The sequence below is a fragment of the Schistocerca serialis genome, chromosome 2 (assembly GCF_023864345.2).
Source record: "Schistocerca serialis cubense isolate TAMUIC-IGC-003099 chromosome 2, iqSchSeri2.2, whole genome shotgun sequence".
NCBI lineage: Eukaryota > Metazoa > Arthropoda > Insecta > Orthoptera > Acrididae > Schistocerca > Schistocerca serialis.
The window spans coordinates 751,639,859-751,784,037 of NC_064639.1; positions in this window are offsets into that span (position 1 = coordinate 751,639,859).

Below are 144,179 nucleotides of genomic sequence, written 5' to 3' on the forward strand. Positions count from 1 at the left end.
CAATAAGGCGTGCCCATACAGTCCAGCTTGTCTCTGCTGTGTTCATATGTTGGCCTCCACACATGAAAAGGCAGCAGCCCCAAAGGGTTCGAGGAGAGACCTCTCGGAAAGTGTGGCCGATGCGGGCAGTAATCTGGCGTCGCGAGCTGGCCGCGACATTGCGGTTGAGAGGACAATCAGATATGCTGTCGTCTGTGTCGGGCTTCAGCTGCCAAAAATACCAAGTATCAATGAGAATTTCATTATAATACACGGGTGAAATCTACTGGAGTGTAATTGGAAAAGTGTGCATAAGGATACGGGACAAATATTAATCACACCCGTGAGCTATACCGTGTAACACTACCCTTACTCTTGAGAACGGTCCCTATTCTATGATTAAAAGACTTCATAACATTCCTCAGGTATGCCATATGAAGCTGGAGCGTCTCTTTGCTGATTAGGTCCCGTACAGCCACCGAATTTCGGATATAGTAATTCCTAGCGAGAAGTTCCAAACATTTTCCAATGGCTGAAAATGGACTGCTGTAGCGGTCAAAGAGTTGCAATGATGGGCCTATGTGTTCGTGTAAGCAGTATCGTATGATATCATTCAGAGCTGTTCATATGTTGGAAGGGGCGAGTGTTCACAGCTTACTAATAAGGAAGATGTAAACATTGAGGAAATACTTGGTCATAAACTAAATTGAAATTGACATCTCTGTTGACGTTCACGGAAATCTGAATGAGTGGGCTCGCATCATCGTGCGAATCAGCTCTGTCCTAAACTACTCTCTCCACACACTGCGTTTTAAATGCCTCTTTGTGCCTTCTGTGGACCTGACACCTTGCATCATTTGAGACACAAAATCGTGATTCGATATAGCACACTACATGCTACCAGTCAGCCATTGTCCAGTTTCTCTGTCCTTTGGCCCACTGAAATTTTAGCTTCATCTGCCGCTGTGAGTATCGCCATTTCAGAGATACCAGATCCCTTTTGGCAATAGTATGCAGTTCCTTTCGCCACTGTGGCTTGGAAGCTAGTTGATGTAGGTCTGAATTCATTGCTCGGATTTGAAACCGATTGTCGCTGAGTAGGAATGTCACTCGTCTGCGGTAACTGTCGGTTGCGATTTCTTGCCGGCCACTGTTCCTACACTATATTATGCTTTATTATGTGACAGCGAGGAGTACATACAGTAAATCCTTGAATTTTGCTTTGATCCGCACACAAATCAGGAACTTAATTCACGGCAATATCATGCTTGGGTACCAAAACGAGAGCTTCTTCCTGGAATGTTGTCACATGGCCTCGTCCGCCATCTTTCTGTGGTTCTGGAGAATCACTTGACCACCTGGGTCCTGTACATCAGCATCTACAGTACTCCAAAGCAACCACTGTGCTGTTTCAAGGCGACGACTAATATTCTATACAGCGAGCTTGTTGTGATAAGTGGGTTTCGGTTAACATAATACCGGGGCACCTGTGCTGAACTGCACGTGACTAAGTGGAATAAATTGAAGTATTTACGTCCAGTGTTACTTGAGCTCAAGGATTTTCAGTCGAATGGAATTCCTTCTTCTTTCATCGATATGTAAAATATCGATGTTTACATTACATCTGTTAACGTCTCACTATGCATACTTTGCAAATGTGGAGACAGAATGCTGTAATATGCAGCTGGGCTTATATCTAGTCAGTCTAGCTGCTAAATTGGAGTATTTGAACTGTCGGTTCAATACAGATTTAATGTACAATGAGGAAACACGATTTTGTATGTTCAACTTTTCAATTCTTTAATAAATGTTATTTAATTTTATCCAATATTCTGCCGCTGCAAACGTGGTTGTATTCAGTACACCGGAAGTATGAATCAAATAAAGACTTCAGTTAGTAATTTTCATGTTTTATTAAATACATAATACCTTAATACATGACTTAATGTTGCTCTTGAATGAGGTGAAATCCATGTTCTTTTCATGAAAAGGTTGGATGTTAGGTAATGAATTTCGTAAGTTACATGCGGAAAATATGTGCGAAACGGTGAAGAAATTAACGGTATGAACTTACCACACAATCCAAGAAATACGTTTTTAACTTTTTAACACCAACATATATTGGTCTCGCCCTCCTGTTCATGTATATCGCTTCACTCAAGCGGCACATTTGTATACACAGTTTTAACACTTCACTGATGATCAAATGCGAATTTATTCGTAGTGCCATAGATCTATTGACATATACAGGGAAAAACTTGACTAGGTCTTTAAAATTGCTGAAATAATAGTTCCTTGCTAAATGTCTCTTTACTTAACGTATATTACGATTTTTTTTTTATTTTAAGGGGGGTACATCTCCAGTTGTTCTAATAGATTTAGGGTCTTACCATTGGCTTTCTCGCGTAGTGCCACCAAACTTTTTTGTAGATGCTTTATGATACGTATTTTGTGAAATAACTGATTTCTTGACGTGATTGAGCCTGAAAGCATCTATACGTTCTTGAAAAGGAGTTTTGAAGTTTCTGCCCTTTTTCCTACATAGTTAGCAGGATATTTGGGGTATAACACGTTGCAACTCCGCTGCTGTTGAGTTTTTGGGTATTTTACTTTCCTTATGGACGAGTAAGTTTCCTAACATATTGTTAGTTGAGGCTGCTACTGTCACATTTGTTTTTTGAAAACTTTAGCTTGGTTTTGTAATATGGGGCCCAGGTAATGGATACTGGCAAATACTTTCTCTTCTTTCACAATTTAGTCAGTTGCTGTATTACTTTAGCGTATCTATCTAATTTGTGATTGTTTGTCTGTGTAGCCATTGAAAATAGCAATGCTTTTTATTGTATCTAGCTCATTATTAAGGCTGTTTTCTACTAAAGCAAGAGAGTGTACTGTGCGTAGCATGGATATAAACGCAACATCTTTTTGTGTTATTGGGTGGCATGATGAAATGTCCTATGTTATGTCTGTGTAGGTGTGTTTCTGTGTATGCTGAACTTATGTTTTTGTTGGTGGTTGGTGATTTTATGATCTAGAAAATTTATGGTTTTGCTGTCCTCGTGTTGTATCGTGAATTTTATGTTTTTGTGGAAAGCAATGAATAACGCCCGTAAATCTGTCAATTAGCAGCAAGGTATTGTAACCTCCCCACAAAAATTTTAAAAGGTGATATTATATTTAAGAATGCCAATGGACATTGCGCTAAGTGTAACCTCTCCACTGAAATTTTAAAGACAGAAACAATAAATGAATAGGAGCCAAACGTAACCTCCCTAGCAATTAAATTTAATGACAATAAAAGTGAGAATCGCGATCTGACTCAAGTATAAGTTCTTCATAAAAAATTTAAGTCCATTCAGTGATAAGAAAATCTCAGTGATAATAATGATTCATTTAAACCGAAATATCGGTCTTTGGCCCTGTGCAAAAATCAAAATTAAATTCTTACCTCATTGCAACACCTAGTCAAATTTCTGCTCTTGTTGTTGCGCACCGCTTGGAGGAACTGCATTGCAAATAATAATATTCCTTTTTTTTTTTTTTTTTGTAATCTAATTGAAAACTGAAACTTTTGTTTAGGGGAAGTGGAACGAAATAGTTACTTCAATTAAATGAAAATTTTATGTAAAATTGCTTTTGAAATCAAAGTTATTATTGGGGGCACTTGTTGAAAATTAGTTACAATAATTAAACTTTACATTATCCGATGATTATCTTAATTAACAGTATACCTCATTCAGCATCTTGACCAGTGTTGTCGCCAGACCACATCACGCAATCCCACTGGACTGCTACCACTGACCGACCGCTCTGCATGACGACTACTAGCGTACTGCACGCGACGACTACTGACAGAGTACTCCACGCAACTAAACAGAGCTACAGACTCGCAACGACTACTGACAGACTGAGAACCGCTCGCAACACTCGCGCGGTCAAGCGCATACTCTCTGGTCACAGATGCTACAATGCCTCACCATCGCTGCTATGTTACATACGTGTTTCAGTATCATCAACATATCTCTAGTAATACATTATTTTACTTTTAAGTCTTTTGTTTTCTTTAATGAAAAATCAGAATCTCAGAATCTGTCATAAATGAACAGATAGATTTACCAAGAAACAGTTATTTTACAAGTTTTAAAGACCTATTCTAAAGTTATTATGTACATACGCCAATTGTTTAATAATTAGATCTATGGCATTACTAATAAATTGTTTTTCGATCACAGCACGTTGAAGACCATCAGTGAAGCGTTAGCAAAAATGTGTATACAAATGTGCCTCTTGAGTGAAGTGATATGCATGAGCAGAATAGAGAAATGAAAGTAGAATGGCGTAAGAAGTTAAAAACGCTTTGCTTAGATTGTGTGGTAAGTTTACACTGTTTATTTTTTCCATCGTTTGGCACATATTTTCCGCATTTGCCTTACAAAAATCATAACCTAACATCAAACCTTTTCATGAAAAGAACATGCATTTTACCTCATTCAAGAGCAAAAATAAATCAGTTATTAAGACAATTTCCACATGATGATTGACCCACAGTTTCCTGAATGAATCGTTTATTTAATAAAACACGAAAATTAGTGACTGAAAGGTTTTTTCATTAATACTTCCAGTTTTAGAAATGTGTTCTGCATTTGTTTATAAGCAGGAAATGCGCTGGGATAAGTCTTCATTGAAACTTCCGTAACTGTAATTTTCCTCATTTTTGTTTCATTGCTACCCATTGGCAATGTGATTGATTATTTGCAAGAAGCTAGTTGCTTACAGCAATTTAGCTTTAAAGTTTTCTATTTTTCGTGTTATTTGTTGTATGTTGCATAGATGTAGTATTCTCTATGTAATGCGACATGGAATTCGGACAAAAGCTGGTTGGATTCCATAGAACGAATAACTGATTCTCCAGAACAGCGACCTCAACAGTCACGATATTCGTTGTCAGAGGTAATATCTAATTTAAAGGTAGAATCTTATGCACTCACATTATTACTACTATGTAATCCTTATAATCATCGTCAGTACGTTTGCAAGTGCCAAGCTCAGAACCTTGAAGGGGTGTCATCTTAAATTATTGTAAATAATTGATAGGGCGTATTACCTCAAGCTACTTCTGCTGCAGTTACTGAAAAAAAATATCCTATCGCTAAATATGGACACTGTACACAGAGGACAACACTAATACAGAAAAGCTTAAGTTGACAGTATACCAGCGTCTATTCACACTACCTAACCAGGAATGCTGTCGAACAAATTAATGGTCTTGTACTAGAGGCCAGATCTGCTTTTCACAAAATTTTTATGTATTCTAATGTTGAACATGACGAGTCGGAAAAATATTTGTCTTTAACAAAAGGTTTTACTTTTACCTTTCGTGAAACACATTACTTACAATAGCTCTGCTTTTAACAGAATCTGTCTTTTCTCTTAACTAGAGCAAGTATTAAACCAGTTTTGACAATGAAAGATACAATTAATCAGCTTCCCACAGAATCTGAAATTAGTCTAAAATTGGGCAAATGTCAAACAATCTTTGACAATTAAATAAGTAAATCAATTTACCTTCGAATTAGTTTTACCAACTGGTTGAGATTAACACCGTGGGAGGGGCCATATGGAGGACACATAGTCAATAGGTCCTTATAATTCTGTGCAGCTTTCTGATGCAGTATTAAGGAAATTAAGTTTCTATTGGAAAGAAGACAGGAACTTAGATTGCAAATTCAAAGACAGGAAAAGCAAACTGCACAAGTTCCGGATCACGCTACCGCCGACTGTAATACACTACCCAGCCCCACGACAGCAGGCTGCTGCAGTGTGTGCGCCCCTCGAAGCCGGATTCGTCAAATATATTCCTTCCTCCCACCCGACCTCCAACTTCCAGATAATCACAGGTGGAAGGGCTAACTCTTTACTATTGCCAACATCATGGCTGAGAAATACCACAAAATTTTCTAGAAATCGTGGGAAAGAAGCAAACTTTCTCCCTTCCGTATGTACCACGCACAATTTGCTTTACGAAGTTGGTACCAGACTGAAACTATGTTATATCTGCTGGGCCTACTCTTGCGCCCCCTAAGCTAGGCAAATTGAAGCAATCTCATCGGTTGAATGTTGATTTTGGAGCTAAACAAAGGCGCCACTCCAACATTCTATTAGCGCCAGACCATCGGTTCTCAGTCCACCGGCACAGATTCCCCTAATTATCGGACTCAGTCAATCGGAGGGACTGGCGAGACCCACACCAGCTGCCGACTCCTTGGCACCGCTCACCATCACATAAAAGGCGAGATGGTGGGGCGTTGAGACTGATGCCACTTAGTCACCCAGCACTAAGGCGTGGCTAACATAGTTAGCTTACCAATGGGATCCTCAGTCGCTACAAAAGGACCCTTAGCCTGATGCGACCTTTCTCTCTTTCACATACACAGCCCGATAGAGCACCAACATAAAATGAATCGATATCGCATATTATAAGGGGCAGTGACGGGAAAATTGTTAGTAAACTGTTTATTGTTTCAAAAGTAATTACCATAACTGTTAATACACTTATCCCACTATGAAACAAGACAGTTAGTGCCTTCATGGAAAAATGTTTGCGGTTTCCTACAGAATCATGATTTCACCCAGACGTGCAGCTTTTTGCCCGAAGCAAATCGACAGCTACGAATCTCTTTCTTCAGGACTCCAAAAATAAAGAAATCGTGTTGGGAATATCGCAGCTGTATGGTAGATGTGTAAGGGCTTCCCGGCGAAACTCCGGTAGTGTAGTCGAAACAACCTTGGCAACATGTGGACGGGCGTTATCCTGCAACAGAATAATGCCGTCCGTCAACGTAGGTGGACGTTTGGACCTGGTGGCTCAATTTCGTTTTTCCAAGTGTTCCCGTAACACTGTGTGTTAACTGTGCTGTTATATCAAAAACTGGAGGAGCAATGTGCCCTCGCAGTCATTTTGGATGAAGCGGTGCACACCTAGAAAGGCTGACAAATCCGTAGGGAACCGCTAATCTTTTTCCATCAAGTGGGATGATTGTATTAACAATTATGGCAATTCCTTCTGAAACAGCAAACAGTTTACTTATTTCTTTTCATGTGTTTCGTTTTCATTCGACTATTCCTTATCAATGTTTCGACATATTACCTAATTGTTAACATATCCCTTTCGAGTATTTAATGTTCATATTTAAGACGGGTGTAGTTCGTCGGTTTGGTTGTTTACTGGGTGCCAGAAAGTGTTGTCATTAGAGCGTGGAAATTGTTGGCGACGCTCTTTAACCTCTATTCGACTCCCAACAAATGCACATTTCCTTTTTGGTTCAAAAATGGCTCAAGTGGCTCTGAGCACGAAGAGACTTAATTTCTGAGGTCATCAGTCCCCTAGAACTTAGAACTAGTTAAACGTAACTAACCTAAAGACATCACACATATCCATGCCCGAGGCAGGATTTGAACCTGCGACCGCAGCGGTCGCGTGGTTCCAGACTGTAGCACCTAGAACCGCTCGGCCACCCCGACTGGCCATTTGCTTTAAGACATTCATACCCTTTTACTCATCATCATCATCATTTAAGACTGATTATGCCTTTCAGCGATCAGTCTGGAGCATAGCCCCCTTATAAAAATCCTCCATGATCGCCTATTCAGTGCTAAAATTGGTGCCTCTTCTGATGTTAAACCTATTACTTCAAACTCATTCTTAACCGAATCCAGGTACCTTCTCCTTGGTCTGCCCCGACTCCTCCTACCCTCTACTGCTGAACCCATGAGTCTCTTGGGTAACCTTGATTCTCCCATGCGTGTAACATGACCCCACCATCTAAGCCTGTTCGCCCTGACTGCTACATCTATAGAGTTCATTCCCAGTTTTTCTTTGATTTCTTCATTGTGGACACCCTCCTGCCATTGTTCCCATCTACTAGTACCTGCAATCATCCTGGCTACTTTCATATCCGTAACCTCAACCTTGTTGATAAGGTAACCTGAATCCAACCAGCTTTCGCTCCCATACAACAAAGTTGGTCGAAAGATTGAACGGTGCACAGATAGCTTAGTCTTGGTAGTGCCTTCCTTCTTGCAGAAGAGAGTAGATCATAGCTGAGCGCTCACTGCATTAGCTTTGCTACACCTTGCTTCCAGTTCTTTCACTATGTTGCCATCCTGTGAGAATATGCATCCTAAGTACTTGAAACCGTCCACCTGTTCTAACTTTGTTCTTCCCATTTGGCACTCAATCCGTTTATACTTCTTTCCCAGTGACATTACTTTCGGTTTGGAGATGCTAATCTTCATACCATAGTCCTTACATTTTTGATCTAGCTCTGAAATATTACTTTGCAAACTTTCAATCGAATCTGCCATCACAACTAAGTCATCCGCATATGCAAGACTGCTTATTTTGTGTTCACATATCTTAATCTCACCCAGCCAGTCTATTGTTTTCAACATATGATCCATGAATAATATGAACAACAGTGGAGACAGGTTGCAGCCTTGTCTTATCCCTGAAACTACTCTGAAACATGAACTCAATTTACCGTCAACTCTAACTGCTGCCTGAATATCCATGTAAAGACCTTTAATTGCTTGCAAAAGTTTCTCTCCAGTTCCATAATTTCGTAGAACAGACAATAACTTCCTCCTAGCAACCCGGTCATATGCCTTTTCTAGATCTATAAAGCATAGATACAATTCCCTGTTCCACTCATAACGCTTCTCCATTATTTGGCGCAAGCTAAATATCTGGTCCTGACAACCTCTAAGAGGCCTAAACCCACACTGATTTTCATCCAATTGATCCTCAACTAATACTCGCACTTTCCTTTCAACAATACCTGAGAAGATTTTACCCACAACGCTGATTAAAGAGATACCTCTGTAGTTGTTACAATCTTTTCTGTTTCCATGTTTAAAGATTGGTGTGATTACTGCTATTGTCCAGTCTGATGGAACCTGTCCCGACTCCCAGGCCATTTCAATTATCCCGTGTAACCATTTAAGACCTGACATTCCACTGTATTTCATGAGTTCCGACTTAATTTCATCCATCTCAGCTGCTTTATTGCACTACAATCTATTGACCGTTTTCTCCACTTCCTCAAATGTGATCCTATTTCCATCATCATTCCTATCCCATTCTACCTCGAAATCTGAAACATTACTGTTCGTATTTTCACCTACATTGAGCAACTCTTCAAAATATCCCCCCATCTGCCCAACGCATCCACAGGATTCACCAGCAGTTTTCCTGACCTGTCCAAAATACTTGTCATATCCTTCTTACCTCCCTTTCGAAGACTGCTAATTACACTCCAGAATGGTTTCCCAGCAGCTTGACCTATAGTCTCCAACCTGTTTCCGAAGTCTTCCCAAAATTTCTTCTTGGATGCTGCTATTATCTTTTTGGCTTTGTTTCTTTCTTCAACATAAATTTCTGTGTCTACCTGAGTTCTAGTATGTAGACATTTTTGATACGCCTTCTTTTTCCTTTTACAGGCTGCCTTGACTGTGTCATTCCACCAAGCTGTTTGCTTCATCCTACTTTTACACACTACTGTTACAAGACATTCTTTAGCCACTTCTAGTACTGTGTCTCTGTACCTTGTCCATTCCTTTTCCAATTACTGTAATTGACTACATTCAACTAACTGGTACCTTTCTGAGATCATTGTTATGTACTTGTGCCTGATTTCCTTATCCTGAAGTTTCTCCACTCTTATCCTCCTTCATATGGACCTGACCTCCAGCACTTTCGGCCTCACAATCCCAATTTCGGTGCAGATTAAATAATGTTCAGTGTCATCAAAGAATCCCCTGAATACACGTGTGTCCCTCACAGCCTTCCTGAATTCCTGATCTGTTATTATATAGTCAATGACAGACCTGGTTCTCTGCCTTCCCAAGTATACCGGTGAATGTTCTTATGTTTAAAAAAGGAGTTTGTGATTACTAAGCCCATACTGGCACGGAAATCCAAGAGTTGTTTCCCGTTCCTGTTGGCCTCCATATCCTCTCCAAATTTACCCATAACCTTTTCATACCCTTCTGTTCGATTTCCAATCCTGGCGTTAAAATCACCCATGAGCAGAACACTGTCCCTGTCCTTTACTCTAACAACTACATCACTGAGTGCCTCATGAAAACTATCCATCTTATCTTGATCTGTCCCATCACAATGCAAATATACTGACACAATCCTAATTTTCTTGCTAGACACTGTCAAATCTATCCACATCAGTCGTTCGCATACATGCCTTATTGCAACTACGCTGGGTTCCATATCTTTCCTGATGTGAAGCCCTACACCCCATTGTGCTATTCCTGCTTTGACTCCTGACAGGTAGACCTTGTATTCTCCCACTTCCTCTTCTTTCTCACCCCTTACCCGAATGTCACTAACAGCTAAAACGTCCAGCTCCATCCTACTTGCAACCTCTGCCAGCTCTACCTTCTTCCCAGAGTAGCCCCATTGATATTTATAGCTCCTCATCTCATTACCATTTGTTTGCCAAGTCGTCCCTGGTTTGTCAGTTAGAGGTGGGACTCCGTCACCTCCAAAGGTCCGAGGCATTTTGCTCTGATTGTTGCCAGCATCATATTTAAAGTACCACGGAAGCAGGTTGCTAGCCTTACTTGCCCCGAGTGCCATTGAGTTTTACCCCTAACGGTTGAGGGACTAACCGGTGGATTTGGTAGTCTTTGCCGTATGAGCACAAAGGTGACCACGACTCAGAATATGTCCGAGACGCCCAGCCTTATTCCAAAGTAACTGGTATCCCAACTGTCGGGATCACTTACTTGGCCACTCATACGTTGCCCGTGGTTCATGAACTAGGACATGACTACAGGAACCCACACCATGAACCTTTTACTTAGAACGAAAATTCCTCGGTGTTCTATACTGCGACAGATGATCAGAGATACCTTAACGAACCGTATACGACATCCCAAGCCTACCAAAACAGGAAACTTCCGCTTTTCTAGAATCCGTTTTTAAGATCGCCTATCGATAAACTTTCGACGTGCACTATTCACAAACTATCGAGATTCTAGGCGTTTCGCAATTTATATCAAACTGAATCTCGAGAAAATGCTCACAGATTTGCTTGGTTGTTTCGAACCAAAAAATATATGTGCGCCGCAGTTCCAGCGGTTGTTGGATGTCATATTCATGTACACCACTAGAAGGTTGTCGCTTAGAATTACGCAAAATCTGGAAATGCAGTCCCCTAATCTGTGCTGCAAGTGTCTGGCGCAGTTGCTAGATCGTAGGCTGCTGCTACAATGGCAGGTTATCAAGATTCAAGTGAGTTTGAACTTGGTGTTACAGTTGGCGCACGAGCGATGGGACAAAGCATCTCCGAGGTAGCGACGTAGTGGCGATTTCCAGTACGACCATTTCACGAGTGTGTCGTCAATATCATGGATCCGGTAAAAAATCAAATCTCCGATCGCAGCCGCCAGAAAAAGATCCTGCAAGAACGGGACCAATGAAAACTGAAGAGAATTGTTCAGCGTGACAGAAGTGTAACCCTTCCTCAAATTGCTGAAGATTTCAATGTAGGGCTGTCAAGAAGTGTCAGCGTGCACACCATTCAACGAAACATCATAGATGTGAACTTTCGGAGCCGAAGGCCCATTAGTGTACCCTTGATGACTGCACAACATAAAGCTTTACTCCACGCCTAGATGTACTCTTGGAGACTGGAAACATGATGCCTGGTCGGACGAGTCTAGTTTCAAATTGTACCGAGGGGATGGACGTATACGGGTACGGAGACAACCTCATGAATCCATGGATCCTGCGGGTACCGGGCTCTGTGCAGTCGGAGGAGTATGGGACCCTAATTCGTCTAGATACGACTCTGACAGATGACACATACGTAAGCATCCTGTCCGATCACCTGCATCCGTTCATGTCCGTTGTGCATTCCGAAGGACTTGGGAAATTCCAGCAGTATAATACCACACTTCACACGCCCAGACTTGGTACAGGCTGGCTCCAGAAACACTTGTCTGGGTTCAAACACTTCCGCTTGCCACCAAACTCCACAGACATGAACACTATTGAGCACATCTGGGATGGCTTGCAACATGCTCTTCAGTACAGATCTCCACCACCCCGTACTCTTACGGATTTATGGACAGCTCTGCAAGACTCATGGTGTCAGTTCCATGGAGCACTACTTCAGACATTAGTCGAGTCCATGCCACGTTATGTTGTGGCACTTCTGCGTGCTAGCGGCGGCCCTACACGATATTAGGCACATGTGCAGCTTCTTTGGCTCTCTAGTGTAGATTGAAACTGTATTTCGGATCGCGATTTGAACTAGGAATTCTAGACTTCTGTGTGCAATAAGCTTTAAGTTGTGAAACCGGCTCGTGGGTGGATAACTCATTCGGCAAGAGTGTTACCCGTGAAACACTGGAGACTTCGAACGAACCTCAGAATGGCACATAATTTTAGTCTTTCGCGAAAACTGACAACACAGGTCGTTCCGCTTCCGAATGAAAGATTTATTTCGGTTCTATGAGTATTAGGTTTTCTTAAAGAGGTTGAAGTGACGTCGAATTGTCGAAGTTTGAAATTTCATTGCTTATTTGTGCCATTTCTGAAAAAAAGGAAGTACACACGTAATAAACCACAACTATGGTACACACTGTCTCGCATGCGGGACAAAAGCATCCAAAAGCAGACATCTTGAATAATAACCGCTTGTCTGCTCTTGTAGATAATCTATTTAAAGACCAGTTTTGTAGCCTAGAATCCACATGCTGAGTTTAGATACAGTACGCATTAATGTCATGATTCACTATATCTAAACTGATGATGTGTCTTCTAGGCTACGAAACCGGACACTGAATAAATCAATTACAAGAGCAGCCAAGTGGTTGTTATTGATGACAAACGATGTAGTAAGTAAGAATTAAACTCTGCGACACAATAGGGAATTGTAGGAGGTGTGAAAGTAATTGGGAGAATCGCCAAAATCTTCATAATTCGTCACAAAGGCTTATATCCAACGAAGAGAATCGCCCTGATTCACAGAATAATACACAAACTAGGAATTCGTCAATGAGATCTCTGCGTTTATGGGTGGCCGTTGGGGGCCAGTAACGTGTCCACGGCTCCCTAAACTGACGGCGTGTGTATATGGCTGCGTGTTGGGGCTGTGGGAGGGATTTACACCCTTGCCCCCTACTAATTAATACGCTGTCTTTGATAACAGCCATGTAATGGTCCTACGTCTGTCTCTCCTACGATCGGATGCCGTGTATTGCAACGCGCGGTTCGCCTTGGGACGCATAGGCTTGTGTGCTGCAGCCGCTCGGAACAGACGCACGATGCACGAGGGATACCACTGTGGAATGAGGACTATACATACCATGCCTATCATCTGACGGAAAGTGGAGTCACAGAGAACGAAAGTATTCGCACTTGGGGCACTGAATGGAAAAGCTCTTCAGATATTAACGAATGGTAGGTAATACCCACACACAAACTAAACTCCCAATTAAATCTGACAGCAAGGTCGTTGATGAATGTCTAGAGTCTGACACATCGTTGAAATTCTACGAACTGATGTGATGTGGCACGAACGCTCACTCAAAAGTAGGACAGGCCAACAGATAACTTGAAACAGTTGGGAGAGTTCGAGAAATGTGTTTTGTTATTCGTAAAGAAAAATACAAACAAGACTCTAATGCGAGTACATTTTGATTACTCACTGAGCGGCTGTAGCGTGAGCATTACATAGCAATGGCAGCCCACATCGAACGAATTAGAAGACGCGCCGGTAGAACCGCATCAGGCGAGTATGACAGCATTGCACACAGAACTTAAACAGAAATGTTTGGAAGAAATGCAATGTTGATGAATTTTGAGAGCGAGTGAGTATTCGGGGAAACGGTACAACAGTTCCGCTACCTGCATAGTATGTCTCACGTAGGGATCATGATCTTATAAGGGGCAATAACGAAATAACAACTCTTGTAGTGGTCTGCGGTCCGAAGACTGATTTGACGCAACTTCCCATCCCACCCTATCCTCTGAAGTCTCTTTATCTCCGAATATTATCCCGATCTACATCCTTCCTATCCTATTTGCTATATTCATCTCTTGGTCTGCCTCTACAACTTTTACTCCAAACGCTTCTCTCCATTACTACGTTGGTGATCCCTTGATGTTTCAGAATGTATCCTATCAACCGATCCCTCCTTTTAGTCAAGATGTGCAACCAATTTCTTTTCTCTAATTCTGTTCAGTATCTCTTCATTAGTTACACGATCTATCATCAAATCTATAGCGATCTTATGTAGCCCTACATTTCAGAGTGTATTCTTGTCTAAACTGTTTATCGTCCATGTTTTACTCCTATATATGACTACACTCCATATAAATATCTTCAACAAAGACTTCCTAATAATTCAATCTATATTCAGCGTTAACAAATTTTTCTTCAGAAACACCTTTCTTCCCATTTCCATCTACATCTTATACCCTCTCCACTTGGGCCATCATCATTTATTTTGCAGTCGAAACAGCGGAGCTCATCTAACACTGTTAGTGTCTCGTTCCCTAAACTAATTCCCTCAGAATCACTCGAGTTAATTGTACTACATTCCTTTCAAGACACTGTGTATTACGTTCAGCTGCTCTTCCAAGCTCTTTGCTTTTTCTGACAGAATTAGAATGTCGTAGGCAAACCTCAGAGTTTTTATTCTTCTCGCTGAACTTTATTTTCTACCCCAAATTTTTCTTTGCTTTTCTCAATGTGCAGATTTAGTAACATCGGGGGTAGACTACATCCCCCTCTCACTTCCTTCTCTGCTTGTTCTTCATGCCCTCGACTCTACCGCCTGGTTTCTATGAAGTTGCAAATAGCCTTTATCTCCCTGTATTTTATCCCTGCTACCTACAGAATTTCAAAGATGATATTCCAGTCAACATTTTCAAAAGCTTTATCTAAGTGTAAAAATGTTATAAACATGGGCTTCGCTTTTATTAGCCTATCTCCTATGAGAAGTGGTAGGGTCATAATTGCAGTGTGTGTTCCTACATTCCTTCGGAATCCCAAACGATCTTCCCAAATGTTTGCTTTTACATGTTTTTCCATTTTTCTGTAATGAATTCGTGTTAATATTTTGCGACCCTGAGTTATTAAACTGATAGTCAGGTAATATTCACACATGTCATCTCCTGATTCAGCGGAATTAAAATTATTACATTCTATTGAAGTCAGAGGCTATTTCGCCTATCTCGTACATCTTGCAATCCTCGGGGGAATAGTTTTGTCATGGTCTCCCAAGGCCATCAGTAATTACCACGGAATGTCCTCTATCCCACGTACCGTGTAGGCCAGAGATCGCGAAACCACACCGAAGTCGGCAACGCGAATGGTACCACTGACATTGGTGACGGCTCGTAGCAATCATCAACAACTACTGGAAGCCGCTCCTGAAGTCCATGTCTCCTTCACAGCAAGGCAGCGCCCTTGTGCTGAGGCCAATATAGTGTGGAACACGCAAGAGCTTTGCCCAGTTCGTGACGTCAAATACAGCAGTCAACATCAAAGCGTAGGACAGTAAAAGTTGAAATTTCTCATGAAAAGTACTTTCGTAAATATTGTCTTTTGTGCTGTAAGAGAACAGTTCGTTAATGCGTGCATCTAATGATGGTTTCATAGTCACTTGTAAATCACCGAAAAATTCTGGAGCGAATAAATGCGTCAAAGATAAGTAAATATTTGTCATTTATCCATTAAAGTGAACTGAGATTTCATGTTTCAACTTCCCATTTTTTGCTTGGTGTTGGTTTCCCATCTGACCTCTTGATGTTCATATAGCTACTTCTCTTTTGTGCAAAGTCCTCTTTATTTTTCCTGTAGTAGGTATCCACCTTTGCTATAGTGCTATACGCTTGTAAATCCTTACATCTGTCATCTAGTCATTCCTGCTTAGCCATTTTCCACATACTGCTAATCTCATAATGGAACGGTAACCTTAGAAGAATCTAGCTGGCCGGCTGGAGTCGCCGAGCGGTTCTAGGCGCTTCAATCTGAGACCGCGCGACCGCTACGGTCGCAGGTTCGAACCCTGACTCGGGAATGGATGTGTGTGATGTCCTTAGGTTATTTAGGTTTAAGTAGTTCTAAGTTATAGGTGACTGATGACTTGAGATGTTAAGTCCCAGCCATTTGAATCAAACTGCCGCCATGGAACATGACGATGTTATTCCCGGTTTGCCCTTCAATGCCACCGTCTCTGCCGTCATGGATCGCTGGGAAAGATGCGTCCCCCTTCAATGCGACACATGTTTCCTAACGATCCATGACGGCGGAGATCTTCGTTGCAGAAGTCAACATTTTGGTTGTTCTGGACGTTTCACCTCGATAATCTTGTAGTCGTCACTCTGGACACAACTACGATGCAATGGTTTGTGAGTCACAGGAAACGAGTCGCAGAGTGTCGGAAGATTACGAGTGGATAGGGACAAATGTGACAAAAATTCAAATGGCTCTGAGCACTATGGGACTTAACTTCTGAGGTCATCAGTCCCCTAGAACTTAGAACTACTTAAACCTAACTAACCTAAGGACATCACACACATCCATGCCCGAGGCAGGATTCGAACCTGAGACCGTAGCGGTCACGCGGTTCCAAACTGAAGCGCTTAGAACCGCACGGCCACACCGGCCGGCACAAATGTGACAGCTGAAGGAAGCAGCGTGTTGTCATGCAGCAAAATCACCCCCTCGTACAGTCTGTAGCACGCTTCGTATTGACAGACTGCCATAATCTCGTCAAGAGGTTACGGGAATATGCTGCTGTTACGGTTTCCTCTGTTAGCACCACACGTTAGTACACCCAGAACACTCTGCATCAAAATGGTTCAAATGGCTCTGAGCACCATGGGACTTAACAGCTGTGGTCATCAGTCCCCTAGAACTTAGAACTACTTAAACCTAACTAGCCGAAGTACATCACACATATCCATGCCCGAGGCAGGATTCGAACCTGCGACCGTAGCAGTCGCGCGGTTCCGCACTGCGCGCCTAGAACCGCGAGACCACCGCGGCCGGCCACTCTGCATCGGCGTGCTGAATGATGGTGGGGTCTTCGCCTTATTTCACCGGAGGTAAATCATCGTGTTTCCCCGTCTTGCATTGTTCTTTTGTCTCAGGGTCATTAAGCGGATGAGGAATTCATTCCTATTGGGCAGACACAGTTAAGGCATTTCCGCTGCTGACTTAGTTCGGCGTGGTTTTTAAATGGGTGTGAACAGCTGTTGTATTCAGCTAGCGGAGAAACTGCATCGTCTTCAATATATCGTGCAAGATATTGAAAATTGATCAGTGACTAATATTCATTTTTTTCTCACTCTCCTCTTGATTGTGAGACGCTGCCCTTAAAGCGTCATGATCTCCATATCTTAGCATGGACGATTGCACCGTTGTTCGTCTTAAAATCCAGTATATCAATAGCTCGATAATCTACTTTATGAACTGGTGATATATGGTTCCGCTCGTCCAACGACTTTCTGCGGTATTGTAGTGCTTTGATTTCTATGACACGGGCAGTGCATACATGTACCTGTAAAGCAGCAAACTTTCTTCTACAAATACACACACTGTCCTTTAAATTACATGCTCTCTCTTCTCTGCATACTTAGACTGAAGTGTTCTTTTCGCATACTTCTGTATATGCCGGCTAATCTCAAGAATTTCTCTAGGGATTTAGGTCAAGTTTTCACAAAATGGATATGCTGAATCATGTAGAAGGTTTTTGCATATATTTTATAAATATGTAGCACAAATTGTCTGAAATACGGAGAATCAAAGTTTAGTTGTGAAAGCTATTCATTTGCTACCCACCGAGCTGCCATCATAATTCGAGACAAGAGCATTTGCTTGAGAAAGTGTAAAACGTCACACTGCATCTGGTGTGGTAGTCTAGCAGCTGTCGGTCTGATTTTAGCAGCCTTGCAGTATGGACCTGATCCGTGTCTCCGCCTGATCAGCGCATGTGCTAGCCGTTTTAGTTCCAACGGCATTCACTTACGTGCCGATTAAGTGTACTGGACATGGCCAACCGTTTCCGAAAATCCATACTAAGACTCACCTTCTGTAACGGTTACACTCCACGAAAGACTTTGGAAGTGGAATGCTTTCTGCGTGACAAAGCTAAGATCGTGTGCTCCGACATTTTGGGTAGCATTCAGCACGTAAAAGTCGTCAATGGACGAATACTTCGTGTGGCCAGACATGGACTACTCTTCTGACACCCCGACAGCAATATTGGCGCAGTCACTCTCCACCACGCAGACTTGCGCATGTGCACCATACGAGCCTCTGAACTACCATTCTAGCTCTCGGTGGAAGACAGTATTGTGGTTTCTCATCTGTAAGGCACTGTGCGTAGTGCGTAGTGCGTAGTGCCGGACACTGGGCAAAGTTGCGAGGGTACCCAATTCTTAACCATGTGCGACAGATCACATTGATTTCTGTTACAACGTGCCATCTTATACACACAGCAGAGGATGCTGCTCAGTCTTTATATATAATGGCCCACCACACACCGGCGAAGAAGGCCACCTCAGGTCTGAGTGTTCTTCAGTAGTGCAGCACCAAGCTGATGGCCACAGCGGTGGCACCTCCAGTTCCAATGACAGTTTTACCAGTCACCTTCGTGTCGACTCTCTCTTCCCTGCCCGCTGACCATCACAAACAGGACGACGTACCATCACACCTTTCAGCTGCCACGCAGAACGCCGGGGTCGACGCGTCATGCTCAGAAGCTGACGCTGCCTTGAGTCCCCTAGTAACATCGATAACTTAAGTTCCTCTCCAGGTCGCCGATATGGAAGTCACGTCGCCCACCGTCCCTGTAATGGAATTCATCCAGAACCGCCATGATTCCCTCGTAACGTCCGACTCCCAAGGACAGATACACAAACAACATTTGTCTACACAGCACGAAAGGAGATGTCGTAGCTTCTCGGGACGAAACAGCTCATACGACACTTGTGAGTCCGTTTGGAGTGACAAGGATTTGCAGAATATTCATGACGACCAGAACGACGACAAGGAGACGCCGGATCTATCGGCACCGGTGTCTACTCCATCGGCTCACCCAGGTGCATCCACACCAATGAATTCCATGGCTACGACTGCCGCTGAGAGGTGCTCCGCTCCTACGGACGGGAGGAAATATATGGAATCATCAATGGTGGCGCCTTCGACGGCGTGGAGTGACAAGTTCCATAATGACCCGAACCACACAGTGAGGGCGGAGTTAATCCGAGACGGAGGCCTTGTTACGCCATCACCAACGCCGTCTGATAGATCATGACATGGGTCGCCGCTGTCTCTCCCCCCTCAGTCCTCGCTGAGGGGGTGTCCCTACTCTGTGGGTGTTGACTCGAAACATATCGAATAGCAAAGACCATACTAACAGCATTAGCTCCCGGATTCAAAAGGAATACACTTGGCCATACCTCTGGACTTCGCTGGCTACACAATTTATCCTTCTATCGGTGATCACAGCAGATCTGGGCATAGATATTTAATGCTACCTGTACGTAGCCGGGCTGTGTCGCTAGTTAGTTCACATTCATACAAAACAATACGCGAAAACGACTTCAATCGTCAGGTAAAACTTTATGACTTGGGGGATATTACAACGGAAATATAATTCCCGACCAGTGCAACATATTTCCTAGTTTGAGGTTCTCGCAATTACACATCATAGATTGCTTTAGGACAAGGTTGTGGAAATGTCGCCGACTGTCTGCCTGTTCTCAAAACTGTGCTGATGCGATGCCAACTGGAGGAAGGCCAGTACTAATTGACGCACATAATTCGCACTGTAGAACCGACAGTGGCTTTCACAGTTATTGAATCGGAAAAACAAATATGAAATTCACTTCGCTGTCAGGAACATTGCTTTTCTATATTGCCAATGGTAAAATTAGGAACAGTGACAGCAAATTGATCGTTAAGTACCGTACGAAAACCTAATGGTAATTATAATAGCTATTTAGAATGCAGATGTGGCAATGTGAATACTCCAGGTGTCATGAGAATTGGAACGATACCTCAAGTGAAAACTGTAATGTTACTTCCGTTGTAAACTTCAGGTTTAGACAAACAGGTAGATTCGTGTTAACTGGATCTTCCCTCGGTTCTTGTTAGAACAACATTGTAATAAATGAGAAGCACTAGTCTGCTTTTGTTCTGTTGACCAAAAGCAAACTAGGTAGATTCGTTTTGAAAATGAAATCTGTTAAGGTCATTTATACTACGTTGTTTCATCCCTTTGACAGTCTAATATTGCCATAGTGCTGAACAGCACTGTTGTGTGTGGGTGGTGTTCATTTACAGTTAACCTGTTTAAAATTACTTTTTCTTGTTCTTCTATCGCTGAGTGCAATTCTCGGATAAATGCAATTGTCAAGGTGTAAACTGAATTTGCATTTAACAGTATTTTGTTGCTTCTTTTCTGTGAGTGGTGACTACCATTTATTACTTTTACAGATAAATAGAATACAGGCTGCAACGTTTGTACCACCGGAGAATATAAAGATAACAATCGACATTTTCATTGTTCTAGTACAATCAGATACACACTAACATGCTATTCTGAGTGCGGTAAAACAAGAACAGTGACTTTGTGGAAGAAAGTATACTAAAGGAAACTTCATATTCATTTATGAACGAGTCCAATGAAAAATTTATCATGTTTATTAACTTCGTGTATTTATACATATTTGTGTTATGTAACCTCTCTACGAGGAATTATTACGAAAATGTGATGACGGTCACTCCGGCACTTGTTAATACGACCACGGAATAATCTCTTTGGTTCATCTCTGTAACACTGGGGCTTTTGTCACAATGGTCGCTTTCTCAATACAGTCAAATTAACTATCACCGATTCATTTATTCTGGATAAAATTCACCAATTCTTTGTAACAACAGAAAAATATATATTAATGCATTTTGATGATGATAAGCAGGTAAATGGAGAACTGTAGATTCAGTCAGTGCATGTCTATAGGTGCGTATGTTTTGATACATTACAGTAAAGACAACAGAACAACGCCGCACTGCACATATGGGAAACGAGCGAAATGGATAGCACATAGAAAAGCACTAGAATATGGAAATCACTAGAATATGGGAATAATTTCCAAAATCGCTTCATGCGAAATATAAATAAAATCGTGACCAGTAACAAGGAAAATATTTCATTATGATATCTTTTAAGTTCTGCCGCCCCACAGTGGAAGTGTCCACACATACCAAGTATTCAGTGTCCACGTTGTACTGTGTCATTCAGAGTCCGAACTCATACCAACGTTATTCACATTCTCGTCTAGCTCTACTCATGAAGATCGCAATTGCAACGGAGCCACAGTGAAATTGTTCAGACTAAAGATGTGGACTTTTACAAGTAAACATAATTAAAGTCCTTAGCTCAATCATTTAGAGACCACCTAGGTTTATTCACAAAAAGAACACATGTCCACACTGTCCCACTATAATAGCATTGTAAGTATTTGTGTGTACAGTTGCGAAATCAAAGTCTGAAAAAAATCAAGCTATTAATCACCGCTCAGAGGCGCATAGGTCCAGCCCCTCCAAGTGTCTCAGGACGGCTGGCAAAACTTAAGATGGCGATCCACTTTCATAACCACGGATCACCGTGGCCCGAAATTTCCACGACTTTACATCATACAACTGTTACGATTTTTCTCTAGTCAGAAATAAACCTTTTCATTCATTCGATCGACTTTAAAACTAGAAGCACCAGAGGAAGCGTGCCTAAATGCTCATTCATATGATACATTACAATAAAGTTCTGGACCAATATACTGCCCACAGTCTGAAATCAAGTGATGGCAAAATTTAAATATAAAGGACTATACTTAGTTTCTGTACAGTGTGTGTCGAACTATTACAACAAACGTAGACATGGCATATCAGTGTTGCAGGAAATGATCTGCTGTTTCCACTGGTGCTTTCCAAATTGCTGCAGTTATAATAGAACATGAATAATCGGCTGGACTACGAAAAATTCTAATTAATTAATTAATTAAAATCGGGATTTAGATACAGAAATCTCACAATCTAAATGCTGATGTGAGCTTACGTTTAGCAACATAAGCTGTGAAGGTATTCACGTAGGTGTTTTGCAACATTGATTATAATGCCTTAATTACTTATTTGATTCTGGTATCACTTATTCGACTAACAAGGGGAGGCCGCCAATTGTGAAATTCATATTCGATTCATACTGCGCATAATAAAAGCTCATGGCCAGAGGTGTAATGCGGCAAAGCACCAAGATGCACTTCTCAGCCGTTGTCGAGAAAATCGGTAGTTAAAAGAAACCGTTGCGGTGAAATACTCTCTACGCTCAATAATTTTCTACAGCGTCGTGGCGCAGCGGGAAGCGCTCGGGTTTGTAATCCGAAGGTCGCCGGATCGAATCGCGTGCCATGCAATTTTTTTATTAATAGTTTTTGTAATTTTTATATATATATATATATATATATATATATATATATATATATATATATATATATATAAACTATTAATGAATTGATTATGCATGTTGGTGAAGGCGGATCGCTCTCCAATTGTACCGCCTCCATTTTTCCGTTTTTTTAACAGGGTGTACCAAAGCTCTTCCGTCCGCACTGATTTTCGACGACGTTATAAGTTGCGCTAGGGACCGCATCTAACTTCTTTCGAAGTTAGCAGGCAACTACGCTGTTATGGGGTGGCTCGTTTCGGCCCATTCAACATCTGTCATTCAAGTGTAACGAGCGAGTAACGGAGTTTATATTTCATACCTGCCACAGCAAATTTGTGTTCATGGGGTCTCTATTCTAATTCGAACGTTTGACTTACGCTATACGTATTCGTTTCGGAATATCGTTTCTACGTCTTCCGTTAACTATACGTAGTTAACATTATGAAGACAATTAATAACATTTGTGAAATACAACTTTGTTTGCGGAAAACATAATGATGTTCGAAGTCGCCGGTTTTTCCACGACAACCGACTTTCAACAACTTATTATATGCATAATTGTTGCAACTGATTGCCGGGCATTATATATATATATATATATATATATATATATATATATATATATATATATATATATATATATTTGAATTACAAAAAACAAATACTAAAAAAAAAGGTTGCATGGCGCGAGATTCGATCCGGCGACCATTCGGATTACGAACCCGAGCGCTTACCGCTGCGCCACGACGCTGTAGAAAATTATTGAGCGTAGAGAGTATTTCACCGCAACGGTTTCTTTTAACTGTCGATTTTCTCGACAACGGCTGAGAAGTGCATCTTGGTGCTTTTCCACATTACACTTCTGGCCATGAGCTTTTATTATGCGCAGTATGAATCGAATCTGAATTTCACAATTGGCGGCCTCCCCTTGTAAGTGAGTACATTTTTATAGATATTAATGGCTAAGTCAATTTGTCTCGTTGAGCGCCATCATATGGTGGATCAAATTAGTTAATGCAATTGTTATTAAAGATTGTGTGAAAGGTCGTTATAAATTCCTTCTCCACTCAATAACTAATTAAATTCGTCACGTCCACAGTCATTATATACATTGCTCTGACGAAAGTCATAGGGAAGCAATACGTGCGTTTACAGACTGCGGTATAAAAGGGCAGTACATTGACGAAACTATCAATTGTACTCAGGTTGCTCATATGAATAGGTTTCCGACGTGATTATGGCCGCACGACGCGGATTAACTTTGAATGCGCAATGATATTTGGAGCTAGACGCGTGGGTTCAAATGGTTCAAATGGCTCTGAGCACTATGGGACTCAACATCTTAGGTCATAAGTCCCCTAGAACTTAGAACTACTTAAACCTAACTAACCTAAGGACAGCACACACACCCATGCCCGAGGCAGGATTCGAACCTGCGACCGTAGCAGTCCCGCGGTTCCGGACTGCAGCGCCAGAACCGCACGGCCACCGCGGCCGGCTAGACGCGTGGGATATTCCATTTCTGTAATCAGTAGGGAATTCAGTATTCCGAGAACCAGTGTCAAGAGTATGCCGAGAATACCAAATTTCAATCATTATCTCTCACAACGAAGTGGCTGACGGCCTTCAGTTAACGACAGAGAGTAGCAGCAATTCCGTATAGTTATCTGTGCTAACAGACAAGAACCACTGCGTCAAATAGTGGCAGAAATCTATGTGGGACGTGGGACGGAAGTGCCCGTTAGAAGAGTGCGATGAGATTTGGCGTAAATGCGCTATGAAAGTGGACGAGTGACGCGAGTGCCTTTACTAACAGCACGACATCGCCTGCAGCGCCTCTCTTGGCATCGTGACCATATCGGTTGGCCCCCAGGACGACTGAAAAACCATGGTCTGGTCAGATGAGCGAATATTTAAGTTGGTCAGAACTAATCGGAGGGTTCGGGTGTGCCACCCAGGAAGTCATGGACACATGTTGCCAACAGATCTCTGCCTGTTGTGTCACATGTGCTGCATTATTCGTAATATAATGGAACAAAAATATTAAAGGAGACAACAGGGTATAACTCCTGATGAAATCTAGCCCACGTATGCCACCTACAAGAAAATCAAAAGCTCTTTTGGCTGAGGTGGAGCCTGAGTAAGGCGGTAATGTGCCGGCTAAACTAGTCGTGTGATAGAATAAAGAATGGTGGTACCATTTTTCAAATATATCATCAGCTGAACTTCCTGGTGCATACAGTAAGAGAGACATCCATTAATCAAAGGAAAGGCATTTATGTTACTCCTAATAATAATTAAATTTTTGGGTTAGATAGAGCAGCAATCAGTCGTGGAATTAATTGCTTTAATATGACATTTATAGTCACAACGCAGATCAGATTTCGACCTGTGTCAGGTGATTATCAAGGCAGTGCGGAATTGTAGCAGTTGTTAGTGCTCAAGTGAATGCTTGCACAGTTCAACGGTTGAACTGTGCAAGCATTCAGTTGAGCAGGAGCAACTGCTACAATTCCGCACTGCATTGATAATGACCTGACACAGGTCGAAATCTGATCTGCGTTGTGACTATAAATGTCATATTAAAGCAACTTAATTCCACGACTGATTGCTGCTCTATCTAACCCAATATATCCACAGTCGTTGCGTGGACCCACCCCATGGAGGGCAACCTCATTAAATTTTTGTTATTGTCAGTTTGCTTTTGACTTACAGATTGCACCTAGGCAAACACTGCCCATTATTATTATTATTATTATTATTATAGTCAGTGACTGCCTCAATCTGTAAGCTGGAAGCCAGTTGGTAATGCGAAAAACTTTAAAAAACATATTTTGGAAGTGAGTGATTGCTACTGCCTCAAAAAATAATTGTTTAGTATGTAGCTTAAGATAATGACTTTTGATTAAGGACTTGTGCTCCTTATTTCTATAGTTTTATTGTCTACAGCGCGTCGTAAGTACTCTGTTGTACTGTCTGAGATTTGGGCCTTATATTGCTGATTTTTTAAGACAAACGAAGCTGTGGTGTCTGGAGCTAATACTTGCACACAAGATCACAACTATCCTGAAAAACAGTTAGCATTCAGATCGTCGAAGTAACCACTGTCTGTCCAAATATCAGCCTAATAAGAAATTTGACTATTGTAGTAATAAACTTCATAAGGATGAGCAGGCAGCAAGTGTGACAGTGACACTGTGACATACTAGCCATAAACAAGCAAATACAATCTCACATGGGGAGCTGTATATGTGTTCACCACAAATGTTTTCCTGTATGGAAGTATTTATTACCTCCACATCAGTGACGTCTTCTAGCATTGAAAGTTGTTCTAAATACCTCTTAATGGCGTGGTTAATATTGTTCAATAAATTTTGGTAGAAGGATATAAGGCAACTGCAGACTAAATAAAAAATTTTCTTATACGTAATAGTAACATCAACCGTGCTTTGACTGCGCTAAAAGTAGTGGAAGTTTGAACAGCGATTGATTGAGATCATTTTGTCAGACAGTCGACACATCATTTACCAACCCTCCACTTCGCCATCCCCCCTTACCGTATGCTATAAGCAACATTGTTTTATTGGCATCTTTGAAACAGAATTCAAATCTAGTGATTATGGATACAGGTTGTTTCTTCTTCTCAAATATGTACTATATAGGCATATCTTTGTAACAGAAATAAATGTACCCATCCCATTTGATTATTAAATACAGAAAGGTAAATATTCAAGGAATTCCTGCTTCTTAGGGAATCCAGAATGAACTAAACCTGTTGTATTGATCTAACTTCATTAAAGTTGTGCTGCCAGTTAAAGTGAGTTGAAGGAATGAACATATATAATTTCTGTTCAACAGGATTTTAGTTTAATAAATGTTCTCACAGCAGAAGTTGGGATCACAAAAGAAAGAAAAAAAGCAACCAATTTTAGTTTGCCATGTTAAACCTAAAACACTGCTTAACAGTGTAAATTGTGTATGACATGTCAAGGAAACTCATTATTGAGTAGCTAAAACGTAGATAATTTGCAATGAAAGTAGTAGAAAACTGATAAAAGTGGTCAAATTTCATATGTGTACAGATGAGAAAGAAACAACGTAAAACTTGTGTGTGGTGCATAAGAGATACACTCGTTTAACAGTGTCCTGTATAGTTCCTGAAGTTCTTCGGGATTTTAGGCCATCCTACAATTTGTATCGTGGATCAACGCTTTATACTGACTTTTCCAGCCTTTAACTTAAATAAATCAATGTTGAAGCTGAATTTATTAAATTCAAAATGTCGTTTTCAAACGCTACAGTTGACAGTCCACAAAACTATTCTTGAGAAGTTGTTAACCGAAGACTGAGCTTGAGTTTTGAGAAACTCATTTCACCACTAGCTATGGATATAGGCAGGTTAAGTCAAGGCCCTGAGTTGGACTTTAATGGTGAAACTGTTCGAAACTACACTGCGTGTAGATACACATGTATCCCCTAAGAAATTCTTACTTTCCTGTCATTCATAACCCTAGTTAATCCCATACTTCCTTCTTTAAATATTTCAGGCTTTTAAGACAAGGCTTGAAAACTAGGCAGTTGTATTTTTAAGAGCTACCTAGTTGTGAGAAACTTGCTAGAACAGCAGATTAGATTCGTTTTACATATACGATAAGTTCTATGTAAGCAACGAAACCATATCACATTACATTTATAGTATTAGATATCTTGCTGAAAGAATCACACATCTTGTTTTACAAGTTATTCTTTGCATCGAGCAAGCAGACTTTATGAAAGACATTTTGATGTAAAATGACGTCTACAGCCAGTTGCGACATCATCTTTCTCTGGATTCTTTAAATTTACTTATTTTAATGCTGTATTCATCGACATTTAGCGTGCGGAAAATATACTTTATCATATCAGGTGATGCCTTTAACGTCGAAATTAGTTGAGAGCAAAAACAAATTATAGCAACTTGCAGTGACTCTACATCAAAGTAAGTTGAGTTTCGTTGAGTACGAACATCTTATTAACAGAACTCTAACTCACAGGACACGGATGAAGGAATCATTTGAGCGATAATACCCAACCCCCCCCCCCCCCCCCCCAAGAACCATGGACCTTGCCGTTGGTGGGGAGGCTTGCGTGCCTCAGCGATACAGATAGCCATACCGTACGTGCAACCACAACGGAGGGGTATCTGTTGAGAGGCCAGACAAACTTGTGGTTCCTGAAGAGGGGTAGCAGCCTTTTCAGTAGTTGCAGGGGCAACAGTGTGGATGATTGACTGATCTGGCCTTGTAACACTAACCAAAACAACCTTGCTGTGCTGGTACTGCGAACGGTTGAAAGCTAGGGGAAACTACGGCCGTAATTTTTCCCGAGGGCATGCAGTTTTACTGTATGATTAAATGATGATGGCGTCCTCTTGGGTAAAATATTCCGGAGGTAAAACAGTCCCCCATTCGGATCTCCGGGCGGGGACTACTCAAGAGGACGCCGTTATCAGGAGAAAGAAAACTGGCATTCTACGGATCGGAGCATGGAATGTCAGATCCCTTAATAGGGCAGGTAGGTTAGAAAATTTAAAAAGGGAAGTGGATAGGTTAAAGTTAGATATAGTGGGAATTGGTGAAGTTCGGTGGCAGCAGGAACAAAACTTCTGGTCAGGTGAATACAGGGTTATAAATACAAAATCAAATAGGGGTAATGCAGGAGTCGGTTTAATAATGAATAAAAAAGTAGCACTGCGGGTTAACTACTACAAACAACATAGTGAACGCACTATTGTGGCCAAGATAGACACGAAGCCCACGCCTACTACAGTTGTACAGGTTTACATGCCAACTAGCTCTGCAGATGACGAAGTAATTGAAGAAATGTATGATGAAATAAAAGAAATTATTCAGATAGTGAAGGGAGACGAAAATTTAATAGTCATGGGTGAATGGAATTCGGTAGTAGGAAAAGGGAGAGAAGGAAACGTGGTAGGTGAATATGGGTTGGGACTAAGAATTGAAAGAGGAAACCACCAGGTAGAATTTTGCACATAATCATAGCTAACACTTGGTTCAAGAATCATAAAAGAAGGTTGTATACATAGAAGAAGCCTGGAGATACTGACAGGTTTCAGATGGATTACATAATGGTAAGGCAGAGATTGAGGAACAGGTTTTAAATTGTAAGGCATTTCCTGGGGCAGATGTGGACTCTGATCACAATCTATTGGTTCTGAAATGTAGGTTAAAACTGAAGAAACTGCAAAAAGGTGGGTATTTAAGGAGATGGGACCTGGATAAACTGAAAAAACCAGAGGTTGTACAGAGTTTCAGGGAGAGCGTAAGGGAACAATTTACAAGAATGGGGGAAAGAAATACAGTAGAAGATGAATGGGTAGCTTTGAGGGATGAAATAGTGAAGGCAGCAGAGGATCAAGTAGGTGAAAAGACGAGGGCTAGTAGAAATCCTTGGGTGACAGAAGAAATATTGAATTTAATTGACGAAAGGAGAAAATATAAAAATGCAGTAAATGAAGCAGGCAAAAAGGAATACAAACGTCTCAATAACTAGATCGACAGGAAGTGCAAAATGGCTAAGCAGGGATGGCTAGAGGACAAATGTAAGGATGTGGAGGGTTATCTCACTAGGGGTAAGATAGATACTCCCTACAGAAAAATTAAAGAGACCTTTGGAGAACAGAGAACCACTTGTATGAATATCAACAGCTCAGATGGAAACGCAGTTCTAAGCAAAGAAGGGAAAGCAGAAAGGTGGGAAGAGTATATAGAGGGTCTATACAAGGAAGATGTACTTGGGGACAATATTTTGGAAATGGAAGAGGATGTAGATGAAGATGAAATGGGAGATACGATACTGGGTGAAGAATTTGACAGAGCACTGAAAGACCTGAGTCGAAACAAGGCCCCGGGAGTAGACAACATTCCATTAGAACTACTGACGGTCTTGGCAGAGCCAGTCCTGACAAAACTCTACCATCTGGTGAGCAAGATGTATGAGACAGGCGAAATACCCTCAGACTTCAAGAAGAATACAATAATTCCGATCCCAAAGAAAGCAGGTGTTGACAGATGTGAAAATTACCGAACAATCAGTTTAATAAGTCACGGATGCAAAATACTAACTCGTATTCTCTACAGACGAATGGGAAAACTGGTCGAAGCTGACCTCGGGGAAGATCAGTTTGGATTCCGTTGAAATGTTGGAACACGTGAGGCAATACTGACCCTGCGACTTATCTCAGAAGCTAGATTAAGGAAAGGCAAACCTACGTTTCTAGCATTTGTAGACTTAGAGGAAGCTTTTGACAATGTTGACTGGAATACTCTCTTTCAAATTCTGAAGGTGGCAGGGGTAAAATACAGGGAGCGAAAGGCTATTTACAATATATACAGAAACCAGATGGCAGTTATAAGAGTCTATGGGCACGAAAGGGAAGCAGTGGTTGGGAAGGGAGTTAGATAGGGTTGTAGTCTATCCCTGATGTTATTCAATCTGTATATTGAGCAGGCAGTGAAGGAAACAAAAGAAAAATTCGGAGTAGGTATTAAAATCCATGGAGAAGAAACAAAAACTTTGAGGTTCGCCGATGACATTGTAATTCTGTCAGAGACAGCAAAGGATTTGGAAGAGCAGTTGAACGGAATGGACAGTGTCATGAAGGGAGGGTATAAGACGAACACCAACAAAAGCAAAACGAGAATAATGGAATGTAGTAGAATTAAATCGGGTGATGCTGAGGGTATTAGATTAGGAAATGAGACGCTTAAAGTAGTAAATGAGTTCTGCTATTTGGGGAGCAAAATAACTGATGATTGTCAAAGTAGAGAGGATATAAAATGTAGACTGGCAATGGCAAGGAAAGCGTTTCTGAAGAAGAGAAACTTGTTAATATCTAGTATAGATTTAAGTGTCAGGAAGTCTTTTCTGAAAGTATTTGTATGTAGTATAGCCATGTATGGAAGTGAAACATTGACGATAACTAGCTTGGACGAGAAGAGAATAGAAGCTTTCGAAATGTGGTGGTACAGAAGAATGCTGAGTATTAGATGGGTAGATCATATAGCTAATGAGGAGGTATTGAATAGGATTGGGGAGAAGAGAAGTTTGTGGCACAACTTAACTAGAAGAAGGGATCGGTTGGTAGGACATGTTCTGAGGCATCAAGGGATCACCAATTTGGTACTGGAGGGCAGCGTGGAGGGTAAAAATCGTAGAGGGAGACCAAGAGACGAATACAGTAAACAGATTCAGAAGGATGTAGGTTGCAGTAGGTACTGGGAGATGAAGATGCTTGCACATAATAGAGTAGCATGGAGATCATGCTTAGGCAGTGAATTAAATCATACCCCTTTTATCGACGTTCATCTAACATCACATCGATGTTTTCGTCTGTTGTTTGTATGGATCATTGTCTTCAAAAACCTCTCTTAAGAAAAATGCAACGTTATTTAAACTTAGCATCAGTTTAATTGCTCAAATGAAGTAGCTAACGCTTCAGAAACATCTTTCAACTATGAATTAACTTACGTTGAAGACAAATTGTCTTAAATATGGACGTTAATATATCCCACAAGTCATATAGTCGTATTGGTTGTCGTACACTTTAGTCAGCTGAAGGTCATAGAGCGGCAACGTAAAGGCATAGCTTATAGATCTGTATGTCTAGAGGCATACATACACACACACACACACACACACACACACACACACACACACACAAACACATAATGTTTTTGTCATGGACTTCCTTGTACCACAACGGACGAAAAATGGAATATTTCCACATTTATTCTGTAGAACACCTGACGCTTGACGAGTGTGACATTATCAAAACCTAAAATATCCGAAAACATACGTCAGCAACACAAAACTCTATTATTTATGTAAACTCTCGCAATGCCAAATCCAAAAGCACACACATATCCATCAAAATTTACCGTTACAACTTGACTGTAATCGCTCAAATTAAGTGTCCCCATTCTGTTCCCACACTTACATTGTTACGGTTACATGCGGCTAAAAAGTAACAGCCTAAGCGGGAAGTTGATTTTCTCATTTAGACGTAAATGAGGCATTGTACCAAACCGAACATGACACAGAGGAACAGAAAGCACAAAATTGCTGAAATACTCTATTAAGCAGGTACAAACTGAACAAACAGGTAGTCTGGGTTGCTATCATCCACAGGAAGAAGGCCAAACAAAAGCGCAAAAGAGCGGGTGTTTAGATTGTGAGTTGAGGCAAGAACTTATTTGGAGTTTTCTGTGTGCTTTTAAGTTTAAACTCTTAAACGTCTTCCTCGTTTGTTATAAGTTGGGTACAGATCAGAGTTTTCATAATCATCTAGAGTATATTTCTGCTGTCTTTAGTATGGAAAGGGACCGTGACTGCTGCGTTCGAAAGCTGAGTTGGTGACTCTTCACTCACAGCTTCAGTTGATATTTGCTTCGTTCACGCTACTGGAGGCTGGGGTTGGGATTAGTTGGGAGCTACAGTTTCAGGCATGTAAAGAGGCACTTTAGTTATATGGCTGACAAGGTGGGGAAGATGTAATGTGTGCACACTGTGTGCATACCAGGAAAAGTCGTTCCAGATGTGAAACAAGTGTTTCTGGATGCTATGAAGAGAACAGGGCGCCCCATGTTAGTACCAACAAAGAGCGTCGTTTTTGTTTGGAAGAGAAACTCCCTGGTGTTTTATGACTATCTGAAGTGATGAAGTACACCAGTCTCGCTTGTGAGCTGAAATCGGAGCTCATATGTGTCGTCGTCGACAGGCTTGGCTACGGATCTTTGGTTCTGAGTCGACTGTAGGTACTGCATTAGAGGCACAGACGATTTTGCAACCATGTACCATGCGGATTCCACGACTTGCACCCACCACACGGTGGTGAGTTTTCAGGTACTACTCAGTATTTCAGAAACCCACTACATACAGGAACCAACAACACGGGGGCTGGGGAACCTAAGGGGGACATCGGGTGGTTCTTTATGTTAGAGATCCTCAAGTAATTACAGAGAGGGAGGAAAAATAAAAGGTGAAGGGCAAATGTAGCACGAGGATAGACATAGCTGCAACACAACAATTATTGTGGTTGTAAATTTTCAGAGTTGTTTTCTCAAAAGAATTAAAGCAAGAAGCGTTTACAGAAAGTCCTTAAGCTCAAATCATTTTGAGTAGTGGGTGCTGGCCATAAGGACTAGCGGTGTTTAGAAAGGACAGATTAAATACAGTTGGTGTCAGGTGTTTATTGCTGTCACTGGTTGTTTATCTTGTAGTTAAATATACAGGGTGGCAATTACCGGACTATATGAACAAAAATCGTTATAACTTCTTAACTGTTTGCGTTAGGACTTTCAAACTGCACGGTTGGCCACAGAGCATGATGGGAATTAGTATGCCCGTGGTTTAGTTTATCTTTCTTTCATTTAGATGGGTTAGTCAGTAAGAAAAACTGGCACATTTGGGGGACTGAGAATCCGCATTTCGCAATCGAGAAGTCTCTTCAGCCTCAACGGGTGGCTGTGCGGTGTGCAGTGTCCACTCACGGAGTAGTCGGTGCGATATACCTCGATGGCACTATAACCACTGACAGATACGTGAAGGTTTTGGAAGATGATCTCATCCCCATTACCCAAAGTAACCCTGATTTCGACAGGAAGTGATTCATGCAAGACGGAGTCCTACCTCTTCGAGGCAGAGGAGTGTTTGATGGCCTGGAGGACCTCTTTGGGGACCGCAATCTGGCTCTGGGGCACCCAGAGACCACTAGCATGGGCCTCCATGGGCTGCCATATTCTCCAGGTCTGTCCACGTGCGACTCGTTCTTGTGGGGCAATATTAGAGACAAGGTGTGCAACAACAATTCCAAAGCCATTGTTAGGCTGAAAACAGCAATTCAGGAAGTCATCGACAGCATCTATATTCCGACACTTCAGTGGGTCATACAGAGTTTCGCTATTCATCTGCGCCACATCATCGCCAATGATAACAGGCATATCTAACATGTCCTGAACTAAATCTGAATATCTGTAGTGGCGTTTACATATTGAATGAAGTTGGTGCAAGCCGTATTTTGTAACTAATTTACATTTTTCATGTAGTAATTGTCACCCTGTTAGTAGATAGTTCCTGTGAGTTAGTACGGGTAGAGTCTGACAACTGGAATAAATTTATAATTATGTCCTTTTAGCGACCCCCTGACACAGATGATGTAATTGCTGAACGGTGGTAGGGAATTTTAATCTCATTTCAAATAGGTATCCCACTCGTAAAACCATAGCTGGTGGTGGCTTCAATCCACCCTCAATATGTTCGCGAAAATACATGTTTAAAGTCAGTAGCAAGATTAAAGATTCGTTCGAAATCATACTGAATGCCTTCTCCAAAATTTATTTTAAGCAATTTGTTCAGAAGCCCACTGGAAGTGAAAATGATTGCGAAAACATACTTGATCGCTTACCAACGAATAAACCTGAACAAATAGGGAGAATCATAGCGGATAAAAGGATTAGTGTCTACAAGATTTTTGCAGAAACACTGAACAACAACCCTGAACCATAAAAAGAAAACGCAAAATATTTCAATTTAAAAAGAAGCAGATAAAGAATTCGCCTGATACCTTCCTAACGGAAGTCTTCATTCCTTTCAAACTGATTACAAAAATGTAGGCCATCTGCGGCTTAATCAAAGAAATAATATCCACGACAGTTGAGAGACACATTCCAAGTCAATTAATTATAGATGACACTGTAGCGGTAACAACGAAATACGACTCCAGATTTAAAAGAAAGCGAAATCTCCAAAAGTGGCGATGTTTTACTGACACTCGAAATTTAGAGTGGACTTCAATGAAAGATGCATTTAATAGAGCGATGCTCTGTCTCGGAACCTGCCACACAGTCAAATCACATGCTGGTCGAATGCAAAGTACAGCAGCGGCAAAACACGTTTAATACGAGGCGTATTCGGAAAGTAAGGTCCGATTAGGTGAGAAATGGAAACCACTGTGAAAATCCTATGGAACTTTGCACAGATGTGGTGGACAGCGCCCTTAGTGCACCTGTCACTCTTTTCAGTTCAGAGCGCAAAGTGATCACATAGAAATGCCTAGAACAACAGTGTATTCCACCAAATATACGGATCTGGTGAGAGATTTCGCCTGAAGCTATGCAGCTCCCATAACACGAATGTCATGCATTTCTTTCAGCCACATTCTGGTGGGCCAATGAAGACCCTCCTGCCGCGTTTTCGATTAGAAGTGTTTGATCACCCACAGTAGAACCCTTAGTTGGCTCCCTCCGTTGTTAATCTCTGCTCCATTAACCGCTGGCTATGAAGACAACATTTTGGCACAGACAACGAAAGACAGACCAGCGCAGAGAATTGGCGGAAAGCACAGGCGGCTGCTTTCTGTGACGAGAGTACTGGATAGTTTGTACAACGCCAAAGCAAATGTCTAAGTCGGAGCGGCGACTATTTAGAGAGGAAGAAGGAAGATGTGGCTAACTGTTGCGAATGAAAAACATTTTATTTTCATTGTGGGCTTCAATTCGAGACCTATCGGACGTTACTTTTCGAACAGCCCTTGTCCATCCACTGCGCAATAGAAATATTGATGATAGTGCCTCTAGAGTGGAATTGCTACACAGGGTATTCTGAAATTCTTTCACCAAAGAAGACAAAGTAGGAAATCCAGCATTAGAATCAAAAACAGCTACCATCATAAGTAGCTTAGAAGTAGAGATCTTCGGTGTAACGAAAATTACTTAACAAAGTTACAAAAATAACTTAATAATGGCAACGCTTCCTGTCCTGGTTGTATACTAGTTAGAATCCTTTCAGAGTAAGCTCGACAAAACATCCGTACCTAAGGACTGGAAAGTCGCAGAGGTCACACAAATACTCAAGGATGGAAATTGGTGTAATCAGTTGCATTACAGACTAACATCACTGCGGAGGATTTGCTGTGGTATTTTGGAATATGTACTGTTTTCAAACATTATGAATTACCTCGAAGAAAACGATTTTCTGACAAAAATACAATACGGATTCAGAAAATACCGTTCTTTTATAACCCAACTAGTAATTTATTCATACGATGTAAGGGGTGCTACAGACAAGAGACCTCAGATAATATTGTATATTTTTAGGTTTCGTCAAAGCCTTTGTTACCGTTCCTCACAAGCTGTTCCTAATAGGTGCACCCCTATGTAGTACCGTCTAAGTTGTGCGACTGGATTCGTGATTTCCTGTCACAAATGTCACAGTGTGTAATAGTCATCGAGTATAACAGAACTATTACCCCAATGGAGTGTAATAGGCACTCTTCTGTTCCTAATCCTTGTAAACTATCTAGGAGAGAGTCATCCACATGAGAACCAATTATGAATCCGATAAATGTCGTTTATATCAGGCAAGTATACAGGTTATGTGTTCAATTAAATACATAGAAATTACAGTTACGACTAGCTTAAACTGGAACGACCACATAGAAAAAGTTGTGTGGAGACCGAACAAATGACTGCATTTTATTGGCAGAACTCTTAAAAGATGCAAGAGGTATATAAAGTGACTACCTACACTGCGCTTGTCCACCCTCGTCTGAAGCATTGCTGTGTGGTGTGGGATGCGCCTCGGGTAGGAATGACTGAAGCCATCCAAATAGTTCAGAGAAGGGCAGCTTGATTTGTATTATCGTGAAATAGGGGAGAGAGTGACGTGGGTATCAGGCACGAGTTTAGGTGGCAATATTTAAAGGAAAGGGGCCTTTCGCTGTTGCAGGATCTTTTCAAGAAGTTTAAATCACCAGCTTTCTCCTCCAAGGCCGAAATCATTATGTTGGCACCCACTTACGTACTGAAATTAAATATGAGAAATGGGGGCTCAACACATAAAGGTTTATGGGTTCGTTTTTATCACGTGCTGTTTGAGAGTGGATCAGTGGAGAAATAGCTTGTAGGTGGTCCGATGAACCCTCTGCCTGGTACATAGTGGTGAACTGCAGAGTTTTCATGAATATCTAGATGAAAGTGTGACTACTAAAGCAGGACTGTGATCTCAGAAATTAATTGTCACATTGTTAATTCTACATCTAAATTGATCTTTAGCATGCTAAAGAGACAGATGACATTCCATTCTACCCTAAATGAAAGGCTGAACAATGATAAACCTGAACAACCACCAATTCGAGGGGAAGAAAGAAGTAATAAACACCATGTTGATGTCAACCATGATTCAGCAAAGGCGTGGATTTGGAGAATTCCTGTAAATTTCGCGTAGCTATGGCTGGAAGGCAGTAGTTGAGGGACCGATGGCACATCGAATAGGAGGCACGGAAGATGCTGTTATTTTGCAAACGAGTCTGCGAGGCAGGTTTACGACATCGCTCGCAGGCTAGAAGGCAATGTCCAGCGAGCACTGTATGCAAATATGAAGTAAACGGGGCAGCACAGGGCACAGACGCGCTGTGAAGAACCCATACGCTGCAGTTACAACAGCGCCTAGTGAAGTGAGTGTAGGGGCCGCAGCGAGCTGAAGAAGGTTGACGTTATAATTGTGAAAGAGCACTCCACTTGTCGCCTCCAGAGGAACTTCGTCAGACGCATAGGCAAAAGACGTTTAAATATAAGAGACCGTAGGCTCCAATTCGGCAGTCGTATCGCCAATTTGTGTACAATGCTGTTGCCAGCCAACCATGCCGACCTTTTGGTGATCGATATCGGTGGCCAACAGGCTCGCTGAAGTACCTTCAACCTGCAAGCTTCCGTCCTCAAGGGGTGGGGCAGGGGAGCGAACTCACGGCCTCCCGGGCGCGGGGCTGACTGTGGGCACTGAACGAGCTGCACTGGGCGGACGGCCGGATCTGCTAAGGCTCACTACAACGACGGAGGTCGGCTGCTTCACTTCGGTGCTCTACATGACGCCCACGAGTTGCGCTTGAGGGAGCAGTCAGCCGTGTTCCCAGCCACGGGCGCAGTTAACACACATGGCGGCCATTTAGCCGCACCGTGAATAGGAGCACTATGTCCTCAAGAATGGGCGAAAGGGCACCGACGTTGCAGATCGCGGCATTGGCATGCTCTGCGGCGCCATGGCCGAGTTCAGCAGAACGCCCACTGTATACCTTAGATGAAATAAAGTCGATGACACACTTGTCTCACCCCCAAGCCCTACCTGTCGGTATTACAACTCCCCCAAGCTCGGGGAGGGGAGGGGGGGGGGTTATGACAGTTTGCTGTCAGAAGTGGTCGTTTCGCTTTCCAATACAGTACGTCGCTTCGGAAAGTGTCCGTCCACTTCCAACACTACGTTTTCGTGAGAGAGTTGCTTTTGGTGAGTGGTGAGTGAGGCAGTGGCACTTGACATAAGTACCAGCTCAGCATACTGTGGTGCGGTGAGTCTCAGTTTTATTTATACTATTTTTTATATTTGCTCTCGTTGTCAGAGCTGGTTGTATGAGCTAGTGTACAAGGTGTTTAGAATTACTTTTGTGAAGTTACAGGAACCCGTGAACTTGTGTTTGTTTGGAGATAATTGTGTACGGGATAATGTAGTGTAGTGTCCCCGCCGCCACTGAAGTATCCTAGTCGTCACTGTAGCCTTTTACCATAGGAAACCAGGGAGAGGATGTTACGGGTGGCCGGTATCCTCTATCTACAACACAAATGCAGACATAGATTAACCCGGTTCTTTACTTACATGAACAGATAACTGCCACTTAAATAGAGTCCATGTGTTGTGGTACAAGCTCATCCGATTAGTCCTCTTCCAGACAGTATCAGTAATATTGCTGTTACATTAATCGGGTCGCTATATTCTAGCGTAGCCTGCTGAACTATGCCGCTCCGCAAATAAATGACTGGAGCAGTGCATCGGGTCAGTGACTGAGTCAGCGTGTTAGTGGCTGAGTGACTGATACCCTCCGCTCAGTGGCGTCGGCCTAAGTGCACTACTGGCCATTAAAATTGTTACACCAAGAAGATATGCAGATGATACACGGGTAATCATTGGTCAAATACATTATACTAGAACTGAAATGTGATTACATTTTCACGGTATTTGGGTGCATAGATTCTGAGAAATCAGTACCCTGAACAACCACCTCTGGCCGTAATAACGGCCTTGATAAGCCTTGGCATTGAGTCAAACAGATCTTGGGTGGCGTGTACAGGTACAGCTGCCCATGTAGCTTCAACACGATGCCACCGTTCCTCAAGAGTAGTAACTGGCGTATTGTAACGAGCCAGTTTCTCGACTGCCATTGACCAGACGTGCTGGCCAGGGCAGCAGTCGAACATTTTCTGTATCCAGAAACTCCGGTACTGAACCTGCAACATGCGGTCGTGCATTATCTTGCTGAAACGTATGGTTTCGCAGGTATCGAATAAAGGATAGAGCCACGGGTCGTAACACATCTGAAATGTAACGTCCACTGCTCAAAGTGCCGTCAGTGCGAACAGGAGGTGACCGAGACGTGTAACCAATGGCACCCCATACCATTACGCTTGGTGATACGCCCGTATGGCGATGACGAGTACACGCTTCCAATGTGCGTTCACCGCGATGTTGCCAAACACGGATGCGACCATCATGATTCTGTAAACAGAACCTGGATTCATCCGAAAAAATGACACTTTGGAATTCGTGCACCCTGGTTCGTCGTTGAGTACACCATTGCAGGCGCTCCCGTCTGTGATGCAGCGTCAAGGGTAACCGCAGGCATGGTCTCCGAGCTGATAGTCCATGCTGCTACAAACGTCGTCGAACTGTCCATGCAGATGGTTTTTGTCTTGCAAACGTCTCCATCTGTCGACTCAGGGATCGAGACGTGGCTGCACGATACGTTACAGCCATGCGGATAAGATGCCTGTCGTCTCGACTGCTAGTGATACGAGGCCTTTTGGATCCAGCACGGCGTTCCGTAATACCCTCCTGAACTATATTCCATATTCTGCTAACAGTCATTGGATCTTGACCAACGCGAGCAACAATGTCGCGATACGATAAACCGCAATCACGATAGGCTACAATCCGACCTTTATCAAAGTCGGAAACGTGGTGGTACGAATTTCTCGTCCTTACTCGAGGCATCACAACAACGTTTCACCAGGCAACGCCGGTCTTCTGCAGCTCGTGGTCTTGCAGTAGCGTTCTCGCTTCCCGCGCACGAGGTCCCGGGTTCGATTCCCGGCGGGGTCAGGGATTTTACCTGCCTCGTGATTACTGGTTGTTCTGTGTTCTTCATCATAATTTCATCATCATTGACACGCAAGTCGTCGAAGTGGCGTCAACTAAAAAGGACTTGCAAATCGGAGGGCCGCACTTCCCGCATGGGGCCTCCCGGCCAACAATGCCATGCGATCATTTCAGTTTTGTGGTTGAGAAATCAGTTGGAGACTTTCCTCACGTCAGCAGGTTGTCGGTGTCGCCGCCAGCGCCAACCTTGTGTGAATGCTCTGAAAAGCTAATCATTTGCATATCACAGCATCTTCTTCCTGTCGGTTAAATTTCGCGTCTGTAGCACGTCATTCTGTGGTGTAGCAATTTTAATGGCCAGTAGTGTAATTGGGGTTGAGAGGGCGTTGGCAGCGTTTTGCTTACGAGTCTGTCTCTGGCTTCTCTAGTGATAGGTGCGTTTGATCGAGCGTCTAGTATCGACCTTCGCACCTTTGCTGACCGAGGTGCTGGCGACAGCTTAAGCCAGCACATTCCTCGCCCCAACTCCCTCCTGCCCCTGAAATGCCGAACCTTTGGGAGCGACAAAGGGGACGGAAGCAGCTCTCTTGACGTAGAGATGAGCTGGAAGCCGTGACTGTGGAGGATGGTGTGCTCTCGACTGTATCCTGCCGTCTGACTTGCGAGGCAACAGGAACATCCTCCAGAAAACTGCTGCTAGGGCACACGTCCAGCCCTGATGGCGTGTCCTGGGACGATGACGGTGACGGTAACGACGGGTCTGCGTCCATCGGGCTGGCGAGCGGGGACGGCGAGGGCGAGGGGGTATCGTCCATTCGCGCCTCCTGGAGTGCTCTGGTGGCACCAGGAGACGGCTGCGAAGGCTGCACGGTCCAGTGAGGCCGTGAATCTGGGAGAAGAAACGCAGCGGAATCACAGGGAAAATGACACGCACGCATTTGGTTCTCATGGCGGCGCTGCAAACCATCGGGCCCTGCAATAAGGTACACAAAAGAGCCAATGCGTTCCTGGATCGCGCCTCTTACCCAGCGCCCACAGTAGCCATAAACCCTGAAAAGCGATTCTTGCGGATCGTTGGCGGCGCCTGATTCTGCGGTGGTTGTACCAAACGTTGAAAATGGAAGCACTGCCGAAGGGCAAACGCAGATACTTGAACCGACCTAAGAGTGTATTTACACAGTCTTCATTCAATGTAATTTACAAGTAGGAATAACGCAAATCTATCTTAGAAAATAACGCCCTGCACCAAGCCGTTCCATCGTTTCCTCTGGGAGAAGGAAGGGGTAAGTGACCTCTCTCTGGGTTGACCGTAGATTTGAAGTCAGCACAATTTCAAATGATACCAGAAGGCTTGGGCAACAAAACGAGAGGACTTGCCCATTGACTAACTTGAATGGGAGCTATTACTCCGTTATATTACAATTCTTTCAGTTCTCTGGCTACTTTGTCTCTTAAAGCAATTTGAACGTGGCGGGCACGGAAAAACTTAGGCTGTGCATTGTCTTTCAACGTAACATGCGCTACAAAGTTATTAGCTTTTCTAATTCTTTCTGAAAACAGTTCACGAAATTCTGTAGGCAAGCTAGCTACAATGCCTTTTGAAGCAAATGTAGACACTGAAAGTACATTGTCTTTGATGCTAAGTCCAAACAAATCAAAGGCATCTATACCGAATATGCTCTCACTGTCTCTTGATTTCAGCACAGTAAAATTCACCGCCCTAGTCTGAGATTTGTAAGTGGAAGGCCAACTACACTATCCAAGCACTGGAATTTCCTGACCGTTGTAAGCAGTGAGGTGCTTGCTAGATCTAGAAAGGCGTGGTGAGCCTAACTGTCCGTACTTGACGCGATTAAGCAAAGTTACTGAATCACCTGTGTCCAACTGAAAATTCACACGACGGTTAGTAGTTCGTAATGAGACAAATAGTTTGTTAGAATGTCGTTGCGCAGCACTACGGTGAGGAGGAGCCACAACCTTACCCTTACTTTTGTCAGAACCTGTTATAGGTTTTGAAAACACAGCGTTCACTGCATGGGCTCGAGCCTGTTTTTCTGGGAGCGTGCAAAATTGGCGCTTTTGTGCCGTCGCAGACAAACTGCTTGGACATGGCCTTTTTTTCCACACGCGTAACACGTTGCGTTACATGATGGGCGGTCCTGTCTCTTATGTCGAGCAAAAAATCCAGGGCAAGTCTTCACTAAATTCACAGGTTTGTTTACAGGACTACGTGTCTATACGCGCGGCTGTGTACGCGCTCCTTGTGGCTGCGGCAGCCAGTACAACGGGGGACTCGACCTGACAAATCGGGACCTGATAAAACTTATCGGCCGCTATGGCACCACAATCATATAGATCTAAGGTTTTCAGTACTTGAGGAAGTCATTGATCAGAGTACCATAAGATCTGTTCAAGTATTCTACTAATTCTACTATCTGGGCCATTGAATGTTATAGCATCACGTATCATGTGATCACTGTAAAAGTTTCCGCAACTACACTAAAATTTTCACTTACTAGTCATGCTCGTTAATTCTGTGTACAACTGGCGGTAGGACTGTTCAGGCCTTTTCTGCAAGCCACAGAAGTGATATCTAGCTGCAGCAACTTGCTCGTTATAATACTGAATTAATGCAGCGATTACTAGGTCATAGCTGAGTTCGTCGGGAGACGCGGTTGGGAATAGTTTTGTATTAACCTGAACGCTGGGAACCCCGCAATCGAATGTAAGTATCGTAACTTTACAGTACCCTGAACACGATGAACTTCCCAATGCGCGCGGAACTAAGCTAGCTATTCGAGTCATTCCTCTCCTGTGTCGTTAAATTTCCAGAATAATGGTCTGCTGATCGGCGGCACTTGTTGGGCTGTTTGGTTGGTCGTTTGTGCGGCCGACGCAGCTTGTGCAGCCAGTAGTTGTACCATCGTCAGTAGGGTAATCATTTTGATGGTTCTGAAACTGAAAAACTTGTGTTGCATGCATCACATTGGCGCGGGGCAGCGGCCGGAGGTATGATTAATTCATGGTTCACACAAATATGTAGAATCAAAAACCAAACAAAGCCTCTGAAAAGTAAAATTTGATTAGTTCTGCGAGGCCCTCCTGCGATACATGCAAGAACGGAACAACAAATTAGGAAACACGTGAACAAGCTCACTCCTGCGAGCTAAAACACAAGAGAATAAGCAAAATCGTCAGCCAAGTTAATTAACTTTGATCGCCACTGGATTATCCCATTCCTGTCGCAACTTTAGTATCGTTGTCGTCAATGTAGAGTCTTGTACCGTACGAAACAAGGGAGAGGATGTTATGGGTGGCCGGTATCGTATTTCTACAATACAAATGCAATCGTGGATTAACTTGGTTCTTTATTTACATGAACAGATAGCTGCTACCTAACTTCAATAGAGTCCATATGTTGTGGTACAAACTCATCCGTATTAGTCCTCTTGCAGACAATATCGATAATCTTGCTATTACATTAATCTGGTCGCTTCGCACTGGCGTAGCCTGCTGAACCACGCCGCTCTGCGAATGAGTGACAGACGCCAACATGGAGTAGTGCGTTGAGTCAGTGACTGAATCAGGAAGTCAGTAACTGAGTGAGTAAGACGATCCGCTCAGCGGCAGTTGCCTAAATACTTGAGGTCGAGAGGGCGTTCACGGCGTGTTGCTTACGAGGCTGTCTCTGGCTTCTCTTGTGATAGGCATGCTCGTTCGAGCGCCTAACATCGGTCTTCACGCTACTTCTTTGCCGACCGTTGTACTGGCGACAGCTGACGCCAGCACATGTAGTGCCAGGGAGTGGTTCGTTTTGTGACTTGTCTGGCCAGAGTTGCCGTGTACCAGAGCTGCAGCGGCTGTTTGTTCTGTATGTTGGCGTACTATTCAACTTTCTAGTAGTTTTATTGAATATAAAATGGTAATGATTTGCCAGAGGAATTAATTGGTGTTTACATTTTTTCTATAGAATTGGAGTTTGTGATTTCCCTTGTTTGAAAAAGAAATCGGTTTTATTAAGGTGAAAGTAGAGTATACAAAATAGTGGAAACATGTGCCAAGTGCTACTACTGCATATACACTTGCTACTTTAACTCAGCAAGCATTAACAGAGCAATTTGAGAGCATGAACGAGAGTAATTTCGAACTTAATCATGAGTTAGAGGCTCGTAAAGAGAGTCGTGGTCAGTCGCAATCAGAGTCTCCGTAAAGTAAATCGCACTGAGAGTGCCTTCTGTTCTGTATGACTTGGCAGTGGTCACATTGATTAATCCCTTATCGGGCAAGGCAATGGGACAGTTTTCGTAAAGGGTATTAGGGACACAGCGGAAGCAGATGGGTGGTCAGATAAAGTAGCCCTGTATGTTGGTAATTTACATTTGGTGGGGGACGCCAAAGCATATATTGTCCTCCATGAGACACTGAGTAAAGCACATACGAACCAAAAGTAAACAGCAGGATTGTGCCAGAGGTATTTAACAACCATTTCTTAAGTGTAGGTGAAAAACTTGTTGAGAATATTAAAAAAAAGAAAGCCAAGCAGTACATGGAAGAGTGAGCTTTGAGAAATCTTAGTCAGATTAAATTTCATCTAACAACCTTTTGTGGAATAAGGATAATCATTAAATATATGAAAAATAAATGTTTCATTGGAGTAGATGACAAGGTATTAAAATAATGTACAGCTGATGTTCTGCATCACATACATAATGCATCACTAACTCAAGGTATTTTCCTAAACGTTAAAATATGCCGTTGTCAAGCCCCTCTACAAAAACGGGGACACCACATATGTCAATAATCACCGGACAGTGTTCTTGCTTACAGTATTTTCAAAAATCGTCGAGAAAGTAATGTACTCAAAAGTGGTTGCCATCTCAACAGTAATGGGATACTTAGTAAATCAGAGTTCGGATTCAAAAATTTTGTTCCTCTGAGACAACAATACACGAATTCGTTGCCAAAATATACAGTCTTTGAATAGTAAAATGTCATCAATAGGAATTTTCTATGATTTATTGAAAGAATTTGACTGTGTGAACCATGACATTATGTTACAGAAATTACAGTTTTATGGTATAAATGGAAGATCATATGAGTGTTTCAAGTTATATCTACAGAACCAGAAGCAAAACTCTCTTTATATGGTTTAAGTAATTTAAAGAAGTTTACCACTTCATCTAACTGGGGTGAAATTACATTAGGTGTTCCACAGGGTTCGATTATTTGTCCCCTACTTTTCTTTATGTATGTGAATGACCTCCCTTCGTATCTGAAACAAGAAGCTAATCTGACACTGTTTGCTGATGATACAAGCATCATTATTAATCCAGTAAGAGAAACTCTAATAGAAAATGCTACAAATAATGTCTTTGGAAAAGTTATTGATTGGTTTTCTGCGAATGGGCTTGCTCTGAACTTCGAAAAGACACACTACATCCAGTTTTCTACTATAAGGATTACAGTTCCTTCAGTACATATTCTCTGACTCCTCCAGTAATGGTTCCACCTTCTTTAACTCGTTGGTCCTCTCTTTACTTAACCTCTCTACCTTTTTCACTCCAATACTGTTCATCAATAATTTCATCTCACTAGCTTGTACTTTGCTTTTCTCTCTTCCATTCATAACCCAGGTTTCGGATGCATATGTCAGGGTCGGGACATAGTATGACAGTTATATAACCTTTTTACTGATTTGGGATACATCCTCGCTCCATCTCAGGCATCTGACAGTCTTGCAAAATGCTTCTGTTTTTCTGCCCGCTCGTTTATTTCTCTGTCGTTTTTTCCATCTTCCTGTATCAGGCTTCCTAGGTACTTGAATTGTCCACTCTCCTCAATCGTTCCCCTCCAATTGTTATTCCTTTTTTTTCGTAGATCCATATTTAAACTGGATGAGGTGGGGCAGAGCTGGTATAATTTTTATTAGAAAGGAAATTCCTCCAGCAGTACTTAATACACTCCTGGAAATGGAAAAAAGAACACATTGACACCGGTGTGTCAGACCCACCATACTTGCTCTGGACACTGCGAGAGGGCTGTACAAGCAATGATCACACGCACGGCACAGCGGACACACCAGGAACCGCGGTGTTGGCCGTCGAATGGCGCTAGCTGCGCAGCATTTGTGCACCGCCGCCGTCAGTGTCAGCCAGTTTGCCGTGGCATACGGAGCTCCATCGCAGTCTTTAACACTGGTAGCATGCCGCGTCAGCGTGGACGTGAACCGTATGTGCAGTTGACGGACTTTGAGCGAGGGCGTATAGTGGGCATGCGGGAGGCCGGGTGGACGTACCGCCGAATTGCTCAACACGTGGGGCGTGAGGTCTCCACAGTACATCGATGTTGTCGCCAGTGGTCGGCGGAAGGTGCACGTGCCCGTCGACCTGGGACCGGACCGCAGCGACGCACGGATGCACGCCAAGACCGTAGGATCCTACGCAGTGCCGTAGGGGACCGCACCGCCACTTCCCAGCAAATTAGGAACACTGTTGCTCCTGGGGTATCGGCGAGGACCATTCGCAACCGTCTCCATGAAGCTGGGCTACGGTCCCGCACACCGTTAGGCCGTCTTCCGCTCACGCCCCAACATCGTGCAGCCCGCCTCCAGTGGTGTCGCGACAGGCGTGAATGGAGGGACGAATGGAGACGTGTCGTCTTCAGCGATGAGAGTCGCTTCTGCCTTGGTGCCAATGATGGTCGTATGCGTATTTGGCGCCGTGCAGGTGAGCGCCACAATCAGGACTGCATACGACCGAGGCACACAGGGCCAACACCCGGCATCATGGTGTGGGGAGCGGTCTCCTACACTGGCCGTACACCACTGGTGATCGTCGAGGGGACACTGAATAGTGCACGGTACATCCAAACCGTCATCGAACCCATCGTTCCACCATTCCTAGACCGGCAAGGGAACTTACTGTTCCAACAGGACAATGCACGTCCGCATGTATCCCGTGCCACCCAACGTGCTCTAGAAGGTGTAAGTCAACTACCCTGGCCAGCAAGATCTCCGGATCTGTCCCCCATCGAGCATGTTTGGGACTGGATGAAGCGTCGTCTCACGCGGTCTGCACGTCCAGCACGAACGCTGGTCCAACTGAGGCGCCAGGTGGAAATGGCATGGAAAGCCGTTCCACAGGACTACATCCAGCATCTCTACGATCGTCTCCATGGGAGAATAGCAGCCTGCATTGCTGCGAAAGGTGGATATACACTGTACTAGTGCCGACATTGTGCATGCTCTGTTGCCTGTGTCTATGTGCCTGTGGTTCTGTCAGTGTGATCATGTGATGTATCTGACCCCAGGAATGTGTCAATAAAGTTTCCCCTTCCTGGGACAATGAATTCACGGTGTTCATATTTCAATTTCCAGGAGTGTATTTTATATTTACTTCGCTACCAGTTTCGACGTAGCATCAACGCTATCATCCGGCCCGTACACTTTGATGAAATCAGTTGTGTGTGGCTCAGTCTAGAAGACGTGCTCACATGGATGGCGGGCAGTAGCACAGTAACATTACTGAGTTACTGCCCGCCATCCATGTGGAGCACATGTGAGTGACATTATTGGGGAAAAGGTAATCCAAGTTAGTGTGGATAACTTTGACGTAGGGGAGATGACTCTGTCAATGGGTTCAGTAATAGTCATTCTGCAAGTCTTGGAAGGTGAGGACATCCATAAATTGAGCCTAGAGGAAAACTACGAGCAAACCGTCGATAAGGAAGTGTTACAAGGGACAGTAGATCATTTGAAGTGCACTGATCAAATGGCTATGGAGAACTTGTTGTTGAGGTTTAGTGATTTATTTTGTGCGAAAGGAAGGTTACCAGCAACTTCGCTGATGCATCACATACCGGCAGGGGATAGCGCACCAATTTATAGGAAGCGATACCGTATCGCAAAGCAGCTGCAACCACAGGTAGAATAATTTATTGAACAGTGATAGTCCCTGGGGTGAAATATAGTCATCGTGACAGAAAAGTCGGCGGTCGAGACACTGAAATACAGATTTAGCTGTGACTACAGATATCTAAGCGCGCGAACCATTATGCATGCTTTCCAATTCCAAATGTCATGGAAACTTTAGATAACCTGAGTCGGTGTCGGTTCTTAACAACTATGGACCTCAGGAGTGGATACTATCAGTTGTAGATGACGCCTGAAAATAGGCCGAAAACATTCTTTACCGGCCGAGCAGAACATTTTCATTGTAAGGGCATGCCATTGGGACTAAAGAAGCGCTGCCAACTTTTCAGATGTTGTTAGATGTGGTACTGAGAGGATTAAATCCAAAAACTTGTCTGGTTTACGTCGATGACATAACTGTCTATTCAAAGGACTTAACGGAACACGTTTGGAGAATCCCTTTAGGAGACCGAGATCGGTACGTTTAACGTCAAGTGTGGACAAGTGACATTTTGCACAAACTCAAGTAAACTATTAGGGGAACGTGATTAGTGAGTATCACGTATAGACCGGAATTCGTCTTACAGACGAAGTTCAAAATTATCCAATACCATAAGCCGCTAAGCGGGTGCTGTCGTTCACTGGCCTCTGTAATTATTAGAGACAGTTTGTGAAAGACGTTGTGAAAATAGCCGGACCTTTGAACAAGCTACTGAAGAAGGGGAATAATTTCCATTGGTCATAGAAATGTCAGGAAGCATTTGAGAAATTGTAAGAAATATTTGTTTCAGAGCCAGGTTTTTCCAGATTTCGAGAAAGAGTTTACCCTTTCGTGTGATGCTTCAAATGAGGCAGTCGGTTGTGTTTTGGGACAGATGGTAGATGGTCAGGAACATTCAGTAGCTTACGCTTCAAGGCAGTTAAACAAGTCATGGCGCAAGTACTCAGCAATGAAGAAAGAGATGTTAGTGGATCTATGTGGTATTAAATATGTTTCGTGTCTTCTGTCTGACAGATCACGCCTCATTGAAATAGTTGCTTGATTTGAAAGATCCGTTTAATAGATTAACTCTGTAGGCACTTAAGCTGAGTGAATTAGAGTAAGAGGTGATCCATAAGCTATAGAGATCTCACGCAAATGCAGATTCGTTAAGCCGCTGGGTAGGTAAGGGCACTGAAGAGTGGCAGCTGGCACAGGTACGGAATAAGGAGTGCTAGCCACTTAAGTGACGGGGTTTGTAGCGTAGATCGACGAGGTGTGGACCATGTGTGGTGGCTCCAGAGAGTGTTCGGAAGGACGTTTTGCAGCAAGCTCACGATAAAATGTTGACAGGTCATGATGGGTGACATGCCATGGACAGACGTGTAGCAGAGCAGTTATAGTGGACGAACAGGAAGCGCGACGTGGAGCAGTATCTTAACGACTGTGTGCCATGCGCGCAGAGGGCCGACATCACTCATCAGAAAGTACCGTTGCAAAGGTTACCAGAGACAATTAGTCCATTTTCGGTGTTGGGGTTGGATTTCCTTGGGCCATTTAATGAAACACCAGCAGGAAACAAGGATCTTCTCACATCATCGATCATTTTTGCCAGACTAACGGGATACTAGTGTTGCGCAATCGTTAGTGAACAACTGAATATTAAAGTTTGGGTAGCCTGAAACCACAATTATGGACCAAGGTACGAATCTTAGGTACGAATTTTGTCTTGATTTTAATGAAGCTGCAATGCCACGTCTTAAGTATAAGGAAGTTACAGACGAGTCCTTTTCTTCCGCAGAACAATGGGAGAAAGGAACTAATTCATAAGACAATTACAAAGATATTGAGCTATTACTTAGGTTCCATAAACGACGATTGCGACATCTATTTACCATATGTACAGTCTGCCTATAATTCTAACGTTCATACCTGCAATGGGCTTGTCGACATTTGAAGTGGCGTACGGCGGGAAAATACCATCTCCCTTTGACTTTTTGATTCCTATATTATGACCAGATGATGAGTCAGTGAGGAAGTTTGCTACAAGAATTAGGAACGTGCAAAAGGCAAACAGGAAGGTGATAGAACGCCAGGAACAACCAAACAGACGCATGGGAAAGTTGTCGAAATACCTATTGGGGCACTGAGTACCTGTCACTATTCGCTACACGTTAAATGGGTAACCGAAGAAGTTTTTAACAAAATACCAGGGACCTCACCGGTCAACCTGAAGATAAAGTTCCCTACAAAAACGTCTGTCATACACGTCAGTCGCATAAAACCGTTTAAAGGAATGGTAGAGGGGATACAACAGTTCTTGGCAGCCAATCAGGAGGTGAAACTTATAAACGTTAAAAGGAAGGAACCTGGAGGTGGTGAGCAACGTAATGTGCACGATATGCCGTATAGGTTAAGGTCAGTAAGTAGGGTGCATAATCGTAATCTAATTTATTGGAATTTTTAAAAATTTGGTTGAGGGTGACTGTGTAATTTGTGATTCGTCGGGGGGGGGGGGGGGGGGGGCAAGTACGGACTGATATGCGGAACATATGAAGAGAGTTTGTTTCTGGGGGAAGTAAATGGGACCAGTTGTGGAAGGGAGCTTCTGCCAGCAAGAACATACTTACAGAGGATGGGTACTCATTGGTTATAAGCTGGAAATTGTATGGTTGTTGCTACGAAGAGGGCTGATCGGTAGGGTTGAAAAAACTCAAGCTTCGGGAAAGTGGAATGATTATCAATGGCACGACTTGCGAGGTAGTCGCGGCGGGTTATCGTCCTCCGCTGCGCTTAGAGGCTCAACTTTATGACATTGTCGCGAACTACCTTGTATTGGCCAGAAGGATCTCCAAGGGTATTACCCGTTCAAAATTTAAATTGCTTAATGGCACACTCAATCCAGACATACAATGAAGGCTTTCACGACCGGATGTTTCAGCTGCTGAGAATTTTTTCGGGTGCTATGGCCGTGGTCCATGGAACTCTTCTATCCCTGACGTTCCGTCCACCGCTACGTTGGACATCTTCGCAGATGCTCCTGGTTGAGCTTAGTCATCCCGACAGTCGGCAATACTCAGCACAACCAGGAGCACGTCCGAAAATGTCCAACGTAGCCGTGGACGAAACGTCAGGGATAGAAGAGATCCATGGACCACGGCCATAGCACCCGGAAAAATTCTCAGCAACTCAATCTAGAGTTTTTTCAGTCTCTGGACAGGTTAACAGAGTCCCAGCAAGGCGGAATTTCGATGGAACAAATAAGCCAACAAATAATTCCGGCAAGGAACAGGGGCACGAAGTATTAGTGGTGAGCGTACTGGCCACGAGCTGTGGCGTGTTTCTAGAGGTTTTTGCATACTGCATTTCAGAGTGCGACGAAAGAGGGCACAGGCTGTGGACGCGCTAACACACCAATTACCAGTATAGTGGTTGACCGGCATTGGTCGGGGAAGCAACTACCTTTAAGGTCTTAATTAGTGTCTAAGGTCATGATAAGGGATACATGGTAGTAGTAAAACGCAAGCAGAAATCCTGTATGGTGAATTCGGGTGATTGTCCTCAATGTAAATTATTAGAGTTAACGTAGTTGAGTAGGGGCACGACGTTAAAGACTCAGGACTAATCTTCTCGAAAGGGAGGACATACGACCACATCTCTATAATACAGTAATCAATTATGTAATATATGCCGGCCGCGGTGGTCTCGCGGTTCTAGGCGCGCAGTCCGGAACCGCGCGACTGCTACGGTCGCAGGTTCAAATCCTGCCTCGGGCATGGATGTGTGTGATGTCCTTAGGTTGGTTAGGTTTAATTAGTTCTAAGTTCTAGGGGACTGATGACCACAGCTGTCAAGTCCCATAGTGCTCAGAGCCATTTGAACCAATTATGTAATATACTTCAATTTTCACGTCTGAAATGTACAAAAATGGTGTAATTTATAGTCCTCCCTCATCCAAAATCTTGAAGTTTTTCAATAATGCATCAGCTCATAAGGCATCACTTTAAGGAGGAAGAAGATTATGCATCTTGTTCCACACTGTAAAGAAGTTAAGTGGTGATCCTGGGGGGCTAATATTGTTCCTACTAATTTTGCTGAAGGAATTCTCTAGATTACTTACAAAAGAAAAGTTTTGAGGCAGTTTATAACCTTAATCGGTATGATTTATGGTGCCAATTCTCTGCAGAAAATTTAAAGAATGTTTTTCCAATAATCAACTACTGAAGAATAGCAAGATCTAATTGTAACCCACAACACGAGATAAATATTCACAAAACACACCCAAAGCCTTATGAATTGACCAAGTATCATTTACTGGGGACGAAGGTCTTTAAACTATGCCGGTATGTTTATTGTGTTGCAATTTTTGAGCGGTATATTTTCGCTAAACACAAGCAGATATTGAACTGCATGAAGCAAGTGTGTAAACATGGTCAAATTTCCACAGAGACGAAGCTGAAGTATTTCTTTGTACCGCAGGTTTCTGATCTCGAGAGGAAATTCGATGTTTGCATCAAAACCGAATTATTTATCAAAAGAAGCAAATATTTCACATACAAAAAGACAATAACAGATCGTGTTTCATAATACGCAAATGAAATTACATCTCTGACCACGAATGAGAATTTCAGTCTTTGCATCAAACTGAAATTATTTCGCAAAATATGGAAGATTTCGAGTGTAAGACGTACACGGCACTACCATCGTTACTTAATTAATGCGTAACATTATGATAAATACATATTGTTTGCATATTTCGACTACTGATAAAACTTTTTGATGACTACTAAAGTCCAATTGCTGTACCACACCTTGCAGGACATGAAAATTGTCCGCATTACTTATTAAAATGCACGTGAATGACTTATTGACACTACTGAAACAAATCATCAATTATCTAATGAGTTTAATTTGCTCTTTGTGCCTCATGTTAAATTTACCAAAACATATAAAAAATTCTACAACAATACAAGTTCACATGAACACATGCAAGAACGATAATTACTGCATTAATGGTGAAGCTCCATCTTGAAGTGATAAAACTGATCACATTGCCATTAATTATTTCTAATAAAACATCGAACCTTTATTTGTGGAGTTTCAGTCTACTGCACTGACATGTCATATTAGAATCTAGAAATTAGTGGTAGCTCTACTACACATCTAACTTTACAGACTAAAGTTCCCTCATCGATGACAATAGTTTTATCTTTGTACGAAAGTAAGGATGTAAGCACAAAATGTTTATCTTCTTCGGATATCGAATAGTGTAGGCGAAGTGACACTTTAGCGATTTCATCACAGTTTAACAGAAAAATTGTAGCAAAATGCCCCATTTACAGCCATTTTGTAACACACTGACTTTTTAAGGTCAAAGTGATCCTAAAAAATGTAACTAGAACCTTCGAATATATGCTTAAACCACTTAATTGTATTTTTACAAAAAAATATCTATACATCATCATTATTTAACTAAATTTAGGTATTCAGTTAAATGGTAATTACCATTTCCCTGAAGACATGTTTTATGCTATTGAGGGAACAGATGAAGACTACCATTAACACAAATACAACTGGGCCCATACCGGTCAGCTGACAAGGCGTCTGTATTTACCCTGAAGGCAAGTGAGGCAGTGATGGTCAGCTGACAGGGAGACTGTCATTACCACACATGCAATTGTGGTGAAGAGATGGTCTACTGATATCGTGACTGGCACTCCTCTAGTACTGGTGTTTGTTAGAACAAGTGGTAATTAGTTGGAAGTGGTTGGAATAGGGCAGAAATACTCAGAACTAGATTGGAAGGGTAAATTAGTTCACATAATTATCATGACTACCATTACTCAAAAACCAAATGTGACAGTTATTACCACGAATTAATATTGAGTGGTGCCCTACATGTTAAAACGGAATAGTAACTATTTGACCCATGTTTCACCAGAATAGGAACAAATCTCACTCTACGTTACAGAAACACTGTAACAGACTATACTCGTATGTTACATTGAAATCGCAACAAATTGCCTCACATTTCACGAACATGCAGCAAATTGCCCCATCTCAGAGTAAAAAGATAACAAGTTACCCCATAATATTGTAACAAATTACCCCCTTCTGCAGCAAAATCATAACAAATATCACCATGGAACTGTAACAGTACCCCAATCATCCAACAAAATTGTAAGAGATTCCTCTATAAATCACCATTGTTACAAGAAATTGTAAAGTATGTCCCTATTCATCACCACTGTTAAACAAAAAAGTAAAAAACCACATCATACACCATAATATACAAAATTGTAACAAATGTTCCAGTCATCACCGACTAAGCAAGTGGAGACTTATTGAAGCAAACTGCAAACTGTTAAAAACAGACAAATGCGATTAGTCAACAAGTCGACACTTAATTTTAGAAATCGAAATGCTTAGTGATACTCATCCTGGTGCCGATCGATCCTTATCCACGATGACAGAAACCACATCCCCTTTGCTATGTTGTCTTCTTGCCATCACTATGGATCATTGACCTCGACCACGTCTCAATCCATGATGGTGGCATCCATGAAATCATGTGGATGTTCATATTACTAGCAGGTAAAATACTGCACTGTGATCGGTTGATCTGTTTCATTACTGGTATATTGCCACTGTGATGTCCTGAATTGAGCCATCTTTGGGTTTTCCCTTCATGAGGTCAAAGTCAATGACCAATGAATTATATCACAAAAATTTCATAGAATGGAGGATTTGGCAGTGGTTTGCCTTCTGGAAGACATCTCAACCCATTGCTTGTTCCGACAAGTCCCATATTCCCAGAACAAGTCTCACTCTGCGTAGTCAGTGATGTATGCAGCACTTTCTTACAATTTTATGTAGCTACACTAATGTGAGGGGGAGACTGCCTTTTACTTCTGTGTTACACTGGTGTTGTAAGCGGCTATTTATTACAATTTTGAGAACAGTAGTGATTTATAAAGTAATATGTAACAATTGGATGTTTGGGATGCAGTTTCAAATCCACTGGGCATTGTATTTCTATTTTACATACAACATTACATAATTTCTTACGAATTTACTCTAATAAACTGCTTTTTGTTACAGTATCACTCTAACAGTGAAGGAAAATGGTTTCAAATGAAGATATTGTTACAATTTTATTGTAACATAGAGCTGTTTGTTACAGTTACGCTATAAATTTCAACAGTTCGTTACAGTTTTGATATATCATGGCTAAATTTGTTACAATTTTGCTTTGACGTTGGATCAGTATATTACAATATTTCTCCAGCATCAATGAACGTTTTACATTTCTGCTGTAATTCAGTTTTTTACAGTTTTACTGTAACATGTGTTGATTTTATGCAGTAATATAGGGCACAGTTTCTTAGAAAGAGTGATGCTGACATCAGGAAATTTGTTAAAGTTTTGTTATAACATGGGGGATTTTGTTACAATTTTTCTGAAACAAGGAGGATAATTTCTTACAAATTATATGGAACATGAATTAAGTTGTTCCACTTTTGCAGTTACATAGATGACACAACGAAGTATTATCTAGGTGTGAAGTATTTGTGAAGTACAGCTTCTCCCTGGTCGAAATGCGGCTTGTTCTGATATGAAAAATGGTTCTACCACATCAGATAGTCTGTCAAAAGTCGTTCTTTCTAAGATTTTATATAAATGACCCAATGAGGAGATTGGTGGGTAGTTCTTGGGATCGCTTGCGTTCTTTACCAGGCTTGAGTATTGCAATAACTCTGGCTTTTTTATACAATTTTGGGATTTTGTAGTAGTTGATGCAATTGTTGAATAAGTACAAGAGCCATTGCTTACTGGCAGCACCAAATCTTATAAGTTGTTCAATGCAGATGTGATCCACACCTGCCTCCTTACCAGTTTTGCATTTATTCAGTGCTCTATTGAGATCTGCCAATGTTATATGGTAAGAGAGTATACTTTTCTCCTGCCAGCAGTAACAAGTCTCTAGTCAAGGAAAAGCTTTCTCCATTCAACTCAAAGCCTCACAGAACCACCTTCGAACTTCAGAGTCAATTCATGGCGTTCCAGATCCCGCCACCTTGCAGCCTCCCATCAGGTCACGAAGAAAACTGGTCAATATGGAAGACCCTCACAAACTGCATTCTGGAGTTGGAAGAACGAAGACCAACTTGAAAAAGTGGGGATTTATGCGACTCCACAGCATGTGAATGTGGTGAAGAGCAGACAATGAGTCATCTTCTTGCTGCGGCCTATGCCCAATGTCATGCTCGCCAAAGAATGTCATCTATGCCACCAAGGAAGCCTGTGAAGTTGCTGCATACTGGTCACGACGCATGTAATTGTAATTGTAATGCTTATAGTAACATGTTTTGGAACATTTTGTGTAACTTTTAAGCAATAGTGTGTGTTTCTGACACGATTAAATAAAAAATTTAGGGGTAATATTAGGCACTATTTCAAATGACAATCACTGCAGCTTCAAATAGTAGCCTACCTGTGAGTAATGGCAGTCATCTTGCTAGCTGACCATAGTTGCCTAGTTTATATTACAGAACAATGAAATATAAAAAACGGAGAAATGTCTCCCGTAATGGTACTTCCTATGTTACAGAACAATTCGAGGTATAAGAAGTTACCGTGCGGTTAAAGGCGCTGCAGTCTGGAACCGCAAGACCGCTACGGTCGCAGGTTCGAATCCTGCCTCGGGCATGGATGTTTGTGATGTCCTTAGGTTAGTTAGGTTTAACTAGTTCTAAGTTCTCGGGGACTAATAACCTCAGCAGTTGAGTCCCATAGTGCTCAGAGCCATTTGAACCATTTTTTATAAGAAGTTATTAAGATAGTTATGGATGACGAAAATTTAATTATGATGGGAGACTGGATTCCAATAGTAGGAAAAAGAAAAGGAAAAACATTAGGTGGATGTGGACTGGGACAAAGGAATGAAAGAGGAAGCTGCCTGGCATAATTTCGCACAGAGCGTAGGTAAATCATTGGTAACATTTGGTTTAAGAATCGTAAAAGACGGTTGTATATTCGGACGAGACCTGGAAACTATGGTATATTTCAGACAGCTTATATAATTGTTACAGATTTTGGAGTGAGACTAAATTGTAAGACATTTCGATGGGCCGATGCGGACTCTGACCACAACTTATTGGTTATGAACTGTAGATTAAAAAATGGCTCTGAGCACTATGGGACTTAGCTTCTAAGGTCATCAGTCACCTAGAACTTACAACTACTTAAACCTAACTAACCTAAGGACATCACACACATCCATTCCCGAGGCAGGATTCGAACCTGCGACCGTAGCGGTCGCGCGGTTCCAGACTGTAGCGCCTTTAACCGCTTGGCCACCCCGGCCGGCGAACTGTAGATTAAAACTGAAGAAATTGCCAAAAGGTAGGAAATCAGGGAGATGAGACCTGGATAGGTAGAAGGATTCAGAGGTTGTCGACAGGTTCAGAGGAAACGTTAGGCAGGGGAAAGCAATACAGTAGAAGACGAACTGGTAGCTCTGAGAGATGAAACAGTGAAGGCAACAAAGGATCAAATAGCTAAAAGAACAAGGCTTAGGAGGAAACCTTGAATAATAGAGGAAGAACGGAATTTGATTGACGAACTGAGAAAACATAGAAATGAATCAAATGAAGCAGGCTAAGGGGAATAAAAAAGTTTAATAAAGGAGACTGACAAAGTGAAAAATGGCTAAGGAGGAATGGTTAGAAGGCAGATGAAAGGATTTAGAAACATATTTCACTAGTGGAAACGTAGATACCCCAACAGGATAATGAAAAAGGTCTTTACAGAAAAAAGATGCAGCTGTATAAACATAAAGAACTCACATGTAAAACCAGCCCTAAGGAAAATAGAGAAAGCTGAAAGGGGGATGAAGTATACAGAGGGTCTACACAAGGGAATTGGGGGAAGAAGTATACAGAGGGTCCACACAAGGGCGGTGAACTTGATGGAAGTTTTATATAAATGGAAGAAGATGTAGATGAAGATTACATGGTAGATACGATATTACTAGAAGAATTTGATAACAACAACAAGGCCCCTGTTCAAATGGTTCAAATGGCTCTGAGCACTATGGGACTTAACATCTGTGGTCATCAGTCCCCTAGAACTTAGAACTACTTAAACCTAACTAACCTAAGGACATCATACACATCCGTGCCCGAGGCAGGATTCGAACCTGCGACCGTAGCAGCCGCGCGGCTCCGGACTGAGCGCCTAGAATCGCTAGACCACCGCGGCCGGCTAGGCCCCTGTAGCAAACGAAATTCCATCAGAATTACAGATAGTCTTGGGAAAGAAAACCATGACCAGACGCTTCCATCTGGTGTGATCTGGTGTGCAAGATGTATGACACAGGCGAAATACCCTCAGATTTCAAGAAGACTGTAATACTTCCAATTGCAATGAATGCAGTTGTGGTAGGTGTGAAAATTACCAAACTACTAGTTTAGTAGGTCATTGTCGCAAAACACTAAACCGAATTCTTTACAGAAGAACTGGAAAACTGGTAGAAGCTAACGTTGGGGAAGATCAGTTTGGATTCCGGAGAAATAGAGGAACACAAAAGGGAATATTGATGCTATGACCTACCTTATAAATTAGATTAAGGAAAGTCAAATCTACATTTGTAGCATTTATAGACTCAGAGAAAGCATTTGACAATGTTGACTGGACTACTCTCTTCGAAATTCTGAAGGTATCAGGGGTAAAATGCAGGGAGCGAAATGCTATTCACAACTTGTACATAAACCAGACGGCAAATGTAAGAGGAAGCAGTGTTTGAGAGGGGAGTAAGAAAGGGCTGTAGCTTATCCCCGATGTTGTTAAGACCGGATGTTGAGCAATCAGTAAAGGAAAGCAAAGGAAAATTGGAGTAGGAACAAAAATTTGGGGAGAAGAAATAAATAGTTTGAAGTTTGCCATGGACACTGTGTTTCTGTCAGAGACATCAAAGGACTCGGAAGAGCAAATGAACGGAGCAGACAGTGTCTTAAAAGGAGGTTACAAGATAAACAACAACGAAAGAAAAACATGAATAATGAAATGTAGTTGATTGAAATGAGGTGATGCTGAGGGATATAGCTTTGGGAACGAGGCACTTAAAGTAGTAGATGAGTTTTGCTATTTGCGCAGCAAAATAACTAATGATGACCAAAAAATAAGTTCTACCTATCGATTGATTATGAACCTACAGGAAGTGTATAATGGAAATCTGTACAGCTTCTGATTTCCTCCTCCTTACGTTAAAAAATAATCAAGAGAGTAAGATGACATAACTAGGTACCAACATGACTGTATGGTCTTCCAAAATTTCATAACAATGTCTGCCAGTCAGGCGATTAGTAAGCAACACTGGGGCTTCTAGATATGATATAGCCAAACATCTCGCTACTTCGCTGAGACCATTGGTTGGCAAATGCTCACATCACTCTTAACTCATGTGACATTATCACTTTACTGTGGACTCTCCATCTAAACATTTTGGGCCGTTTAGTTAGCTTTATTGGGTACCACTTTTCGCAGAGGTCGCTATCGTATCTGGCATAGTAACAGGGCACTATCAGCTAAAACGAAGAACCAGGAAACGGATAAAGAGGAGAGCACGCTGACTAAATCCTTAGTTTTTATTTCTATTGTTGGCAACATTATTATCAGTGAAATTCGTTTTCCTCTCACCACCTAAGATTCCAGACCTTCTGGCGACAGTGAAGGCCGATTTGTTCCTGTTGAAGACCGGAATTCACATAATGCCGTGCCATTGTGGTGTTCCAAACATATTACAGATTACACACTTAGTGAAAGAACGCAGCACTTAACATGAAAGCAGCACCCGCCTTTGCAATCTAGCTAGGCCGCTAATGCGAAATACTGTACGAGGGCGCGCTCAAAAGTAATTCATTTTAATTTTTTATGTGAATACTATTAAATATATTTAAATAAAACACTTGTTGTCTAAAATCTACAACTCTTTTCTTCGTGTCTACATATTTATTTCCCGACATAGTCACCGTGACGGCGAACATAAACTACTGGCCATTAAAATTGCTACACCACGAAGATGACGTGCTACAGACGCGAAATTTAACCGACAGGAAGAAGATGCTGTGATATGCAAATGATTAGCTTTCCAGAGCATTCACACACGTTTGGCGTCGGTGGCGACACCAAAACGTCCTGACATGAGGAAAGTTTCCAGCCGATTTCTCACACAAAAACAGCAGTTGACCGGCGTTGCCTGGTGAAACGTTGTTGTGATGCCTCGTGTAAGGAGGAGAAATGCGTACCATCACGTTTCCCACTTTGATAAAGGTCGGATTGTAGCCTATCGCGATTGCGGTATCGTATCGCGACATTGCTGCTCCAGTTGGTCGAGATCCAATGAATGTTAGCAGAATATGGACTCGATGAGTTCAGGAGGGTAATACTGAACGCCGTGCTGGATCCCAACGGCCTCGTATCACTAGCAGTCGAGATGACAGGCATCTTATCCGCTTGGCTGTAACGGATCGTGCAGCCACGTCTCGATCTCTGAGTAGACAGACGGGGACGTTTGCAACACAAAAACCATCTGCACAAACAGTTCGACGACGTTTGCAGCAGCATGGACTATCAGCTCGCAGACCACGGCTGCGGTTACCCTTGACGCTGCATCACAGACAGGAGCGCCTGCGATGGTGTACTCAACGAATGGAAAAACATCATTTTGGCGGATAAATTCAGGTTCTGTTTACAGCATCATGATGGTCGCATCCTTTTTTGACGACATCGCGGTGAACGGACATTGGAAGCCTGTATTCGCCATCGCCATACTGGCGTATCACCCAGCGTGATGGTAGGGGTTGCCATTGGTTACACGTCTCGGTCACCTGTTGTTCGCTTTGAGCGCACTTTGAATAGTGTACGTTACATTTCAGATGTGTTACGACCCGTGGCTCTACCCTTAATTCGATCCCTGAGAAACCCTACATTTCAGCAGGGTAATGCACGACCGCATGTTACAGGTCCTGTAAGGGCCTCACTGGATACAGAAAATATTCGACTGCTGCCCTGGCCAGCACATTCTCCAGACCCACGTTGTAGGACCTGTACGGGCCTTTCTGGATACAGAAAATGTTCGACTGCTGCCCTGCCCACCACATTCTCCACATATGTCACCAACTGAAAACTTCTACTGAATGGTGGCCGAGCAACTGGCTCGTCACCATACGTCAGTCACTACTCTTGATGAACTGTGGTATTGCGTTCAAGCTGCATGGGCAGCTATACCTTTACACGTCAGCCAAGCTCTGTTTGACTCATTGCCCAGTCGTATCAAGGTCGTTATTACGGCCATAGGTGGTTGTTCTGGGTACTGATTTCTCAGGATCTATGCACTCAAACTGCGTGAAAATGTAATCACATGTCAGTTCTAGTATAATATATTTGTCGAATGAATATCCGTTTATCATCTGTATTTCTTCTTGGTGTAGCAATTTTAATGGTCACTAGAGTATTTCTCCACGAAGAGATCAGTTTATGATAAGGTCACTGTAGAATGTCTGACTTTGTTGACAGAGCCACATCGTCTCTTCTTTATCGCTTCATCACTATCAAAGAGAAGTCCTTCAAAGTGTTGTTATATTTCTTAAACAGATAGTAATCGGATGGGACCAAGTTGGGACAGTTTGGGGGATTATCGAACACAGTGAACCACAGGCGTCAGATTGTTGCAGATGTCTCAGCGCTCGTGTGTTGTCTGGAACTGTCACGCTGAAGGAGAGGGTGGTCCATGTGTGGAAGTAATCTTGGAACTCGTAACTCGATTACGGCATGCTGTTTCTCAAGTGCCGACCTGGTTATGTTTCACAGCACCACGTTACACGCCAAAATTTGGAGCACTCTAGCAGCAGCTTGCTGAAAATCTGTAGACTAAAACTATAAAGATGTAGAATGTTAATAACGTTTGTTTCGTTTAAAAAGCTTTAAGAGTTTTCGTACAGAAAATTGGGAGGCATTCCTTTTCAGAACCATCTCGTATTTCCACTGGTCATTCAGTGCAGTGTGATAAAACGATTATTCTGACCGCAGCCACATATTTCTGGGGCTCCGTTAGTTAAGAATTATTCGTAGTCTTTCGAGTGCCAGCATGCGGCGGCATGCAAAAGTACATCGTTTCGTTCTGTAAGCTGACGCATCTTCTCATTAGAAGCGACTTATTCTCCATTTCCTCTGTGCTCTTTAGTTAAAACTCCTAAATTACGTGCGTGTTTGTACATTTATTAGGGACAGTTCTGCTCTTTAATAACTTTCTAGCATCTTCGTGAGGATAGAACCTGTGATTTCTGTGCTCAGATGCGAGCTGAGTTGGTAACCCTTGGTTCGCTCACTGTCTCTCCTGACACAGACGATACAGCTGCTAAGCAGTCCCAACAGGTACACCACTCATACAAATATAGTTGGCGGTGATTTCAATCTACTCTCGACGCGTTGGTGATAACACATATTCAAAGCCGGTGTTAGGTATAAAACATCGTCAGAAATTGTACTGACGGGTTCTCCGAAAATTATTTTGAGCAATTAGTTCTGCAACAAATATTGCAAAAAACATATCTTCCTAAGAGACTCTCTCCACGCCTTCATTTCTGACTGTGTAAGCGTAGACCAAATGTTGTTTTAATTCAAAGAAATAGTAGTGACAGCAGTTGAGACATATATGACAAATAAACTAGTAAGAAATGGTACTGACACACCATGGGAAACAAAACAAATTAGAAAGTTGTTGCAAGAGCAACGAAAAAAGCATGACAAATTTGAAATAACACAAAACTCTCAAGATTGCGAAAGTTTTACTAGATCCCAAAATTTAGCACGAATTTCATTGCGAGATACTTTTAATAATTCCCAAAACGAAACTCTGTCTCTAAATCTGGCAGGAAACCCAAAGAGATTGTGGTCGTATGTAAAGTACACCAGTGGCGACACGCTACCAATACCTTTATTCCTCTACAATAACGGTGATGTTTCTGATGATAGTACCACTGACATAAAGTCACTAAACACGGTTTACCGAAATACGTTCCCCAAAGAAGACGAAGTAAATGTTCCAGAATTCGCTTCAAGAACTGATGCGACCATAACTTACAAGTATATACAGGGTGTTACAAAAAGGTACGGCCCAACTTTCAGGAAACATTCCTCACACACAAATAAAGAAAAGATGTTATGTGGACATGCGTCCGGAAACGCTTACTTTCCATGTTAGAGCTCATTTTATTGCTTCTCTTCAAATCACTCATTTTATTACTTCTCTTCAAATCACATTAATCATGGAACGGAAACACACAGTAACAGAACTTACAAGCGTGACTTCAAACACTTTGTTACAGGAAATGTTCAAAATGTCCTCCGTTAGCGAGGAAACATGCATGCACCCTCCGTCGCATGGAATCCCTGATGCGCTGATGCAGCCCTGGAGAATGGCGTATTGTATCACAGCCGTCCGCAATACGAGCACGAAGAGCCTCTACATTTGGTACCGGGGTTGCGTAGACAAGAGCTTTCAAGTGCCCCCATAACATTACCTTCCTTCAATTGGGCCAACTGGCGGTGAATCGAGGACGTACAGTACATACTGACGAAACTAAAATGAGCTCTAACATGGAAATTAAGCGTTTCCGGACACATGTCCACATAACATCTTTTCTTTATTTGTGTGTGAGGAATGTTTCCTGAAAGTTTGGCCGTACCTTTTCGTAACACCCTGTAAACTGGGTGTAGTGTAGCAGCTTAAACAAATGAAGTCAAGGCCTATGGTCCAGATTGTATACCTGTCATGTTCCCTTCAGAATACTCTGATAATATAGCTCCACACTTAGCAATCATATACATTCGCTCAGTGGCCAAAACATCTTTACCTAAAGACAGGAAAGTGGTACAAGTGACAACAGTACCCAAGAACGGAGATACGGTTCAAATGGCTCTGAGCACTATGACACTTATCATCTGAGGTCATCAGTCCCCTAGAACTTAGAATTACTTAAACCTGACTGAGCTAAGGACATCACACACATCCATGCTCGAGGCAGGAGTCGAACCTGCGACCATAGCGGTCGCTCAGTTCCAGACTGTAGCGCCTAGAACCGCTCGGTCACCCCAGCCGGCCACGAAGATAAGAGTGATCCTCTAAATTATAGATCCATATCAGTAACATCGATTTGCAGTGGTATCTGGAGCATATACTGTGCTCGAACTTAATAAATTACTTCGAAGAAAATGATTTATTGACAGACATTCAACATGAAATCAAAAAAATGGTTCAAATGGCTCTAAGCACTAGGGGACTTAACATCTGAGGTCATCAGTCCCCTAGACTTAGAGCTACTTAAACCTAACTAACTTAAATACATCACACACATCCATGCCCGAGGCAGGATTCGAACCTGCGACCGTAGCAGCAGCGCGGTTCCGGACTGAAGCTCCTAGAACCGCTCAGCAACAGCGGTCGGCCATCATTGATTCCGAAAACATCCTTCTTGTGGAATGCTGCTAGCTCATTATTCTCACGAAGCAATGAGTGCTGTTGCTGTCTACAGGAGGTGTTAAACAGTTTTAATATTTTTAGATTCCCAGGAGATTCTACACACAGTTCCTCACAAGCGACTTCTAATCCGATTGCGTACGTATGGAGTTTTGTCTCAGTTGTGCAGCTAGATCCGTGGTTTCCTGCCAGACGTCACAATTTGTAGTAGTTGTCAGAAATTCATCGAATAAAATAGAAGAAATATCTTATGTTCCCCAACGATGTGTTACAGACCCTCTACCGTACTTGTTCCACGTAAACGATTTATGAGAATATCTGAGCAACCCTCGTAGACTGATTGCAGATGTTTCTGTTATATACTGTTTTGTAAAATTATCAGATGATCAAACCCAATTGCAAAATGATTTAGACAAGAAATATGCAAGGTGTGAAAAGTGGCTATTGACTATAAATGATGAAAGATGTGGCATCATCCTCATGAGTACCGAAAGGGTCACACAAATCTTAAGGCCGTCACTACAGCTAAATACTTAGTGATTACAATTAGGAACAGCTTAAACTGGAACAACCACATAGGAAGTGCTGCGGGGAAAGAAAACCAAAGGATGTAACTTATTGGCAGAACACCTAGAAAACGAAACAGCTAAAGAGGCTGCTTACACTGCGCTTGTGCACCATCTTCTGAAGTGTTGCTGCGCGGTATAGGATCCACATCAGATAGGTTGATGGAGGACATTGAAAAAGTTCAAAGAAGGTCAGCTCGATTTGTATTACCCGAAACAGGTGAGCGATCTTTCATTGCGGTAGGATCTTCTCATGAAATTTCAGTCACCTACTTTCACCTCAGACTGCGAAACTAGTTTTTGGCGCCCACCTACACAGGAAGAAACTATCATCTCCACCTTCGCGAAAGCTTCCGAACTATCAGTTTAATAAATCATAGAGCAAAACATTAACACGAAGAATGGAAAAACTGCTAGAAGTCAACCTCTTGGAAGATCAGTTTTTTCTGGAGAAATGTAGGTACAAAGAAGGCAATACTAACTCTACGACTTTTACTGGAAGAGAGGTTAACGAAAGGCAAATCTACGTTTATAGCATTTGTAGATTTAGATAAAGCTATCGACAATGTTGACTCGAATACTCTCTTCAAAAGTCTGAAGATAGCAGGGGCTAAATACAGGCAGCAAAAGACTGTTTACAACTTTACAGAAAACAGACGGCTATTGTAAGAGAAACTGTGGTTGAGAAGGGATTGAGACAGGTTTGTAGCCCATCCCCAGTGTTATTCGATATGTACATTAAGAAGTGCAAGAAACCAAAGAATAATTTGGGTTCGCAATTTAAGTCCAGGAAGAAGAAATAAAAACTCGGAAATATGCCTGTAACATTAAAATTCTGTCAGAGACAGCAAAGGACTTGGAAGAGCAGTCGAACCAAATGGACAGCGTCTTGAAAGGAGGATGCAAGATTAACGTCAAAATGTATCTATATATATGCCTGGAAGTGTGTGTTTGGTGAATTTTTCTGAAGAGGCAGGCAGAAATTTAGGTATTAAGACAGAAGAATTTTGGCTGAAGATGCACAATTTTTGATGATGTAAGTGTGTATCAGAATTCCGCTGGTATAGCATCTCGTCCCTGCATTGAGGCAAATCCCTTGTGTGTGACATGCATTTCTACTGAGCCTGTATGACCTTCAGCCATCTGTTTGAGGTCAACGTGCCCCAAAATCAACGTAGCAATTCTACTCTCAGTTTGTACGTTTGTCACGAAGACACACTACATATCTGCTTTCACCAGCTGTAGAAACTAAACAATTTCGAAGAGGAAATTGACTTATGACACTGCTCAAAATATAGCAGTATAGAAGGGAAAGAAGGAAAATAAGCTTTACATCTGGTGGTTGCCCATGTCAGCCAGAAATTATTCAAACTTCTACTGAGAGCTGTGGTAAGAGCATTTCAGCTCTAATGTCACCATGGGCTGGCCTACCGACTGCTACTTGGAAACATCCACTTTTAATTTTTCTTATCATATTTTGGTTCTTGGTTTTAACACTCTACAGTCCTCCCTTGACTGTTGTCTGGAAAACTGTAGTAAAGCCATTTAGGGAGCTACATATATGAATATATAATCTTCTGTTCAATAGACAATTAGCTGTTGATACTGAGCTCTCTTAATCTTTCTTCCTTGCCTTTCTCCTTACATACTTGAATTATGTCCTGCTGTCGAATTTTTATTGTAAATACCCCGAGCCGTCAACAGACAATGATTATTATGTGAAGAGCGAAACTGCGAACTTGAAACGACTCAGTTGTATATCAAAACCAGAAGCTACAAATAATTAAGGGCAGATCAGAGCAAGTAGACAATGACTGTTATTTGACAAATGTGTTCGAAGGCTCTGATAATTAAACTGAAGGAAAAGCATATCCGAAACAGGCAGTAATACTACTCGAGAACACACTAGAACAAAACCCGTTGGTAAGACGCTACTTGTCAAATACTTCCAACAGCTCTGAAAATTACAAGTGACTTGTTAGTATATTTAAACTAGGACGCAAAAATAATGAAAAAAATGATAGAAGATAAACACAAGTAATATCCGTTCTTTAACATAAGTATCCAAGTTCCAGATCTTAAACTCAATTCCGGAAACCGTACAACATTCCTCAAGGAGCGCCAGCTAAATTAACTGATGCAATAAAGGAAGATGAAATAGCTCTCGCAATAAAAGCAGGTCGTAACTGCATTTCTGGGCAAGACGCAATAACCTGGTTCCATGTCAGATCAGCCAATACCCTGATCCCATCGTTTACTAGACTCTAAAATCAACCTTACAGTTAGTTGCATTCCAAAAGGAACTGTTAACAATGATGTCTCAAATGTTTCTGAATATCCTTGCAATTTGTAAAACGGAAAAAAATTGGAAGGTACGGCAAACCAGCGAATTAGAAAGTTCGCACATCATCTTACTGTCATCCCGAGGCACACACTTGGTTTAAGAAAATTAGTCATCAGGCCCAGTGTTCGGTATCAGTCGTACGAAGAGTAGCTACAAAGTACTAGTCATCACTTTGAAATATAGACTAATGTAATTAAAACTTTGGTTGTTTGCAATTATATGTCTGCTGTTATGGTAGAAATAACTGCGCCTAAGAATGACAGCGTGCCTCTAATGGAATGGCACCGTTGGTAAAGTGTAGTATCGTTTAGTAATTCGTTCTCCGCATTAGAAGGAGAACAGCGCTTCAACAATTCATGTTGAATTGGCAGAAATGTAAGTCAATTATGTAGCTTCATATGAAATATTATGTAACACCCTGCTACACTTCCTGAAATTTTATCGGCTACTTCTGGAAATTTGGGTGGTTTTGCTGTTCTCGTAGCGTATGATACGAACTGGAGAATAGTAATAAAATTAACCCTTCCATATTTGCGATAATGGCGTTTGTTCTAACCCGTTTTTTAATAAAAGTTAACTGTTTGTAAATCGCATTTGAATACTGAAAAGGTTGTCGTCGATTTTAGGGAATGTCGGTGTTCGACAACACAACAATCACCTTTAAGTATACGTAGCAGGTTACCTTAGTTACCGTAAAATAATTCATTTTCCGCTAAATCACAACGTCAGTGTTTTCAATTGAACAAATAACCTCATCTTGACTGTTTTCCTTTAGAAAATGAATAATAATGCCTACAAAATTCCGTGGCCAGTCATGACGGGATATAGTTTGGAACAGTCCTTTCAGATGAACTTAAAATATTTCCTGAAATTTTCCTTGATAGAATGTAAGTTTGCTTTTAGGATAAGGATGAAGATTGCAAGACATTTAATGCCAATCACTTTTTCGATCAAATTAACGAAGCTTTTCTAATAGAAGTGAAGTTATTCGATTTGCCTTATGAAAGAGAAATTAAGCTCGTCAGTTCTACGGTATATTGATAATTCTTACTTTATGGACCGTCTGACTACAATTGAATGAAAGACAATTTTCGTGCCGTGCGCGTTTCACCTTTAATTTCTTTAAGGCATCTTCAGTGGCCCATAATATGTACATATTTCTGCTATTTAGTTTACTTTTTTGTCAAGGTACCTATAGGTTATAAACAGTTCTGATGGCTGGTTTTTGCTATTATGAAGTAATATTTTTGAACTGCACTTATAGTTTTCGTGGACGATTTACTGCATATTACGCTCCTGTTCCATTTTTGGTGTTGTTCCTCTTGTTATAAATGCCAATTTGCGGTTTTTCTCCCACATTTCACAGCACTAGGAACTGAACACTTATCTTGATGCAATGTTTTGGTTTGTTTTGTAGACTGTCAGATGTTACTGCCAAAGATCTAATGTTATTACCAACTTTCGAATGTAATTATTGAAGTATCTGTGATCTTTTTGTGTATGCATTTTGTATGTATGTGTGTGTGTGTGTGTGTGTGTGTGTGTGTGTGTGTGTGTGTGTGTGTGTCTTTGTTTGTGTCTGTGTGTGCGTCCAGAAGGCGAAGCGGGGAGTTTATCTATTTTAATTTTTTTTAATGCCTTACAGAATATAAAGGCGAAACGAGTATGACACGAAAATTGTGTTTCATTACGTTGTAGTCATACCGTCCATAAAGTAAAAATTATCAATGTACCGTAATATTACACGAAACTGAGGAAGGCAGGACTACAAAAGTTGAAGATGTTAAGCTGCAATGCGATCTTGGGCAGTTATTGCATAATTTTCTTCTCAAGTTACGACACAGGTGAAAGGTGAAACACTGAAAAGTGTATATAAAAATAGACATAACTTACTTGTAAAAGATGATAACACAGGTTCCTGTTATTATTATAGTATTGATTCCTGAAATACACATCGCCACGCTCTTCGAAGTATGTCTCTCTATTGTGTAACAACTCATTAGTAAAAAATAGAAAGTCTAAGTCTTGCCTGTAAGCCGCAGAGCCGTTTTGTGTATCGCAGACATTGGCTTACACGGTATCTTCACGTCACGAATTAGACCAAGCCCGGTATATTATCTACCTCCTTCAAGAATGCTTATGTCTGAGTTGTACAGCTCATTTTGTTTTTGCATGGAATTATTTTGCATTCAAGGCAGCTTACTGCTGCAAAAGGTACTACAGCACCATTTTGTACCATAAAGAGCACCACATTTTTGCTCTAATATAAATTCCACATACAGCGCACTTTAATGTGAACTGTAGTCAATCATTGGTTGGTAGCGACTGTGTCTGCTACTGTTACCTGTTGCACAGAGAAATGTTATCAAGTTAATGGTTTAGAGATTAACAACCGTAGCAGTTTATCTAGTTCTTCGATGCAGACCACACTTTCTTTAGAATAAGTTGGTCTTCCGGCATGAGGATAACTGACACCGTTTGGATTGTTGAAAATATTTTCATATACAACAAAGTTATAGTGCAATACGCTGTTAACTACAGAATATCTTTTCAGCAACCTAACATTGTAGGTTTCATAGAACCAAAGTATCAGTCTAATCGACAGGGATGTATTATTATTACACACAACACAGCACAGAAAAGTTAATGTAATGCTGTTTCCTTGCAGGTAGTTAGATGGAGCAGACGCTTCCAGTGAGGTCAAACAAATCTGAATGGTGAAGAAGAAAGTGGAAGACAATATTTCTGTGAGGAATTGGAATCGCAATAACGAACCCTCCCGCTCGAAAAGTACTGTGTGTATCATTATGATACTGTGGTAAAGGAGGAATGCAAGCAGTTGAAACGTGACGAACGACTACTGGCGAAATAAACGGAGACCTGACCGTCATCTTGGAAGGTGCTGCATCTTTATTTTGGGGTACAATGATGTGTCACTTGTAAGGTACCCCTTATATGTTTCCAAACCTCATTTTATTTCCCTATTTTCCAGATCTGCATTTCATAGCGTGTCTGCAGGTATCAGCAGCACTCAATGAACTCAGACAGTACTGCACGGCGCTTAGCAGAAAGTAATATTTCAGTTACCACCTGGCTGAAGTAGCCCCTGGACCATCTGGTTGGCGTTGTAAGTAGGCAGTGGGGTGAGACGCTGTTTCTAGCTGTGAGAGAATCACTTAACATCAGCGCACGATACGTAGGAAAACCACAACCATTCTGGCGCGAAGCTAGTGAGTTTGCTTCATAAATATTTACTGACAGAAGCCAATTTGTCCACTACGGATATTAGGAGAATCCTACAGGTCATTAGCAATTTCTTACAACAATATTAAGGCGCAAGGAAGCAGTCGTTTCAATAAACAAATGACAGTGTTTAAGATATCGAATCAGTACGAACAGCTACGCTGTTTTTCGATTGTAAATACGAAATACTGGTGGCGCGGCGGAGTCGCCCGTCACCAATAGGATGCCTTTCGGACTAGGCCTGTCGCAAGAACGTACTCTCAAAAAATTGCTGGTTTTGAGTTAATATGTGATATATGGTTTCATTGCTGTCCCATTGCGGTGATTTTCGTAAATGAACACATCATAAGGGTATCAAGGAATATTATTTCAAGTAATATAGCTTCCTGCGTCATCACTTATAATTACAGGATATGAAACTGAGCTTTCCACAGAGTCCGATGACGCTTGTACTACAACTGCGATAGACATCAATTACGAGAGCTTTGCGGCAAAACAGGTAAGGAAGAATCCTATACGACGTCTAATTGAGATAATCCAAGAGCGGGCAGTAGTAATCTCTGCAAATAACAGTCATACTATACTCCGGTTATGACATTTTCCACGCACTCACTTAACTAAACTGAGAAACGTCAGGAGGTTCAGGGAAGTGGAGAGATATTGCCCATTGACAGACTATGCGCGTCATGAGCAAACTGTCACAGGAGCATACTACAGAAATCTGACAAGGTTGTAGGAGTCAGTCAAGACGAAGTGTAGCGGTAAGTTATTCAAGGGGGTCTTTCGCTCCACGAGACCACCCCAGGACATAGTTAAACATTCTGCTTCTTTGGACTGCCGAATTTTAGCTCACGTCTCCCCCACCCCCCTCCCGCTGAGCCCACCTCAGTCCCCCATCACGCTCTTATTCTTCTGACATGGTGGCACCAAGTGGCATATTCCTCTTTTCACAGGTAATGAAACACCATTGTGTGGCTGGTATTTTTATAACGGCGACGAAAAAATTTTCTAGGGAGAAGGTTTCCAGAACAGTCGAAATGTAAATTTCTACAATGAGAGTTTCCTTCAAATCATCCATCGCTAGGAAAAATGTGTCGCATCGAAGTATGGATACATCTTGAAGGTCTGACACCAGGACCAAGCAGCTGGTCGCAGTTTGACTTTGCAAACTCATGTTTACAACTTCATGACTACCATTCATCGCCTAGAGGACGACTAAACTGAACCAACCGTTTCCTGACATTACTCCCGGCTATTAAACGACTATTTGGTACATTATGGCACAAAAATGTATAAACTAGTTTGCGAAATTGGGTTTCCCATCGGACTTACTTCAGCCTTGTTCGGAAATGAGGATGAAGAATATGCACGAAACAATCGACTATCGCAAGATTCTTACTGTAAACTGCAATAGCACCGCGAGCATGCCCTTAGATATATCATCTAAAGCACTGTTCTAGTGCCAAGTAACTGTGCGAGCAATTATGCTGAGACTACCGAACAGCCCATACTTATATACAATAATCGAAAAAGGAGCAAACCATAGGCCTGTAGACGGCACAATAGCGTCTGGTCCCGATAAGAAAAGCCAGAACTATACCAGACTGCAACTTTTCGCTAAACATTTTATTCTCTACTGCTCTCCCTAGTGCCAAGGAACTTATTCACTAATGTTTCAACACGTCCTGTAATCTTGTTTCATCTTCTTGTCAATGTGTAACGTATTTTTCTTTCATTAGTCACCAACTTGATGCTTCTCTCTTAAAACTGCGAACGTCTCAGGACAAAGGAAAACTACAGCAGTGATTCTTTTCCCGAGGCCATACAGTGCTACTGTATGACTACAAGAGAATGCCATCCTCTTAGCTAAAACAGGAAAAATAATGCTTTCATTATAAGTATCGGACCATGGAATATTGGGTCTCTAAATCGAATAGGTATGTTAGAAACTTTAAATAGGGAAATGGATAGCTTGAAGTTATAGGGAGAATTTCTTAAGTTCTGTGGTAGGGAGACCAGGACATCTGGTACACAAAATGAGATAGGGTTAATGAAGTACTGGATTTAATGACAATAAGAGAATGGAAATAGAGATAAGCTACTAAAACAGCATTACAAGCACGCTATCGTAGCCTCGATAGAGGTAAAAATAACACCCTCGACAGTTTCACAAGGTTATATACCGACTAGATCCGCAGATGGTGAAGAGTTGGAAAAGTATATGGTTAAATAAACGAATTATTCATACAGTGTTAATGAGAGGCAAATTTAATTGTGGTGTGTCACTGGTATCCGTTAATAGGAACACTACGAGAAGAGAAATTGTAAGAGAACATTGACTACGAGGAAGAAAGTAAAGAGTTAGTTGTCTGGTAGTGTCTTGCACAGAACATAATTTAATTATCGCAAATATTTTGTTTAAGAATTATGAAAGGAGACTATATACATGGAAGAGACCTTGGGATAATGTTATGATTCATAATAAATACATAATGGTAAGTGAGGTTTATAAGCCAGTTTCTGATCTCTAATGCATTTCCAGGAGGATATGCCACCTATGACCACAATTTATTGTTGATTAATTGCTCATTAAAACTGAAGAAACTGAAAATTTTAGGAAATCAAGCAGATGGGATCTGGATAGTTAGAAACAACTATATGTTGTTGAGGATTTCACTGGGAACGTTAAGCAACGTTTCACTGAAACGGTGGAGAGGGTACAACTGATGAGACATGGTGAGCTCTGAGAAATGAAAAGGGGGAGACAGCGAAGGACCACACAGGTAAAAAGAAGCCTGAGCCATGTGCATGGTTTTATCGATTCCTGTGTTTGAGGCAACTCTTTGCCTAGCGTTGCTTGGATACAGCTTTCAACGCATCCAGTATGGTGATACCCGGCGCAGGTCCACAACATACTAAGTACGCATAATGCGATAGGATCGAGTTTGGGTGGTACGCTGGAACCTCGCGTGGTATACCGTCATATACCGTGGTGTTTCAATTTTTTCACCGGGCAAACCACTATAACTCTATTCCCATAATTGCAACTGATATCTACCTCACTCATCAACTCATCTTCATTATAACTAGCATTACCATTTACACAGGCATACTATTAACATTGATTTCACCATCTATTTCATGATTAATATCATTAACAGCAGCACATGTTCTACTCTGAAGAAACTTACACGTACTATTTGTAAAATTCTCCACATCCTTCACAAAGAGCATAAACACATATTACCACCTCATACTTCCTTTCATTACTATTAATTTACTTGTTCATTAAGTTCTTGATAGTATCAGTACCCGTACATCCTAACATGCAAAAGTAATGTACATCACTCTTCTGTCTACCACTGGTTTTCAGTACTTACTTCCCTCTAACTTACACAACTGCCTGCTTCACTACCAGGACTACCCGCCCTCTTGCTTGCAATCGCTTGATGAGTTGCCATTTCCATCACCGTAAATGATAACAGCCAAACAGTTTCAGGATAAAGATTTATTGAAATCCTTGATCACGGTTTCGGTGTATCTAAATATACCTTCATCGAAAGTAAAAATACACTAAAATCACACCCTGCAGTGGAGATACAGAACACAATCGTGACAGAGGTGTGGTCCGTAGTTAAAATTAAGTGTATCTCCACTTCAGGATATGATTTTAGTGTACTTTTGCTTCTGATGAAGGTATATTTAGATATACCGAAACCGTGGTCAAGGATTTCAATTAATATCCTGCCACTGTTTGGCTATTATTGTTTACCGTGAAAACTTTCAACAGTTGCTGCTTCAGCCATGTTTAAATTTTAGAAAGTTTTTCTTTCCGTTAGCTATGGCTGCTGATCAAGAAGACAAATGCAATGCAGCTATGGTAGTACTTAAATTAAATGTCTCATATGTTGCCTCTGCTGCTCCGTGTTCAGTGTGACGCGAAGCGAAAACCGACGCTTCGGATCATCACCTACATTCTGGAGTTGGCAGATGTCAGAAGGGTTGTAGTCCACAGACATGGAGGCTTAGAGAAGTTGTGGCGTAAAGTTGCGGCGCTACAGAGACACTGTGGGAAGGAGTCGCAGAGGGGCTGAGAAGCTGGCACCGCTAATATTCTGAAGTACAGAGCCTGTGGTGCAGAAGTGCTGCATCATGGAGACGTTTTGGTGTGATCAGACAGTGTCATGTACACTGGGGTGAGATAAATCGTGGAGTACCTCCTAATATCGTGTCAGATCTCCTTTTACCCGACGTAGTGCACCAACTTGACATTGCGTGGCCTCAAACAAATCGCTGGAACTACACTGCAGAAATACTCAACTATGCTGCCTCTATACCAGTCCATAAGTGCGTAAGTGTTCCGGGGCAGAATTTTGTGCACGAACTGACCTCTTGATGATGTCCCATAATACGCTGAGAATTTTGTCGGGTGATCTGGATGACCAAATCATTCACTCGAACTGTCTAGAAAGTTCGTGGGGTCTTCGCCACACTCTAAATCTACCATCATCGATTACCAACTGAAATAGCGATTTATCTGACCAGGCCACGGATTTACAGTCGTCTAGGGTCCTACTGAAATGATCACGAGCGCAATAGAGGCGCTCCAGGCCACGTCAGGCTGTTAGCTAAGGCACTCGCATCGGTCGTTCGCTGTCACAGTGCATTAACTCCACATTTCGCTGCGCTGCCATACTTCCGTTGTACATCGTACATTGATTTTTGCGATTATCTCACGCAGTGCTGCTTGTCTGTTAGCACTGATAACTACGCAAACGCCGCTGTTCTCGGTCGTTAAGGGAAGGCCGTCAGCCACTGCGTTTTCTGTGGTGAGAAATAATGTCTGAAATGTGATATTCTCGGCACACGCTCTGACACTTTGGATCTCCAAATATAGAATTCCCTAATGATTTCCGAAATGGAATGTCCCATGCGTCTAGCTCCAATTACCATTCCGCGATCAACATCTGTTAATTTCCGTTGTATGGCTATAATCACGTCGGACAGTTTTTCACTTGTATCACCCGAGTAAAAATGACAGATTCGCCATTGCACTTCCCTTTTATACCTTGTGTACGGAATACTGCCGCCATCTCCGGGCAGCCGCTATCCCTTTACTTTTGTCACCCTTTCTGCAGTTCTCAGATGCTGTGGTATGGAGACTGTGGCGTGGAGAGACTGAAAATTAGAAATGCGGCATAGATATGCCGCAGCATGGAGAATGTGGTGTAGATACTGTGGAGCAGAGACTTGAGTGCCTGGACGTGGCGGCATGGTGACTACAGCGCGGATTGCCTGTGGAGACAGGCTGCGTTTGTACTACATCATGAAGACTGTGGCTCAAAGACACTGCAGTGTGGAAATGTGGCAGCACTGGCATGCTGCAGCACAGAAACACGACGCTGCATGGCAACGTGGCAGCACTGAGGCACTGACGGAGACTGCAGCACAGAGACATTGCGGCGCGTATATTGCAGTGCAAATGCACTTTTAAGACAGCAGCATGGATGCACTGCAGCACAGAGAATGTGGTGTGGAGATGCTGAGGCATGGAAACCCTGTGCAGCACAGAGACTGTGGCAGGGAGATGACGTGGCACGAAGATTGCGATAAAAATTGTGACAGTATCCTTTCCTCTGCGGCCTGTTGTGGTTACTATAGAATATAGATAGTGTAAACTTTGACGTCGGGCTACTAAACCCGCCCAAAGTTATAAACAACAATACATGAGCAGTGCCTATTAGACGGAGGGGGTCCGACAGCCGATCAGTTCCAGTCATTCCACCAGAAAGGAGGTACACAGCTCGTGGTATCTGCAGTTCAACCATGCCTAGATGGTCAATACCGCGGTTCTGTCGCCTCCGCATTGTTACTTTGTGCCAGGAAGGGCTGCCAAGAAGGGAAGTGTCCAGGCGTCTCAGAGTGAACCAAAGCAATGTTGTTCGGACATGAGGAGATACAGAGAGACAGGAACTGTCGATGACATGCCTCGTTCACGCCGCTCAGGGGCTACTACTGCAGTGCATTACAGGTTGGATTACGGCTAGGAAGAACCCTGACAGCAACGCTACAATGTTGAATTGCTTTTCGTGCAGCCACAGTACGTCGTGTTACGACTCAAACTATGCGCTATAGGCTGCATGATGGGCAACTTCACTCCTGACGTCCGTGGCGAAGTGCATCGTTGCAACCACGACACCATGCAGCGCGGTACTGGAGAGTGCAACAACATGCTGAATGGACCGCTGAGGTTTGGCGTCACGTTCTCTTCACCGATGAGTGGTGCATATGCCTTCAACTAGACAATCGTCGGAGACGTGTTTGAAAGCAACGCGGCCAGGCTGAGCGCCTTAGACACACTGTCCAGCGAGTGCAGCAAGGTGGAGGTTCCTTGATGTTTCGGGTGGCATCATGTGGGGCCGACATGCGCAGCTGGTGGTCATGGAAGGCGCCGTAACGGCTGTACGATACGTGAATGCCATCCTCTGACTGATAGTGTAACCATATCGAAAGCATATTGGCGAGGCATTCATCTTCATGGACGACAATTCGCGCCCCCGTAGTGCTCGTCTTGTGAATGACTTCCTACAGGATAACGATGTCGCTAGACTAGAGTGGTCAGCATGTTCTCCGGACATGAATACTGTCGAACATGCCTGGGTTAGATTGAAAAGGGCTGTTTATGGACGACATGACCCTACAACCACTCTGAGGGATCTACGCCGAATCGCCGTTGAGGAGTGGGACAATCTGGACCAACAGTGCCCTGATGAACTTGTGGATAGTATGCCACGACGAATACAGGCGTGCATCAATGCAAGAGAACGTGCTACTGGGTATTAGAGGCACCGGTGTGTACAGAAATCTGGACCACCACCTCTGAAGGTCTCGCTGTATGGTGGTACAACATGCAATGCGTGGTTTTCATGAGCAATAAAAAGAGCGGAAATGATGTTTACGTTGATCTCTATTCCAAATTTCTGTACCGGTTCCGGAACTCTCTGAACCGAGGCGATGCAAAACTTTTTGATGTTTGTAAATGAACTTCTCCTCGTCCATGACAACGCAATGCCTCACATAAGTTTGCACACCCGAGAGGAGCTCACTTAACTTCCTCATCCATCCTACAACGAGAATCTCGCACCAGCTTGGGCCAATGATGGATGTATCTTGCGGGAAGCAGTACTTGGATGATGGGGAGGTTATTGATGCAGTAGGATGTTGCCCCCTTATTTGGATATTATGTGATGACATACACATATGCGGATGTGATGTGGTATACAGAAGTTATTGAACTGAAACTCTTGTATTATTTTTGCCACAAGGTGGTTTGTGGTCCTAAGACCTCCTTTGAAACTTCAGTATGTTCTTGGGAACAGGTGCGAAGTCTCTGAACATGTTGATTATATCTTCGGATTTATATTATTTTGGGAACATCGTCTGTATACGTCAGTTGCCTCTTATCTGCAGTTGCATTGTGCGTACTACCTTATGGGCATGTTTAAAATTTTCTATTTGCGGGATCCACAGCCTCCATATGCTTAATAAACATAAATATGGTCCGCAGTAGGCTGTAACGTGATTTTTATTTCATTGCGCAATTTTATCTAAATGTGAGGTGTGTAAAGTGTTTGTTATGTATGTGATGCACGCTGATAATGTAGTGCTTTTCAGTGTTGGTTCTACAAGTGCTCGACAATGACACGTAATCGAAATTAGCTAATCGAACGATTAAATAAAAATCACGTTGCAGTCTACTGCGGACAATGTTTACGTTTATATGTGGATGAGTCGGTGTGGTGTGGATGACCAAGAGACTAAGACGAAATAGCCTACCCTGTGCTCTGCTTGTCTATTTCAGAACTTCGTCATGTGGCCCAGAGTCTTATTCAACACAGCAACTTACAGCTCGACCAGATTGCATGAGATTACACATATTATAACATATATACATTTAAATATGTACAAGATACAACCTTGCTTACTCATTTTTCAACACAGCAAATTTAATGGCTTTATTCAGTTTTATGCACCACAGACGGAATTGCACAAAACCTAGCCAACAGACCACTTTATTCACATTGGTGTTGCATTCCTCCGTTACACAAATTACATTAAGTTACCAAACTCTGGATAACCATAGGATTGATAGTATAATGGAACAACACCCTCATGCTGCCGATAATCGTTTGCGCACGTATGTAGAATTCTTTGTTTTCGCGTCTCTATACGTTTCCTTAAATAAACATTTCGGCATTTGTTTAAGAGTAACAAAAATTTCGTCATTCCTGGATGACATTAAGATCTTCATAATTGTGTTTCACACGGATATAATGTGTTTGTATCACTTTTATTCACTTTATAAACAGTATATAGTGAGAATATGAATGATTTTGTTAATGATAACTTTATACGTATGGTAAGAATTTTAGCAAGCTTGCCTGACTACCACAACTTCGACAACGACTTTACATTTTTCGTAGTTAGTAGGGAAGTATTTTTAGTATTTTCAGTGAATATTTTTTTAAGATTGTCAGTTTCTGGGACCTTTCGCCTCTTAACTTTAAGCATGCAGTGGCATACTCTCCTCTACCAACTCGGGACATCTACATCGCTGAGCTGCTGTAACAAGCCGAGTGGTCCCCCCCGTTCGTTCACAGCGCTCTGCATTTGCGTTGGTACTCTGCCCTGTGACTTATCTCGCCCTGACATTTCACGGTAACTTAACAGGCCTACAGCGATCAAGCAAAAACTCTTTTTTTTTTTTTTTTACACATAATGCCTAGCAGACTAACCACTCCTGATGTCACTGAGTGTGGTCCTCTTATTGCACCTAAGGAAACGCTAAATGCGGAAGAAAGTTGACACATTTTACATCACAGTGCATTGTGTGCAGCACAGGAAAATTTCGGAGATGATGATTGTATTAGCATGGAGGATCATCCTGTCGTATAGCTACATCTGTGGGGCAATGGCTGTGGACAATAACATTCATGAAAAGAACCGGCCTACTTTGAATCCGACCTGAGCACTACGCTGCACTTTTGGGAGAGTTAGAGTGTCAACTTTTTCGATCCATACCCAGGCATTCAACTACTTTCTATGGTACTTTCTCCTCAGGATGAATGGACTGCAATTCTTCCAGGGACACTCTGCCACCTCACTGAATGTGTCCCAACGGATATCAAGCCAAAAAGTGGACACATTCAATATCAATCTCCGTTAATCGCTGTCCGGATTCTCTTCGCTGCATAGTGTAAATAGTACTGTTCATGTTTATCCTGCATTTAAATTTATTATTTTGCTGTTAAGTGACTGGTATTCCCTATCACACTTTTCCGTACATTTGATTCTTTTTTTTCTGAACACGGTATCTACAAGCTGCCCGCTGGTATCAGCGTCTGGTATAATGATTGGGATTTCCACCCCCTTAGCTGTAAGGTAAGAGCGTTTGACTACAATGCTGCGGGCACGGATTCGACTGGGTCGCACATTTTCTCCGCTCGCGGACTGGGTGCTGTGTGGTCCTTATCACAATTTCATCATTATTGACAAGCAAGTCATCCAGTATGGCGTCAATTGAAACGACTCGGCGGCGTAACCTCCCCAGGCTGGGACTCACGGCCCAAAACACTACACGATCACTTCATTTTAGTTTACTTGACAGAGGTAACGGAAACAGACTGGTAACAACTGAAGAGGATGAATTATGGGAGACAGAGTAATGCAGTGCTCCATGGACTGGCTGAATGGCGTCTAAGCGTCTCGCAAAACCATGTACCTGTTGTTAAAAAGGAAACCTAGCAAGAAACCCTAAAATAAAATTAAATGATGTGCCGCTCAGCAGAGCATCATTAACGAGATATCTAGAGTTATTCTTGGACGAAAGTCGTAACTTTGCACTTCACACGGAGGACGCAGGCAGAAACGCTACAAACGTGAGAAACAAAATTATAATAATTGCACATAGGTAATCTCGGCTTCCTGTGAAAATTATAACAAACTGCCAGTCTATCATAACATCAGTCACAGGATGTGATGGGAGCTTTTTGGTATATAGATTGCAGTTTATGACGCCAGCAGCCTCTATAGTGAGAAGAGCTCAACGATTAGTGCCACTAAGATTACAGGTTATAGAAAGGCAATCTAGTGGAAGTACGAAGGATACTTGGAAATGAGGCTGATACGAAAAAAGCAATAAAAGGTCGCATATTACAAATATGGCAAAATGAATGGTACGCTTCGGTCACGGACTGGAGGGCATACGAATTTCTCCCTAACATCAGACAGGGACTTAAAATCAGATTCCTTAAGCTGTCGAGTGGACTGATACATTATCTGACCAGTCATGACCTGTATGCTACATATCTCTACAAACAAAATGTGATAGTTGAACCAATGGCCTTGAGGGAATTCCAGAAAACACTTTGTGGAACTGTCCTCTCTAATAATGGCTGTCAGGCATTAAGAATGTTGGGTCCCAAAGCTGCACTAGAGAGCTTTGACGGTATTGCAATATCCAGGAAGCCAAACTAAGATTTCGCGAGGAATTCCACCACAACCATCTCAACTTGACAACATACTCTGGAGATGAAGAGAAGACAATTGAGGCCGGCGAACACTGAATGAAATGGTTTCTAGAGAGTTTACATTCCGTTGGTGCAAAGTGATCATGGACATGTAGATTCTAAAATGTAAGATTGTACCATGGAATACTTGTTACAGCGAAAACGCTGCTGACGTACTGACGTAGGCCCAAGGAATCAAGCAGACGTTGTCTGTCGAAGAGGATAATATGAGGGGGGATACAATAGCGAAAACAACAATCTGTAGCTTACATGCACCAAAACAAATGAACAAAAACAGAACAGAATGAGATTTTCGCTCTGCAGCGGAGTTTGTGCTGATATGAAACTTCCTGGCAGATTAAAACTGTGTGCCGGACCGAGACTCTAATTCGGGACCTTTGCCTTTCGCGGGCAAGTGCTGTACCAACTGAGCTACCCAAACACGATTCACACACTGTCCTCACAGCCTCACTTCCGCCAGTACGTCGTTTCCTACCTTCCAAACTTTACAGAGCTCAGAAGTTTGGAAGGTATGAGACGAGGTATTGCCGGAAGTGAGGCTGTGAGGACAGTGTGTGAGTCGTGCTTGAGTAGCTCATTGGTGGAGCACTTGCCCGCCAAAGGCAAAGGTTCCGAGTTCGAGTCTCGGTCTGGCACACAGGTTTTAATCTGCCAGGAAGCTTCATATCAGTGCACACTCCGCTGTAGAGTGAAAATCTCATTCTGGAAACATACCCCACGCTTGTCTAAGCCATGTCTCCTCAATATCCTTTCTTTCAGGTTCGCAGGAGAGCTTCTGTAAAGTATGGAAGGTAGGAGACGAGGTACTGGCGGAAGTAAAGCTGTGAGGACGGTGCGTGAGTCGTGATTGGGTAGCGCAGTTGGTAGAGCACTTGGCCGCGAAAGGCAAAGGTCCCGAGTTCGAGTCTCGGTACGGCACTCAGTTTTAATCTGCCAGGAAGTTTCAAAAACAGAACAGATTACAACACTGTCCTTGCGTTTGCAAGACCAATGTCAGCCTCTATTTGTACTACAGCAGCTGTACACGGTGAGGCTGCCATTGGAGAGACGCAAGTCCGTCCCATCTCGTGGTTGTTGAGCTGAAGTTCACTATCCCGATTCTTTCAGATGATGTCTTCGTTGCAGTCGAAGCTATGGTCGTGGGCTCGTGTGATCTAGATGCTACGCTGAATTGTGAAGGTAACCCTCAACCACTGAGTTTCGCAATAAAAGATGTACAACGTTTTACAAAGGGACGCTGTATAATTTTCTAGCTGTAGTGTCCTTACGTACACTTCACTTTAAACTTCATTAGCTACAGTTTAATATCACACATGGCAACTAAGGGGAGATTACACAGAAGATACTTATTACGCACATATGTGACCTCATAATAACGAACTCGAATATGCAAATATAAACCCTGAGATTGACTGTAATTAACTAATTAACGAAAGCCTCTTCCGATCTGCTTATCACGGAGTCTACCATGACCGATTCTACTTTTAATGCAAGAAATCAACAATTAAAGTAATGAACCCCCACCTCCCCCCCCCCCCCCCACGCACACCCACCTATGACTAACGTGCCAGCTCTGACCTTCATGTTGCGACACAGTGCCAATCAAAGCCTCAGAAATTTGGTTTCACCACAAACGTTGACAGAGAAAATTCACAGCATCAAGAAGGAATTGTGCGACAAGAACGAAAGTTCGTAGACTTCTTTCTATATCTGGAAGATGGTTATTCATATTCAGCGCCAATGCATAAGAGTGGTGCTAGTGGCGACACTATGAGGATGCGAATCAGCTTTGCTTTAAATACACGCTGTAACGGTCGCATGCGTTAGTTACCTTAGAGATTGGACATGATGAGTTGAGGTTAGTGCAGAATTCCCGTAAGGCGACAAAGCCTCCATTATCAGCACCTCACTGAGTTTCAACGAGGATTTGTAATGGGGCTAAGAGAAGATGGATGTTCCTTCTGTGGTATTTCAGAAAGACTTGACAGAGATGTAGCCACTGCACGTGACTGCTGGCAGCGGTGATCACGACAATCTACAGTTGCAAGAAAGCCAGGCTCCAGACAACCATGTGGTACTACCAAAAGGGAAGACCATCTTGTTCGCCTTTGGCTCTAGCAATTCGCACTGCATGTGCAGCAGCAATTTGAGCAGCACTTGTCACCACAGTGACATAAACGATTTATTTTAATGACAGTTCCGTGCCAGACGCCCTGGCATTTCACTGATGCCAAAACACCTCCATTTGCGACTTAAGTGGTGTCAAGCGCGAGCTCACTGGAGGGCAGGGTGTGGGTATGTTGTGTTTTCTGATGGAATCTGATCCAGCCTTGGTTCCAATGGTGCTACTGTGTTGGTTATAAGGAGTCCACCTGAGGACCTGAAACCAACCCATCTGCACGCTAGATACATTGGACCTACACCTGGAGTTATTATTTGGCGTTCTATTTCGTATAGCCGTAGGAGAACTCTCGTGGTTATCCCACGCATCTTGACTGAAAAATATAAATCTGTATGTCAGCCTCGCGGTTCGAACTATTGTTCTGCCACTCATGAACCGAATTCCAGGGAGTGTTTTCCAACTGGATTATGCTCCCCATCCCCATTGTAACCCAATGGAGTGTCGACATATTGTCTTCGCCTGCACGATCACCACATCATACCTCCAATCAAGCACGTATGGGAACTCTTCAGACGACATTTCCAGTGTTATTTACAAACTCGTTTCACCGTTCCTGTATTGCCGAAGCAGGTGCAACAGGCATGGAACTCCACCCCAAAATTTTACATCAGACACCTGTATAGCACAAAGTACGCTCGTTTGCATGCTCGCATTCAACATTCTGGCGATTACATACTATCAAATTTGCAATGCCTCATCTCACGTTTAAATTAACATGTGATCGTGCAATTTTAATTACTTAAATATGTTATCTACACAAATGTATTCTCGAATTGCCATTACATTAGTTATATTTGGTGCTGTGATTTTATTCCCGTCGGCTGCCTAGCTCAGCCAGTAGCGTTGTCTTATGTGGCTGAAGACAAGTGACGATAGCCAGTTGCCATGCTGGGAATGTAACGTCACCCAACACTGCCACGTCATCCAACACCATATTCCCTGTGTCTCTTAGAGTAGTCTGCCACTGTATTGCATAACATTACATAACAGTAGGTACCCATTATTTGACACACGTGTTACAAGATTCTGTAGAACTGACAGTAGTATTAGTAGTTGGGTAACTATATATGTGTTTCATCGTTCTTTTGTAGTGGTAGCAGTAATTCTGCTACTGCTAACAGCATTCTTTTAGTATTGGTTTCACTTTTATTAAGTGCTACGAATAAATAATTAATATATACATTTGTTACCATCCACGAAAATATGCAATGTATGTGCTGTTTCAACTAGTCAGATTACATGTTGTAGTTATGAAGAATAAGTAAATAAATAAATAGTAAAATAATATTTTTGGCATGTCGATGAAGTAGGTAGGGTGGTGATAAGATCTGGAAGATATTTGAGTGGAAATTTCCAATAATAGTGGAGTGTATGCGTGGCTTCCAACTTGGCCGTCTTGCCTTTCCCACGGAGTCGGCGCGTGCCTGACGTCACAGTTGCGGCGCAGCTTGAAGCCTGAGGGGTGCTCCAGGCGCCGCGGCGGCTCTCCAGGAGGGACAAAGGAGGCGAAGAAAACCTCGCGGCTGCCGCGAGTGGCGCCAGGTTTGTTAGCCCGGCACCTGCCCGTCTGTCTGCGGCGCGGCCTCGTTACTGCCAGTGGCCGCCCCGGCCAGCCGCACCAGCAAACGCCGCCCTCTTTCTCCTGGCGCGCCGGAATGTGGGTCTCATTACCGCGGCACAGGGTGACGAACCTCAGCCGTTGTGTACTGTGGAGCGTTTCCAATGTAATTATGGGAGTCACGATGGCGACTAAAAGGCGCGAAATGACCTTTTGATGAAAGAAGATTATGATTTCTGAAAAATTTGTTCTCGGAGTATGTAGGGTACAGCGGAGCTACTATACTGACAGATCTGATCCGACTGAAATAAGAAATTTTGCAACAATGCACTAGTTCCTCTCAGAGACAAGGCCGTTTTGCCTTCAGTTTGTGTCTCTGTGTCACCGTGTGGTTGAAGTTAGGGTGTTTTCTGTTATGCTACTCGCGGGACAGAAGAACTAACTCTAGAGGTAAGCGACTTGTGATGGATTATTTCCATAGTACATACAGCCGAAGAAATTAAGGTGGCCGCGCGGGATAAGCCGAGCGGTCTGAAGCGCTGCAGTTGTGGACTGTGCGGCTGGACCTGGCGGAGGTTCGAGTCCTCCCTTGGGCATGGGTGTTTGTGTTTGTCCTAAGGATAATTTAGGTTAAGCAGTGTGTAATCTTAGGGACTCATGACCTTAGGAGTTAAGTCCCATAGGATGTCATACACATCTGAACATTTGAATAAATTAAGGTGCGTCATGCACAATAGCGTGAAATTTAAACTTTTATTACTACTTGAACACAGGTAATCCACTGTGTGTATCAACAAATATTGCGTGCATATTCCGCAAATATCTGATTTGCCACATTTTTCGAAATGTCTGCACGTGGGGCAATTTGGTCCCTTACGCGTGGGGCTATTACCTCTCAGTCGAATTATTTGCTTAATTGGCGTTTAATAACGAAATTCCAGAGAACACGTTTTCTTGGGGTTTTTTTCGGAAAGAAAAGAGACAAGGCCTTCTTTTCGAAATGTCTGCACATGGGGCTATTTGGTCCCCTACACGTGGTGCTATTTCCTCTCAGTCGAATTATTAGCTTAATTGGCGTTTAACTGCAAAATTCTAGAGAACACGTTTTCTTGGTTTCTTTTCGGAAAGAAAAGAGACAAGGGCTTCATGGACCAGGAAAGACATGAAACAAGCTGTAGCAAGTGTCATAGGCAGCTGCTCTGGATAAAGTGCCAGGAATCTGCCACATGGTTTCACGATGAGTGTGGGGATGCAAAAGGACGAGAAACGTTTACTTTTGGCAAATGCTTGTGATTTTGACACTAAAATACACTGGTCGGTATAGCCTCTTTACCACATGGAATATCCCCACCATTTTTACATATTGTGGTTTCCGCCTTCCTGAGATGTGTGTTTAATACTTCGTTCGTGTGAAGGAATTTCATCATTTTGTGTACTGTAATGTATTCACAATAAAATACCACATTTGTACGACACTGATAGATTTTTAAAAAGTTTCATCTCATGTTATATAGGGCTTACAGTTGAAACGATCAGAATAGCCCCACTGTACCTTACAACAATGAGGAGTGGCGATGTTGCCGTCACAGCTGCTCGACAATGCTTCATGAACAAGCCAGGTACGAATCTAAATCCAAGAAGTACGTCCACAAATACAGAAATGCTGTAGGTAGGGAGGAGCTGGAGAGTGAAGGTGCCTAGTTACAGAAGTGTAACATATGAAGCACAAAAGACAATTTATTTACAAAACAGATACTGCAATTATTTGTGTATTTCCTTAACACATCTGTGCTAAGGAGTACTGAGACTCTTCAATAAAAACAAGTAAAATGACAATACAATTTTACACATATAAACTCAACAACTGAACATAGGATAGGCAACAGTTGAGTTTTACCTCTTCTGCAGTTCTGTTCCAACATGATTAAACAAGCACATATGAACTGAAACACAGAGATGACATTTCCGTTAGCAAATATTACTGACAAGGCCCCACAGGCGTTAGCTGAGGTAGATACAGGGGAAAACATCAGACAACGCCCGAAGACCAATACCTTGAATACGGGGAAGCTATGGGGAGTACAGGCAGGCACCGTTTCTCTAATAAAAGTGTATTTTTTTACCTTTAAAATTTTACAGCTTTGTTACTTGATTTTAAAATAGTAAGTGAACATTCGTTATCACGAACAGCAAAATCCTGAATATAATTTCTTAATGAAAGTTCCTGAAGCATCATTTAACTAACAGTCTGTTGAATAATAACAGATCAAAGAACAGCTCTCATAATCAATTACAGTGCTTATAACTGAAAATCCCTTTTGAAGCAAAGGAAAAGAAATACAAAATTGCATAATTCAAGGTTAAACAAAAGGTTCTAACGCCACATGGCAATACCAAAATTTCCCTAGATACCACCTGTGATCTCTAAAGGCAAATAAATATTAATCACACAAATGTTAATTTAAACAACAACTTAAATGCAATAAAATCTTATTAGTATCAATGTACACTCAAACCCCCTAGCCTCTACAATGCGCACCGTATAACAAAATATTTTCCTTCCTTTTAAACACTGTACACCATAAATCTCCCTACATGTGATGCATATGACACCCAACGACTTATGACAAATAATCAAACACAGATGTTATAATTAACCAGGTATGTAAATCATTCCATTTCAAAATAAATCAAGGAAAACACACAAATCAACTTTTAAGCTCAGTGGTTACATCCTTTAAAAAAGTATACAATACATATGTTCTTATTTCGACGTGGCCATGTGCTGTTGTGCACCGTGCTGTGCTTCAGGATCACATGCGGCATGAGAAAGATTTCCCACTATACACAGGGCGCCACCAACTTACACAGTTGCATACTGGGATTATACGTCGATGTAGATGTGGCTCGCAAAGCTTAAAACGGGCGAGAGAGTAGATGCTGTACTACTGAACACTTCGACTATACCGCACCGCATCAAACAGCAGTACGGTGGGACAGGCAAGAGACAAATCGAGAATTGTTGCAGATCAACCTCAGGAAAGGCAGTAAGAAAATATTTGTGGCTTTAAACTCTTGGGAGGGTCATACCAAACCACATTATGAGGTCCGAAGCTAAATTATGAAAATACTAATGGCTATTTCCCCACGACAAATAAAATCGTAAAATACCATAAGATGTGAACTGCAATTAACACGATTAGTAAGCGTCCAACTGAAAAGCTCCACAGCCAATCTTTCCATTACAACAAACACTTAACAGGACCTCCAAAGTTTACTCGTGGTCACTACCACAGTGTCAAATTACTCGTTATATCTGTAGACAACAGAGTTTAATATGCTGAGGGCCGACTTAGGTTTCTTAATAAGACAAGCAATGACTCGGACCCTCACTTGGATCCACCTTCGATCCAAAACAGCCATTTATTTTAAAACAGGTAAATAGCTGCCAATGGCGATATCAACGCTCTCTTCCCAAACAGTGTTCTAACTAGAGATTTCAGTACCGAAGCAAAGCTCACACCACTCACAAATCTCACATACGCGCCACCAAAGTGCACCATTTTAGAATTCTTATGTTCACCTCATACACCAAACTTGCCGTAATTCTTCGTCGGAATCCAAGGGCAGAACTAAGAAATCACTTCTCAGCCGCTGAATGAGCACACGATGACCGCCATTGGGACAACACCAGACCTCCACACTAGGATCTTCGAGCCCACGGCGTTCCGTCCCAAACCGCCTGCTACCGCGGGGCCCTTAGGCCAAGCGGCCTTGCCCTCCGACACCGGGGTAGCTCCTCACGCACAATAAAGAGCTAACTCCCCGCACCCCCTTCTTCCTCCTTCTGTCGCCTCGCTGCGCGCGGGAAGCCAACTCGCCAAAGATTTGCGGTGGCCAGAGACTCCACTCCGATCTCGATACTGACATCGCGGGTGATTTTAAAAACAAAAAATTAAATAGCGATCCGCACCGGGTCAGAACGATGAGCCATTATTAAAGAATGCTGTAAAATAAATAGGCAACGGTTAAAGGAAACAAAACACTCAGACGGTATCAATGACAAATAATTCAATTAACCCTGCACGCCCAAGCTAGTGCTAATAATACTCCTAAATTACAAATTGTGGTCGCATCCAATGAAGGGGTGTAATTGTAACATCAACTGACAGAGATCATTAGCAGTGTGCTTTGCGTGATTTCAGATTCCACCAAAAGGCATGTAAATAAAATTTGAAATTAAAGGCCCACACGGTTTTAACTAATACAACTGAACTTGCCTTCAAGCTGAGTACACATTACAGGAACCACGCAAAATATTAATAAATCATCAAGAGTGCACAAAGGAAACAGTAGCAAACGAGAGTGGTATAAACACAAGTTTATCGATATTACAACCGGTAAGCGTCTCTTAACAAACCTGTGATTAATCGACACCTAAAGCACAGTATAAGAACTCCACAGCGCAACAGAAACCTCCATATAGCGTCACGTACAGTTTCCTCATTAAGAGCTCACAAAACAAGTCCATATGACTCTGCCAGTCCATACTGCCGGTCATTTCTGTAGATATGACACAGCAAACACATTGCCAAGACTGTCTTTCCCCTGTTTCGAGCGTCGTGTTTCTCAGGCACATAACTGAGGACTGGAAATGTAGCCTTTCGCTCAAGTGCTGCTTAAATCTGGCAGTTTCTCTTAGCGTCCATGTTTTACATAATCGCCAGGAACTGATGTCGGATGTGCAACAACTATTTTTGACCTATTTTGTATCTGTATCGATATTTCTATGTCAATTTGTAGTATTACCGATGTATCTGTCATGGAAATTCTTTGACTTGTACATATATTATAGTTATGAGAACTTTTGAACGATGTATTTCAAATTATGCTTGTCAATTTAAGTAACTACTGAAATGATTGTCATATAATGCACTGTAAATGAATTGGTCCATAGTTAAGGAACGTAGGGTTGAATGTAAATGGACAACGTAGTTTTAATTAATATAGTGAATTTAAATAACTACTGAAATGACTGTTATATAACTGTAAATGACTTGGTCCGTAGTTAAGGAACATAGGGTTGAATGTAAAAGATGTGGGGAAGCCGCGCAACTACCGAAGTAACCTGGCGGAGTGGAAAAGACGTGGCTGACGCGCAAGTGGCAACTAGTCCTTTGTGACGGGTAAGGAGTGTGGGCTGAGCAGTGCTGTGGTTAACATCTCATTAGAAGTAGCGGATAATTGTGACACATATTCCTGAAGGTTTTAGGCCAGAAGAGCTTAAGGGCAGCATTTATGGGCCGCGGATGCTGCATTTGGTGGTGCCATTATCATCGCATGGCTTTTGGCCCCATAAAAATGTAGTTTCGACGCCAAGAAGATATGTAACAGGATGAGGCCAACAGTATTGCTATGACTGCATCGCCGCCAGGTTAATAGCCACTGCAAATTGCACTACCAGCCTTCCACTAAATTGTTTACATTTGGCATTCAGTAAATGGACCAGGTATTTGTGAACTTGGTTGTGATAGTAATCGTGCCGTTGCTAAAAACACTATCTTACACCCGTGATTATAGCAAATCACAAACTTGGGCCGGAAACCTATTCTAGTGAATTTAATTCCGAGTGTTCTAATTTATTATGATACAGTGGTTGAACTTGAATTTAATGTTGTGTTGTCAGTTGCACAGCAAATTATATTTTCGATTAGGTCAAAATACTGCTTATGAAAGCACATTTGTTATTTAAAGAGTTATAGTTTGTTGTGTTTTACTTAATTAATAATTAATGATAAGAATACTTACCATTTCCCATACATACCGATGTAGTTTTGTTAATGAGCATGGTTCATCAAACCATGAAAGTTTAAAGGTCCTCGTGTACTAAGTTAGTTAGTTAATGAAGCAATGCAAAGGCTCCTTCAGAGACAGTGTAGTTAGATTTTCATTAGTTGCTTCAAACCGAGTTTAAGAAAGAATTATTTACTGTGTTATCTATTGTAATGCAAGTCGGTTAATTCACAGGCATAGAGACCCTGTACTAAGCAGAGAAGTTATAGATTATGAACATTAGCAGACCGCCCTGATTTAAATTCAAAATCATTTCAAGTTTCTTCCTATTCAGTATTTCCATTAGTTTCATGTGTGTCGGTAACAGGGTTATAAATTGTTACATCTAGTTCATTTAAGGTACGTATTGTTGAGAGGCATATGTTTCTGTTTACTGTCTCGTTGGCCATTTGTTTGTCAGTAGCACATTTATCTGGAAGGTTAGGTTACTGTGTTGTAGTATGAACAGATATAAGGAAAGAGTTTAGTGTGTGTGTCGAGGAAGGTTAGGGTAGTCTTAGCACTGCCTTCTGCTTTATCATTTTGCTTAACACAAGAACGCCTAATCAGGCTGGCGACTGGTTTTAATATGTAATGTTACAACTTGCTTTTATGCTGGGAGAATGTCTATTCGTGACCCACCGTTTGCTGTTGGTTATACTCTGCAGGAGTGTTTCGGAAATGAATCCTAGTTTGATTGTTCTGTTTCTATTAGGTTATCTCACCGTCACAACTCTCAAAAATTCCTCGCAGAGGTATAACGTTAACATCGATTGCCGTTTAAGGTGTTCAGTGGTACCGTTACAAATGGCCACCTCTCTTTACCAATGAGCAACAACTGACACCAAGGAAATCTTGGGCGAGGTTAGTTCGACGCGACGGACGACACGAGTGCCCCCTGGTGCGATGCTAAGCAGGCTGTTTCTTGGCTACGAGCAGAGATGCCAAACAGCACTTTCGATGCAGATCGAAAGATGCACAGCTCAAATACACTGGCGGAAAGTGTAACTGTAACTGCTTGAAAACTTTTACGGACCACTGACACTCAAGTATTCCCATGCCTCTTGGATATATTAATTATAATATAATCCTTGTGCAAGCTAATTTTCAGCACAGAAAACCGCCACTCCTTTAGATGAAGAACTATGTGACTGTATGATAGATACTTGGTGTGTCAAACAAGCCTGAAATATTTCAGATAAAGGTCGCAATACAGCACGCCCACAGAACTTGCGAGTGAAGACTATCGCCATCTTTCGGACATTGATATAGTTTTAGTACTTGATTTCAGCGACATGGAAACATTGTGCAACACCTTGGATGGACAATGACCTCTACAGTGACGAATGCAGAACGGCCTTCGACGAGATAGTCTCAGCACAATAGTGTGACAAGAAGAACAGGTATAGGTCGTTCTAGGAAGACTACAGCACTAGATGATGATTTTTGGACTGTTTCTGTTGAGGAGATGGATAACAACAGCTGAAATCTAGGCAGAGTTTACAGCCAGTGCCAGCCCGAACCGTAAGGGGCAGATCATTGGATGCTGGGTTAAGAGCCCGAGTAGCAATGCGTCGTCCACTTTGTTTCTTTCTTTTTTTAGTGAGTCATCAGACTTCTGACTTGTGTGATGCTGTCCCCACGAATTCCTCTCCTGTGCCAACCTCTTTGTCTTAGAGTGGCACTTGCAACCTATGTCCTCATTTTTTTGTTGTGTGTATCCCAATCTCTGTCTTCTACGTCCTCATTTATTTGCTGTGTGTACCCCAATCTCTGTCTTGCTCTACAGTTCTTGCTTTTTACAGCTGCCTCTATTACCGTGGTAGTCATTCCACGATGTCTTAACAGATGTCCCATCATCCTGTGCCTTCTTCTTTTCAGTGTTTTCCACATACTCCTTTCCTCTCCGATTCTGTACAGAACCTCCACATTCATCAGATTATCAGTCCAGCTGGCCATTGTGGCCGAGCGGTTCTAGACGCTTCAGTCTGGAACCGAACGACCGTTACGGTCGCAGGTTCAAATCCTGCCTCGGGCATGGATGTGTGTGATGTCCTTAGGTTAGTTAGGTTTAAATAGTTCTAAGTTCTAGGGGACTGATGACTTCAGATGTTAAGTCCCATAGTGCTCAGAGCTATTTGAACGATTATTATCAGTCCACCTACATCTCAACATTCCTCTGTAGCATCATGTCTCAAATGCTTTGATTCTCTTCTGTTCTGGTTTATCGACAGTCCATGTTTCACTACCATACAATACTGTGCTCCAGGCATATATCCTCAGAAATATCTTCCTCAAATTAAGGCCTATTGTCAGTGCCAGTCTGCTTTTGATGACCTCCTCGCTCCGTCATCATTGGTTATTTTGCTTCCTAGGTAGTAGAATTCCTTAACTTCATCTACGTCGTGGGCATTAATCCTGATGTTATGTTTCTCGCTGTTCTCATTTCTGATGGGTCTCATTATTTTGTTTTTCTTCGATTTACTCTCAGTCTGTATTCTGCACTCATTACATTGTTCAGTCCATTCAGCAGATCATGTAATTCTTCTTTACTTTCACTCAGGATAGCAATGTCGTCAGTGAATCGAATCATTCATATCCTTCTGCCTTGGATTTTAATTCCACGCCTGAAACTTTCATTTATTTCCATCATTGCATCAGACTGAACAGCAGGCACCTAAGATTACGTCCCAGTTTCACGCCCTTTCTAATCAGAGCATTTCGTTCTTGGTGGTCCACTCTTATTTTTCCCTCTTGTCTGCTTTAAATACTATATACTGCCCGTCTCTCCCTACAGTTTTCCCCTATTTTTCTCTGAATTTCGAACATCTTGCTCCATTTTACATTGTCGAACGTCTCTTCCAGGTAGTAGTCTTCTGTAGTCTTGCTTCCATTATCAAATGTAGCGTCAGAATTGCATCTGTGGTGCCTTTACCTTTCCTAAATCCAAAATGATCTTCGTCTAACACGTCCTCAATTTTATTTTCCGTTTTTCTATGTTATTCTTCTCAGCAATCTCATGCATGCGCTGTTAAGCTGGTTGTGCCATAATTTTTCAGCATTTTTCAGCTCTTGCTGTGTTCAGAGAAATGTGGAAGATATTTTTCCGAAAGTCAGATGGTATGTCGCTAGACAGCATTCTACACAACAATGCGAATAGTCGTTTTGTTGCCACTTCCAGCTGCCCCCCCCCCCCCGCCCTATGATTAGAAATTCTGATGGAATGTTATGTATCTCTTCTCCCTTATTTGATCTTAAATCCTCCGAAACTCTTTTAAATTCTGAATGTAGAATTGTATCCCCCATATCTTCTAAATAGACTGTGCTTCTTCTTCTATCACATCAGTATCGAGTGTTTCAATTTAATCTTTCCACTTATCCACTGTCTCCCTTGGTTTTAACAAAAAAAAAAAAAAAAAAAAAAAACTTCAAATGTATGGGAAATATTATGGGACTTAACTGCTAAGATCATCAGTTCCTAAGCTTACACACTACTTAACCTAAATTATCCTAAGGACAAACACACACACCCATGCCCCAGGGAGGACTCGAACCTTCGCCGGGATTAGCAGCACATTGGATTTAACATTGGATTTCCTGTTACACTCTTCATGTTACTATCCATGTTTGTAATTTCATCGAATGTTATTTTGAGTTTCCTATACGCTGAGTCAGTCCTTCCGACAATCATTTTTCTTTTTCAGTTTCTTCACATTTTTCATGCTACCGTTTCGTCTTAGTTTCCCTACAATTCCGATTTATTTCATTCATCAGTGATTTGTATTTCTGTATTCCTGAATTTCCCTGAACATTTTTGTACTTCCTTCTTCCATCGATCAGCTGAAGTACTTCCTCCGTCATCCATCCTCCACTAGCGACATAACAATGGCTACTTGCACGGGGTGAGCGAGGAGTCAACTGGGACACAGAGTAGCATTTTATGGTTTTTAACGACGAGTCTCGCTTTCTTTGTGGCAGTCAAACGATGCTCCGTTCGTAGACGACCTGGTAAAATGCTGCGATTCTCGAGACGTTTATCTCACCAGTTCCTGCAACCATTATGTGGGGAGCTGCTGTATATGTAAACCTTACTGATTTGGCAACTATTGGAGGTACACCCAATATTCCTATCACACTGATTACTTCCCACTATGTGGCATGCCTGGAAAACTCTGTGGTTATACCCTCCAAAATCAGAGCACTCAAGCAATGATCCAGTACGATAATAGAAGACCCCCACACCTCAGTTCACACCCCAAATGCCTAAAGGACTGTAGGAGTCCTTGATTGGCCTGCCTGGTCCCCAGATTTGTCACCTGTAGAACATGTCTGGGATGAGATGGGATGATGTATACTTTCACATTAGCTTCCAGACAGATATCTACATAAAGTAACCACAGCACGCGTTTCAGTCAAAGCAAGAAACGGTTCGTACTGACATTTATAGGTTGTTTGTTTGTCTGCCACAACGAATACGTGTATTCGTGCCCGTGGGGGATCACACATTGTGATTCATTAGTGGCAGAGGTCTCTCTCATACTTCGATACTAATGACCACAACATACTTACCCACTCAGTTTAAGCGAGTCCAGGTTTCTTTTGCAATAACAGTAAAGGCAGCTCATGTCTGGAAATTCATGTAAGTTGGAATTGATTTAAGATTAAAGAGTCTTTCGCATGATCAGTTGAATGTGGCCCTTTCACGAACTGGTGTTTCAGAGAAATAGTACAAAAAACAATTGTATTCTGAATTTTTGTAAGCGTTTAAAAACAGCTTTAACTCATGGTATCACGTATTAGTACCAGCACACGGACGTGACAGGAGTGGAATTGCAAGCTTCCGTGAAATGCCGAATCAGGGGCCGGCGGACTCAGCGGAGTGCGCTGAGCCCCTCGCTCTCTAGTGGCTTGGTACCTCGAACGCCCTCTGTCGCTGCAGCAGCTAAGGACACTCGTTCTCGGAACCACATCACTACAGGAAGTTACGCAGATGCCGTCTAGTCGCGACTCTGACATCGTCGTTTGTGCCTGAGTACAGAGACTCTACCTTGATGACATGGATAGCTGGAATCTAGGGTTGTGTTTGAATACAACTCGCACTGTTCGAGAAGTTTACGTCATAGTTCGGAAAATCTCTGGTTCTGCTAGACAGCTTGATTGGCCTTTTGTAGATACAGTACTATCATAAGAACCCATAATTAACTTTGAAACGCCGACTAAAATATCTTCTCGGGTGCAGGTAACCCGTAGCATTGACAACTGATATATAAATGAAAGGTTTGCAAATAAGATTCTGTAAAGTTATAAAGCTTTTGGTCGTCCCGCAATCAGGTGATGCTTGATTGTACTGCCTCCAAGACGAACCTTGCCCCTATAGCTCATTCTCGTTTAAAAAAAAAAAAAAAAATTACTGTCACTTTATTACGATGTATTTCATCTGTTCAGCATTTAATTTTTGACTGTTTTATCTGAATTTTGTCGTTTTGTTTTCAAACTGATTAAATCTGATAACGTTTTTACGTCTTATTTTAATACGTGAACAAGGTTTGAATTCCAGAATGAGATTTTCACTCTGCAGTGGAATGTGCGCTGATATGAAACTTCCTGGCAGATTAAAACTGTGTGCCCGACCGAGACTCGAACTCGGGACTTTTGCCTTTCGCGGGCAAGTGCTCTACCATCTGAGCTACCGAAGCACGACTCACGCCCGGTACTCACAGCTTTACTTCTGCCAGTATCTCGTCTCCTGCCTTCCAAACTTTACAGAAGCTCTCCTGCGAAACATGCAGAACTAGCACTCCTGAAAGGAAGGATATGGCGGAGACATGGCTTAGCCACAGCCTGGGGGATGTTTCCAGAATGATATTTTCACTCTGCAGCGGAGTGTGCGCTGATATGAAACTTCCTGGCAGATTAAAACTGTGTGCCCGACCGAGACTCGAACTCGGGACCTTTGCCTTTCGCGGGAAAGTGCTCTACCATCTAAGCTACCCAAGCACGACTCACGCCCGGTACTCACAGCTTTACTTCTGCCAGTATCTCGTCTCCTACCTTCCAAACTTTACAGATGCTCTCCTGCGAACCTTGCAGAACTAGCACTCCTGAAACAAAGGATATAGTGGAGACATGGCTTAGCCACAGCCTGGGGGATGTTTCCAGAATGAGATTTTCACTCTGCAGCGGAGTGTGCGCTGATATGAAACTTCCTGGCAGATACTGGCAGAAGGTAGGAGACGAGATACTGGCAGAATGTAGGAGACGGGATACTGGCAGAAGCTCTCCATTTCGCATTTTTATGAGCGAGAAGTTTTTCTGATTTACTCACACAAGTTATGCTTATTGTACACTTCATTGTTAAATGTTGTTTAAGCTTTCACTACTCTCCATATCGCATTTTTGCGTGCGTGGGAGTTTTTGTGAGTTACTCACACGACAACGTATGCTTATTGTACACACCAATGTTAAATGTTTGCTTGTTGTCATGCTTATTTGATTTCGTCACTTTCTCATACAACGTGTCTGGTATGGCAGGCCCTCCTGGTAATTTTTTTTTTTCTGTTAGCACTTAAAACAGAGTTCATGTTGACAGTGCACAAGGAAGCCGACTCCTGTACAGTAAATGACCATCCCCAAACACAAACTGCCGTTTCAGGAAATAATTAAATTCAAGTAGTACTATCTACCAACTCTGGCTCTTGACTAGAATACAAATGAGGCGCTGTGACCCATAAGGGCAAAAAGCACACCGTTTCGACTCCACATTTAAGTGACTATCAGAGGAAGCAGTGAGACAATTTTTTCGTGAATGTTCATATATATGTACATTGTGGACCTACAGTACAGATAAACGTGACTTATTAAGATCGACAGATGTCAGAAGCATGAATAAATATATGCTACAATTTTACAATTGACGATGATGTACTTTATGATTCTCAGAGTCTCAAATGGATTACTGTATAAAAGAAACCAAAACTTAAAACAGTGTGTCTCATTCAGAATCCCACAAACTAGGTATTTCTAACAGTATATCTGTATCATATGCCGATTTACGATCTAGTTTTACTACATAGTGAATAAATTGTCATATCTGAGGAATCTGCTACCGTCTACATCTACATCTACATTTATACTCCGCAAGCCACCAAACGGTGTGTGGCGGAGGGCACTTTACGTGCCACTGTCATTACCTCCCTTTCCTGTTCCAGTAGCGTATGGTTCGAGGGAAGAACGACGCCGGAATGCCTCCGTGCGCGCTCGAATCTCTCTAATTTTACATTCGTGATCTCCTCGGGAGGTATAAGTCGGGGGCATCAATATATTCGATACCTCATCCAGAAACGTACCCTCTCGAAACCTGGTCAGCAAGCTACACCGCGATGCAGAGCACCTCTGTTGCAGGGTCTGCCACTTGAGTTTGCTAAACCCCTCCGTAACGCTATCACGCTTACCAAATAACCCTGTGACGAAACACGCCGCTCTTGTTTGGATCTTATCTATCTCCTCTATCAACCCGACCTGGTACGGATCCTACTCTGATGAGCAATACTCAAGTATAGGGTGATCGAATGTTTTGTAAGGCAGCTCCTTTGTTGATGGACTACATTTTCTAAGGACTCTCCCAATGAATCTCAACCTTGCACCCGCCTGACCAACAATTAATTTTATATGATCATTCCACTTCAAATCGTTCCGTACGCACACTCCCAGATATTTTACAGAAGTAACTGCTACCAATGTTTGTTCCGCTATCATATATAAAGGATCCTTCTTTCTATGTATTCGGAATACATTACGTTTGCCTATGTTAAGGGTCAGTTGCCACTCCCTGCACCAAGTGCCTATCCACCGCAGATCTTCCTGCATTTCGCTGCAATTTTCTAATGCTGCAACTTCTCTGTATACTACTGCATTATCCGCGAAAAGCCGCATGGAACTTCAGACACTCTCCATTAGGTCATTTATACATATTGTGAAAAGCAATGGTCGCATAACACTCCCCTGTGGCACGCCAGAGGTTACTTTAACGTCTGTAGACGTCTCTCCATTGAGAAAAACATACTGTGTTCTGTTTGCTAAAAACTCTTCAATCCAGCCACGCAGCTGGTCTGATATTCCGTAGGCTCTTACTTTGTTTATCAGGCGACATTGCGGAACTGTATCGAACGCCTTCCGGAAGTCAAGGAAAATGGCATCTACCTGGGAGCCTGTACCTAATATTTTCTGGGTCTCATGAACAAAGAAAGCGAGTTGGGTCTCACACGATCGCTGTTTCCGGAATCCATGTTGATTCCTACAGTAGATTCTGGGTTTCCGGGAATGACATGATACGCGAGCAAAAAACATGTTCTAAAATTGTACAACAGATCTATGTCAGAAATATAGACCTATAGTTCTGCGCATCTGCTCGACGACCCTTCTTGGAAACTGGAACCACCTGTGTTCTTTTCCAATCACTTGGAACCTTCCGTTCCTCTAGAGAATTGCGGTACACGGCTATTAGAAGGTGGGCAATTTCTTTCGCGTACTCTGTGTAGAATCGAATTGGTATCCCATCAGGTCCAGTGGACTTTCCTCAGTTGAGTGATTCAGTTGCTTTTCTATTCCTTGGACACTTATTTCGACGTCAGCCATTTTTTCGTTCGTGTTAGGATTTACAGAAGAAACTGCAGTGCGGTCTTCCTCTGTGAAACAGCTTTGAAAAAAGGTGTTCACTGTTTCGACCCAGTTACTGATTTAACGTAAGACCAGAACTTCCTAGGATTTTCTGTCAAGTTGGTACATAGAATTTTACTTTCAGATTCACTGAACGTTTCACGCATAGCCCTCCTTACGCTAACTTTGACATCGCTTAGCTTTTGTTTGTCTGAGAGGTTTTGGCTGCGTTTAAATTTGCAGTGAAGCTCTCTTTGCTTTCGCAATAGTTTCCTAACTTTGTTGGTGAACCACGGTGGGTTTCTCCTGTCCCTCACAGTTTTACTCGGCATGTACCTGTCTAAAACGCATTTTACGATTGCCTTGAACTTTTTCCATAAACACTCAACATTGTCAATGTCGGAACAGAAATTTTGCTTTTGATCTGTTAGGTAGTCTGAAATCTGCCTCCTATTACTCTTGCTAAGCAGATAAACCTTCCTCCCTTTTTTTATATTCCTATTAACTTCCATATTCAGGGATGCTGCAACGGCCTTATGATCATTGATTCCCTGTTCTGCGCTTACAGAGTCGAAAAGTTTGGGTCTGTTTGTCATCAGTAGGTCCAAGATGTTATCTCCACGAGTCGGTTCTCTGTTTAATTGCTCGAGGTAATTTTCGGATAGTGCACTCTGTCCCTACCACCCGTCCTAAACATCTGGTGGGACATAAAACGAGTGAACGCGGATAAAAGTCTGTTGCAGTGTGCTACCAGCTGGTGACTCTGATGTAAATTTGCAGTTGAGTACTAACGGTTAGCTGTGCACACCGTGAAATGTACACGTTGCTTACCAGATCCTTACGTATTTAGCCCGTCAGGAAATTACGTCATGCCAGTTGCGGACGCGCAGAAGCTCCTTAAAACGAGCACAAGTAAAGCTGTGCTCGCGACCGTGCTGCCAATTTAGCGCGGCAGATTTAGTGGCCTGTGTTTCAGATTACCGTATCTACAACACGTTTAACAGCACTCAAAGAAAAATAACCAATAAATCCGGTAGGTGACACAAGTTAGGGTGTTCACGTGTTCTTGTGCTCTTATACACCAGCCGCCACTAGCAACACCGCTACAGGTTGCCTACTCTTGGCACAGATGTAATCGTTTGCACTTCAGTACACAGAGTCTCTTCCCTGTTGACATCGACAGCTGTATTAAACCTCTTCTTGCATCATTTGTGATGAGTCCTCCTAAATTTGGAGAAATACGAGTTACGTTGATCTTCTGTTTGTTGCGTTAACATGTTCGCTAATCATTTCTGCTCACGTCCTGCTTTCCCATCCTAGCCTTGTGTATGAAGTCGTGCACCGCATAACCACATAAATGAAAACAAAGGAGTCTTTTTCATTCTTATTCTGAATGATTTTGCCGTCTGTTGTGACAAACGTCGGTCGCCTTGTTACCTTAATTCATAATTATCATCAAGCCGGCAGTCTCCAGAGAAACATTTAAAATGTGGAAAAATGCGTATAAGGGAATCATTCACTTCTGATTCTGGGCAAGTCACAGATATGATTGTGTTTCTGTTGTTTCTTCGTTTAGAGCGTTAAGAAAAAGAATAAGTATGTGTCATATGAGGAGGTCATTTCATGAGGTATCACGTTTATAAATGCGTCAACGAAGTACACGCAACACAAATCAAAATATTGAACATTCCTAGTCAAAAGGATAATCTTCCCTACGAACATGTGCTAAAAGGCACCCATACTCAGTAGCGAGAGGATACTGAAGTGTAACTTCTTTTCTGCATAATCAGTCGTAGTTCTTTATCGCCGTGACGAACTTTTGTTGTTGTGGTCTTCAGTCGAGAGACTGATTTGATGCAGCTCTTCATGCTACTCTATCCTGTGCAAGCTTCCTCATCTCCCAGTACCTAGTGCAACCTATATCCTTCTGAATCTGTTTAGTGTATTCATCTCTTGGTCTAACGCTACGATTTTTACCCTCCACGCTGCCCTCCAATACTAAACTAGTGATCCCTTGATATCTGAGAGTATGTCCTACCAACCGATACCTTCTTCTAATCAAGTTGAGCCACAAATTTCTCTTCTCCCCAAAAATGGTTCAAATGGCTCTGAGTACTATGCCACTTAACTTCTGAGGTCATCAGTCGCCTAGAACTTAGACCTAATTAAACCTAACTAACCTAAGGACATCACACACATCCATGCCCGAGGCAGGATTCGAACCAGCGACCGTAGCGGTCGCTCGGCTCCAGACTGTAGCGCCTGGAACCGCACGGTCTCTTCTCCCCAATTCTATTCAATACCTCCTCATTAGTTATGTGATTTACCCATCTAATCTTCAGCATTTTTCTGTAGCACCACATTTCGAAAGCTTCTATTCTCTTCTTGTCTAAACTATGTATCGTCCACGTTTCACTTCCATACATGGCTACACTACATACAAATACTTTCAGAAAAGACTTCCTGACACTTAAATCTATACTAGATATTAACAAGTTTCTCTTCTTCAGAAACGCTTTCCTTGCCATTGCCAGTCTACATTTTATATCCTCTCTACTTTGACCATCATCAGTTACTTTGCTCCCCAAATAACAGAACTCATTTACTACTTTAAGCGTCTCATTTCGTAATCTAATACCCTCAGCATCACCCGATTTAATTAAACTACATTCCATTATTCTCGTTTTGCTTTTGTTGATGTTCATCTTGTAACCTCCTTTCAAGACACTATCCATTCCGTTCAACTGCTCCTCCAGGTCCTTTGCTGTCTCAGATGGAATTACAATGTCTTCGGCGAACCTCAAAGTTTTTATTTCTTCTCCATGGATTTCAATTCCTACTCCGAATTTTCTTTTGTTTCCTTTACTCCTTGCTCAATATACAGATTGAATAACATCTGGGATAGGCTACAACCGTGTCTCACTCCCTTCCCAGCCACTGCTTACCTTTCATGGCCTCGACTCTTATACCTGCCATCTGGTTTCTGTACAATTTGTAAATAGCCTTTCGCTCCCTGTATTTTAACCCTGCCACCTTCACAATTTGGAAGAGAGTATTCCAGTCAACATTGTCAAAAGCTTTCTCTAAGTCTACAAATGCTAGAAACGTAGGTTTTCCTTCCCTTAATCTATTTTCTAAGATATGTCTTAGGGTCAGTATTGCCTCATGTGTTCCAACATTTCTACGGAATCCAAATGGATCTTCACCAAGGTCGGCTTCCACCAGTTTAGAAATTTTCTATCCTACCTGCCCGACCCGTGGAACGCCAGTTTTCTTTCTCCTGATAACAAAGTCCTCCTGTGATGTCCCCGCCCGGAGATCCGAATGGGGGACTATTTTACCTCCAGAATATTTTACCCAAGAGGACGCCATCATAATTTAACCATACAGTGAAGCTGCATGCCCTTGGGAAAAATTACGGCAGTAATTTCCCCTTCCTTTCAGCCGTTCGCAGTGCCAGCACAGCAAGGCCGTTTTGGTTAGTGTTACAAGGCTTGATCAGTCAATCATCCAGACTGTTGCCCCTGCAACTACTGAAAAGGCTGCTGCCCCTCTTCAGGAACCACACATTTGTCTGGCCTCTCAACAGATACCCCTCTGTTGTGGTTGCACCTACGATACGGCTATGTGTATCGTTGAGGCACGCAAGTCTCCCCACGAACGGCCAGGTCCGTGGTTAATGGGGGAGGGGGGGGGGGGGTGACGAACTATAGAGACATATAATTCTCCAATCGAATGGTGAATCCTCCTCTAAATACGAGGGCTGTCCAGTAAGTAATTTCCGATCGGTCGCAAAATGGAAACCTCAGGGAAAATCCTGTAAAGCTTTGCACAGATGCTTGGGCATTGTCTCCAGTATGTCCGGCGATCGTGTCGCGTCGCTCTTTTCAATTCTGAGCTCACAGTGAGCACATAAAGATGCGTAGGGAATAGCGACTCCCGCCAAGTATGAGGGCCTAGTTAAAGATTTCGCCTGTGTCATGCAGCCCACGTAACCCAACTGTTGAGCAGTTCCTTCTTCGTAGCAGTTCTCGGCCGCACACTTCAGGGGCAATGAAGACGCTCCTGCAGCGTTTCTGATGAGAAGTGTTTGATCACCCACAACACAGTTCGTAATTGGCATTCCCTGAGTCTCATCTGTGCTCACAAGAACCGCTGGCTATAAAGACAACACATTTCCACAGACAACGAGCTGCAGACCAGTGCAGATAACTGGCCGAAAGCACAGGCGGCTGCTTTCTATGACGAGGGTATTGGAAATTTGATACAACACTACGACAACACTCGAAGTTGGAGCGGCGACTGTGTAGGGCAGCAGATGGAAGGTGTACCTAACTGTTGCAAATAAAACGTTTCTGGTTTTCACTGTGGTTTCCATTACTCGACCGATCGGAATTTATTTTCTGGACAACCCTCGTATTACATTCGTTAAGACACTACGTTTCTGTGTACAAAGGACATTTACAGTTTTCATTTAGCCACGTTGCACATGTCATTGATGTTATGGAGTTCGTAAAGAGGAATAACTGCCTTCTAGTTGTCTGTGGTGGTTTTATCTCCTATATAACTTTCTCTCGTGGGCTAGCAGTTTTAATACACCAATTTTTAAGCTTTTGTTGCAAACATAGCGCTGTATTTTCCCTCCGAAAATACAGTAGATACAACACACTGATGAACGCCAGCTGCAACGGTGACCAATACGTTGGTTTTCTAAGGAACGTGATTACGCGGTCACGTAGTTTGATTACTAAACAGTTTCCTTAACAAGAATTGAAAAACAGTTCCTTTCAAAAATAATCTCACATTTCTTTCTTAGGTCTTAGGTTAATGGGATGAACAGTGCTTTACCGTAACAACAGCAGTCAGTTTGCTGCAGACATCACACGACTCATGGGTTTCAGATGTGTGGGGTGGGAAAGGTATCACGCGTGCGTGGTACTTGTTGGACGCGCGTGGCTGCAACAACGCCCGAATGGATGAGGTGTCCCTCAGCAACGACTCGATCTGGTGTATAAACTTACGCTCACGGAATAAGTTTTAGTAGATTTTTTTTTTTCAGTGATCAGTCTGCTGAAGGGTTTGATGCCGCTAGCCACGAATTCCTCTCCTGCGCCAACCTCTTCATCTCAGTGCATCACTTGCAATCTACGTCCCCAATTATTTGTTGCGTGTATTCCAATATCTATGACAATATTTACCCTCTACAGCTTCCTCTAGTATCATGAAAGTTTCATCGTAACAGATGTTCTATCATCCTGTTCCTTCTGCTTGTGAGTGTTTTCCATATATTCGTTTCCTCGCTGATTCTCCGGAGAAGCTTATCAGTCCACCTAATTTTTAACTATCTTCTACAGCACCACATCACAAATACCTCGTTTGCATTTTGTTCTGGTTTTCTCACAGTCCGTATTTCACTACCATAGAATGATGTGTTCCAAACGTAGATTCTCAGAAATTTCTTTCTCAAATTAAGGTCTATGTTTGATAGTAGTAGACTTCTCTACGCAAGGAATGCCATTCTTGCCAGTGGTAGTCTGCTTTTGATGTCCTGTTTGCTACTTCCCCCATGCGTTATTTTGCTGCCTAGGTAGAAGTCCCACTTCTTGATCACCAATCTCGACGTTATGTTTCCCACTGTTCTCATTTCTGCTACTTCTCATTACTTTCGTTTTTCTACTGTTACTCTCAGTCCATATTCTGTACTTATTAACTGTTCATTCCATTCAGCAGTTGCTGTAATTGTTCACTTTCACTTAGGATACAAATGTCACCAGAGAATCTTATCATTGACATCCTTTCACCCCGAATTTTAACTCCACTCTTGAACTTGTCTTTTATTTCCGTCATTGCTTCTTCGATGTATGGACTGAACAGTAACGGGGATATACTACATCTCTTACACCCTTTTTAATCCGAGCACTGCCTTATTCTTCTTCCAATCTTATTTTTCTCTCTTGGCTCTTGTATATATTGTATATTACCCGTCATTCCCTACAGTTTACGCCTATTATTAACAGAATTTCGAAATTCTTGCTCTATTTCACACTATCGAAAGCTTTTTCCAGGTCAAAAAATCCTATGAACCAACATCAGAACAGGCCCCTTGGTAGTTTCTATCTTTCCTGAAGCCAAAGTGGCTGTCATCTAACTGACACCCTTGACCAGTCTTCTGTATATTATTCTTGTCTGCATTCTGGATGCTTGAGCGGTTAAGCTGATTGTGCAGTATCTCTTGCAGCCTTCAGAATTGTGTGGATGATGTTTCTCCGAGTGTCAGGTAGTATAGTGTGAGACTCGTGTATTCTACACATCAACGTGAATAGTCTTGCAGTTTTCAGAATTGAGTGGATGATGTTTCTCCGAATGTCAGATAGCATACGGTGAGATTCATGTATTCTACACATCAACGCCAATAGTCGTTTTGTTGCCACTTTCCCTAATGATTTTAGAAATTCTGATGGAGTGTTATCTATCCCTTCTGCCTTATTTGATTTCAAGTCCTCCAAAGCTTTCTTGAATTCTGATTGTAATACTAGATCCTTATCACTTCTAAATATACTCCCGTTTCATCTTCCATCACATCAGGTCCATATTATCCCTCATAGAGGTCTTCAATGTACTCTTCCCACCTATCCGCTCTCTCTGCTGCATTTAACAGAGGAATCCTCACTGCACTCTTAATGTTACCACCCTCGCTTTTAACGTCACCGAAGGTTGTGTTAACATTTCTATATGCTGTGTCAGTCCTTCCGACAATCATTGCTTTTTCGTTTCCTTCACATGTTTTATGTAGCCATTTCGCCTTAGCTTCTGTTCACTTCCTATTAATTATATTCCTAACTGACTTGTATTTCTGTATTCCTAGAACTCCCTGAAAATTTTGTACTTCCTTCTTCCATGAGCCAACTGAATTATTTATTCAGTTATCCTTGGTTTCTTCGTAGTTGTCTTTTCTTTTGTATTTCTGCGACTGTCCTTTTTAGAGACGCCCATCCCATTTCCACTGAGCTATCTACTGACCTATTCCTTATCACAGAATCTATAGCCTTGGAGTACTTCAGCTGTATATCTTCATCCCTTAGCACTTCCATACCCCACTTCTTTGCGGACTGATATTTCCTGACTGGTCTCTTACACTTCAATCTAGTCTTCATGACTATTACGTTGTGATCTGAGTCTATATCTGCTCCTGGGTAAACCTTACAATCCATTATCTGGTTTCGGAATCTCTGTCTGACAATGATGTAATATAACTGAAATCATTCCGTATGTCTCGGCCTTTTACAAGTACGCCTTCTCCTCTTGTGATTCTTGAACAGAGTATTTGCTATTACTAGCTCCAATTTACTGTAGAACTCAACTAGTCTGTCACCTCTCTCATTTCTAATACCGATCCCATATTTTCACTTAGCCGTTTCCTTTAGTCTTTTCCCTTCAGCCGCATTCCAGTCACCCAGTGACTATTAGATTTTCAGCTCCAATTTATTTACTGAATTACCCTTTCGATTCCTCATATACTTTCCCTGTCTCTTCATCCTCCACTTGCGACTTCCGCATGTATACCATAACTATCGTTGTTGGTGTTGGTTTGGTGTCGATTCTGAGAACAACCCTATCACTAAACTGGTCACAGAAATTCACTCTCTGTTCAACTTCCCTATTCATAACGATCCTACAACCATCATACCGTTTTCTGCTGCAGTTGATATTACCCTATACTCATCTGATCAGAAATCCTTGTGTTATTTCCATTTCCCTTCAATGAGCCCCGCAGTGTCTACAGCTACCCTTTTCCTTTTCGGATTTTCTAGCTTCCTTGCCATTTCTAAGTTTTTACATTCCATGCCGCAGCACGTAGAACGTCGTCTTTTTGTTGGTTATTCAGTCTGTTCGTAATGGCCGTCTCCCCCTTCGCAGTCCCTCCCGAAGATCGGAATGGGGGCTATTCCGGAATGTTTTGCCAATGGAGGGATCATCACGAAGCCTTCTCAGTTACAGGCCATATGCCCTGTGGATACGCATTATGTGTCTTTAACGCAGTAGTTTCCATTGCGTTCTGTATCCCCATGCCGTTAATCATTGCTGAATCTTCCTGCGTACAGCGGCCGTTTCCCACCCCAAGGACAAGAGAGTGCCCTGAGTCTCTGTCCGCTCCTTTACCCTTCCTGAAAAGGCGGTTGGCTGAATGAGGGTGTCTTCATAGGCGAAATGTCTTCGGCCGCGATTACTGGTGGCTTTCATTCAAAATTTAAGCAGTGGTGGTATTCGAACCTGGGACCAAGGACGCTGCCCCTTGACCACGAGGATTATCTACGAAAGGTAAAAATGTATCATATATGGCGTAGGTGTGAGACTTATTCCGTAGTGTGTGTACGCTGAAATCCCCTTTCTTCTTTCTTCCCTCGTGAGCTGCAGACCAACTAATGCTTACCCAGAATAGAATGATGTGACGTGTTGTGAGAGAGACGAACGGCTCGATACTGGGATAGAAAACTAATAAATGTGTTTCTTTATAAAGTAGATTTGTATTCGGGTGTGAGGCCCAATCTGAATGCGAGACTTAATTTTCGATACCTTATCTGCCACACGCTTGATGATATGGAAAGTACTTCAGTACTCCGTTGACTTGCTGTAGGATGCATGAGGCTCCTACAGCTAGTGCGAAAATCAAACTGGTCGCATAGTACCCTAGCTACTCATATTACTTAACGAAACTGTCACATTACCGGTACATTAAGTTGACGGTAGTTTTAATGGATGCTTTTGGAACAGAAAAGGCTTATTTGTAATAAAACATTGTAGCAAGTGGCTTTAATGCCTTAATATAAGCTTTTTTAAGATCTGAAGATAGCAAATGTGACTGAAATCGATTATGATTTCTTCATAAAAAAGTGATTATGTGAACAAGTGAAGAAAAGTTTTAAAATGTCCATCGCCAGCTCCTTAAACGAAATATTATTTTTCCAATAAATTCGCAACAGTTAGCTTAGTGTTGGGTCTAAGGAGAAACAAGTTCGGAGTGATGCACACTGTCACAAATGTCGTCGCCGATAGACGACGACGTCACCAGAATATACGAGCATTTTAAAAAACAACGATAAATGTGTGTGTGTGTTTTTGTAAGATTTGTTTTCGAATGTAATTTAAGAAAGAGATTTATCTAGTTAGCTAGTTGATGGAACATCAGTAACGACAACGTTTAGACAGTAAAATCTTGCATTCTGAAATCTTTTTCCTACAGAGAATCAGTTACGTTGGTAGAGTTTACATAGGGTTATTCTAATGAGACCTTCCTGAAATGATTGTATGATGGGAATTGCTTCAGGGCACGTAACTTCAAAAGTATACTGTGTTACTATCAATAATTTTTTCGTTTCCTCAAAAAAATAGTCATAATTAAGAAATTATACGGTTAAAACCCCCTCTACAAAAATCAGTTCATGGATAAACGTGTATTATGAAGCTCTCTGGCCCTAATTACACCATAAAACAATAAACAATAAAAAACGACGCACCATGAAGGAATAACACGAATGAACAGAAACCGGTAGATCTGACGTACATGTCCAGGAAACAACGATTACAATTTCAGAAAAAATGGTTCATTTATTCACGATAACGAGTTTGACAGACTGAGCGAGTCAGTAACCAGTTGTTCAACCTCTGAAACTTATTCTAGCAATTATTCGGCTCGGCAATGATTGATATTGCTGAATATCGTCCTGTGCGATATTGCAGCATATTATGTCCATAGCTGGTTGGAGAGCCCTGCCCATAATGCTCCAAATTTTGTAAATTGAAGGCAGATCTGGCGCTCTTGCTGGCCGAGGTTGTACTTGTAAGTACGAAGGCAGGTAGCAGGAAATCACACCGTGTGTATGCGCGTTATCTTGCTCAAATGTAAGTACAAGGTGGCTTGTCATCAAGGACAACAAAAATATCGTCGACGTAGTGTAAAGTTGCAGCAGTTGACAACCAACTCACTCCTGTCATCATCATCATCATCATCATTAATTAAGACTGATTATGCCTTTCAGCGTTCAGTCTGGAGCATAGTCCCCCTTATAAAATTCCTCCATGATCCCCTATTCAGTGCTAACATTGGTGCTTCTTCTGATGTTAAGCCTATTACTTCAAAGTCATTCTTAATCGAATCCAGGTACCTTCTCCTTGGTCTGCCCCGACTCCTCCTACCCTCTCCTGCTGAACCCATGAGTCTCTTGCGTAACCTTGCTTCTCCCATGCGTGTAACATGACCCCACCATCTAAGCCTGTTCGCCCTGACTGCTACATCTATAGGGTTCATTCCCAGTTTTTCTTTGATTTCCTCATTGTGGACACCCTCCTGCCATTGTTCCCATCTACTAGTACCTGCAATCATCCTAGCTACTTTCATATCCGTAACCTCAACCTTATTGATAAGGTAACCTGAATCCACCCAGCTTTGGCTCCCATACAACAAAGTTGGTCGAAAGATTGAACGGTGCACAGGTAACTTACTCTTGGTACTGACTTCCTAGTTGCAGAAGAGAGTAGATCGTAGCTGAGCACTCACTGCATTAACTTTGCTACACCTCGCTTCCAGTTCTTTCACTATGTGGCCATCCTGTGAGAATATGCATCCTAAGTACTTGAAACCGCCCACCTGTTCTAACTTTGTTCCTCCTATTTGGCACTCAATCCGTTTATATCTCTTTCCCACTGAGATTACTTTCGTTTTGGAGATGCTAATCTTCATACCATAGTGCTTACATTTCTGATCTAGCTCTGAAATATTACTTTGCAAACTTTCAATCGAATCTGCCATCACAACTAAGTCATCCGCATATGCAAGACTGCTTATTTTGTGTTCACACATCTTAATCTCACCCAGACAGTCTATTTTTTTCAACATATGATCCATAAATAATATAAACAACAGTGGAGACAGGTTGCCGCCTTGTCTTACCCCTGAAACTACTCTGAACCATGAACTCAGTTTACCGTCAACTCTAGCTGCTGCCTAACTATCCATGTAAAGACCTTTAATTGCTTGCAAAAGTTTGCCTCCTATTCCATAATCTCGTAGAACAGACAATAACTTCCTCCTAGGAACCCGGTCATATGCATTTTCTAGATCTATAAAGCATAGATGCAGTTCCCTGTTCCACTCATAACACTTCTCCATTATTTGCCGTAAGCTAAAGATCTGGTCCTGACAACCTCTAAGAGGCCTAAACCCACACTGATTTTCATCCAATTGGTCCTCAACTAATACTCGCACTTTCCTTTCACCAATACCTGAGAAGATTGTACCCACAACGCTGATTAAAGAGATACCTCTGTAGTTGTTACAATCTTTTCTGTTTCCATGTTTAAAGATTGGTGTGATTACTGCTTTCGTCCAGTCTGATGGAACCTGTCCCGACTCCCAGGCCATTTCAGTTATCCTGTGTAGCCATTTAGGACCTGACATTCCACTGTATTTGATGAGTTCCGACTTAATTTCATCCACCCTAGCTGCTTTATTGCACTGCAATCTATTGACCATTTTCATCACTTCCTCAAATGTGATCCTATTTCCATCATCATTCCCATCCCATTGTACATCGAAATCTGAAACATTACTGATCGTATTTTCACCTACATTGAGCAGCTCTTCAAAATATTCCCTCCATTTGCCCAAGGAATCCACAGGATTCACCAGCAGTTTTCCTGACCTGTCCAAATACTTGTCATTTCCCTCTTACCACCCTTTCGAAAACTGCTAATTACACTCCAGAATGGTTTTCCAGCAGCTTGACCCAAAGTCTCCAACCTGTTTCCAAAGTCTTCCCAAGATTTCTTCTTGGATGCTGCAATTATCTGTTTGGCTTTGATTCTTTCTTCTACATAACTTTCTCTGTCTACCTGAGTTCTAGCATGTAGCCATTTTTGATACGCCTTTTTTTTCCTTTTACAGGCTGCCTTGACTGTGTCATTCCACCAAGCTGTTTGCTTCATCCTACCTTTACACGCTACTGTTCCAAGACATTCTTTAGCCACTTCTAGTACTGTGTCCCTGTATCTTGTCCATTCCTTTTCCAATGACTGTAATTGACCACATTCAACTAACTGGTACCTTTCTGAGATCATTGTTATGTACTTGTGCCTGATTTCCTTATCCTGAAGTTTCTCCACTCTTATCCTCCTACATATGGACCTGACCTCATGCACTTTCGCCCTCACAATACCGATTTCGCTGCAGATTAAATAATGATCAGTGTCATCAAAGAATCCCCTGAATACACGTGTGTCCCTCACAGCCTTCCTGAATTCCTGATCTGCTATTATATAGTCAATGACAGATCTGGTTCCCCTGCCTTCCCAAGTATACCGGTGAATGTTCTTATGTTTAAAAAATGAGTTTGTGATTACTAAGCCCATACTGGCACAGATAGCCAAGAGTTGCTTCCCGTTCCTGTTGGCCTCCATATCCGCTCCAAATGTACCAATAACCTTTTCATACCCTTCTGTTCGATTTCCAATCCTGGTATTAAAATCACCCATGAGTGGAACACTGTCCTTGTCTTTTACTCTAACAACTACAACACTGAGTGCATCATAAAAACTATCCATCTTATCTTGATCTGTCGCTTCACAATGCGAATATACTGACACAATCCTAATTCTCTGTCAAATCTATCCACATCAGTCGTTCGTTTACATACCTTATTGCAACTACGCTGGGTTCCATTTCTTTCCTAATGTAAAGCCCTACACCCCATTGTGCTATTCCTGCTTTGACTTCTGACAGACCTTGTATTCTCCCACTTCCTCGTCTTTCTCACCCCTTACCCGAATGTCACTAACAGTTAAAACGTCCAGCCCCATCTTACTTGCAGCCTCTGCCAGCTCTACCTTCTTCCCAGAGTAGCCCCCATTGATATTAATAGCTCCCCATCACATTACCATTTGTTTGCCCAGTCGTATCATAGGAGTCCCTGGTTTGTCAGTTAGAGGTAGGACTCCGTCACCTCCAAAGGTCCGAGTCATTTTGCTCTGATTGTTGCCAGCATCATATTTAAAGTACCAGGGAAGCAGGTTGCTAGCCTTACTTGCCCCGAGTCCCATTGAGTTTTACCCCTAACGGTTGAGGGACTAACCGGTGGATTTGGTAGTCTTTGCCGTATGGGCACAAAGGTGACCACTACTAAGAATATGTCCGAGATGCCCAGCCTTATTTCAAAGTAACTGGTATCCCGACTGTCGGGACCACTTACTCGGCCACTCATACGTTGCCCGTGGTTCCCACACCATGAACCACAATCTATCTTGTTATGAAACAAAATGGCAACCCAGACCATCACAGCTGGTTGTCAGGCCGTACGGTGGGTTACTGACAGGATGGTATTCCATCCCTGTCTGGGCCGTTTCCAGACGCGTCTTCGGCCTGAATTCTCTTTGACTGCAATAGAATTGTCTCGCTTATAACTGAGCACCGATTATCAGCGAAGACGCCCCGGACAGAGGTGGGATACCAACCTGACTGTCGCCGGCTATACGATCCGGAAACCAGGAATGATGGGAACATTTACAGGCTCAAAATTATTGAAATCGTCATGACTTCTGAACAGTTTGCGTTAAGAGTTCAAACTGCACGGTTGGCCGCGGGTCATGATGGGAATTAGTATGATTTGATTTGGTTTAGTTTTGCGGCGAAGTCTACTTTCATTCGGATGGGTTCGTTAACAATCAAAATTGGCGCATTACGGATACTGAGAACCCGCATTTTTCCATCGAGAAGTATCTTCACCTTACCGGGTGACTGTGTGGTGTCACGGAATAATCGGAGCCAAATTTCATGATGGCACGTTGACTACCGAATGATACGTGACGCTTTTGGAACATGATTTCATCCCCACTATCCAAAGTGACTCTCATTTCGACAAGATGTTATTCATGCAAGACGGAGCTCGACACCATGAGAGCAGGAGAGTACTTCATGTCCTGGAGGAGCACTCTGGGTATCGCATTCTACCTATGGGATACTCAGAAGCCAGTGGCATGGGCCTCAATTGACCGCCATATTCATAGGGTCATAATTATTGAAATCGTCATAACTTCAGAACGGTGGATTCTGTGCGGCTGAATTAAAGACAAAGTGTACACCAATAATCCCAAAACTATTTCTGAGCAGAAAACAGTCAATCAGGAGTTCATTGACACGATCGGTGTCCCGACACCTCAGCGGGTCATACAGCATTTCACTATTCGTCTGCGCCACATCAGCGCCAAGGATGGCAGGAATATCGAATACGTCATAACCTAAGTTCGAATATCTGTAGTGACTTTTACTTGTTGAATTTACGTTTTTTTTCATAACTACTACGCTCTATTTTCATAGTAGGAACTCTTTAGTTGTCATCCGAGGCACCCTGTCCCTTGTTCCTTTTTTCTCCGATTCTGCGCAGACTCTCCTCATTCCTTAACTTATAGGTCAACCTAATTTTCAACATTCATCTGTAGCACCACATCTTATATGTCTTGATTCTCGGGCCGGCCGGAGTGGCCGAGCGGTTCTAGGCGCTACAGTCTGCAACCGCGCGACCGGTAAGGTCGCAGGTTCGAATCCTGCCTCGGGCATGGATGTGTGTTATGTCCTTAGGTTAGTTAGGTTTAAGTAGTTCTAAGTTCTAGGCGACTGATGACCTCAGAAGTTAAGTCCGATAGTGCTCAGAGCCATTTTCTTGATTCTCTTCTGTTCCCGTTTTCCCACAGTCGATGTTTCACTACCATACAATGCGCTACCATACAATGCATTCTCAGAATTTTCTTTCTCATATTAAGGCCTATGTTTGATATTAGTCAATATCTCTTGGTCAGGGATACCCTTTCTGTCAGTGCTAGTCTGCTTTTAATGTCCTTATTCTGTTCGTCATTGGCTATTTTCCTGCATTGGTAGTAGAATTCTTTAATATCCTCTGCTTCGTGACCATCAGTCCTGACGTTAAGTTTCTCGCTGCTCTCATTGCTACTAAATTTCATTATTTTCGTCTTTCTTCGATTTATTCTCAATCCGTATGCCATACTCATTCCATTCAGCAGATCATGTAATTATTCTTAGTTTTCACTCAGGACAGAAATGTCATCAGCGAATCGTATCACCGAGAACCTTTCATCTTGAATTTCAGTCTCACTCTTGAACCTTTCTTTTATTTCCATCATCGCTTCTTGGATGTACAGATCGAACAGTATGGGCAAAAGAAATATCGCTGTCTTACACTCTTTTAAATCCGAGCACTTAGTTTTTGGTCGTCCACTCTTATTATTCCCTCTTGGCTCTTGTACATATTATACATTATTCGTCTCTCCCTACAGTTTACACCAAATTCGAACATCGTGCACCATTTTACATTGTCGAAAGCCTTTTTGCAGGTCGACGAAGCCTATGAATGTGTGTTGATTTTTCTGTAGTTTTGCTTCCAATATCAAACTAAGCGTCAGAACTGCCTCTCTGTTTCCTTTACCTTTCCTAAACCCAAACTGAATATCATCTGATACATCGTCAATTTTCTTTTCCATTCTTCCGTATATTATTCTTGTCAGCAATTTGGTAATGTGTGCTGTTAAGTTGATGATGCAATAATTCTCGCACTTCTCATCTCTTGCAGTCTTCGGAATTGTGTGGATGATATTTTTCCGAAAGAGAGATGGTACGTCGCCAGACCCACACATTCTGCACACCAAAGTGAATAGTCCTTTTGTTGCCACTTGCCCCAAGGACTTAAGAAATTCTAACGGAATGTTATCTATCCCTTCTGCCGTATTTGATCTCGTGTCTTCCAAAGCTCTTTTACATTCTGATTCTAAATCTGAACTCCCTACCTCTTCTGAATCGACTGCTATTTCTTCGTGTCACTTCTGACGCATCTTCTCCCTCATGATTTCTTCAGTATAATCTTTCCACCTAACCGCTCTCAGCATTTAACAGTGGAATTCCCGTTGCACTCTTAATTTTATCACCCTTGCTTTTGATTTCTCTGACGGTTGGCTGGCTTGCTTATATGCTGAGTCAGTCCTTCCCAAATCATGTCTTTTTCGATTTCTTCACATTTTTCAAGGAGCCATTTCGTCCTATCTTCCCTGAACTTCCTGTTTATTTCATTCCTCAACGACTTCTATTTTTGTATTTCTGAATTTCCGTGAACATTTTTGTACTTCCTTCTTTCATCGATCAACTCAAATGTTCAGCTGTACTGCCTGCTGATCTACTCCTTATTGCTGTGTCTACAGCCTTAGAAAACTTCAACCGTAGCTCCTCATTCCTTAATACTTTCATATCCCACTACTTTGCGTACTGATTCTTCTTGTCTAATCTCTTAAACTTCGGCTTACTCTTCATCACTTCTACATTGTGATCTACATCTACAGACATAGATACTCCCAAAATCACACTCAAGCGCCCGACAGAGGGTTCGTCGAATGATGTTCACAATAATTTTCTATTATTCCACTGTAACAGCGCGAAAGAAACGAGCACCTACATCTTTCCGTGCGAGCTCTGACTTCCCTTATTTTGTTATGATGATCGTTTCTCCCTTTGGGGTAGGCGTCAACAAAATATTTTCGGATTCGGAGGAGAAACATGATGATTGCAATTTAGTGAGAAGATTCCGGCAAAACGAAAAACGCCTTTGTTTATCGACGTTCATTCCACATCCTATATCATGTCAGTGACATTCTCTACCCTGTTTAACGATAATACGAAACGTTCTGCCCGTCTTTGAACTGCATCGATATACATCGTTAAACCTATCTGGTAAGGCTCCCACAGCGTGCAGCAGTACTGTAAAAGAGTGCGAACAAGCGTGGTGTAGGCAGTCTCCTTAGTAAATCGGTTACATTTCCTAAGTCTCCTGAGGATAAAATGCAGTCTTTGGTTAGTCTTCCTCACAACATTTTCTATGTGTTCCAATGTAAGTTATTCATAATTGTAATTTCTAGATGTTTAGTTGAATTTACGGTCTTTGTATTTGACTGATTTATCGTGTAACCGACGTTTAATGAATTTCTTGTAGCACTCATGTGGATTACCTCATACTTTTCGTTATGTAGGGCAAACTGTCAATTTTCGCATCATTCGGATAAGTTTTCTAAATCGTTTCTCAGTTTGTTTTGATCTTATGGTGACGTTACTAGTTGATAAACGACAGCGTCATCTGCAGAAACCTAAGGCGGCTGCTCAGATTGTCTCCCAAATTGTTTACATAGATAAGAAACAGCAGAGTTCAAAAATGGTTCAAATGGTTCTAAGCACTATGGGACTTAACATCGGCGGTCATCAGTCACCTATACTTAGAACTACTTTACTTAAACCTAACTAACCTAAGGACATCACACATATCCACGCCAAAGGCAGTATTCGAACCTACGACCGTAGCAGGCGCGCGGTTCCGGACTGAAGCGCCTAGAACCACTCGCCCACATTGGCCAGTGAGCAGCAGAGTTCCCATAACACTACATCGGCAACGCCAGAAATCACTTTTAAATCACGTCTGTTTTACTCGATGACTTTCCTTCAGTTACTACGAACTGTGATCTCTCTTACAGGATATCACGAATCCAGTCACATAATTGAGACGATATTCGATAAGCACGCAATTTCACTACATACCGCTTGTGTGGCACAGAGTCAAAAGACTTCTGGGAATCTAGAAATACGGGATCAATTTGAAATCCATTGTCAATAGTACTCGACACCTTTGTGTTTCACAAGAACGATGTTTTTTAAATCCGTCTAGACTTTGTGTCAATAGACCATTTGTGGAGGAGGAGGATGTTAGTGTTTAACGTCCCGTCGACAACGAGGTCATCAGAGACGGAGCGCAAGCTCGGGTTAGGGAAGGATGTGGAAGGAGATCGGCCGTGCCCTTTCAAAGGAACCATCCCGGCATTTGCCTGAAACGATTTAGGGAAATCACGGAAAACCTAAATCAGGATGGCAGGAGACGGGACTGAACCGTCGTCCTCCCGAATGCGAGTCCAGTGTGCTAACCATTGCGCCACCTCGCTCGGTAGACCATTTGTGTTCGAGGTAATTCATAATGTTCGGTCACAATATATGTTCCAAAAGCCTACTGCACATCGACGTTAATGATATGGGCCTGTAATTTAGTGGATTATTCCTGCTACATTTCTTCAATATTGTTGTGACCCGTGCAAACTTCCAGTCTTTGAGTACGGTACTTTCGGCGAGCGAGCGGTTGTATATGGCTGTTAAGCCTGGACGGGAAGACTTCATTTTATTAAGTGATTTAAGCTAGATATCTGCTTCTAAGTTATTCTGTTGGGAGGTGTTCTTGATTCGAATTCTGGAATGTTTACTTCGTCTTTTCTGTAGGCATTTCAGAATGCTTTGTTTAGTAACTTTGCTTTGGCAGCACTGTCGTCGATAGTATTCCCATTACCGTCACGCAGAAAAGGCATTGATTGTGTCTTGTCGCATACTTTACATACGACTAGAATCTCTTTGGATTTTCCGCCAGCATATTTGCTCCTGGGTACGTCTTACAGTCTAGTACCTAATTTCGTAATCTCTGTCTGACCATGATGTAATCTAACTGAAATCTTCCCGTATTACCCGGCGTTTTCCAAGTACATCTCATCGTCTTGTGACTTTTGAACAGAGTATTCGCTATTAGTAGCTGAAGTTTATTACAGAACTTAGTCTTTTCCAGTCTCATTCGTTATCCCAAGCCCATATTCTCCTGTAACCGTTTCTTCCACCCCTTCCTCTACAACTGCATTCTAGTCCCCCATGACTTAAATTTCCTCTCCCTTTACGTGCTGTATTACTATTTCGATATCTTCATACACTTCCTCTAGTTTCTCATCTTCAGTCTGCGACATCAGCACGAGCACATGAGCTGTCGTTGTCGGTGTTTGTTTGCTTTCGATCCTGATAAGAATAACCTAATCACTGAACTGTTCATAGTAACAAAATCTCTGTCCTGCTTTTCTATTCATAACGAATGCTTCTGCTGTTATACCATTTTGTGCTGCTGTTACTATTACCCTATACTCATCTGACGAAAAATCCTTGTCTTCTTTCCATTTCACTTCATTGACCCCTACTATATCTAGATTGAGGCTTAGCATTTCCCTTTTCAGATTTTGTAGCTTCCCTGCCACTTTCAAGCTTCTGACAATCCACACCCCGACTAGTAGAATGTTATCCTTTCATTGGTTAGTCAATCTTTTTCTCACGGTCAGATTCCCCTTTGCATTCCCCTTCCTGAAATCCGAATGGGGGACTAGTGCGGAATATTTTGCCAATGCAGACACCATCAAGTCACTTTTTCACTTACAGGCCACGTATCATGTGGATACACGTTATGCGCCCATAATGTAGTGGTTTGCATTTCCCTCTGCATCCTCATCCCGTTAGCCATTGCTAATTCTTCCGCTATTAGGGACAGTTTCTACCCAAGAGAGTGCCCTGAATCTCTGATCGCTCCTCTGCCCTCTTTGACAACGCCATTGACAGAATGAGAGTGAGGTGTTATGCTGGAAGTGTTCGGCCGCCAAAGTTGTTTATTAATAAAAAATTGAGTAGTGATGGGTTCCGAACTCGGGACCGAGACACTACCCCTAGATCACGTTATATTGTCCTTTGTGGCAGGCCAGTATGGGCCCTACATTTCAGCAAGATTATGCAGACCAGAAGGGGGTGAGAGATCTTAATGTTGGTCTTCATGCTTCCCAAACTGTACATTGGCAAAAAAATTCACTGGATCTCCCCCAATTATGTACATTTGGAGAAATATGGGTAGGGCCCTCCATCTATGTCGTGATTTTGACTGTCTAACGCGCCAATGGACATTATTTGCCATTATGTTACTCTGGAGGACAGGCAACAACTTAGCCAATCAATAGTGAGCCGAGTAACAGTTTTCATAACGGTCAGACGTGGACCAACGCATTATTGACTTGCTCAGTTTATGAAGGTCTTTTGTCTTGAAAAAAAAACACCCAATTTTTCTGATATTATATTCAGTTGCTTGTCTGTACACTTACATTACATTTACAGATTTTCGTCCCATTCGTAGAAGTCCTTTGTGGTTCGCATTCTCTTTTCTTTTCTTCTCTCTCTCCTTCTGCGTGTATAATTATTATCAGAAATACAGTTGCGTTCGAGAGGAAACTAAAGAGATTGTTTATTAATTAAATTAATTCATATCTGGCAATATTTGTGTAATACTATTTTTGTTCAAAACTGCCCTAATTCAAGATTTTGTGTATCGATTCTAATGGTTGATGTTCTGCGTGACTTCGGCCCTTTCACCTACGTAATAAAATGAAACGGCTACAGACGTCGTTTTCATGTTGTTTTATTATAGTGCAACCACGTTCGGAGACTCTACACCATCCACGTGCCTTAATTGACGCGGAGTACGTGAACTTCAATCGTATACACGGTCCCATCAGTGCCCTATATCTATGAACTGGCTTCAGAATAATACTGTAAAAGCCATGTTAAGGCTGCAACCATCGCCTACTCTGTAACTAACAAGTGCTATGCAAATGGGCAGCTCGCACGAAAATACCATGAGAAAATAATTGAAAGCTATCTGGAGGATGAATTACGACGGTTTTTTGTAAGTAGGGATTGCAGATAACCTGTTATGATGAATACGTCTAGTTTTGATAATCTATTGCTGTTGGCTGGACGTAATACTATTGCTATTTGAGAGCCTTAGTCTCAGGGTCAGTATGAAGCAAATGTATGTAAGTGTTCATACATCTACTGTTTGTAGATAGTATTGTTTAGCTTTATTCAAGTTTACCGGCCGCTGTGGCCCCGAGCGGCTCGAGGCGCTTCAGTTCGGAACCGCGCTGCTGCTACGGTTGCAGATTCGAATCCTGCCTCGGGCATGGATGTGTGAGATGCCCTTAGGTTCGTTAGTTTTAAGTAGTTCTAAGTCTAGAGGACTGATGACCTCAGGTCTTCAAATAGTTCAAATGGCTCTAAGTGCTATGGGACATGTGAGGTCATCAGTCCCCTAGACTTAGAACTACTTAAACCTAACTAACCTAAGGACGTCATAAACATCCATGCCCGAGGAAGGATTCGAACCTGCGACCGTAGCAGCAGCGCGGTTCCGGACTGAAGCGACTAGAACCAAACGGCCACAAGGGCCGAATCCTCAGATGTTAAGTCCCATAGTGATTAGAGGCGTTTGAACCATTTTTTCCCCTACTGAAGTTTATGTTCAGAGGTATTCACCCAACCAATTTCTGTTATAATGCAGTTTACATTAGCACTGTAATGTTAAAGCATTTCTTAACTTCTAAAACTAAACAGCACTTGAATGAAACCTTGTTACATCCCCTCACCACAGACTCTTCGAAATGGGATGAGTGAACGTCATTCTCGCGATGTAATGACCCAGTATTAGTGCCACATGTGAGCGGCAGTTACTTGTAATGACGGTTCCAGCTGGTAACCACTGCTCTCAGTACAGTGGAGCGGCCAGCGCCGCCCGTCACGCCGCAACTAATGGGGTCCAGCGCGCAGAGTCTGAGGCGGCGCCCACTGCGCGTGCGCCGAACGTCCAGCCGCCGGCTATGACGTATTACGGGGAGACCCCGTCCGCACCGCTCCACCGCAAGCCCTTAATGAATAATTTCCGCGCGGAACTAAAACAGCGTAAAATTAATTTAATCTGCACATCGCCCTCAAAGGCGGCACGCAGTTGCCCGTTACTGCTGCTCGGGCGCAGATAAAAGTAGAGGGCCGTGCAATAATGTGCGTGCGCGTCTGGGTGCGTGGGCAGAGAGTGCGTGCGAGCAGGCGGGAACTGCCCGACCGTCAGCTCATCGCGCAGCCACCGCCACTTTTGCCAACTCGCACGTCCGTCTGGGGCCGGCCGCTCTCAAAGCGGCGGTGCACTTGGCTCACCGAGACGTGTGCTCGAGAGTTGTTTCCAGTTTAATATCTACTCAGGCGCGCCGAATCCTCCGCAAAGCCCGCCACTCGAATTCGCCGCACAAACACGACGCCTGAGAGTATCAGCGGCGGCTCTGTTCCCTCCCCAGTGGGCGGCGGCGGGAACCTGCGCTCGGACACAGACGCAAATGACCGTAGCGGGAGTAGCAGTGACGTGCTTGGCTCTAATGGCGCCAATCTTCCGGCAGCCAAGTACCGCACAATATCGTTAGCCACAATTTATTGATAAGCAATAAACGATTTGCCGGATTGAACAATAGGGCACAAACAAGTACAAAAATCTCATTCCGGCCGTTTGTTTAACCTCTCTTGCAGCACTCTCAGCAAATGTATTCGCTGACAATCAAATTATAGGTATTATAAACATCAGACGACCTACAGGGAACAAATTGTTGGTAACAAACTGTATGCTTTCAACAATAGTTTTGCGTAATCAAACCACTCAATACGAGAGACAGTCGCTTTGAGAGCTGGTAAAAGTTGGTTTTAATTGACCACATTACTGCTTGTAGCCTACCGATTTACGAACTGAAAGATAAACTGTATTACATGTAGATTGGCCCGTCCGGTTGGCCGTGCGGTCTAACGCGCGGCTTTCCGGGCGGGAAGGAGCGCCTGCTCCCCGGCACGAACCCGCCTGACGGATTTGTGTCGAGGTCCGGTGGACCGCCAGCCTGTGGAAGGTTTTTAGGCGGTTTTCCATCTGCCTCGGTGAATGCGGGCTGGTTCCCCTTATTCCCCCTCAGTTACACTATGTCGGCGATTGCTGCGCAAACATGTTCTCCACGTACGCGTACACCACCATTACTCTACCACGCAAACATAGAGGTTACACTCGTCTGGTGTGAGACGTTCCCTGGGGGGTCCACCGGGGACCGAACCGCACAATAACCCTGGGTTCGGTGTGCGGCGGCGGAGGGGTGAAGTGGACTGCGGTAGCCTTCGTGGGGTTGTGGACCACTGCGGCTGCGGTGGGGACGGAGCCTCTCCGTCGTTTCTAGGTCCCCGGTTAACTTACAAAACAATACGTTAGATATAGATTACTTGAGGATAAGTATTTTTTCCATCTTAAGCAACTGCAGTATTACATAATGAAAAAATAAGCAAAGGTTGAACGTAAGAAATTTAATTTCTCGACCAGATTTGGGTACTTGATGCCCTTCTTCATGTAGTTAACAGTCTATGCAACTTGAAGACTTATACTCACAAAAATTATTTCTCTTATCCATCACAGGTGAATCCAACGTTCTTAGTTAAGGTATTGACGTTCTGAGGATACTGTCAACAATTTTGAAAAAAAAAAAAAGGAAAACTAGACGAACGAACCGAGAAGGTTTCCTTCTAACCAGAATGAAAAAAGTAGTCACAGAGAAAGTGTATCCTGTAGCAAATATAAGGCAGCCTGTGCTTACTGTACTAAATGCAACGGTTGTCCCAAAAACCACATAGGCAAACAGTTAGGTCCTTCAGTAAAACGTTCGAGGAACAATTTCATTTAATAAACTCCAAATTTGCATCAATATCGCACCTACAGGAAGAGGGACATAGCATCACAAGTCTTGCTGAAAGTCTTGTAATCCTCCAAGGAAAAAAATCTATTAGAGGCAGTGAAAATTCTTAAATACACAAAAGATAGTGTACAGAATATCATTAATCTTTTCGATTTGCAGCTCTTGTGTTTTTCCCTGTTTGCAGTTGAAATTATTGGATATAGGTTCCGCCTTTTACTCAAACATATTTCGGCACCTGTGTGCCACCATCAGTGGATTTTCTTTATCGAACAGTTGTGAGAAGGGAACATATTTTAGGTTGTAACTGACCAAACAAAATGAGGCCTCATTTTCTTAATATCAGTTAAAACCTAAAATATGTTCCCATTCTATAATTATTCGATAAGCAAAACCCATTCATGATGGCACAGAGGTTCCGAAACATGTTTGGGTAACAAGAAAAAACAGTGTTTTGCTTAGAAGGTGGAACCTAAATTCAGTAATTATACACAATACGTTGAATAGTTAGTTGCACTTAAAGGATCATAATGCTTTGACGAACTTTGGCTGGTTGTAAGCCAACGACCAGCGCTCTTAGTCACGTGCACATTGCGACACAGCGTCAACGCGATAGTTATTACTTACCTGGGCTGTCAGTGTTCCCTCGTGGCTACAGAAGTCAGGGTCCACATTTGCAAGCTGCAACTCCCGTGTCTGGTTTCAGATAGGTAAGAAAGTAGCGAACCTAATTTACTCAATTTTATATCTACTGTCTTGCATTATTTCAAGCGTTAACTACTTTGTGACCTATATCTTTGAAGTCGATTTCAACCTTCAGCTCTGGTTCTTTCTTTTTTATTATAGGTACCGTACTTGCACTTGCAACGAATGGCGATTATATCGTTCCGATCTTCACGACAACATTATTAGAGGGTATTACATGGATCACCTTCTCAGTTATCCTTCATTCGCATAGTTTCTTAAATACTGACAAAATTCTCATGAAGTCAATTACTCGACGAAGAACGTCGGTTTCACTTCTGATGGATTAAGGTAAACATTTTTTAAGCGTAAGTCTTCAACTAATAATTATATAGTGCTGCAATCTTCTTATCATGAACTGAGTGGTACTCCTTATCACATTGGCACTTATCGAAGTGCATACTCTGATAATTCTCTCTCGCATATCTTCAGGTATAGTTGGAACGTCTTAATAAGCAATATCTTTTACGAATCCCCACAAGAAAAACTCCAGAGCGACCAGTCTGGCGAACGAGCCGGCCACGACACATCAACTCCGCACCCAAGTCTCTAGAGGAACGGAAGGTTCCAAATGATTGGAAAAGAGCACAGGTAGTCCCAGTCTTCAAGAAGGGTCGTCGAGCAGATGCGCAAAACTATAGACCTATATCTCTGACGTTGATCTGTTGTAGAATTTTAGAACATGTTATTTTGCTCGAGTATCGTCGTTTTTGGAAACCCAGAATCTACTATGTAGGAATCAACATGGATTCCGGAAACAGCGATCGTGTGAGACCCGACTCGCTTTATTTGTTCATGAGACCCAGAAAATATTAGATACAGGCTCCCAGGTAGATGCTATTTTTCTTGACTTCCGGAAGGCGTTCGATACAGTTCCGCACTGTCGCCTGATAAACAAAGTAAGAGCCTACGGAATATCAGACCAGTTGTGTGGCTGGATTGAAGAGATTTTAGCAAACAGAACACAGCATGTTGTTATCAATGGAGAGACGTCTACAGACGTTAAAGTAACCTCTGGCGTGCCACAGGGGAGTGTTATGGGACCATTGCTTTTCACAATATATATAAATGACCTAGTAGATAGTGTCGGAAGTCCCATGCGGCTTTTCGCGGATGATGCTGTAGTATACAGAGAAGTTGCAGCATTAGAAAATTTCAGCGAAATGCAGAAAGATCTGCAGCGGATAGGCACTTGGTGCAGGGAGTGGCAACTGATCCTTAACACAGACAAATGTAGTGTATTGCGAATACGTAGAAAGAAGGATCCTTTATTGTATGATTATAAGATAGCGGAACAAACACTGGTAGGAGTTACTTCTGTAAAATATCTGGGAGTATGCGTGCGGAACGATTTGAAGTGGAATGATCATATAAAATTAGTTGTTGGTAAGGCGGGTAGCAGGTTGAGATTCATTGGGAGAGTCCTTAAAAAATGTAGTCCATCAACAAAGGAGCTGGCTTACAAAACACTCGTTCGACCTACACTTGAGTATTGCTCATCAGTGTGGGATCCGTACCAGATCGGGTTGACGGAGGAGATAGAGAAGATCCAAAGAAGAGCGTCGCGTTTCGTCACAGGGTTATTTGGTAACCGTGATAGCGTTACGGAGATGTTTAACAAACTCAAGTGGCAGACTCTGCAAGAGAGGCGCTCTGCATCGCGGTGTAGCTTGCTCGCCAGGTTTCGAGAGGGTGCGTTTCTGGATGAGGTATCGAATATATTGCTTCCCCCTACTTATACCTCCCGAGGAGATCACGAATGTAAAATTAGAGAGATTAGAGCGCGCACGGAGGCTTTCAGACAGTCGTTCTTCCCGCGAACCATACGCGACTGGAACAGGAAAGGGAGGTAATGACCGTGGCACGTAAAGTGCACTCCGCCACACACCGTTGGGTGGCTTGCGGAGTATAAATGTAGATGTAGATGTAGAATGATATCGGAATTGTCTCTGCTACTCACTTCTAGCCATCAGCGAAAAATGTGCCGGACACCCATCGTGTTGACACCACATTCTGTTCCTTGTTCCTAGAAGTATTACTTCCGGTAACAGACCTAATGTCTCTTGCAGGAATGTGATGTACTTCCTACCATTAAGATTTCCTTCAGTGCCGCGTGGGGTGGCCGCGTGGTCTCAGGCGTCTTGCCACGGTTCGAGCTGCTTTCTCCGTCGGAGGTTCGAGTCCTCCCTCGGGCATGCGTATGTGTGGGTGTTGTCCTTAGCGTAAGTAAGTTCAAGTTAGATTAAGTAGTGTGTAAGCCTAGGGACCGATAACCTCAGCAATTTGGTCCCTTAGGAACTTACCACAAATTTCCCAATTTTCCAATTTCCTTCGATGAAACAGGGGCCTATAATTCTGTCCTCCCGAATTCCACACCATACATTCACAGACCACGGTTTTTGGTGTACACTTTGCCGCAGCCAACATAGGTTTTCAGTTGGCCAATAATGCATTTTATGCAGTTTAACATTTCCATGGTTCGTGAATGTAGCTGCGTCAGTAAATACAATCAAATTAATAAAGTTGTCATCCCTCAAAATCTGAAGTTGAGCCCATGCGTATAGTTCAATGCGACACATACAATCCGTGCCAGTTAATTCTTGTTGGAGACTGATATGGTAAGGATGATATTTATGGCGGTGAAGAGCACGAACAACACTGCTCTCGCTCATGCCAGGTTCCCTTGCGATCTGGCGGGATTTAACGCAATGATCTCGAACCACAGTAGCAAGAGTAACAATTTCCGTTTCCTCGTTAGTAACTTTCCTTTGCTGGATATGTTTCCGATGCGTTAAAGGTCCAGTTGTTCTCAATTTATCATACACATATTTTAATGTAAGACGTGTAGGGTCAGTACGTTGAGGATATCTTTCAGCGTATAAGTCTCTAGCTCTCACAGAATTTCTTCTGCAATTTCTGTAAATGAGAAAGATATCGATTTGTTATTCGAAGGAATACATCATTCACATTCGCTTGATTCGACGGTACTAATCTTACCGTTTCTATTAGTGTTGTATCACGAAACAGTCGAATGGTGTTTACATGCCAGTGACATAGTACATGGATACGTCGTATTCCGTAAATATTTATCACTAGCACGATATACGAGAGGGAACTGTCAGAGCATGTGCTTCGATAAGCGCCGATGTGCTAAGGAATACCACCCAATCCTTAGTAAGAAGATTGCAGCACTGCATTCACGTCAATGGTCATCACTTCGAACACCTTCTGTAAATGGACGTTCGTGTAACCTTTGTGAACTTCGTTAACCTTCAAAACCTTACTGTTACAGGTTATTGTATTCCTCTCCATAGCCGCTATCAGAAAATAAGTACAAAACTACAGCATCCCATTGAAAAAAACAAAAGTTTCCCTTCATATCTCTGAAGCGACCCTACCTAGCAAAAAAATGGCAATAGTTAGTGACTCAGCCTGTATTGTGTGTGTGTGTGTGTGTGTGTGTGTGTGTGTGTGTGTGTGTGTGTGAGGGAGGAGGGGGGAAGGGGGGGCGTAAGTGTGAATAGGTTTCAAAAATGTCTGAAATTATTTGTAAAATTGGCTGGAAGCCGCTAAATGCTCTCATGTTTAAATATTGGATGAACAAAATTCCGCGTATTTTCGCGTCGTCAGTTACACTTCCTCAAGACGAACACAGTGTTTCTGACTCTAATACTTGTGTTGTTGTCTTAAGCTTTTAACATAAGATTACACCTCATAAGTACAGATTACTGCACCATATTAATTCTTTAAATTCGGACAATAACTCCCCGAAATACTGTCAATTATGTTTTCGTTCCTCCTGCAAGCCGTTACATTCGCAACCTGCAGCTGGTATTTGGTTCCGGGTTCCCGTCGAGTCGCCTAATAATACACACTGAAGAGCTGTTATATCGCGTAGACCAGCTGGAATTGCCGAAGTCCGTCTGAATGCACAATAGAAATGAACCGATACAGGTGATCAGACAGTATGCTTAAGTATGTGTCATCTATGTCATCTGTCAGAGCCGTATCTAGACGTATCGGAGGTCCCATATCACTCCAACTGCACACGCCCCACCTCATTACGGAGCCCCCACCAGCTTGAACGGTCCCCTGATGACATGCAGGTCCATGGATTCATGAGGTCGTCTCCATACCCGAACACGTCCATCCACTTGATACGATGTGGAACGAGACTCGTCGGACCGGACAACAGGTTTCCAGTTATCAACAGTCCGATATTGTTGTTGATGGGCCCAGGCGAGGCGTAAGGCTTTGTGTCGTGAAGCTCAAATAGTTCAAATGGCTCTGAGCACTATGGGAATCAACTGCTGTGGTCATCAGTCCCCTAGAACTTAGAACTACTTAAACCTAACTAACCTAAGGACATCACACACACCCATGCCCGAAGCAGGATTCGAACCTGCGACCGTAGCACCAGCGCGGCTCCGGACTGGAGCGCCTAGAACCGCACAGCCACCGCGGCCGGCCCTGTCGTGAAGTCATCAAAGGTTCACAAGTGAACCTCCGGCTCCGAAAGCCCAAATTATTATGTTTCGTTGAATGGTTTGCACGCTGACACTTGTTGATGGCCCATCACTGAAATCTGCAGCAATATGCGGAAGGGTTGCACTTGTGTCACGTTGAACGATGCTATTTAGTCGCCGTTCGTCCCGTTCTTGCAGGATCTTTTTCCCGCCCCAGCGATGTCGAAGATTTAATGTTTCACCGGTTTCCTGATATTCGCGTTTTACTCGTGAAGTGGTCGTACGGGAAAATCCTCACTTCATCGCTACCTTTGAGATTCTATGTCCCATCGCTCGAGCGCCAACTATAACACGACGTTCAGACTCACTTAAATCTTGACAACTTATCATTGTGGCAGCAGTAGCCGATCTAACAACTGCGCCAGACACATCTTATTCAGGCTTTGCCGACCGCAGTGCCTTATTCTGCCTGTTTACATATCTCTGTATTTTAATACGCACACCTATGGCAGTTTGTGTGGCACTTCTGTCTAGATAAAAAGAGGAATGGATAGAAACTGATCTCATTAAAAGATGGTGTCAGGAATGACCAACACCAGTTTAGCGTGCAAACTTACTATGAACACCTATAATGCAAAATTTAGACTACGCCAGTCAGTGATATTCTCTGAAGCATTATAGGCAGCAGAGAGTCTTAAGGCTCTTAGACCTGGATTACCTAACAGGTTGGAACATGAGGAACGAAAGATTCTCAGGAGAATTTAGGGACCTAGAATATACGTCTCTAGGAGTACTAGAGACGGTACGTATAGCAGACAAGCAAATCAAAAACTGTATACTCAGGTAAAAGGGATCTCTGATAGCCGGCCGGTGTGGCCGTGCGGTTAAAGGCGCTTCAGTCTGGAACCGCGTGACCGCTACGATCGCAGGTTCGAATCCTGCCTCGGGCATGGATGTGTGTGATGTCCTTAGGTTAGTTAGGTTTAATTACTTCTAAGTTCTAGGCGACTGATGATCTCAGAAGTTAAGTCGCATAGTGCTCAGAGCCACTTGAACCAATTTTGATATCTGATACTGTCAGCAAAATAAGGGCCATGTTCCTCGGCACATAATTAAAATAGACATAGGGATATTAGCACATCAACCAGTTTCTTGTGAATAAGATGCGCAAAGGGATTTGTAAGAAATGGCAATTCAATTAACAGAGATATAACAGGATGACTTTCAAATAAAAATTTCTGGCTGTCATATTTTCCATCAAACAATTAGATACGGATAAAACCACTATGGACCGAAGAGCGAAAAAGTTTTAATTTGTATCCATATTTCGCAGTTGTGGGCGTGACTGTATTTTGTACACAGGTAGTGTGGATTATATCTACTTCAGTCGCAAGGTAAGGACCCAGCCATCAACCTGGTGTAACAAGAAAAGCGATTTGTTCGACTAGCTACACGTTTCTATTGATCCACAGTGAAAACTCAATGATATTGTACCCACTGTATACTCCATGTCGTTGGGTCAACACAGGCACACGTAGGGGTCGTGTGATACGGAGCTCCATGTTCAACAACGGTCTTTGAACGGTCCGCTCCATAACACTTCTGCCTGCACCAGTATTGTTTATGTCGTCAGATCTGCCACAGATCGCTGCCTATCCTGGATTACACAGTGGGGGATCCTCCGACATGAGACGTGGTCGTCCAATACCGTACGGCCTACTCGTTCTTTCACCACGCTTCAGCCGCTTTCTTTAGGTGCTCACGATAGTAGTACACCATTAGGCGACCAGTGTCGCCGTTTCAGAGATAGTCGTTTTTAGCCACAGCACCACAATAATGTTTTCTTTGACGAAACCTCTTACATCTGTAGATTTCCTCATTTGCTGCCCGTATCTTCGCTGTACTGAACGCCCACTCGTTTCTCTTCCGCTTACATTCTTTCTTTACAGCGTCACGTGTCCGCAACAGCACCATCTACATCTACATCTGCATGGATACTCTGCAAATCACATTTAAGTGGCTGGCAGAGGGTTCATCGAACCACCTTCACAATTCTCTATTATTCCAATCTCGTATAGTGCGCGGAGAGAATGAACACCTATATCTCTCTGTACGAGCTCTGATTTCCCTTATTTTATCTTGGTGATCGTTCCTCCCAATGCAAGTCGGTGTCAACAAAATATTTTCGCATTCGGAGGAGAAAGTTGGTGATTCGAATTTCGTGAGAAGATTCCGTCGCAACGAAAAACGCCTTTCTTTTAATGATGTCCATCCCAAAACCCGTATCATTTCTGACACTCTCTCCCATATTTCGCGATAATACAAAACGTGCTGCCTTTCTTTGAACTCTTACGATGTACTCCGTCAGTCCTATCTGGTAAGAATCCTACGCTGCGCAGCAGTATTCTAAGAGGGAACGGACAAGCGTAGTGTCGGCAGTCTCCTTAGTAGGTCTGTTACATTTTCTAAGTGTCTTGCCAATAAAATACAGTCTATGGTTAGCCTTCCCCACAACATTTTCTATGTGTTCCTTCCAATTTAAGTTGTTCGCAATTGTAATACCTAAGTATTTAGTTGAATTTACGGCTTTTAGATTAGACTGATTTATCGTGTAACTGACGTTTAACGAGTTCCTTTCAGCACTTATGTGGAAGACCACAAACTTTTCGTTATTTAAGGTCAACTGCCACTTTTCGTACCATTCCGATATTTCTTCTAAATTGTTTGCAGTTTTTTTTAATCTTCTGACTTCGACAAACGACAGCGTCATCTGCAAACAATCGACAACGGCTGCTCATATTGACTCGCAAATCGTTTATATAGATACAGGACAGCAAAGGGCCTATAACACTACCTTGTGGAGCGCCTGAAATCACTTCTGTTTTAATCGATGACTTTCCGTCAATTACTACGAACTGTGACCTCTGTGACAGGAAATCACAGATCCAGTCACATAACTGAGACGATATTCCATAAGCATGCAATTTCACTACGAGCCGCTTGTGTGGTAAAGTGTCAAAAGACTTCCGTAAATCCAGAAATACGGAATCTATCTGAAATCCCTTGTCAATAGCACTCAGCACTGCATGTGAATAAAGACCTAGTTGTGTTTCACAAGAGCGATGTTTCCTAAACTCATGGTGACTGAGTGTCAATAGACCGTTTTCGTCGAGGTAATTCATTATGTTCGAATACAGTATATGTTCTAAAATCCTGCTGCATATGGACGTTAACAATATGGGCCTGTAATTTAGTGGATTACTCCTACTACCGGTTTTGAATATTGGTGTGACCCGTGCAACTTTTCAGTCTTTGGGTACGGATCATTCGTCGAGCGAACGGTTGTATATGATTTTTAAGTATGAAGATAATGCATCAGCATACTCCGAAAGGAACCTAATTGGTATACAGTCTGGACCAGAAGACTTGCTTTTATTTAGTGATTTAAGTTGCTTCACTACTCCGAGTATATTTACTTCTACGTTACTCATGTTGGAAGCTGTTCTCGACTCGAATTCTGGAATATTTATTTCTTCTTCTTTGTGAAGGCATTTCGGAAGGCTGTATTTAGTAACTCTGCTTTGGCAGCACTGTCTTCAATTGTATCTCCATTGCTATCGTGCCGAGAAGGCATTGATTGTTTCCTGCCGCTAACATACTTCACATTCGACAAGAATCTCTTTGGATTTTCTGCCAGGTTTCGAAACAAAGTTTCTTTGTGGAAATTGTTATAGGCATCTCGCATTGGAGTCCGCGCTAAATTTCGAGCTTCTGTAAAATATCGCCAATCTTCGGGATTTTGCACCTGTTTAAATTTGGCATGTTTATTTTGTTGTTTCTGCCACAGTGTTCTAACCGTTTTGCGTACCAAGGAGGATCAGCTCCGTCGTTTGTTAACTTATGTGGTAGAAACCTCTCGATTGCTGCCGATACTATTTCCTTGAATTTTAGCCACATCTGGTCTACACATACATTATTAATTTGGAATGAGTGGAGATTGTCTCTCAGGACGGCGCCAAGTGAATTTTTATCTGCTTGTTTGAATAGGTATATCTTTCGCTTCACCAGGAGGCATTCAACGTTGCGGTGGGCTGTGGTCATAATGTTTTGGCTCACTAGTGTACACTGAGGTGACGAATATATAGAAGACGGTATATACAGAAGACGGTAGAATCGCGTACACTGGCTATAAAGCAGCAGAGCATTTGCGGAGCTGTCGTTTGTACTTAAGATTCACGTTAAAAGGTTTCCGTTGTGTTAACGGCCGCACGACGGGAACTAACAGACTCCCAACGTGGAATGTTATTTGGAGCTAGACGCATGGGACGTTCCATTTCGGAAATCGTTAGGGGATTCTATATTAGGAGATTCACAGCGCCATGAGTGTGCCGAGAATACCAAATTTCAGGCATTCCTCTCATCACGGACAACGCAGTTACCGACATTCTTATCTAAATGACCGAGAGCAGCAGCGTTTTCGTAGCGTTGGCAGTGCTAACATATAAGCAGCATTCCTTGAAATAACAGAATAATTCAATGTGGAACGTACGATGAATGTACCGTTAAGATAATGCGTCGAAATTTGGCATTAATACGCTATGGCAGTAAACAACCGCTGAGAATGCCTTTGTTTAGAGCACGACGTCTCCTGCAGCGCCTCTCTTAGGCTCATGACCATATCAGTGGGTCTGGCCGACCGTAAAACCGTGGCCTGGATATATGAGTACCGATTTCAATTGGTAAGAGGCGATGGTTGGGTTCAAATGTGTAGCGCAGACCCATGAAACTATGAACCCAAGTTGTCAATAACTCACTGTGCAAGATGGTGGAGGTTTGATAATGGGGACGGCTCTGTTTACATGGAATGGACTGCCTCGTCTGTTCCAATTGAACCGATAATCGACTTATTCGGCTACTTGGAGACCATTTGCAGCCATTCATACATTTCATATTCCCACACAACGAATGAATTGTTATGGATGACTATGCGTTGTGACGGGGCCACAATTCTTTCCAATTTGTTTGGAAACTTTCTTGACAATTCGAAATCGTCCGACATGAATCTCATCGAAAATGTTTGGGAAATAATCGAGAGGTCAGATCGCGCACCAAATCCAGCACCGCCAACACTTTCGCAATAATGGACGGCTGAGGAGGCAGCATTTTCTTCAGTGTGTAACTAAGTGAGGGTGGCGAGACAGAGCTGGAAAGCTGAAATCACTGAAATGTCAGGACAGAGGATGGACAACGGATAGGGGACGTGGAAGAGCGAACCCAGGCTGAGTACATCATTTTTCCTTAAGAAACCATATATTTATTTGAAAATATGACAACAGTTAGAATTATGAGTAAAAGTACAGTGTTCTCTTGCACCGGATATGTGGTGTCACCGCCAGACACCTCACTTGCTAGGTGGTAGCCTTTAAATCGGCCGCGGTCCGTTAGTATACGTCGGACCCGAGTGTCGCCACTATAAGTGATTGAAGACCGAGCGCCGCCACACGGCAGGAGTAGTCTAGAGAGACTCCCTAGCACTCGCCCCAGTTGGACAGCCGACTTTGCTAGCGATGGTTCACTGTCTACATACGCTCTCATTTGCCGAGATGACAGTTTATCATAGCCTTCAGGTACGTCATTTGCTACGACTTAGCAAGGCGCCATATTCAGTTACTATGTCTTCTGAACACATAATATTGTGACTCATGTACCGTCAAGAGCGAAGTTCATCATTAATGGATTAAAGTTAAGTATCAAACTAATTACGTCCGATTTCTGAATTCTAATTCCTTGTCATTTTCCATACCTCACGTCAGTTCTTCCCTCCTCACGCCAGCCGGCATGAGCTAAAACGCGTGCATTTCGGCCTCCCCTAGTAACACGGTGTTGGCTCTTCTACCAACCCAACAGGATATATACTGAAGATCCAGAGAAACTGATACAGCCATGCGTACTCAAATACAGAGATAAGTAGACAGGCGGAACACGGCGCTGCTGTCGGCGACCCCTATATTAGACAACAAGCATCTGGCGCAGTTGTTAGATCGGTTACTGCTGCTACAATAGCGGGTTATCAAGATTTAAGTGAGTTTGAAAGTGGTGCTGTAGTCGGCGCACAAGCGATGAGACACACCATCTCCGAGGTAACGGTGAAGTGTGGAATATCCATTACGACAGATCCACGTGAATATCAGGACTCCGGTGAAACATCAGATTTCAGACATCGCTCCTGCCGGAAAAAGATCCTGCAGGAAAGGGTCCAACGACGTCTGAAGAGAATCGCTCTGCGTGGCAGAAGTGCAACACTTCAGGAGGTTGCTCCAAATTTCAATGCTGGGCCATCAACAAGTGCCATCGTGTGAATCATTCAACGAAACATCATCGATATGTTTTCGGAGTCGATGGCCGAATCGTGTACCCATGATAACTGCACAACACAAATCCTTACGCCTCGCCTGGGCCCGTCAACACCGACATTGGACGGTTGATGAGTGGAACACGTTGCCTGATCGGACGAGTTTAGTTTCAAATCGTATCAAGCAGATGGACGTGTACGGGCATGAAGACAACCTCATGAAACCAAGACTCAGCATGTCAGCAGGGGACTGTTCAAGCTGGTGGATGCTCTGTAATGGTGGGCAACGTGGGCATCTGGAGTGATATAGGACCCCTGATACGTCTAGATACGACTCTCACAGGTAACACGTACGTAAGCATCCTGTCCGATCACCTACAAACATTCACGTCCATTGTCCATTCCGACGGACTTGTGCAATTCCAGCAGGACAAGGCGACACCTGACAAGTCCAGAATTGCTAGAGAGTGGCTTTAGCAACGCTCTTCCGAGTTTAAAAACTTCCGCGGCATGTCTTGCAACGTGCTGTTCTGAAGAGATCTCCACCGCCTAGTACCCTACTGGTTTATGGGCAGCCATGGAGGATTGATGGTGTTAATTCCTTCCATCACTGCTTCAGATATTAGTCGAGTCCATCCCCCGTCGTGCTTCGACACTTCTCCGTGCTCACGGGAGACCTACATGATATTACGCAAGTGTAACAGTTTCTTTGGCTCTTCGATGTATAACAATGAACAGCAAGTTTCTCTAACATAAAGGTGTCTTTAACATAGAGAAATGTCAATTTGAGCACCAAGCTTCACTTCTTTTTTTTTTTTTTTTTTTTTTTTTTTTTTTTTGGTCATGAGTCTACTACCAAAACGGCCTTGCTGTGCTGGTACTGCGAACGGCTGAAAGCAAGGGGAAACTACGGCCGTAATTTTTCCCGAGGGCATGCAGCTTTACTGTATGATTAAACTTGGGTAAAATATTCCGGAGGTAAAATAGTCCCCCATTCGGATCTCCGGGCGGGGACTACTCAAGAGGATGTCGTTATCAGGAGAAAGAAAACTGGCGTTCTACGGATCGGAGCGTGGAATGTCAGATCCCTTAATCAGGCAGGTAGGTTAGAAAATTTAAAAAGGGAAATAGATAGGTTAAAGTTAGATATAGTGGGAATTTGTGAAGTTCGGTGGTAGGAGGAACAAGACTTTTGGTCGGGCGAATACAGGGTTATAAACACAAAGTCAAATAGGGGTAATGCAGGAGTAGGTTTAATAATGAATAGGAAAATAGGAATGCGGGTAAGCTACTACAAACAGCATAGTTAACGCATTATTGTGGCGAAGTTAGATACGAAGCCCACACCTACTACAGTAGTACAAGTTTATATGCCAACTAGCTCTGCAGATGACGAAGAAATTGAAGAAATGTATGATGAAATAAAATAAATTATTCAGATAGTGAAGGGTGACAAAAATTTAATAGTCATGGGTGACTGGAATTCGAGTGTAGGAAAAGGGAGAGAAGGAAACGTAGTAGATGAATATGGACTGGGGCTAAGAAATGAAAGAGGAAGCCACCTGGTAGAATTTTGCACAGAGCACAACTTAATCATAACTAACACTTGGTTTAAGAATCATGATAGAAGGTTGCATACATGGAAGAACCCTGGAGATACTAAAAGGTATCAGATAGATTATATAATGGTAAGACAGAGATTTAGGAACCAGGTTTTAAATTGTAAGACATTTCCAGGGGCAGATGTGGACTCTGACCATAATCTATTGGTTAGGACCTGTAGATTAAAACTGAAGAAACTGCAAAAAGGTGGAAATTTAAGGAGATGGGACCTGGATAAACTGAAAGAACCAGAAGTTGTACAGAGTTTCAGGGAGAGCATAAGGGAACAATTGACAGGAATGAGGGAAAGAAATACAGTAGAAGAAGAATGGGTAGCTTTGAGGGATGAAGTAGTGAAGGCAGCAGAGGATCAAGTAGGTAAAAAGACGAGGGCTAGTAGAAATCCTTCGGTAACAGAAGAAATATTGAATTTAATTAATGAAAGGAGAAAATATAAAAATGCAGTAAATGAAGCAGGCAAAAACGAATACAAACGTCTCAAAAATGAGATCGACAGGAAGTGCAAAATGGCTAAGCAGGGATGGCTAGAGGACAAATGTAAGGATGTGGAGAGTTATCTCACTAGGGGTAAGATAGATACTGCCTACAGGAAAATTAAAGAGACCTTTGGAGATAAGAGAACCACTTGTATGAATATCAAGAGCTCAGATGGAAACCCAGTTCTAAGCAAAGAAGGGAAAGCAGAAAGGTGGAAGGAGTATATAGAGGGTCTATACAAGGGCAATGTACTTGAGGACAATATTATGGAAATGGAAGAGGATGTAGATGAAGATGAAATGGGAGATACGATACTGCGTGAAGAGTTTGACAGAGCACTGAAAGACCTAGGTCGAAACAAGGCCCCCGGAGTAGACAACATTCCATTGGAACTACTGACGGCCTTAGGAGAGCCAGTCCTGACAAAACTCTACCATCTGGTGAGCAGGATGTATGAAACAGGCGAAATACCCTCAGACTTCAAGAAGAATATAATAATTACAATCCCAAAGAAAGCAGGTGTTGACAGATGTGAAAATTACCGAACAATCAGTTTAATAAGCCACACTCTGCAAAATACTAACACGAATTCTTTACAGACGAATGGAAAAACTTGTAGAAGCCGACCTCGGGGAAGATCAGTTTGGATTCCGTAGAAATACTGGAACACGTGAGGCAATACTGACCTTACGACTTATCTTAGAAGCTAGATTAAGGAAAGGCAAACCTACGTTTCTAGCATTTGTAGACTTAGAGAAAGATTTTGACAATGTTGACTGGAATACTCTCTTTCAAATTCCAAAGGTGGCAGGGGTAAAATAGAGGGAGCGAAAGGCTAATACAATTTGTACAGAAACCAGATGGCAGTTATAAGAGTCGAGGGACATGAAAGGGAAGCAGTGGTTGGGAAGGGAGTAAGACAGGGTTGTAGCCTCTCCCCGATATTATTCAATCTGTATATTGAGCAAGCAGTAAAGGAAACAAAAGAAAAATTCGGAGTATGTATTAAAATTCATGGAGAAGAAATAAAAACCTTGAGGTTCGCTGATGACATTGTAATTCTGTCAGAGACAGCAAAGGACTTGGAAGAGTAGTTGAACGGAATGGATGGTGTCTTGAAGGGAGGACATAAGATGAACATCAACAAAAGCAAAACGAGGATAATGGAATGTAGTCGAATTAAGTCGGGTGATGTTGAGGGTATTAGATTAGGAAATGAGACACTTAAAGTAGTAAAGAAGTTTTGCTATTTGGGGAGCAAAATAATTTATGATGGTCGAAGTAGAGAGGATATAAAATGTAGACTGGCAATGGCAAGGAAAGCGTTTCTGATGAAGAGAAATTTGTTAACATCGAGTATAGATTTAAGTGTTAGGATGTCGTTTCTGAAAGTATGTGTATGGAGTGTAGCCATGTATGGAAGTGAAACATGGACGGTAAATAGTTTGGACAAGAAGAGAATAGAAGCTTTCGAAATGTGGTGCTACAGAAGAATGCTGAAGATTAGATGGGTAGATCACATAACTAATGAGGAAGCATTGAATAGGATTGGGGAGAAGAGAAGTTTGTGGCACAACTTGACCAGAAGAAGAGAAGAAGGGATCGGTTGGTAGGACATGTTCTGAGGCATCAAGGGATCACCAATTTAGTATTGGACGGCAGTGTGGAGGGTAAAAATCGCAAAGGGAGACCAAGAGATGAATACACTGAGCAGATTCAGAAGGATGTAGGTTGCAGTAGGTACTGGGAGATGATGAAGCTTGCACAGGATAGAGTAGCATGGAGAGCTGCATCAAACCAGTCTCACGACTGAAGACCACAACAACAGTCTACTGACTGGTTTGATGCGGCCGCCACAAATTCCATTCCTCTGCTAACCTCTTCATCTCAGAGTAGCACTTGCAACCTACGTCCTTAATTATTTGCTTGACGTATTCCAATCTCTGTCTTCCTCTACAGTTTTTGCCCTCCACAGCTCCCTCTACTACCATGGAAGTCATTCCCTCATGTCTTAGCAGATGTCCTATCATCCTGTCCCTTCTCCTTATCAGTGTTTTCCACATATTCCTTTCCTCTCCGATTCTGCGTAGAACCTCCTCATTCCTTACCTTATCAGTCCACCTAATTTTCAACATTCGTCTGTAGCACCACATCTCAAATGCTTCGATTCTCTTCTGTTGCGGTTTTCCCATCGTCCATGTTTCACTACCATACAATGCTGTACTCCAGACGTACATCCTCAGAAATTTCTTCCTCAAATTAAGGCCGGTATTTGATATTAGTAGAATTCTCTTGGCCACAAATGCCTCTTTTGCTATAGCGAGTTTGCTTTTGATGTCCTCCTTGCTCCGTCCGTCATTGGTTACTTTACTGCCTAGGTAGCAGTATTCCTTAACTTCATTGACTTCATGACCATCAATCCTGATGTTAAGTTTCTCGCTGTTCTCATTTCTACTACTTCTCATTACCTTCGTCTTTCTCTGATTTACTCTCAAACCATACTGTGTACTCATTAGACCTGTCATTCCGTTCAGCAGATCATTTAATTCTTCTTCAATTTCGCTCAGGATAGCAATGTCATCAGCGCATCGTATCATTGATATCCGTTCACCTTGTATTTTAATTCCTCTCCTGAACCTTTCTTTTATTTCCATCATTGCTTCATCGATGTACAGATTGAAGAGTAGGGGCGAAAGGCTACAGCCTTGTCTTACACCCTTCTTAATACGAGCACTTCGTTCTTGATCGTCCACTCTTATTATTCCCTCTTGGTTGTTGTTCATATTGTATATGACCCGTCTCTCCCTTTGGCGTACCCCTACTTTTTTCAGAATCTCGAACAGCTTGCGCCATTTTATATTGTAGAACGTTTTTTCCAGGTCGACAAATCCTATGAAAGTGTCTTGATTTTTCTTTAGCCTTGCTTCCATTATTAGCCGTAACGGCAGAATTGCCTGTCTCGTCCCTTTACTTTTCCTAAAGCCAGACTGATCGTCACCTAGCGCATTGTCAATTTACTTTTCCATTCTTCTGTGTATTATTCTTGTAAGCAGCTTCGATGCATGAGCTGTTAAGCTGATTGTGCGATAATTCTCGCACTTGTCAGCTCTTGCCGTCTTCGGAATTGTGTGGATGATGCTTTTCCAAAAGTCAGATGGTATATCGCCAGACTCATATATTCTACACACCAACGTGAACAGTCGTTTTGTTGCAACTTCCCCCAATGATTTTAGAAATTCTGATGGAGTGTTATCTATCCCTTCTGCCTTATTTGACCGTAAGTCCTCCAAAGCTCTTTTAAATTCCGATTCTAATACTGGATCCCCTATCTCTTCTAAATCGACTCCTGTTTCTTCTTCTATCACATCAGACAAATCTTCACCCTCATAGAGGCTTTCAATGTATTCTTTCCACCTAACTGCTCTCTCCTCTGCATTTAACAGTGGAATTCCCGTTGCACTCTTAATGTTACCACCGTTGCTTTTAATGTCACCAAAGGTTGTTTTGACTTTCCTGTATGCTGAGTCTGTCCTTCCGACAATCATATCTTTTTCGATGTCTTCACATTTTTCCTGCAGCCATTTCGTCTTAGCTTCCCTGCATTTCCTATTTATTTCATTCCTCGGCGACTTGTATTTCTGTATTCCAGATTTTCCCGGAACATGTTTGTACTTCCTCCTTTCATCAATCAACTGAAGTATTTCTTCTGTTACCCATGGCTCCTCGCAGCTACCTTCTTTGTACCTATGTTTTCCTTCCCAACTTCTGTGATGGTCCTTTTTAGAGATGTCCATTCCTCTTCAACTGTACTGCTTACTGCGCTATTCCTTATTGCTGTATCTATAGCATTAGACAACTTCAAACGTATCTCGTCATTTCTTAGTACTTCCGTATCCAACTTCTTTGCGTATTGATTCTTCCTGACTAATGTCTTGATCTTCAGCCTACTCTTCATCACTACTATATTGTGCTCTGAGTCTATATCTGCTCCTGGGTACGCCTTACAATCCAGTATCTGATTTCGGAATCTCTGTCTGACCATGATGTAATCTAATTGAAATCTTTCCGTATCTCCCGGCCTTTTCCAAGTATACCTCCTCCTCTTGTGATTCTTGAACAGGGTATTCGCTATTACTAGCTGAAACTTGTTACAGAACTCAATTAGTCTTTCTCTTCTTTCATTCCCTGTCCCAAGCCCATATTCTCCTCTAACCTTTTCTTCTACTCCTTCCCCTACAATTGCATTCCAGTCGCCCATGAGTATTAGATTTTCGTCCCCCTTTACATACTGCATTACCCTTTCAATATCCTCATACACTTTCTCTATCTGTTCATCTTCAGCTTGCGACGTCGGCATGTACACCTGAACTACCGTTGTCGGTGTTGGTCTGCTGTCGATTCTGATTAGAACAACCCGGTCACTGAAATGTTAACAGTAACACACCCTCTGCCCTACCTTCCTATTCATAACGAATCCTACACCTGTTATACCATTTTCTGCTGCTGTTGATATTACCCGATACTCCTCTGACCAGAAATCCTTGTCTTCCCTCCACTTCACTTCACTGACCCCTATTATATCTAGATTGAGCCTTAGCATTTCCCTTCTCAGATTTTCTAGTTTCCCTACCACGTTCAATCTACTGACATTCCACGCCCCGACTCGTAGAACGCTATCCTTTCGTAGATTATTCAGTCTTTTTCTCATGGTAACCTCCCCCTTGGCAGTCCCCTCCCGGAGATCCGAATGGGGGACTATTCCGGAATCTTTTGCCAATGGGGAGATCATCGTGAGACTTCTTCAATTACTGGCCACATGTCCTGTGGATACACATTACGTGTCTTTGATGCAGTGGTTTCCATAACCTTCTGCATCCGCATGTCGTTGATCATTGCTGATTCTTCCGCCTTTAGGGGCAATTTCCCACCCCTAGGACAAGAGAGTGCCCTGAACCTCCATCCGCCCCTCCGCCCTCTTTGACAAGGCCGTTGGCAGAATGAGGCTGATTTCTTATGCCGGAAGTCTTCGGCCGCCAATGCTGAATATTTATCAAAATTTAGGCAGTGGCGGGGATCGAACCCGGGACCGAAGACGTTTTGATTATGAATGAAAGACGCTACCCCCTTTTTTCCCGCCTTACACCGCTTTTTTTCCCTATCCACTTTTTTTTATGCATCCTTTTTTTTCAGCAATCCAATTTTTATTAACCACTTTTACTTTTTATTATTTTTTTATTATTTATTTATTTATTCTGTATTTTTAGGACGGTCAGGGCGTGGTACACGCCGCACTAGCAGTGGGGTCTGTTCACGGCACTGCCAGTGCGTCGAGGCCCAAACCCCTCCCACCCCTTTTTCTGTTCCCTGTTGGGTCATAGCACAAAGTGTGCAGAAATCTTAATATTCCCATTCTCCGATATAAGAAAGACAAAGAAACCTCTTCTCTGAGTAGAAACTGAAACACTGATAAAAAAAAGCTTAACTATTCTTCTCGAATCACACAAATACTTTGAAAGTCGAACACGAGTAATTTTGAACAAAATGTTTTGAAAAAAAAAATGTTCCGGAAACAAGGTAATAGTAAATAATAGTAAGAAACCAAGTGACTTTTAATTTTCTTCTGTTCATTCTCGTTCAAGGTGTTGTAGTGGTTCCACATATTTAATCAACACCCATTCTTTCAAAATTGATCTTCAGCATGTTGCCGTAGTGCTTCTTGTGGTTTCGATACGTGCTGATTTTTGCATATTCACACTTCATGTAAACGCGGAATTCTATCTCGTTGTCCGATCCAAGTGTGTGGATGACATAACAAACATATTTTACCAGTAACCAGCTACTGGCGTTGGGTTTTAATTTCGGAAAGTATGTCATGTCTGGTCTCAGGAGGAGCGATGGCATTATATATTCCGTAGAGAATCTGGTGAGAAAGGCGATTTGTTGCCTGATCCAATTCCAGTTATGCACATTGCCACCACAGGTGAATCTGTGGCTGAATGTATCCACCAGATTGCATTTTCCACAAAGGTGTGTCTGGTTTAAACCGATCCCATATAGTCTCTCGTTGGTGCTGATGGCATTATTAACTGTTTTGTACCATGCGGAAATAGCGTCTGTAGATAGCCCGGCATAGTTGATGTTCCGCCATACAGCTTTTCAGTCACAATTTGGGAATTTCGTTTCAATTTTGTTTCTACCTTCATTTAACTTCCTTTCAAGTATGATGTCGCGCGCTGTGATACGTGTGTTGCTTCTGATTTCGTCACTAAGATAACTTGCTTCGAGGAAAATGTTCCTCACATACTGCAGACGGGCATTAATCCTTCGCACATCAATCGGTGCTTGCAGGCTGTGGGGTGTCACAGCCTCAAAGAGCTTTGCGGTTAAACATTGTGGAAGTTCTCTTAGTACATGGAAACTCCGTTTGAGGAACAGAGCAGACGCTTTATTGCGAATATCCACCAAACCGAGGCCCCCGTTTCTGACATCCAGTATAACGGTAGTCGCACCAACCCTGAATATGTCTCCTCGCCATAAATAATTGGTAATAGTGGACATGATCCCTTTCGCTACTAGTTTAGGGATTGGAAATACCTGCGCAGTGATATACGCTTTAGACAAAACGCCGGAGTTGATGAATCTGACTTTTAGCACCAGGTCCATAGTTCGATGGATGTTCTCCATTACAGCACCACGAACTTTCCTCCTAGTTTCCGTCCAGTCAAAAGCAGCCATCCGCATCGGACATGCCATTAAGGTTATTCCCAAAGTTTTATGTTTGTTGTCTTGTTTTGGCCATGCCAGTCGAAGGTGATCTAGGCCCCTTAGATTCAATATTTGACTTTTGTTTTCATTTGCTGTCGCCCCCGACGCTAGACTATACCTTTGGATTTCTCTTTCCAGTGCAACTGTCTCCTCCTTATTCTTTAATACAACTGTCTCCTCCCCATTCATTATTACAACGCCCACGTCATCAGCATAAGCTCGTATGACAGTTTTCTCACCACTCAATGTTATGCCTGTTAATCTTGCGTGGACAGTGCGGAGGAAGGGCTCTAAAGATACGGAAAATAAAAACATAGATAAGGGACTGCCCTGTGGAACCCCTCGCCTTATCTGTATGGGTTTAGATGTTTGGCCATTGATTGCTATTTTCGCATTTATACCTGTTGCAATATTCCTTAGCACGTTCACAATCTGGGGTTGGAAAGCCATTCTTGACAGCGTCGCACAGAGGTATCTATGACTAAAGCGGTCAAAAGCTTTGTTGAAATCTATAAGGATTAACGCACATTTTATACTTGTCACTGAGGTAATTGCAATGACGTCTCTGTATGCAGATAGACTTTCGAATATCGTTCTGGTCGGAGAACAAGATTGATGATGACTCAATATTTTGTTGGAATAGGCAGAGAGTCTTTTGTTGATAATACGCGAAATTATTTTGTAATCAGAATTTAGTAGCGAAAGAGGCCGAAAATTGTTTAAGTTGGTTTTGCCTTTACTCTTAGGAATCAGAACTATTTTACTTTCCTTAAACTCTGCGGGGACCGGTTTTCCGTTCAGGACCTTATTTGCCTTGGAAGTGATCTTGTCCCCAATTATAGACCAGTAGCGAGTATAAAACTCCACAGGGAGGCCATCAAGTCTCGGAGATTTTTTGAGAGGTGAGTTACGCACTGCCTCATGCACTTCATCTTTAGTAATAGGTGCCAGGATGTCAGCGTTGTCTGTTCCCGACAATTGTGGACCTAAGATAGTGAGAAAGTCCTCGAGAGCTGCATCTTCCACTGTGGTAGGGGCATATAAGGTTTCATAGTACCTGTGGACTTCGTCCAGTATTTGTTTCTGGCATGTGAGCCTCGTACCAGTATGCGTCTGGACTTCATCAATTAAAGTTAGGCGTCTGTTTTTAGCATGC